The 125,872-nt window shown below is 40.5% G+C and overlaps 2 protein-coding genes across 7 annotated transcripts; one reads left to right on the forward strand and one right to left on the reverse strand.

The window, feature by feature from the left end:
* The first annotated feature begins 35,891 nt into the window (after nt 1–35,891).
* On the forward strand, nt 35,892–48,304 carry LOC124150229. Of its 2 annotated transcripts, none has more exons than XM_046522183.2 (6): nt 35,892–36,055; nt 41,855–42,145; nt 42,815–42,966; nt 43,912–44,307; nt 45,067–45,285; nt 47,782–48,304. In XM_046522183.2, the coding sequence occupies exons 1-6, from the start codon at nt 35,953–35,955 to the stop codon at nt 48,172–48,174; spliced, it is 1,554 nt and encodes a 517-aa protein (XP_046378139.2). In that variant the 5' UTR covers nt 35,892–35,952; the 3' UTR covers nt 48,175–48,304. The 2 variants fall into 2 exon arrangements, with proteins under 2 accessions (XP_046378139.2, XP_048247101.1); XM_048391144.1 differs by lacking the exon at nt 35,892–36,055 and adding an exon at nt 36,105–36,409.
* An 8,333-nt stretch (nt 48,305–56,637) lies between these two features.
* LOC124144728 (glycerophosphodiester phosphodiesterase domain-containing protein 5-like) lies at nt 56,638–105,364 on the reverse strand. Of its 5 annotated transcripts, none has more exons than XM_048391140.1 (15): nt 100,841–101,266; nt 100,389–100,453; nt 99,910–100,070; nt 78,347–78,450; nt 75,881–75,974; nt 73,817–73,975; nt 72,176–72,269; nt 67,448–67,593; nt 66,813–66,895; nt 64,567–64,717; nt 63,152–63,376; nt 62,052–62,200; nt 61,364–61,511; nt 60,633–60,715; nt 56,638–58,203 (listed from the first exon to the last, which is right to left on the reverse strand). In XM_048391140.1, the coding sequence occupies exons 5-15, from the start codon at nt 75,968–75,970 to the stop codon at nt 57,921–57,923; spliced, it is 1,611 nt and encodes a 536-aa protein (XP_048247097.1). In that variant the 5' UTR covers nt 75,971–75,974; nt 78,347–78,450; nt 99,910–100,070; nt 100,389–100,453; nt 100,841–101,266; the 3' UTR covers nt 56,638–57,920. The 5 variants fall into 5 exon arrangements, with proteins under 5 accessions (XP_048247097.1, XP_048247095.1, XP_048247096.1 ...); XM_048391138.1 differs by having other exon boundaries at nt 100,382–100,453; XM_048391139.1 differs by lacking the exons at nt 99,910–100,070; nt 100,389–100,453; nt 100,841–101,266 and adding exons at nt 103,283–103,363; nt 105,247–105,364.
* Between the last annotated feature and the right edge of the window lie 20,508 nt (nt 105,365–125,872).

Below are 125,872 nucleotides of genomic sequence, written 5' to 3' on the forward strand. Positions count from 1 at the left end.
CTTTTAATTCTCTGACAAAAACCATTGTGGTTGAATGGTATATGCAAAATGAGACAAATGTCTAATTGGTTGTTTTCATATATCTAAATACGTATTCTCCCCAACCTATTCCTCTCATTGATGTAATCTCTCTTCCTAGCATAAATAATCTGGTTCCTGACCCTATCAGCACCGTGTTCCTTGCATAATCAATAACGACCTTTGACCCCTATCCCGCATACAGAACACGTATAGTTGATGTTTCCGCGCCTGATGTAATAGTTGTGTATCCCGCAGTAGAAAAAATCAACACAGCGTCGGTTACAAAGGGTAGTCTTTCCCATGAGTGTAAACTTGCAGTTATTCATGGTATATACATCTATCATATCATTTGTCTAAATGCAAATCACAGCTACACTGTGAGATATTGATTATGCATAGCCACAGCTGTCACTCTGACTTATGCATGGTATAGCTGAAAATCAATACGCCAGTCAATCCAAACATTATAAATGCGACCTCGCGGTTTTTTTTAGCCTCTGACGGTGTATAAAACTGACTCATTGTTGGTCTCAGAATTGGGTCTAGTTTTTTCCCATAAACGAGGAAGTATTCATGCATGGCAGATTCAACATCCTTAAACGTTTGAATTGAATGTCCTTCCTTAATCAGTTGTTCATGAATAAAGTCTAATCTCTTCATTCTCTGCTGTGTATATTGTAACTGGGCTGCTTGGTATTGTTCTAAAGCTTCGTTATGTCGTTTACGCTCCTCTTCAACTTCTTTAGCGTTTGATTCCCTCATACTAGAAAATAAAAAATTACTCCCCGAAAAAGCTAGAGCATTAACAACAGCTCCACCGACCATCATCGCAATTGTTGCCATGTTTAATAATATTAAATATTCAAATGTTTAATTAATTACTTCATTATGTCTTCAGGGATAAGCCCTTGTTTGATGAGCATATCCTTCGTTGCCATAGCTAATCCAATATCCAAAACCATCATTGGTATGTCAAAACTATTAAAATCTAGCTTGGGTGGTGTGGCTTTAGTAATCATTTTAGCCATACGGGCATAGCCAATGGCCAAGCCGGTGACCACCGCTGAATGATACGTCGCGTTTACCAACATTTTACCGTCTGTAGCTGGAGTAGACATGCTTCTTATAGCATTATATGGGGACTAACCTCTAATTGAACTTGTTGTTGCGGCGGGGGTGATGTTTTATCTTCTCCGGTCTTATAAAAGAACCATACAGCCGCTATACCAGCAACTCCTACTAGTGCCCATGTTTTAATCGGATTTGAATTATTTATTAATTTCGCTTTGCACGCCAGCCCACCCTTTCTTCCTGCGGCTATTTTTTTTGGGTTCTTAGTAACTCTAGCTTTCTCATTCACATGTGGTACAATCGCTGGTGGTTCCTCATTCACTTGTTGTTCCGCAATCTGTTGTGGTTCCTCGTTCACAATCTGTTGTGGTGTCACCTGTTGTGATTGTGTCTCCATTATTATTAAGTGGGCACGTATGTTTAAATTGACAATACCTAGCCGTTATTAAAGCGGTGGTGAGCGGAGCTAAGTACATTCCGAATCTATGATAAAACTCACAGCTCACCGCGCTTATAGCGTGTTCGATGAATGGGTCTTTCTCTAGAGATTCGCATAAATACAGGCGATGTTCTGCCGGGATGGGGAGAAACGTACTAGCTACTGCTGTGTATAGTTGTAATATAGAAGACCCTATCGTTTTAGTCATGGTAGCTCCCAGTCTAGACTCGTAACGCGTGTACAGTTTTTTAATCTCTTTGTCGGTCATGTTATCAATTTTTTCGATGGTATAATTTTCCCCCAAATATTGGGAACATTTTCCACTGGCTACCAAAGCCGCGAGTCTTTCTCTATGTTTATCTAAAGATTTATCTGTAACATTTTGATCCGCATGTTGATGTGTATGTTGATCAACATCAGATTCTTTGAGCATTTGTTCGATGAGTTCGTTGCATTCCATAATGTAATACCTAAGGAGATATTTAAGTCTAACATAATATAATATGACATATCCAATACAACCCGTAATAATGAACTGTTGTGAAAGAATGAGGATTTCGAACCACATTTTATGTAATATTAACCACTTATCTTCAATTTTGCTACATTTTGCTATAATTTTGCTACATTTTTGCTACATTTTGCTACAATTTGCTACATTTTGCTAAGCAATTGCATAAGCAGCTGGTTGATCGTTTTTTAATACGAGTTTACAGTGCTTCGTTGCCGCTAACACTTTTCTGACTTTATCTCGTTCGCCCTTGGTATAAATGACGTCATTTTCGCGTAAACATTCCTCGAACGAATCTCGATCTTTGCAATGAAACAGCGCTACCCATTTGGTCTGCTCTCTGAGATCTTTCAGGACAGAGTTGTATTTTTGAGTAAGTACCCAAACGCTATGTTGAGTATGCCGACCGGAGAATGCTAAATACGAAAGCATATCTTTCTTTTTTGTGAGTTCTTTACTCGCGCTGCAGTCGTCTATTACGAAAAGGGTCGATTCTCCTTTGTAATTTTCGTGACATACTCGGAGGCAGTCTTGTAATCGATCGCCTGGATCGACTCTGTGTACCCCGTCGTCATTCATTACCCAATCTCTTGATAGGTAGGTTTTATTAACGCTTATAGTCGGGCACAGAATAATAATATGATCGAAAACGTCCCGATAATGACTTTCTAAAATATCTAGAATAAAGGCTGTTTTTCCGCAGCCCGTTTGCCCGCATATGATAGCGCAGTGCGGATCTTTAGGTAAAAGATTATCAATAGATTGCTTGCATGAATCTCCCATTCTGTATATTAAGTTGCGCATCCATAATCACGTACAAATATATGTTTAATTTACCAGCCGCTTCCTGGATCTTCGTTATCTGTATGGTGGCACCCTCGCTAGCATTTTCTATTCTCCTCCCACTACCGTGTAATTGGTCATCGTCTGTTGTTCGCATATCGAGCCATAGCGCGTACTTCGTGGTGAGGTATTCACCCATCGATACACTCCCGAGAGACAGATCTTTCACGACTGCGTTAACTTCCGGAGAACGTTTAATAGAAGGAAGTTTTTTAATCTCATCCCACTGGTGATACGCTAGCATTCCTTTGCTATATAGTTGATTAGGAACGCCCTCGATAGTCAATTCTACTTTTGTAATCTTGGGATTGTAGAACTTCTCGGTATTTCTTTTAAACGCATCGGAGGGGTCCTCGTGGGAACGTTTAGATTGATATTCCACATCGTATCTTTTTTGTCCCTCGTGATCTTTCGGTGTCGCAGCACGCGATCGTACAAAATGGCTAAACTTCCCGTATACTGGTTACGAATTTGTCTGGCTAATTCGGGATCCGTTATCATATCGTACTCTAGCGATATATTGTCAATGGAATATCTAGCATCTTCATTAGCAGATCTGATTACTCTGCCGTAGTCATTAAAAGTGAGTTCGTATTCTAACCTATCGCCTAGGGATGCTTGATAAAAGGGCATGTGGGAATCTAGTAATTCAAAGTCTAGGGGAACATAGAATCTGTTACCTAATGCGTCGGCAACGGCCTTATCTTTAACGATGGTATTATCACCATTATCAGCACCCACGCGCAGTCTCAATGTGTTCTTATTACAAATACCTTGGTACTGTAAGTTTTCCCGCTCTTTATCCGTTCTCCAGAGATCCATGTAGCAATAGTATACATCGCTATCGTCGATACTCAAAACCTCATTACCGCTAATTTTAATCGCGATTTTCTTAATGATAGCACGACCTATGTTCTGAACGGGCTCCCTGTTAACGTCGGTAGAAGTCAAACTAATCGTAAATGCTAGTCGGACAGTTCCCGGAACTAACACATCGTGTGCGCCGAGATTAGGAAAGCGAACCAGAAGCGTTTGATTCTGATCTATGGTACTAGGGTTATTAGTTATAGTTACAGACTGACGAATTGCTTTGACCCCTAATGGATCTCGAAGTCTACGTTGTGGGTTTAACTTGCGTCCGTATTGCGAAGACATTGTTTATATTGAAATTATGTACCCTATGTTTAATATAAAAATGACTAATTTTGATATTAATGACTATGATCTAAGTACCATTGATGACCCGAATCCAATCGAAGAGGGTACTGATGAAACCAACTTTGGTGGCACGAATCTTAACGATGAACTTTTACAATCGTCCGTCAATGATTATTACGATGCATTAAAAGATGATACCCCAATAGGTCGTGACTATTCAAAGTTTGAGATAGATAGTAAAGGAATAATCCGACTGCGTGACTCTCCGGATATTGATCTTATGCATTCTCGTACTCGTAAGCCCCTAGCCTTGTCTACGATAGCTGCTAAACACGGCATCGGCACTGTTCGTGATAAATTAGGTTTTGTGGACTACCGACGACTTTCCGCGAAGACTACTAAGGTTCTTCGAACCGTGCGTGATGAACTCGTTAATACAGATGATTTGGAAGCAGCCTCTAACGTGGCCTCGAACGGACTCGGAGAAATCTTAGATACCTATTACGATAATTCCACGGTCAGTGTATCATCATATTCAGAGTTCAGTATAAGGGAATTACGAGGTCTTGACAAGGCAATGCGAACAATGCGGGGAGAACTCATCAATAATACAGCCAAGATATCCGAAATCGACAAGCATATAGCTCAAGAGAAAACAAAACTCGAACAGGCGGGCGATGAGTTCAGTAGACGCCGCGTAGCGGAAAGATTGCGTAACTTAGAAGACGAAAGATCGGCCCGCCTCGAAGCAGCTTCCAGTAATAGAAAGGCACTTCGTTCGCAAATCAGTCGTATTCGAGAAACTATCGATCAAGTCCTCAACGATGACACTACACTGGCCGATAAAATTAAAACATTGTTCAGAGAACAGGGAATAACAATTGCCAGTATTTTAACCGCGTTGGGATTTATTATATCGACTTTGACTCTCTCGTTAACAGGTGGTGGTACAGGTGGTGGCGGATCACCGCCCAACGATAAAAATGGTATAAAAGAGTGGATAAAAAAGCATTTAAAAGCATTAGGTTCAGCACTGGGAAAGCTCGCTGAGAAAGCCGCGGCCGCACTTCCTGGTATAATAGGGAGTATAGTTTCCTGGTTATTGAATTTATTAGCTAAGACCACCACTTGGCTTAGTCAAAACTTGTGGGGGCTGATCGTAGCAATTGCAGGGCTGTTGTACGTATTCGCTAAGAACTATTTAACCACCAAATCAGTTCGCTAAGAACTATTTATCCAAATCATGAGTAAACCAACCGAGACTCCACCCACTACGAGCGCTGTTTTTTCATCGATATGTTGTTGATTTTTAGCCTCAATATGCGGTGGCACTTGTGCGTTAGTAGATGGTTGTGAAACGTGGTGTTTGCGGCTTGATTATTCCCTTTTCACCCGTGATCGTTTGCGTTATTAATTCGACGTTAATATCTGAATTTATACCTGGTTTTTGTTGATCGGTAGCGATAACAATTTTATTATTATAGCCTATCACTTGACCGATCTTAAGTTCCATATTACTCGGAGACATGTATAGTCCCGGCGCATAAACGAAGTCCACTTTGGATTGAGCGTACTGTAATGCATCTTGAAAACGCTTTATAGACGATGGTATGTCAACTGGTGAATTAATGGCGTCCTCCACGTTTGAGACAAACTGTTTTTGCGCATCGAACGCCGTCCCAGTACCGATAATGGATGTTCGTGTTTGCGATTGTGCTCCGAGAATTGCCCACACATAAGTTCTTATCGATTCATTAACTCTTTCAAATCCTGGGTTAGTAAAATTATTTTCCGTTTTATCATTAAGAAATTCATTCCAAGCATCTGTTGTATCGTTTGGATGCACAAACTTTGTTATAAGATAAGGAATGCCACTCTCAAAGTTCATACGATCTGCTCTAAACTGTTTACTCGAGAGAGCAAAGCCTGAAGGGATCACACCCGCTTTAATTAAATAATCGCTTTTATCTTTAATAGTTCTTTGTCCATTGTACGGAATACCTAGACCATGGCTAGGTCCTTTAATGCGCCAATCTTTACTCGTAGAAACATTAAATTCATTACAAATACGTTCGAAGGCCCTCTTATTATAATGATTATTTGCATGATTCCATGCTGGATCCATCGGTAATGGAGCACTAATTTCTTTAAGTATACGTCTAATCTGATAGTACACGTGAAATAATATAACAGACTTATATAGTTTAAATCCTGGGGCATTAACAGATACGCCACATCCCGTTGTGGCACACCATACGGCAAAGTTTAACTGATTCTGCCAAAATTGCATCGGACGGTTAAACCAATCGTCAATCATTTTATCGTTAGTTGCCGTGAAACTGTATTTTTCAAAGATATCGTGGAATTTAACGAAAAATTCAGCACCAGAGGCAGTTACTATAATCGATTGATTAGTAATGTATCTCGATTTCATATTTAAGTTATGATATAGTATCATTGTATATTTAATATGTATGTTACACTACCTGGAATAACAAATGGTCAGTCTATTGAACTGCTTCATACTATCGATAACTCGGATGGACAACTCGAAGTAGCCCTATGCGATGTAACGTATTACCCGCGGTGGACCAATATAAGTGCTGCGAGAGATAATAATGAGTTTCATATAACAGATAAACAAAATATTATTGAAAAGAAAATTAATATACCTGATGGGTATTACAGTATATGTTCACTCAATGATAATTTTTTTAAGCCTAATGTAATTAGTATCACACAAAATGAGTCGAATGGGATAGTGAAAATCGGCAATGGAGAAAAAGGTATGTGGATTCATGAGAACTTAGCAATTACACTTGGATTTACACAGGTAGAAAGATCAAGAGACTCTATATTATCAATATTCAGGACAACATCTGATGGAGATGCATTACCCGATTTAGTTCCCTATAAAGAGTTGTTCATCCATCTTGATCAAATAAGCACGACGGATAATATTCAACTAGAAAGTCCTTCAACTCTGCTCAGAAGTGTTCCAGTGAAAAATGAAAAATACAATAGCGGTAGAACGGAATCTTTCTCGTCATTACAATATAAAAAATTAAAGCGGGGTATTATTTCAGACCTCAAAATTTCTGTATTAGATGTAAAACACCAACCTGTACATATAGGATACTTAAGTGTAACACTCCATATTAAAAATAATGGTTGATGCATCAGGCCCTGGAACAGTAAGAAAATGTAATACAATTGCGCTTTCCGATCTCGGAGACACGGAAGGATTTGATAAACCCGGTACCAATGGTAAGTTATACGCTTTACACTTACACGATAATGTATACAATCGGAAAGAAGTCACATTCACGGATAATCTAGGAGATTTAAGCGATGTCGATGTTAGTAGACTCCTTAAAAACACTTCGTACAATATTACTCGCAACGACGATAAAAAATGGACTATGGTCGAAGCAAACATCGAGTGGCTATTGAATATCGTCATTACCCCAACTTATGTGATGATTGGTAAGGGGCATAATTTAACTAAGATAATAAATAGTGGCATCGTACTCGCGGCTTATATCCCGTCAAAACGAAAAAGTGTGTTAGTTACACCCCTGCCAGAAAACCCAGGTCATATGTTATATAGTCGTCCGGCCTTTAAAAATGTTAGTTTAAATTTGATTACTGAATTCGAAAAAATTAAACAGAACCTGAGTGCAATACCTAATCTTTCTACGCTTATTATTGAAGTCTTGTTCGGAGAGGCACCGGAAAATGCCTTCGAAATATTACCAAGTCTATCGATTAAATGGCTCAAGAAACACGAGCGTCAACGTTGCAGTATTATTCATATCGGAGCATCGCCCGTTGCAACCCTCGAGGGGGTCCAAATTATTAAAAGTGACAGCATTTCTCTTTCTAAGATATTCTTGCCGAATAATATACATTTGATAAGGTTGATGTATAGTCTCAAAACATTTAAGCAAGACCAATTAAAGACTATTATATGATCGTAATATACACTATGAGTTTATATCCGGCGCTCGGTGAAGCATTTGAAAAGATGGAAACTGTTGATGGATTTCGATTACATCAAATAAGCGACATAAAACATTGAATAGGGAAGGATAGGGAGTTGAGACTTGGATTGTATAAAAAGTATCGCAGAGCCGTGAATGCTCTGGACGGAGTTGACACCGCTCTTGTAGTATCTGGCATGGGACTCGGTGTAGCGGGTATCGGTTAACTATCAACTATAATCGCCGCGCCTATCGTGCTCGGCATGGAAATAGCCGCTGGAGTCTCGGGACTGGCAGGAACAGCGATAAAATTCATTTCTCGTAGGTTACAAAAGAAAGCATTAAAACACGATAGTATTCGGATACTCGCCGAAGCAAAGTTGAACAGCATCGAGGATCATATTTCGACAGCAATGGCCGATTGTAAGATATCCGAGGATGAGTTTCGTTTAGTGCTGTCGGAACTCACCAAATACAACGAAATGAAGCAGGAGATTCGATCAAAATCTCGTAAGACCAGTGGTATTAGCGAAGACAAGAAAAAAAAGTTCATAGAACAGGGGAGGCAACAAGCGTGTCAATTATTCCGTGCCAAAACCAAAGAACTGGTTGGAGATTAAAAATAGATTGCTTACTATCGTTTGATCACATTTAGACAAATGCTTACATAAATATATAATAATGGAGAAAGCTATTTAATGGAAAGAATTACCACAAGGTTTTTATTATATCAGTGATGTCAAACCAACCAAATACGGTTATCAATTGTTTCTTATCAATTTACAAAAAGAGTGTAGTTATATAGTCTGGTCTCCTAGTAAAATTAACGAAGAACTTAATAAAAATGTTGAACATCGCTTTATCGATAAAAATAATAAAGAATATTTTTATTACCATTTAGGCTCATCTAAAGCATTGATTGGCCCCAGGTATTGGTGAGCTAGAGCCAATCTCATGACTATCGTTAAATCGCATAATCATTTTGGCATAAAAAATCCCCCCTGTAGTAGCAGTATAGGTAATAAATCTGGCTCCAGTGGAAGTGGTCCAGAACCCCCATTACCTATACTACTCTAAAGAAATTAATCTTTTTCTTAGGAGCCGAATGCCGCCCACCAAGAATATCCCTGGCCTTTTGCTTACGCTTTACCTCGGCGAGTAGCGTGTTGTAAAAGGGGTCTCCGAAGAGCTTCCCTTTAGCATCAGCAAAGGTACCCTCATACTTGTAAAGCAACTTTTTGGCTTTCTTAGGATCCTTAACCAGTTTGGATAAAATTGAAAGCCGCCTGTGGAAATTGATTGACAAGTTAGCTTGTCCAAAAGGCAGACTGACTTTTCTACAATGTCAAGAAGTTCATAAATGTCTAAATCAGGTGAAGCCTCCCTGCGTCTGATTTTGTCAAGATTACCCCATAAATGGGACAAAGGACCCATGACATTTAACATTCTCTTTTGAATAAACTGCAAAGAGAAATCTGTTTTTTTTCTCAAATGACCTATCCCGCGCTTCAAAAAGATCATCTAAATACCCATCCAGTTGGGGAGCAGTCAAACAATGCTCATCAGGTATGGGGTGATCATCAAGAATGTTCTCATTCAACACATTATCTTTTTTGAAGGTAGAGAACTGAGTATTGAGATGATTAGACAGATGGCTTGGCAAGGACCAAGAATCTGATTCTGCCTGTGTGATCGAAAAAGGGACATATTCATCTACTGGTTCAGCTGAACCGGCAGTTACAGGACCATTTTCAGAGTGGGGTTTATCAAGTTAATTGATACAAACGTTTGAAAATCGACCTCTCTTTTGTGAGGGTTCGATATAGTCGTCCGCACCCGGCCCCGAAAACGTGCCAGGTGGATGATAACTATCAACCACATCGCACTCGTCACTATCAGTCGAACTGTCACTCGAACTTGACTCGCTCGAGCTAGACCAGTCTGAGATATCATGTTCAATCCTGTGGTTAATTCTCCTTTTTCTAGGAATCCTATAACCTTTAGGTAACTGATCTAGTTTGCCTGCGCTACTGACGCCCTGCGACGTACCCCGGTTAGTAGATCTAACCTTCGGACCCACGTGGTCGTCATCATGGCTCGTACTGGCCAGATTTAACGACACTTGACTGACTGCTCCACTTTCGGGAGGTTTGTCATGATCCCCTGAACCTTTGGAAGGTTGTTTGGGGATATTAGATTGAGTACTACTCATATGACTTTGTATATTCACCAAAAAAAATCTCCAGCGATATACGTACGTGTTATTAGCATGAGGCCATGATGAAGAAGGGGTTATGGGTAATTAGGTCTTGCTCTCGTTTCACGAGATCGTAACCTTTGAACTTGGCCTATTTTTAGCATGAGAAGATGAAGACACCGCTATCACATCTACAGAGTTTTATGTGGTGAAATTCAGTATTTCATGGAATGACGCTGACCTTGGCGAGGATTTTTTTTGCAACAAGTGATTCCCTATGTAAAGTGTATGTTGAATGACCCTGGCTTTGTTGTCAATTAATTGTTTGACAGTTGTTAAATATGGGGTTATGTTTTATCTCTGAATGTTTGGGATGAAATATTTTAATAAGGACAGTTCTAAGTTGGAATCTCAACTGGGGTCTTTTCAATTGAATTCAATGTACAGCATGTATACAGTTTGGACATTTCTGTAATGTGAATGCTACTTATGTTTGCAGAATGTCTGGATGAATGAATGAGTCAGTCATCTGCACAGCATCAATGGAAAAAGAGAAGCAATGAGGAACAAGAGAAGAGTAGCAGTGAGTGGTAAATATTTGAAATTATTCTGTTTGGTTCATCATGTTCATGTAGCTATTCTGCAAATATTTCTTCAGTTTGCTTGTTCTTTATCACCTGTTGGCATGGATGGCCTAATTATCAAAGGCACTACAACTTGCTGTGCATAGTTGCATCTCTTGGGCTTGACAGAAACCGATGGTCGTGGGTTTGAATCGAGGGTAGCATCATACACTTGCTTGTGGGTTTCATCAAAGTGGTAAACATGTAAGACCTGCATCACTTCAGGCTTTCTTCCCACATCAAGCTTACATTCCGTGATATAACTGGAATACTGTTCAAAGAGGCGTTAAACCCAATTCACTCATTTAACACCACATCCAGCAATAGTTCGGCTAAATGACAAGGATTATAAATAATCAAATCTCAAATCTCAACTAGACAAACCAGTGATTAATGTTATGAGCTCGATCCAGACGCACCGATGATGACTGTTATGGACAACATCCCACCTTATTGGGTACAATTACGAGCAATCAATGAGCCCACTTGCTACCTCATCTATTACTTTGGCTTGTATGGCAAGCATAGGTTGCTAGGAACATTTTTAAGAGATGTCAGTTAATGATTGTTTCAACTCATCAGCATGGAACAATATATATCTCAAATGTTATATATAACAAAACTCAAAGATGATAAATTAAGTGAATTTGCTGCCTTTTATCTGCAAGTGCATGTTGCAACAATTCTTTTCTATTGCTACAATCTATATACATAATTCTGCAGAAACTGAAGTCCAGCTTGAGATACCCGGATGACAGGTTGACAGTCTGGAAGGACCCTTCCAGATTTCCGAAGTATTGGCAGACAGCGATGAGGAGAGTCCTGTTATTTCAATGGGGGCCTACCGAGAAGTTATATGCCAATTGACACTGGGACACACTCACAAAGGCTGGTCTGGCTAATATGAGAAGACCAACCAATGCCAAGTCGGAGTGGGACCCTTCAAGGACGTTGAAGAAATTATTGTCTTTGGCCATGTGGTAATCACTTGAAAGGAATGATGTTTGCGACTACTTGTCTATAAATGTGGACCCAAACACCAAATAGAATGTTCACAATTCTACTAACACAATGCAACAGGGATGGAGCCCATCTGGCCTCCCCTCATCCTAGTTCCTGTTTTCCATGGCAATATAGAAGGAAAAGGATGTTGAGGGCAAGTAACTCTGAACTGGTGAGCATGGTCTGCCGATGCTTTCAAGCGAACAGTTATCCCACTCTGTTATGAGTATTGAAGAATAGGAGGAAATTGCATACTGCATCAGGAACCATCATGTGAACACTGTTCAATGTGTGATATAGGCATATAAATAAAAGAAATTGATAATTTGTTTGTTGTTTATGTTTCATTAGCCAGCTGTGTAAATGGGGATTTTCCAATATTTTGCCTCAGTTTGATAGCCACAGTTATCGTATGAAACCATGCATTGCTTGGACATCTTTGGAATAACACATTGATCTGCTATGTCAAAGGTCAATGTCATAGCCAGACAAAAAAATTGTTAATGGCCAAACTCTTCCTTAGGGCAGGGATAGAAGTTGGCAAAGGTCATACACTTACTTTTTATCCCTCTCTCCTTGAAGTTGGACATAGACTCAATTGGGGATGGGATTCGTTTTCGGGGCAGAATTCGAAAACCATTCAGTGTATTTGATCGAAACTTGGCAAATCTATCAGGCACATATTGAAGTGGTGCCTTTTGATATTTAAGGATTTTTCTAATTTTTATTTTTAAATTTTTTATTGGAATGAAGTTGGACATAGACTCAATTGGGGATGGGGTTCGTTTTCATGGCAGAATTCGAAAACCATTCAGTGTATTTTATTGGAACTTGGCAAATCTATCAGGCACATATTGAAGTGGTGCCTTTTGATATTTTGGGATTTTTAAAATGTTTGTTTTTAATTTTTTTATTGGAATGAAGTTTGACATAGACTCAATTGGGGATGGGGTTCGTATTCGGGGCAGAATTCGAAAACCATTCAGTGTATTTGATCGAAACTTGGCAAATCTACCAGGCACATACTGAAGTGGTGACTTTTGATATTTTGGGATTTTTAAAAAAATTTATGGAATGAAGTTGGACATAGACTCAATTGGGGATGGGGTTCGTATTCGGGGCAGAATTCGAAAACCATTCAGTGTATTTGATCAAAACTTGGCAAATCTATCAGGCACATACTGAAGTGGTGCCTTTTGATATTTAAGGATTTTTCTAATTTTTATTTTTAAATTTTTTATTGGAATGAAGTTGGACATAGACTCAATTGGGGATGGGGTTCGTTTTCATGGCAGAATTCGAAAACCATTCAGTGTATTTTATTGGAACTTGGCAAATCTATCAGGCACATATTGAAGTGGTGCCTTTTGATATTTTGGGATTTTTAAAATGTTTGTTTTTAATTTTTTTATTGGAATGAAGTTTGACATAGACTCAATTGGGGATGGGGTTCGTATTCGGGGCAGAATTCGAAAACCATTCAGTGTATTTGATCGAAACTTGGCAAATCTACCAGGCACATACTGAAGTGGTGACTTTTGATATTTTGGGAATTTTAAAAAAATTTATGGAATGAAGTTGGACATAGACTCAATTGGGGATGGGGTTCGTATTCGGGGCAGAATTCGAAAACCATTCAGTGTATTTGATCAAAACTTGGCAAATCTATCAGGCACATACTGAAGTGGTGCCTTTTGATATTTTGGGATTTTTCTAATTTTAATTTTTTTTAATTTTTATGGAATGAAGTTGGACATAGACTCAATTGGGGATGAGGTTCGTTTCTGGGGCAGAATTCGAAAACCATTCAGTGTATTTGATTGAAACTTGGCATTCATATGGATGCGACCATGGTGGATCTTTTGTGGGTAAACAATGTATGCTTCTTAAAGAACTTTAAACTGTTGACTCATTACATACAGAATTGCACATTTACTAGTGGTTACTTTACAGACAGCTGCTGGGGGGATATGTCATCTTTCTGATTACTCTTGTTTTCTAATGTGCCTTTTCCTGCAGAAGTCTAAATAACTCTTATACGTATAGTTGTATATCATTGTCATATGTTTGTCAATATTGAACTGAATGAAGCACTTTACAATTGTTTTTGAAATAGTCGCAACTGATATTGAAGGTCAAATTAGCTTTTAATGTCTTTCAGTAAAAAAATTCACAGTAACTGAGGAACAGCTCTCTGTAGTGTGATGAAATCTGGTACATGTCACCCTCAGAGTGAGGCATATTGTGTTTCAAACTTACATAAAGCTGGTATGCTCGTAACACGTACTTGTACCTTTACAAATAATTATATTATCATCTCACTAGGACCAAAGGCCAAAGTGAGCACACAGTCGATGAGTTGATACTTTCACTCAGAACAATCTGGTAGTCTGAACATGATATTTAAGGATATCATCATACATGTATTAGAACTGATGTTATTTCATTAAACAGCTTAACATCTAAAAAGAATTATAGATGAATTCTCCAAAAGTACATGCCCATAGATCTCAACTTTAAGGGGATATTTACAACTAAAAACGACACAGAAAATTACTACAGCTATCTGATATGCCAAGACTAACATTATTTACCAGAAATAAGACATCTTGAAAAATTGCATCCGGATACCTGCCGGATACCTTCAGCAATGTTCCATTTTCTTGGTTAGTCTCCAATATATATTTAGGTGTTTCACACTTAATTGAACAAAATGCACCTCCCAAATTGTGACATGTTTTTGGAAACTCAGAATGAGGTATCCGGTGCCGGATCCTTGGACACCCAGATTGAGGTATCCGGTGCCGGATTCCAGGTGGCATACTTTCAGGTGAGGTGTCCATGCCGGATACCACGGATCTAGTATCCGGCAAGGTATCTGCCACCGGATACCCGTACGCGTTTTGGGTAAGTGTCCGGTGGTATCCGGATACCGGAAACTGCATTTTTTTTGCTGTGATGGTTAGGTGTAAGCGGTGATTAAATAGTTATCACTAAGAAGCTGTGATATTGATAGAATATTAATAAAAGCAGCATGAAAGCATTCTCACTCATTCCAAGTATCTCAAACTGATGTGATAGGTGATCAGTGTTGTATAAAACAAGTTCCCTGAATAGGTTCACGGAGATTATATCTGTGAAGGTTACAGTAAGTGGACGACCCCAACCACCACAAAATAACATAATATGTGTTTTAATACTATGTAATCATTTACAAGTCAATATAAAAGACCTGTATATCAACTTCAGAGTCAAATGCTTCTGAAACGGATATGATGGAGGACCATGAAGCTATGGACACTGATGAAGACGAAGACTCTGATGTAGAGAGCGATGAGCAGGAAAGCACTGGCAGTGAGAGTGACAGTGAAGATGAAGACAGTGGGAGTGGGCACCAAGTGAGTACTCCCTCTGCAGAACACCCCACCCCCAGAACTCCTTCCAACGTATCACCCGTGCAGTTCCGGGGTAGTATAGGTCTTCAGCAACCCATCCTTGCCGTAAAAGGCGACTATGCTTGTCGTAAAAGGCGATTAACGGGATCGGGTAGTCAGGCTCGCTAACTTGGTTAAAGCATGTCATCGATCCCAATTGCATGGATCGATGTTCATGTTGTCAATCACTGGATTGTCTGGTCCAGACTTTATTATTTACAGACCACCGTCATATAACTGGAATATTGCTGAGTGAGGCGGAAAAGAACAAACCAACCAACATCCCAACGTATCATGTATCATGAACATTTGAGACATCTGTTGTCTGCAAAGCCGAAAGTAAAGTGATTTTACTTTTCTACATGAAACGCTTATGAAAATGCTTATTGTCAGTGTGGAAAATAAATACAGATAAAAACATGTACAGAAAAAGAATGTAACAAAATTACAGGTGTTTAAGCCACCACAGTCACTGCATGGTCCATGCAAAACCAAAATGACATTCCAAAGGGAAATTTAAGGGGACATTTCATCTGCACATGTAACAATGATTATTTGTTTATCTTTTCCTATTTAAAATCATACGTTTCTATTTTATCTTTCTATTTTATCTTTTAAAATGGATGTTGACATGAACTTGATATTTCAGCTCATAAAATTAAAATGTCTCAAGACGGCCAAAGCCATGCAACACCTCGCCGTGCGCGTGACGGTACTACAGAGGGGCAAAACTGAAGTCAAATCTGGCCAGGAACAGTTTATGGCAGAAGTGGCAGATGATACCTCTGCTGTTGACGTCTGTGTTAGAAACAACGAAGATTTGTTTCACAAATTCATTGTTGGAGGTGGAGTCATGCTGCTTAATGTTGAATGGAGCGGAAACGTTCTGTTTGCAAATGAAAAATGTTCCGCTATCACTGTTTCTCCAATCAATATCAAACAGCATGTCATTCACGAGGCGTTTGGACAAGGGGAAGCAGTTCCCATATCAAAAGCACGTACTCGTCCGGTAAAGTCATTTGTGGCCCTGAGTGGGAAGGTAGTAAAGGTAAGTATTATGTTGATGTGGTGATAGACTATCCGATGTCGCGCATTATAGCTAAAATGGATAGAATTATCATAAAATGCCCGCTTATTCTCAGAAATCTGCAGGTCACTGCAACTTGATAGCATTCCGCATTTCCCTTAAGACGTCATCCTATTTTATGTTCTGCGGCGTTGCGATTTGTAAATCAGTAACCTCGGATGTTTACAGCTACTATTTTTTGTTTATGTTTGGATTAGCTATAAAGTATGTTCATTTTAGCTATTATAACGGTAACAGTATTTTTCAGGGCATTATCCTTTACAGAGGCCCTCGGTCTATTCAACTGCCCTCCATAGTCGGGCAGTTGATAGCAGATCTTGTGTTCCTGCAAATGAAAATGTCCTGAAAAATAACGTTACTCTTATAAGAAAGTGACATAGTTTCCAAATGATATTGTAACACCCTATGGTGTTAGTGTAAACACAAATAACACAAGCGAATGATTAAATTTGGCAGTCAAAGTTTATATTTATTTATACATGATAAATTTCGATTTTGTGCCAACAATAAATATATAACTAATTAACAACGTGATGGTAAAATGATGCTCATAAATACCCCCGTTTTGATCAAATATTATTAGATCTCTATAGATTTATCAACATGGCTCAGTCTCACAAGAAGTAATATTAAGTTACGTTATTGTTTTGGAGGGCAAAATGTTATTTTGTGTAATAGAGTACCAAGAATAATCATTGCTTTCTAAAGATGGCCTAAAATGTGTGTCAATATATATACCTAGTGGTAGTGAATAATAATAATAATAATAATAATAATAATAATAATAACATTAATAATAATAACATTAATAATAATAACATTAATAATAATAACATTTTATTACCATCTTCGCCATGCTTGTAGTTTTGACAGAGGTAAATCCATGGTACGACCCAGATTATGTAGAGGGCGTCATGGAAAATGATAAATACAAAATTCTTTGGAATAGGCCCATATACAGCCTCCGACGTATCCAAGCTAACAAATCGGATCTTGTCCTTTTTGATAAATCCAGTAAAATCATTTATATTACTGAATTTTCTGTCCCTTTTGACACTAATATGATTAAAAGGATTCAGGAAAAACATGGCAAATATGCAGACCTCGGTTTCGAAATGTCACGCTCGCATCCCAAGTACCAAGTTGTCTGACTCCCCATTGTCGGTGCTTTAGGTTTGGCACCTCCCAATCTGTTGACTGACATTGGGAGAGTACCTGGGTTTGCTACCAGGAATACAGCCCTTCTGACAATCTGGGTAATGCAGTAGGCTCCAGTGTTGGGGAGTCTTCACATTCTCCGAAAAGTTCTGGGTGGGTTCGACCAGGCAGCGCTTCCTGGGAGAAGTCCCATTCGCTGTCTGGGCTGCGTGAAGATGGGGAATAACACTTTTAGAAAGCTTTACTGAGGCCTTGAATGTTGTAACCTTGATTAAACCACTTCTGTGCAAGAGTCGTATGACGCTCTTTGAAATATTGATAGAAAGAGCATGCTCGATTGTATCTCAAAAGTTGTGAAATGTAAACACCAAAGACTGGAGCTGCTGGAATATTGCTAGATATGAAGGGACAGTTGTCTGTTGAAAAGTTGAAGTCATTCCTCTTGTCATACAGTTTTGTGGAGAGTTTATTGTCACTCTGAAATTTAATGACCCGAGAAGATCTAGGGTAGAATAGGTTTTCAGCAACCCATGCTTGCCGTAAAAGGCGACTAATGCTTGTCCTAAGAGGCGATTAACGGGATCGGGTGGTCAGGCTCGCTGACTTGGTTGATGCATGTCATCGTATCCCAATTGCGTGGATCGATGTTCATGTCAATAACTGGATTGTCTGGTCCAGACTCTGAGCGCGGCGTAAAACAACAAAACAGGCAAAGCTGAATCTTTATGCACAGATCTAAATCTGAAACAGATGTGGCAGTCTCATTGGTCTCCTTTATTTCTAGTTCAGGTGGGTAATTCAGTGGAACGGAATTGGCTATTTGATCATTATTAAACGATATCAGATCATCGGTTACACCTGAAGCTTAAGTTAACCTTCTTGCCCAAATTATCTTGTTTTGATACAAACAGATCCTCAAGAAGGGGAGCACAATTGGTGCCCATGGGGATGCCTACTTCTTGCCTTAATGTCTAATAGCCAACTTTTACGTTCATGTTATCAATGAGGAAGTCCGGCATTTCACATATTGTTTTCTCAGTAAACTGCTGATAACATTGGCTTTCGTTTTTTACAATTTGTCCTGAACCTCAGAATATAGATACGTAACTGTATCTGTGTTCACCACGTTTTGTAACAAAAGCCCCATGGGTCAAGGAATTAAGTTTGTCATGTGGGATAGTGGTGTACAAAGTTGAAAAATTAAATGTTCTGACAGAATGGAACTTGGTTCCTTTCTGAGATTGCAAAAAGTCAAGCAAATCCTTTGAGTTTTTGAGAATCCACATGGTATTATTTCCGCTTGTCTCAAATACATTCTGTGATATATAAAGAAAGTCCTTCCTTGATTGTATTAAGGATTATGGTTAGTCTTTGAATCAGGGATTCGGTGGTACATTTGCTGGACCGAGCAATATCTCTCTCCTTGTAGGGATTGTTATGGAGCTTTGGAATCCAGTACAAAAGAGGAATGACCATGTCGTCAGGTTTTAGAATCACGTAAAGGGTCTTAGAACTTGAACTGTGATCGTAATGCCTAACCCTAAGGATCGTGAAGGATGTTTGATTGGAAAGGGATTCAAGGGCTAAGGACGGAGTTGGGGGTAACCTGCATGCATCCTAACCCTAACACAACTCACCCACAGGATCAAAGAGACAAGCGAGATCCGAGATCCGTGTTTTTACGTAGTAAGTGTTAAAACCGAATGTTTGTGAGGATTAATAAGATTTCGGAATTCAGTTACAACAGTAACCGTACATGTATTTGTTACATTGTTACAAATTTGTTTGGTATGATTATGTCTTATAATTATTTTAGGATGGAAGGTACAGTTACCAAATAAAATATGCTGAAATATCAATTCATTATGACCATATTTCATAATCTATTTTTTAAAGTAACCCTCCTTACATTAAAGATAACTATTTAAAGAATATAGTACTTAAAGACATTGCAACAAACCGAATAATCAGGGGGGAGACTTTATACTGAGGGGGGCGCGAAATATATCCGCCCGGGGAAGATTATATTTCAGAACAGATTTTACGGGGGAGAGTTTATACCGGGATACCGGCAGCCTGAGCCAATGAGCTCGTTTAGCTGCATTGCATTTCAAGTATATTAGAAAAATAAGTGATCATGAATCTATTACTTTGATATGAATAAAGACCACTGCGCTATCAATATTCACTCTGGCCTAATTAGATCATGTCTAACAAGTGCTTCTAGCACGAACATTCAGTTATCGATAAAAGCAGCTGTCAATAGTGAAAATGTCCCCTAAAGTTGACTCAAACCGATTACGTACAATACCATAATGTTATTTTTACTTTCATGTAAAAAATCATGGATGGACATTTGCAGACGTTTCGATCTGATATGTATGTGTAATTAATTGGTCTGTTTCAGCAATCAGTTCTAACTAAAGAATGCCGACATAGAGAGTTGCTGACACACCGTAAAATCAAACTTGAAGACCAGTCAGGTTCTGTGTATGTTCACGTCTGGGGGGACGTAGCTGTCAGCCTTCAAGCAGGGGACGCCATCAAAATCACAAGATGCAAAATACAGAAATCTGATTCTGTCGATAATCCAAAAGTGACAACCAAAAAGAAGACATGTATCAAGGTACAGTAAACTACCGTTATAGCGAACACGCTTGTAACGAACTGACGGATATAACAAACTTACTTTTTTGGTCCCGACTATTTGTTGTAGTTATGCTGTCTATATGCTTATAATGAAATACGGTTATAACGAACTAAAATTAGTAGTCCCTTTGAGTTCGTTATAACCGTTGTTTACTGTAGCATGTTTTCGTTGATTATCAAAACGTTGACCAAAACATGTAAATCGATAGGAGTCATGAGCACATTGGTTACCAAAACAAATTGTCATGGTTGCATAATGCAGACATAAATAAAGTCATTCAAACTGTGTAATAAGCAATACACCATAAACGCTAACTCATGTAAACTTGAAAATGAAATAAATGTGTGGTAATATATTTATTTTTATGAAATTTTATGTCTTGCATAATATTTAGCAACTCTTTGTGTGGTGTTTGAATGGATAATTTTCAATTTGAAAATATATTTCCTAAAAGATAGATGTTTTAGTGAAAGTATAAATTATTTTTCAGAAACTTCAAAAATCAGAATTTGAAGATATACACCTGGAATGCAGACTTGAGAGAGGGACACTACAAGGAATTAATGTTAATATCTTCCCTTCTTGCACCAAACCACTGTGTTATCATTGGAAACTTGACGATGACAATTATTGCAAATCATGCGTATGTACTATCCCGGACCCAGTCATGTATGCAACTGCTGATATCGTTATCAAACGCAGGAAAAACATCCAATCACTGACAGTCCTCTGGCCACAGCTACGTCAACTATACAGATTGTTTGGCAAAAGGATATCTTTGAGGAGTAGCGTGTCTACACTTGAAAATGAGTTTCGGCCCCTGCAGGGCAAGTCTGTCCGGTATCAGACATGTGGAAACGTCATAAAATTCAGGCTTTAAAATAAATACACTACATTATGAGTTGCCAAGTCCACATTCTGCAACACATTCCTTTAATTAAACAGCTTGGATGATATGGTATTCGAATAGGAAAATAACACTTTTGTTTTCTGATATTCGATTTATTTGGGAACATTTAGAGACTGAGTTAGTTTATGATGAGAAACTGCTCAAATAACGATAAGGTTGAGCTGGGATATGATGTAATACCTGCCATATCACAGCCTCTACATATCATGAGTGAGTGAGTGAGTGAGCAATATTCCACAAATATCACGGCGGGGGACACCAGAAATGGGCTTCACACATTGTACCCATGTCGGGAATCGAACCCGGGTCTTCGGCGTGACGAGCGAACTACATATCATGAATTGGAATATCTAAGATATAATGGTGATTGATTTTGGAATGGTTGTTTCAAACAAGCTTAGGTTTTACTCTCGCTGTTGATAAAATCTTGATATCATCACGTCACTCAGACATTTCCTATTGTTGTTGTTTCATGTGCTATTATTTTGAGGGCGGTCGGGTAGCCTAGTGGTTAAAGCGTTCGCTCGTCAGGCCGAAGACCCGGGTTCGATTCCCGACATGGGTGCAATGTGTGAAGCCCATTTCTGGTGTCCCCCGCCGTGATATTGCTGGAATATTGCTAAAAGCGGCGTAAAATCATACTCACCCACCTATCATTTTGAATCATTGTCGTCTTCTGATATGGGGGTCTAGGGGTGATATGAAGTATGATATGAAAACTCGGATATGATCATATTTTTTCATCAAATACCATAACATCAAATTGTAAGTGTATCTATTTGCAAGTGAATACAATATATTCGCCGAGCAGACGACAAACCAAGGGACGTAACTCCAATTTCTTACCACCTGAGATGATATCGATTGCCATATCAGCTCAGCAGACGGATGTAATACAGGTCTGGTTATTACATCCCCTGTGATATGACCTTCTCCATGTTGGCTCTATCGGACAATTAAAATGCCTCATATCATTGTTAGGTATATGATACATAAAGCTATCTACTAGTGGAACTTGTCGATGACATAGTAAACTGTATCATTTCAAGATGTATGTATGGCTTTTCTTGCAAGAAAAGGAGGTAATCAATTTGTTTTGCACGTTAGGTTTATATTCAATAATCCGTCCCCTATTGTTGAGGAAAGGGTCAGTGGGGATTCAAGCATCCCTACAAGGGCCTGTCTACAAACAAACTGGGTCTACTTAGATAGAAGAACATGAAAAAATCTAAAATTATTATCATCTTCTAACGTTTGTGATTTGTCTTACGAAATACATTTAAAGTATATTATTCATTTTGTCGTTGTCTAATTTCAGAGGTGATGGATGTGACGTGCTTCGAAAATACGTTATTGTATGTTTAAAATGTTTATTCATGTATGCAAAGATGCTGCTGTTTTGAATATTAATCTGTCAAGAATGAAGGCGAGACAAAAGGCTAAACGCATAATTTATCAAACAACAAATATATGCCATATATTTGAATATGAATCTATCAAGGATGGAGGCGAGATATAAGGCCCCAACCAAAATGTACAACAAAAGTTATATTGTTATGTATATAGAGGATTCATCACGAGTGTTTTTAAATATGGGAAATATCAACCGAGTCTTAGTTAATCGGTATTTGCCGAGCCTTTGGCGAGGCAAATACCGATTAACGGGACGAGGTTGATATTTCCCATATTAAAAAACACGAGTGATGAATTCTTTTTATCATTTTCACATTTTTGCTTCCCAATTAAGGAATAATTGCATTAAACATTAACATCAGCAACTTGTCGAAATCTCACGTATAGATCGTGCGTAGTGATACATGTTTTCCATAGCCGTGTAAACCAAAATAAATAACCTCCTAACTCCTTTATGGCATATTCCTTCGCTGAGAAAAAGAGTTCCTCGGATTATTTTAAACAAAATACTTGAACAGACTTTTGCAGAATAATTGAAATAATGACTCCAACATCAAAGGTATCAATGTTGCACCGGCGAAAAAAGTTCCACTTCCGGTTATCTAATTTGCATATCTTATTTGCATACTTATGTCATTGGGGTATGACATACATGTTTTTATGTCATAAGCTTATGTCATGGATAAATGCTTTAGTTAAATGATAAATTTAAATATGAATCTGCCAGGGATGGAGACGAGATAAAAGATGCCACATTTATTAGACAGCGTATATATTACTATATGCTGATGTTTGTGTTTCAAAACAAATGTACAGTATGTTTTTCACATTTCGTTTTCCAATTATTAGAGGTGATGGCTGTTACATGCTTTTAAAATCCTCATTTGTATTGTTAATCTATTTTTCTAATTCATGTATGTTAAGATGATACAGGAAACCTACTTGCAGAAACCCCATTTGAGTATGAATAGGTCAAGGGTGTATTTGACAACAGATATCTTACCATGCATATTTGAATATGAATGTGTAAAGAATGGAGGCCAGATTTAAGGCGCTATGCATCCTTTTTCAGACAACAAACGCATTAATACTTATATTTGAGTTTAAATCTATCAGAAATGGTGGAGAGATCAAAAGCGCAAGCCATGATTTATTTGACAATAGATACATGCCTATATATTTGAAAATGATAGTTCAGTATAACACGCGGGCTGTAACCAGCGGGTCAAATGTATGAAACAGAGAGATCAAAAATAGCATGGAAATCGGTTCGGTCAGGATGCTTCTGTTGACTTAAAGGAGAGCACCCATTGTAATATGAACACTGGCATGTACCCTTTGCAAAACCTGAGGCACATGGTGGTTTATATATCGAAAACTGCGTGAACAACTGTACATATATATCAGGTGATGAGACAAATAACTGAAGACGATTCTGAATAAATTTCATTCAATATTTCCATTTGTGTGTTATTTACCTCAGGCAGGTAATGTGCGATATGTTTACCTCAGACAGAGAACGTGCCACATGCTTACCTCAGACAGATAACGTGAAACATGTTTACCTCAGACAGATAACGTGAAACATGTTTACCTCAGACAGATAACGTGAAACATGTTTACCTCAGACAGATAACGTGAAACATGTTTACCTCAGACAGATAACGTGAAACATGTTTACCTCAGACAGATAACGTGAAACATGTTTACCTCAGACAGATAACGTGAAACATGTTTACCTCAGACAGATAACGTACAACATGTTCACCTCAGACAGATAACGTGAAACATGTTTACAACAGACAGGTACCGTGCAGCATGTTTACCTCAGACAGATAACGTGAAACATGTTTACCTCAGACAGATAACGTGAAACATGTTTACCTCAGACAGATAACGTACAGCATGTTTACCTCAGACAGATAACGTGAAACATGTTTACCTCAGACAGATAACGTGAAACATGTTTACCTCAGACAGATAACGTGAAATATGTTTACCTCAGACAGATAACGTACAACATGTTGACCTCAGACAGATAACGTGAAACGTGTTTACCTCAGACAGATAACGTACAACATGTTTACCTCAGACAGATAACGTACAACATGTTTACCTCAGACAGATAACGTGAAACATGATTACCTCAGATAGACAACGTGAAACATGTTTACCTCAGACAGATAACGTACAACATGTTTACCTCAGACAGATAACGTACAACATGTTTACCTCAGACAGATAACGTGAAACATGATTACCTCAGATAGACAACGTGAAACATGTTTACCTCAGACAGATAACGTACAACATGTTTACCTCAGACAGATAACGTGAAACGTGTTTACCTCAGACAGATAACGTGAAACATGTTTACCTCAGACAGATAACGTACAACATGTTTACCTCAGACAGATAACATGAAACATGATTACCTCAGATAGAAAACGTGAAACATGTTTACCTCAGGCAGGTAATGTGCGATATCCTTACCTCAGACAGAGAACGTGCCACAAGCTTACCTCAGACAGATAACGTGAAACGTGTTTACCTCAGACAGATAACGTGAAACATGTTTACCTCAGACAGATAACGTACAACATGTTTACCTCAGACAGATAACGTGAAACATGTTTACCTCAGACAGATAACGTACAACATGTTTACCTCAGACAGATAACGTGAAACGTGTTTACCTCAGACAGATAACGTGAAACATGTTTACCTCAGACAGATAACGTACAACATGTTTACCTCAGACAGATAACGTGAAACATGATTACCTCAGATAGACAACATGAAACATGTTTACCTCAGGCAGGTAACGTACAACATGTTTACCTCAGACAGATAACGTGAAACATGATTACCTCAGATAGACAACGTGAAACATTTTTACCTCAGACAGATAACGTACAACATGTTTACCTCAGACAGATAACGTGAAACGTGTTTACCTCAGACAGATAACGTGAAACATGTTTACCTCAGACAGATAACGTACAACATGTTTACCTCAGACAGATAACATGAAACATGATTACCTCAGATAGAAAACGTGAAACATGTTTACCTCAGGCAGGTAATGTGCGATATCCTTACCTCAGACAGAGAACGTGCCACAAGCTTACCTCAGACAGATAACGTGAAACGTGTTTACCTCAGACAGATAACGTGAAACATGTTTACCTCAGACAGATAACGTACAACATGTTTACCTCAGACAGATAACGTGAAACATGTTTACCTCAGACAGATAACGTACAACATGTTTACCTCAGACAGATAACGTGAAACGTGTTTACCTCAGACAGATAACGTGAAACATGTTTACCTCAGACAGATAACGTACAACATGTTTACCTCAGACAGATAACGTGAAACATGATTACCTCAGATAGACAACGTGAAACATGTTTACCTCAGGCAGGTAATGTGCGATATCTTTACCTCAGACAGAGAACGTGCCACATGCTTACCTCAGACAGATAACGTGAAACATGTTTACCTCAGACAGATAACGTACAACATGTTTACCTCAGACAGATAACGTGAAACATGTTTACCTCAGACAGATAACGTACAACATGTTTACCTCAGACAGATAACGTGAAACGTGTTTACCTCAGACAGATAACGTGAAACATGTTTACCTCAGACAGATAACGTGAAACATGTTTACCTCAGACAGAGAACGTGCCACATGCTTACCTCAGACAGATAACGTGAAACATGTTTACCTCAGACAGATAACGTGAAACATGTTTACCTCAGACAGATAACGTGAAACATGTTACCTCAGACAGATAACGTACAACATGTTTACCTCAGACAGATAACGTGAAACATGTTTACCTCAGACAGATAACGTACAACATGTTTACCTCAGACAGATAACGTGAAACGTGTTTACCTCAGACAGATAACGTACAACATGTTTACCTCAGACAGATAACGTACAACATGTTTACCTCAGACAGATAACGTGAAACATGATTACCTCAGACAGATAACGTGAAACATGTTTACCTCAGACAGAGAACGTGCCACATGCTTACCTCAGACAGATAACGTGAAACATGTTTACCTCAGACAGATAACGAGAAACATGTTTACCTCAGACAGATAACGTGAAACATGTTTACCCGAGACAGATAACGTGAAACATGTTTACCTCAGACAGATAACGTACAACATGTTTACCTCAGACAGATAACGTGCCACATGCTTACCTCAGACAGATAACGTGAAACATGTTTACCTCAGACAGATAACGTGAAACATGTTTACCTCAGACAGATAACGTGAAACATGCTTACCCGAGACAGATAACGTGAAACATGTTTACCTCAGACAGATAACGTGAAACATGTTTACCTCAGACAGATAACGTGAAACATGTTTACCTCAGACAGATAACGTGAAACATGTTTACCCGAGACAGATAACGTGAAACGTGTTTACCTCAGACAGATAACGTACAACATGTTTACCTCAGACAGATAACGTACAACATGTTTACCTCAGACAGATAACATGAAACATGATTACCTCAGATAGAAAACGTGAAACATGTTTACCTCAGGCAGGTAATGTGCGATATCCTTACCTCAGACAGAGAACGTGCCACAAGCTTACCTCAGACAGATAACGTGAAACGTGTTTACCTCAGACAGATAACGTGAAACATGTTTACCTCAGACAGATAACGTACAACATGTTTACCTCAGACAGATAACGTGAAACATGTTTACCTCAGACAGATAACGTACAACATGTTTACCTCAGACAGATAACGTGAAACGTGTTTACCTCAGACAGATAACGTGAAACATGTTTACCTCAGACAGATAACGTACAACATGTTTACCTCAGACAGATAACGTGAAACATGATTACCTCAGATAGACAACGTGAAACATGTTTACCTCAGGCAGGTAATGTGCGATATCTTTACCTCAGACAGAGAACGTGCCACATGCTTACCTCAGACAGATAACGTGAAACATGTTTACCTCAGACAGATAACGTACAACATGTTTACCTCAGACAGATAATGTGAAACATGTTTACCTCAGGCAGGTAATGTGCGATATCTTTACCTCAGACAGAGAACGTGCCACATGTTTACCTCAGACAGATAACGTGAAACATGTTTACCTCAGACAGATAACGTGAAACATGTTTACCTCAGACAGATAACGTGAAACATGTTTACCTCAGACAGAGAACGTGCCACATGCTTACCTCAGACAGATAACGTGAAACATGTTTACCTCAGACAGATAACGTGAAACATGTTTACCTCAGACAGATAACGTGAAACATGTTACCTCAGACAGATAACGTACAACATGTTTACCTCAGACAGATAACGTGAAACATGTTTACCTCAGACAGATAACGTACAACATGTTTACCTCAGACAGATAACGTGAAACGTGTTTACCTCAGACAGATAACGTACAACATGTTTACCTCAGACAGATAACGTACAACATGTTTACCTCAGACAGATAACGTGAAACATGATTACCTCAGACAGATAACGTGAAACATGTTTACCTCAGACAGAGAACGTGCCACATGCTTACCTCAGACAGATAACGTGAAACATGTTTACCTCAGACAGATAACGTGAAACATGTTTACCTCAGACAGATAACGTGAAACATGTTTACCCGAGACAGATAACGTGAAACATGTTTACCTCAGACAGATAACGTACAACATGTTTACCTCAGACAGATAACGTGCCACATGCTTACCTCAGACAGATAACGTGAAACATGTTTACCTCAGACAGATAACGTGAAACATGTTTACCTCAGACAGATAACGTGAAACATGCTTACCCGAGACAGATAACGTGAAACATGTTTACCTCAGACAGATAACGTGAAACATGTTTACCTCAGACAGATAACGTGAAACATGTTTACCTCAGACAGATAACGTGAAACATGTTTACCCGAGACAGATAACGTGAAACATGTTTACCTCAGACAGATAACGTACAACATGTTTACCTCAGACAGATAACGTGAAACATGCTTACCTCAGACAGATAACGTGAAACATGTTTACCCAAGACAGATAACGTGAAACATGTTTATCTCAGACAGATAACGTACAACATGTTTACCTCAGACAGATAACGTGAAACATGATTACCTCAGATAGAAAACGTGAAACATGTTTACCTCAGACAGGTAACGTCCAGCATGTTTACCTCAGACAGGTAACGTGCAACATGTTTACCTCATACAGATAGCGTGCAGCATGTTTACCTCAGACAGATAGCGTGCAACATGTTTACCTCAGACAGATAGCGTGCAGCATGTTTACCTCAGACAGGTAACGTGCAACATGTTTACCTCTGACAGATAGCATACAGCATGTTTACTTCAGACAGATAGCGTGCAACATGTTTACCTCAGACAGCTAGCGTGCAGCATGTTTACCTCAGACAGATAACGTGCAACATGTTTACCTCAGGCAGGTAATGTGCGATATCTTTACCTCAGACAGAGAACGTGCCACATGTTTACCTCAGACAGATAACGTGAAACATGTTTACCTCAGACAGATAACGTGAAACATGTTTACCTCAGACAGATAACGTGAAACATGTTTACCTCAGACAGAGAACGTGCCACATGCTTACCTCAGACAGATAACGTGAAACATGTTTACCTCAGACAGATAACGTGAAACATGTTTACCTCAGACAGATAACGTGAAACATGTTACCTCAGACAGATAACGTACAACATGTTTACCTCAGACAGATAACGTGAAACATGTTTACCTCAGACAGATAACGTACAACATGTTTACCTCAGACAGATAACGTGAAACATGTTTACCTCAGACAGATAACGTACAACATGTTTACCTCAGACAGATAACGTACAACATGTTTACCTCAGACAGATAACGTGAAACATGATTACCTCAGACAGATAACGTGAAACATGTTTACCTCAGACAGAGAACGTGCCACATGCTTACCTCAGACAGATAACGTGAAACATGTTTACCTCAGACAGATAACGTGAAACATGTTTACCTCAGACAGATAACGTGAAACATGTTTACCCGAGACAGATAACGTGAAACATGTTTACCTCAGACAGATAACGTACAACATGTTTACCTCAGACAGATAACGTGCCACATGCTTACCTCAGACAGATAACGTGAAACATGTTTACCTCAGACAGATAACGTGAAACATGTTTACCTCAGACAGATGACGTGAAACATGTTTACCCGAGACAGATAACGTGAAACATGTTTACCTCAGACAGATAACGTGAAACATGTTTACCTCAGACAGATAACGTGAAACATGTTTACCTCAGACAGATAACGTGAAACATGTTTACCCGAGACAGATAACGTGAAACATGTTTACCTCAGACAGATAACGTACAACATGTTTACCTCAGACAGATAACGTGAAACATGCTTACCTCAGACAGATAACGTGAAACATGTTTACCTCAGACAGATAACGTGAAACATGTTTACCTCAGGCAGGTAATGTGCGATATGTTTACCTCAGACAGATAACGTGAAACATGATTACCTCAGATAGACAACGTGAAACATGTTTACCTCAGGCAGGTAACGTGCCACATGTTTACCTCAGGCAGGTAACGTGAAACATGTTTACCTCAGACAGATAACGTGAAACATGTTTACCCGAGACAGATAACGTGAAACATGTTTATCTCAGACAGATAACGTACAACATGTTTACCTCAGACAGATAACGTGAAACATGATTACCTCAGATAGAAAACGTGAAACATGTTTACCTCAGACAGGTAACGTGCAGCATGTTTACCTCAGACAGGTAACGTGCAACATGTTTACCTCATACAGATAGCGTGCAGCATGTTTACCTCAGACAGATAGCGTGCAACATGTTTACCTCAGACAGATAGCGTGCAGCATGTTTACCTCAGACAGGTAACGTGCAACATGTTTACCTCTGACAGATAGCGTACAGCATGTTTACTTCAGACAGATAGCGTGCAACATGTTTACCTCAGACAGCTAGCGTGCAGCATGTTTACCTCAGACAGATAACGTGCAACATGTTTACCTCAGACAGATAGCATGCAGCATGTTTACCTCAGACAGGTAACGTGCAACATGTTTACATCAGACAGGGAGGCTTCAACGTGTTCACCTCAGGCAGAATGTGCAACATGTTTACATCAGGCAGGGAGGTTTCAACGTGTTCACCTCAGATAGAATGTGCAACATGTTTACATCAGGCAGGGAGGTTTCAACGTCTTCACCTCAGGCAGAATGTGCAACATGTTTACATCAGGCAGGGAGGTTTCAACGTCTTCACATCAGGCAGAATGTGCAACATGTTTACATCAGGCAGGGAGGTTTCAACGTGTTCAACTCAGGCAGAATGTGCAACATGTTTACATCAGGCAGGGAGGTTTCAACGTGTTCACCTCAGATAGAATGTGCAACATGTTTACATCAGGCAGGGAGGTTTCAACGTCTTCACCTCAGGCAGAATGTGCAACATGTTTACATCAGGCAGGGAGGTTTCAACGTCTTCACCTCAGGCAGAATGTGCAACATGTTTACATCAGGCAGGGAGGTTTCAACGTATTCACCTCAGGCAGAATGTGCAACATGTTTACATCAGGCAGGGAGGTTTCAACGTGTTCACCTCAGATAGAATGTGCAACATGTTTACATCAGGCAGGGAGGTTTCAACGTCTTCACCTCAGGCAGAATGTGCAACATGTTTACATCAGGCAGGGAGGTTTCAACGTGTTCACCTCAGATAGAATGTGCAACATGTTTACATCAGGCAGGGAGGTTTCAACGTCTTCACCTCAGGCAGAATGTGCAACATGTTTACATCAGGCAGGGAGGTTTCAACGTCTTCACCTCAGGCAGAATGTGCAACATGTTTACATCAGGCAGGGAGGTTTCAACGTCTTCACCTCAGGCAGAATGTGCAACATGTTTACATCAGGCAGGGAGGTTTCAACGTGTTCACCTCAGATAGAATGTGCAACATGTTTACATCAGGCAGGGAGGTTTCAACGTCTTCACCTCAGGCAGAATGTGCAACATGTTTACATCAGGCAGGGAGGTTTCAACGTCTTCACCTCAGGCAGAATGTGCAACATGTTTACATCAGGCAGGGAGGTTTCAACGTCTTCACCTCAGGCAGAATGTGCAACATGTTTACATCAGACAGGGAGGTTTCAACGTCTTCACCTCAGGCAGAATGTGCAACATGTTTACCTCAGGCAGGGAGGTTTCAACGTGTTCACCTCAGATAGAATGTGCAACATGTTTACATCAGGCAGGTAACCTAGCTTCAACATATTTACCTCAGACAGAATGTGCAACATATTTACCTCAGACAGGTAACGTGCAACATATTTACCTCAGACAGGTAACGTGCAACATATTTACCTCAGACAGGTAACCTAGCTTCAACATATTTACCTCAGACCGAATGTGCAACATATTTACCTCAGACCGAATGTGCAACATATTTACCTCAGACAGGTAACGTGCAACACATCTACTGCTGACTACTCTACTCTTTTCACTAGATCACTGCAAATGGGTCTTCTGTTCTTAAACCTATGGGTGCCGAGGTTTTTTCTGACGCACATTTTCCAAACATCGGAAAAGTGAAGGTTGTGCGAGAATTGCGCTCACGCGGCACTGGGTCTACCTCTGGCTATACAAATACGCAGAGATGGAGAATATTAAATTTTCTTTTTAATGGTGTAAATGTAACAGCAAATATTAAACCGATTATAAGAAAATACGCTTCTGAGTGTTGTCCGATAATTTATTCTGCGTTGAAAAACAGGAAATTTCTCCGCTTTTTATCGTACACCGATAAAAGTACTGTGCAACGATTTATTTTAATTTAGAAGCTTTACGTAAACTGTCAGCGAAAGAAATACTGCCAAATATCTGAACGACATAACTACATATCAAATGGAGTTATATGCGTACATAACGACATACATTCAATGCCAAAAATAGCCTGCCGTAAATGACGAAAACTGATTTTTCTCTATGACGTTAAAAGGCGACAGAGAGGTTACACACGTACAAAGAAAAGGGGGCATAGCTCCGCTATGCTTAGCACTAGTTTATTGTAACTCAGGTCAATTGGTGAGAATTAGCTGTGGGTAAGGACAATATATTTTCTTGGTGTTTTGTTCACGAGGAACCAAACTATTCCAACACAAATATCGATATTGAAACTGTACACGTTTAGTTATTTTAAAAAAAACATAAGAAATTATGAAATCGTACCTCATAAAAATGAGGTAATAGAGAAATGGATGGCCCTATCTAACCTATAACTTAGTCCTTAGATTCCAACATTCTCCTGATTGTGTAAGAGTAATTTGACTAATGTTGCACCATAATTAATGGAGCACTAGCCGTATCATCAAATGTAATGAAATACCACAAAAATAGCACCTTTCCTTTTGACGTCATGGGTGGTTTTATGTCTTTGATAACGTCGGAGAAAGGCGACACTGGTATTTTGATTAATATATATTTCCCCTAATTTTCGTTCATGGTATGGAAAATCTCGATGTGTAAAACGGAATTTGACGCTTTTTCGACACAACATTAAATGACTGCTTTCACCAAGTAAATAATATCTTGAATATGTAAACAATTAGATAGTTTGTCATGTATCTTAATTGGACAAGACACGCACCTGTCTGGCATCAATTTACGTAATGAAATTCCCAAAAGAATATTTCAAAACAACCAAAATTATATTCAATATTGGATATATATTTGTTCATGATTATGTTATTTTTTCTTACACAATAAAAGATGCAAAGAGGGCTCTTTTGATATAGAATTATCAGGATAATCGTATACGTTTGAACCAACGGGGTACCTGGCATGGGTTTTATTTTTATACATTTTACAATTCCTGGAGAAATAAAGTAAACTGTTTACTATCCTGTGATCACAATATTGAACAAATAATGTAACCATTGATTATATCTAATGCAAAACGAGAGGAATAATTCGTAAATTGTTTGTTACTAACGCGCACCTGGCGAATCGTTAGATATCACTGTTCTCTGTATCCAACGACATAAAAGACAAATCCAAGACCAAGACATTTCAGAAATGTGTGCATATATTTTACCGAAAAATATTTCCATTTTGTTAAAGTAATATATTCAGTTTTAGTTATAAAATAAAATGAAACGGCTATATTCATGGACATTGGTTATATGAACTTATAATATTGACTTATTACACATCCCAAGAAATACGTACATGCTGCAGTTACATTTACACTTCATCTTGTAACACTTGTCCAAAGGAAAGAAATATCGTATTTGACACTATAAATTTATCAATTCTTATGTAAACAATGTTCAAACAAACAGGAGATTATCAAAGGTTCGTTCATACATGTTGTGGCCTATATTTACGTATGATATCATTTTGAACACTGACAAATATCCAAAATGAAATTATTTGTATGAAAAAATCTATAAAAGATATGCAAAATCTACATCATTACTGAAACTGTAAACAGCATGGTACAATGATCGTGTGCACTCTCATTCAAGGACCTTCACCTCAAAGAAATTACCTAATCTGTTCAACAATGTTGACGTATGACATCACTACCGGTGACCGACTTTTATAAATGGCGTGTTCACTGTCATTAGAACGCGGGATTTTACGAGGGGACTTTCGTTGATTCAGGGTTCGCCCTAAGATATCTTCAAGTAAGAATGGATTGATTACATCATAGGAAAACGATACACACAATACATGGTGGTGAATTCAAAGTTGTGTAAATTAGGAGAATACAAACATTAATTACATTTATAAGGTGAGGTGAAATTGGGTTTAACGTCGCGTCCAAGATTATTGCACTTATATAGCGACGTGCATGCACGTGTATGTGTGTGTGTGGCTGCTTGTACTAGTCCGGACTGATGCCGATTTATAGTGCTAGCTCACTGAGATACCATGCCGCAGTTTAACATGAATACCCCACTCAGACACAGTATACTGACTCCGAGCCGACCAGTCCTTGTTTAAGCCCCTTAATGCCGAGCGCCAGACAGGGTAACAGCAAGTACAATCTTTTAACATCTTTTTGTATGACGCGGCCCGGGATCGAACCCTGGACCTTCCGCTACATTTCTAAGAAACACCTGATGTAATGATATAGCGAAAAGGGACGGGTACTTTATTATAGGGGAGAGGGGGCGACATTAAAGGTCGGATCACGTGAAAATTAGGCAGTGAAAGCGGTGGGGTGCTAAAATTTATGACAACTGTGGGGAGGGTATGTACCGTATTTCCCCTATTAGACGCCGGACCTCTAATAGAAGCCGGACCTCTAATAGAAGCCGGACCACTAATAGAAGCCGGACCTCTAATAGAAGCCGGACCTCTAATAGAAGCCGGACCTCTAATAGAAGCCGGACCACTAATAGAAGCCGGACCACTAATAGAAGCCGGACCTCTAATAGAAGCCGGACCTCTAATAGAAGCCGGACCACTAATAGAAGCCGGACCACTAATAGAAGCCGGGTCAATTGTTCAGTGCAAAAAATAGAAGCCGGACCTCTAATAGACGCCGGACCTCTAATAGAAGCCGGGTCAATTGTTCAGTGCAAAAAATAGAAGCCGGACCTCTAATAGACGCCGGACCTCTAATAGAAGCCGGACCTCTAATAGAAGCCGGGTCAATTGTTCAGTGCAAAAAATAGAAGCCGGGCCTCTAATAGACGCCGGGTCGATCAATTGATACAATTAATTATCCCTTTTTCGGACCTAAATAACATAATGATTCGGGACATTCGTGGTCATAGTGAAATGGGGGTATTAATAGAAGCCGGGCCTCCAATAGACGCCGGGCCTCTAGTTGACGCCGGCCAAAGGCTTGTCCGAAATAAACAGAAGCCCGGGCGTCTAATAGAGGAAATACGGTACGTCGATCCGTGCGAAAACATGACAGTTCTATTTTTTCAAATAATTAAGTTATAGATTTGAACATAATTTAGGAAATAGTCATTTATTATAGGGAGGGTGCTGAAAAAGATGTTATAGATAAAACTATACGCAGAAAAATATATGTTATAGTCCAATGGCCAATCTCACCGACACCCACTATTCGATAAATGACCAGTCCAAAAGGTAAAAGTACGTTTGGCAGCCGCCTGATGCGTACATAAAATCTCTGTGACATAGACCTAGCCGGTGCTGGTCGACGTGACCTTCACATGTGAGAATATCTGACGCGGTAAGCCGAAAACAACCGAAATTTTCCGAAATTTAAAAAGGACCTCTCTCATTGGTCATTATAGTGTTGAAGATAGTCAATGAGCCACAGAGAAGCATTCTCTCCGACGAAGTGGGAAAAACCCGCTTCAGATGCAAACTGCACAGGAAAGAAGAACGCACACTCCCTCGTCACAGAGTGGATCGGTTTGTTCACCTCTGTTTGAAAACTACAATCAGTACAATCAAGTGTCAAGTAAGTACTTAGCAGGCTGCAGCGCATTGCCCGGGTGTGAGTGAGCAGTAGTGCATTTTATCGGGCGCACTTTTCCATATCTGATTAGAGCTGTGGGGGCTCGAACGCTCCTCGCCGGCTGAACCGCATTCATTAGCCGACGCTCTACCACTGGACCACGAGCGCATGCAATTTGTGCTCGTTTAACGGGTCAGCTAACCCCATCAACACGCATGCGTAATTCAGTAAACTATGAATTGCTCATGCGTGTGACGTGACGGTCCACTCTCCAATCATATTTTCTTGAAACCACACCCGCCATTGTTTATGTCAACATGACCGACCAATCGGATTAACCGGATACCGCTTGAAAGGGTAAGAATTTATGGCTAACCCTTGCCCTAAGCAAGCTAACACCAAGGACCGAAAAGGGTTGTTGGATCGTGAAGCGAGACGTGGGGCGTGGGGCGTGAGGCACGGTAACGGTATAGCGAGACAGCGGTCGCACTATAGCGCGGTAATTGAACGGATGGTAGAGCTCGTTGCCGCAAACTCATTTCAAAAGTGTGGTGTAGGTAATTTTTATACAAAAAACAAAACAAAAAAAGCCTCAGAGATTTTTTTACTTTTTACTTGTCCTAAAAACTAGATCTAGGTATTAAAACATATTCTGGCGTAACAAAATTAAAACAACTAAATTTTTCAAGAACATTTTATCATATCCCTGGCACTCAGCTTGTGCACAAATGGCAGCATAACAATATTCATGTCATGGGTGGAAATGCATGATGGACGCTGCTATCTTGTGTGATAGATGAAGCCAACATTTATCACAGAAATTATCTGCTTGTAAAACATCTTTGCTACTACATGTTTGGCCATACACTATTTGAAAGGTCCAATTAATCCTATTGTTTATAAAGATGAGAGTTATGTGATATGAATGATATGACAAGTAGGTTAATCAAATTATAAACTATTTTGACGTGACTTGGATGGTATACCTTGCGGTGTCTGGTGATCGACTCTTGGCTTCTTGGCCGTTGTACCGGCCAACAGTGTTGAAAGAGTTAAACTGGTCACCACTGTGCTTTGGGTTGACAAGCTTTGATGGTATTAGAAAAGGATTTATCCCAGCGAGAAATATCAGAGTGACTTCCCTTTGCTTTACACTCGACGAAAATGAAATCTTATTTTTTTTAACTTTTTGGCGAAAACATCGGCAGTAATAAAAAAAAGGGTAATTTTCATATTATTTTTTTTAACATTTGGACTTTGTAAGAGCGGCAAATCCGTAAACCGAGAAATAAAAAAAAATCACATATGAATTAAACGGCGACCAGAAGGAACCTAGGAGATACGTAGATCCTTCTCTGTTGCAGCCCTCACGCTATGGAAGTCATTTTCACTCTCCAGAAAATAGGCTGACCGCTTCTGAAAAGACCGCCTCCAGGGTCTAGTGGTGGAGTGTCCACCCGGAGAGCGGAAGGTCCAGGTTTCGATCCCCGGCCGCGTCATACCAAAAGACGTTAAAAGATGGTACTTCTTGTTACCCTGTCTGGCGCTTGGCATTAAGGGGCTAAAACAAGGACTGGTCGGCTCGGAGTCAGTATACTGCGTCTGAGTGGGGTATTCATGTTAAACTGCGGCATGGTATCTCAGTGAGCTAGCACTATAAATCGGCATCAGTCCGGATTAGTACAAGCAGCCGCACACAGACACGTGCATGCACGTCGCTATATAAGTGCAATAATCTTGCACGCGACGTTAAACCCAATTTCACCTCACCTCACCTCACTTCTGTAAATGAATTGTTTGATAGGCATCACTTAGAAGTTGACGGATGACAAAGTACGGGTAGACACAATTTATGGATAACAACTTCTTTAAAGGGACACTGATCTAGAGCAATTCCCCGGGACTGGTTGTTGCCTTTGTTATTGTTTTTTCCCCGTGAGTACGCAGATGGTATAGGATCGGAGAAACAGAGCTCCAGATAAGCTGCGTATCTGCCTAAAATACGCATCAGAAATGCAGAAATACACACTAAAATAAAAGCCAAGCGTATCAAATACGCAACGAACATTACAGATACGCTACAAAAATAAAACTTGTGCGTATCATCAAAATATTGTGAAGTAACCCTGCGTATCCGATTAGAAAATCAGCTACTTATTTTGAAATTATAAACGGGCATTCTGTCAACCTTGTTAAACTCCACGATGACAGTTACATCATGATCATTTGCCATCACACTTTCTTGTGGAAGTATCGTGGTATTTTTGAGTCCTATAAAGCTCTCGAACCCACACGACACCAGTTTGCAGGGACTAGATGAATTGTGTTTTTAAATATTTAACTTAAATACCCACAGAAATTTGAAATACCCAGATAGAATTACTGATACCCAATGATTTTAAAATGCATGGGTAAAATACCCACAACACCAAAAGCTTATCTGGAGCTCTGGAGAAATCTAGGTCTGTTCGTGACCTGTGCCATTTGTAAGCGCATTAGTCACTATTATTGATAGTATAAGTGCGTATGGTCACATTGATCAACAAAATGAAATACAGTTTTGGAAATGATAAGGATATGTAGGTATCTTTGTTGTGAGCTTTGGTAATGGTGACAAAGTTTTGATAAGTCACTTGCTTGGTAATTGTGCAGTTTTCGTTTAGATTATTTTGACTTGCAACACAAAGTAAATATTTCACCTTAGCATTGCTTATTTTATCGTGTGTATATTTTTACAGTCAAAATGTGTAAAGTTTTCACTAAGGAAATTTACTAAACACCTGAATATTCAGTTATTTTACAAAATGACTGAAAAATATGTCTATCTGCATTATTATGATAACGAATTCCAAACATTTTTACGTTTGGTCACTTTTATTTATCAGAACAGAAATGGCAGTTGTATACAACATGCTTATCAGTAGTTTTAATGAGCTGCCACATGTAAACATGGTAAATTCATTGCGGTCATTCACAATTGTTTCATGTGTATACGGATAATTTCTTTGTCCGGTCATGCGGGGACACAGGTGGCCCAGTCATCTAAGGCTCTGTGATTCGCTGTGCAGAGTTACGTCCCTTTGGCACGCCGGAAACCTTTGATTGTGGGTTTGAATCTCGGTTAGCCTAGATTATGTTTCTAGGTTTGTCAGCACCATACCCCTGCTTGTGGGATTCACCGAAGTGGTAAACATCTGAGACCTGCATCACTTCAGGCTTTCCTCCCATATTAAGCTGACACGCTGTGATATAACTGGAATACTGTTAAAAGCAGCGTTAAACCCAACTCACTCACTCGTCCGGTCACAGTCATCATGGTCATAGTCAATATCTTCATGTGACCCGTGAAAATTCCGGTTAGAATAGGTCTTCAGGCACCCAAGCTTGCCGTAAAAGGTGACTATGCTTGTCGTAAAAGGCGACTAACAGGATCGGTAGGTCAGGCTCGCTGACTTGGTTGATGCATGTCATCGATTCCAATTGCGTGGATCGATGTCCTAGATATCAATCACTGGATTGTCTGGTCCATGGGAACTCGATTATTTACAGACCGCCGTCATATAGCTGGAATATTGCTGTGTGCGGCGTTAAACAACAAACCAACAAACCAACCGTGTTAGAGTATGTCCCCAGCAACCTATGCCAGTCAAGAAAATCGAAATTTTAAATGAGTTATCGGTTACTTGGTTGAAAGGGTGTCACCGTATGCAGACGAAGTTGCTCACAATTTCAATCACTGGATTGTCTGTTCCAGACTTGATTATTTATAGAACGCCGTCATATAGCTGGAATATTGCTGAGTGCGGTGTTAAACAGCCAACCAAACCAAACCTCATGTGACATGGCTAAGTGTAGGGCACATATTGAAATACTATTTTCAGTTCATATCATCATAATTATAATACGCACTTAAACCTCGAGGGGGCACGGGTGGCCCAGTCGTCTAAGGCGCCGCGATTCGCTGTGCAGAGTTGCGTCCCCTGGACACGCCAGAAACCTATGATTGTGGGTTCGAGTCCTGGTTCGCCCCGATTATGTTTCTAGGTTTGTAAGCACCATACCCGTGCTCGTGGGTTTCACCGAAGTGGTAAACGTCTGAGACCTGCATCACTTGGGGCTTTCCTCCCACATTAAGCTGTCACGCTGTGATATAACTGGAATAATGTCAAAAGCGGCGTTAAACCCAACTCACTCACTCACTCACTCACTCTTAAACCTTGCATCAATAATTCGTCCTGAAACCTGGCTCATTTATTCGACACCCACTGTTTTGTTGTCTTAATTTATCTTACAATCGAACCTAACTTGGGCAGATGTTACTTATGAATATGGAAAGGGTTTGTTGCTTACTTTCGAGGGAAGAGGTGGCCAGTTGATGATGGTGCCACAATGCGATGTACATATTTGCATTCTTTAGTCATGCGCCCATGAAGATCCGGGTTAGAATAGGCCATGAGTAACCCATGCTTGTCGTAAAAGGTGACTATGCTTGTAGTAATCTTTAAGAGGTGACTAATGGGATCGGGTTGTCAGGCTCGCTGACTTGGTTGATGCATGTCATCGTTTCCCAATTGCATGGATCGATGCTCATGATGTCAATCACTGGATTGTCTGGTCCAGACTCGATTATTTACAGACCGCCGTCATATAGCTGGAATATTGCTGAGTGCTGCGTTAAACAACAAACCATCAAAAGATATGTGAGAATTGTACATGCTCTATGTAAGTGCTTTCGTTGAAGGCACCTTTACAATAAACAGTTGTGAAGTCAAAATATAACTATGAGTATGAGCAAAGACAGGATGTGGTACACGAAGAGAGAAATCCTTTCAACATGATATTTAATAACGTATACCAACCAGGAGGCGACTAACGGGGTCGGGTGGTCAGGCTCGCTGACTTGGTTGATGCATGTCATTGTTTCCCAATTGCATGGATTGATGCTCATGATATCAATCACTGGATTGTCTTGTCCAGACTCGATTATTTACAGACTATCGTCATATAGCTGGAATATTGCTGAGTGCGGCGTTAAACAAACAAACCAAACCAAAACCAACCAAGACCAGGGACCTGTTCCCCAAAGCGATCTTAGCGCAAAGATAATCATACTCCCATACTTTAACAAAGATTTACGACAGTCATAACCTTAAGTTGCTAAACAGAACCCAGTCCGCATTGTTTATGGTACAATTATTAAAAAATCATCTTTGTGTCAGGAAAAATGTTGGTCCCTTTAGGGTACTCCAGACGGAATATATACCGTGTTCGACGTAATAACCACCCCGCTCTAATAAGCGCCCATGGCGATATTTCTTAATATAAACAGCACCTCTTTCCGATTGATCAATTTACAAAAGATTTATTCATTCGCGTATAATACACACTTGTGTGTTATATGCATCCTGAATTATGGGCAATTAAATTCTGGAAAAATATATATGTCGTATATAAATATTTCAGGCTGTCAGCATTAACCACGAAATTTATCTTTCAACTCTGTTTTTTCCACCAAAATATTATTTTAATAAGAGCCTCCTATTTCTAATTTTGAGAGCACCCTGGGCGCTTATTACGTTGAATACGGTAATTGACTATTTCATGTATTTTAGCAGCCCAGCGTATCAGTGGAATATTCATTGAAGACACTTTTATAATAAATAATTATAAATTTGGACTATAAATGAAAGGAATGACCAGAAACAGTATGTGGTGGACTAAGTGAGATTCACTTCTAATATGTTCAATGTAGTAAAAGGTAGGACCAGTCCTACAATTATTGATAAATGGTCTTTGTTTCAGGAAACATGTCAAGCGATAATCCCTTTCGGATACTCCAGTCGGAATATACATTCCTGAAAGATAACCTAGAACTAAAAGATACGAAACTCATAGACCATCTTTTTGAGAAGAAAGTACTCACCCCAGGACAAATGGAAGATTTGGGAGGTGTTTCACTAAACAGCAAGAAAATTGAAAAACTTGTTACCTTGTTGATGAAAAGGCCGCCTTGTGATTTCAAACACTTCATGGACGGACTTGAAGGGGAACAAGATCACATTAAGGATCATATTCAAGAACGCTTGGAGAAGGGTAAGTAGCCTGTCTATATAATTAAAGGCGACAAAATCATTTTCATAACCATTTAAAATGTCTGCCAAAATCTGTGTCTGTTGTAAAATTCCAACCATATCTAAGTCTATACAGAAAGTAGACGACCTCAACCATCATAAAATAACATATTTGGTTGACATGCAGTCTATTTGTTTGAATGCTATGTAATTATTTACCAGTCATTATATATTATAGAGCTCCAGATAACATTTTGAGCAATTGAGTTTTTACTCAAAGGTTTCTATTTTAATTGGGTTATTCCATTTTTCGTTGAAAATAACCAATTATTTTTCACTCATCTATTCATTACACTATTGGGGTTTTCCCAAAATGAGTAAACATTTTGAGATTTAAAAATAATTAATGTTTTAGATGTATATAACGGTTCTAACTATAGGCTTAACTTGGAAAGTAAATTAGCTCGTAATTGTGCTTCGGAAATTAGCTCCATTGTACGCATGCTGAAAAAGCTTTTGTGGGTCTTAACGCATGCTGTTTTTATACATTTGAGTTTTTCATTTAACATGTTTAATGCATGCGTTTCTGTACACAATTGAATGGAAAGTAAATGGGTTTTGAACTTTTTGGGGGGGAGGGGTATTTTACGCAAATACGCAGCTTATCTGTAGCTCTGAATTTTTTTTATAGCATCTTCCGAGGAAAACATTATTACTGACACAGAAATGACAGAAGACCATGAATCTATGGACCAGGACACTGATAAAGACAGTGAGTGTGACACAGATGAAGAGGAAAGCTCTGGCAGTGAGGGCGACAGTGAGGAAGCCAGCGGTCAACCAGTGAGTCCAGTTTAATCCATTGCTTCCCAACTGCAGTACATACACTCCACAGACCCGTGAAGATCCGGGGTAGAATAGGTCTTCAGCAACCCATGCTTGCCTCCCCCCATGAAGATCCGGGGTACAATAGGTCTTCAGCAACCCATTCTTGCCATAAAAGGCAACTATGCTTGTCGTAAGAGGCGACTTAGGGATCGGGGTGGTCAGGCTCCCTGACTTGGTTGATGCATGTCATTGATCCCAATTGTGTGGATCGATGCTCATGATGTCAATCACTGGATTTTCTGGTTCAGACTTGATTATTTACAGACCGCCATCATATAGCTGGAATATTGCTGGGTGTGGCGTTAAACAACAAACCACCACCACCACATACACTCCATCCAACACCTTTCTGCTATGCATATAGTAAAGTGCTTTACATTTTCCACTTGCAACCTGTAAACTGTTTTCAATTGTCAGTGAAATTAATACAAGTTGCAAGATGAAACATGGAAACAGAATGTATGACGCATGCAAAAACAAAATCACTTTGCAGCGGTAATGTAAGGGAACATTTCTTTAGCCCATGAAACTTGTGATAAGATGTTCAGCCTATTTCGATTCGATATGCCAGAGGTAATCTAAAGATACCAAGTCACAGGGTTAGAAACTAACAGTTTTTGTCCACTAGCCCTTACAATGATAACATATAGCAAAACCCTTAAAGTGGGCCAATTTCAACTAGTCCTTAGGATACCTTTACTATTGGGCAGTTTGGTAAGGACTACAGGACTAGTGCCAGTTTCTAACCCTGCAAGACGGCTCCAGAAAAACTACAACTAGCAGTGAATGTGTCAGTAGAAGAGAGGGACAAAACATATATTGAAAACAGTATTTTACAAATCATTTTCACACAATATGTGATATTTCAGATAATTTGAATGACATTTTTCACACCCTCAGCTGAAGCGGATAAAGGATTTCAAGATGGCCCCCGATGAGCAGAATGTGACCTTACATGTCAAGGTCATGAAGATGGAACAAGTGGAGGAAAAGTCGAACCAGAAACAGTTCATGGCCGTTGTGGCCGATGCTACCTCAGCTGTCGATATTTGTGTGAGAAACGAAACACTCTTTGATAAGTTCCAGCTGAAAGCCTGCATTATTCTGAGAAATGTGACCTGGACCGGGAAGGTTTTACTCACAAAGGACTGCTCCACAGCAACCTTTGCCTCGGAGATTCTGGTGCCAGAAAATATGACTGCCATTGCATTTGGGGAAGGAGAACCAGTGCCAATATCCCAGGCCCTTACTCTGCCTGATATGAGCTGGTTTACTTTGAGAGGGAAGGTAGTAAAGGTTGGTGGACCTTTCGGAGGTTTTTATTGTAATATACCATATTCGACGTAATAAGCGCCAAGGGCGCTCTCAAAATTAGAAATAGGGGGGCTCTTAACAGAAGATTATTTTGGTGAAAAAATAAATTTGAGTTGAAAGATACATTTCGTGGTTTATGCTGTCAGCCTGAAATGTTTATATACGCGTATTATGCGCGAATAAATAAGGCTTTTGTACATTGATCAATATATTGACCAATATATTAGCAAATATTACCGTGTGCGCTAATTAGAGCGGGGCACTTATTACATCAAATATATCATGTAAAGCAGAGATCTTGCAATATTAGCAGCCCCGTGAAACCGGACAACTTTGAAGTTTTGTTGGAATTTTAGAGATTATTCTCTATTTTTTTAACCGATTTGCTATTTTATTTTGTTTATTAATTGTTTGTATTAGAAACGTTGTTCAGAAGTTTGTATTGCAGTCTGTCATATTTGTTAAGTTATATTGCAAATGTCTGGTGCATCAGCATATCGTTACATCTCTAGAATTGAGGCATATTATATTTGACCAAATGTGTTGCAAGGAGTGATATATTTTGTCACTTTATAACCCAAGAACTCTTTTTGTCAAAGTCTGCATCACTGATCAGACAGTTATTATTATAGCCGTCATAATATTAAGTTTTATGTAGTTTGTTTCACTAAAACAGAAATATTTATTGCACAGAACACATTGTGTCTTGCAGCATCAATTGTCTGTAAATATCTGTTCAAGCAATCGCCTCTCACAAGACGGAAGTTCTTTAAAAAGGTGTTGTTGTATCGCCAAGTCAAGCTGAAGGACGACACTGGCTCCGTCTATGTGGACACCTGGGCCAACATTGCAGAGGACATGAAGTTGGGCAGGGTTATCCAGCTCGACTCCTGCAAGAAGCGACGACCGCCGAGTCCTGATGACCCACTGGTAACCACAACGGTGAAGTCTTCTGTGAAGGTAACCGTCTGGGATTTGGTGGTATATAAACAAGAACAGAGTCCCATTTGTCCGATCACTTTACTTAAGAGAATCAGCGTGAAATGACAAAAACCAAACAAGTATTGGACAGGTTGAAACACAGGCTTGTTTGTAATTATATCTGGTTCCGGTTCTGATTGCGCATGTGCACTGGTACAAGGGACCGTCTATTACACAGGGGTGCGTATAGTACGTTCTCTGGTAAAGTGGTCAAATGTCATGATATTTTGCATCCTATAGGCAACACAGTTAAAGAGACACAGAGTGCATCACATTGCCATTAGCCGTTAAACTGAGTCAGTTTGTCTAAAGTTAATGGCTTGTTAGGGAGGTACTTGTATTTGATCATTCTTCAGGCCAGTAAACATTTCAGGTTAAGTTCCATGTTGCAGCATATGTTTTATTATCCTCCACCACGAGTGAGTGAGTGAGTGAGTATGGATTTACGCCGCTTTTAGCAATATTCCAGCAATATCACAGCGGGGGACACCAGAAATGGGCTTCACACATTGTACCCATGTCGGGAATCGAACCCGGGTCTTCGGCGTGACGAGCAAACGCTTTAACCACTAGGCTACCCGACCGCCCCCTCCACCACGAAGTTGAAGAGGGATATTGGAATGGGTGCTGTCCGTCCGTCCTCCTGTCTTGCCATCCGTCATGTTTCATTTCCGAAGCAGAACTCAAAAACCATGAGCTGTATCTTAACCAAACTTGGCACACAGATAGGTCTAGTGATGAACTGGTGCCTTTTGATAGTTTGGGAATTTAAAAAAAATTACGATGCCATGTGCTTCTACCTCATTGCCATGTGCATTTCTGTGAGCATTGGCCATGCCTCCATTGTAAAACTATTAACTATCAATTGTTTGATAGGCATTACTTAGAAGTTGACGGGTGACAAAGTAGGGACAATGTATGGATAACTTCTGTAATTACAGTAAAGGCGACGTTTTGGTATAGATCCTGATACCGTTGTGTCTTGCTTGACAACGGTATAAGGATCTATACCGAAACATCGCCTTTACTGTAATTAAATTAGTTCTTATCCATAAATTGTACCCACTTTATTAACAATTAGGAGAAAAAAAAGACTATGTTCAATATATAAACTGTTGCATGGACATTGATACGAAGGCTGGTCAAAAAGTTCTAAGCCTTACAAACAAACCCCAAAATTGTGAAAGTTTTTTTTTATTTTTCAACATAATCCCCCTGCTTTTCAATACACTTCTCATATCGATAGTGAAGCTTTTGAATTCCAGTCAGGAAGACGTTTTCTGAAGCCACCCTTAAAAACCCATTCACGGCAGCTTTGCGGTCATCGTTGTCGCCTTAGCGCTTTCCACAAAGGTGTTCTTTTAGTTTAGGAAACAGGTGGTAATCACTTTGTGCCAGGTCCGGGGAGTATGGAGGGTGAGGAAGCTCTTCAAACCAACACAGCAGCCTTTGCAAGTCGAGAGGTGTGAGAAGAGACATTGTCATGAAGGAGTAGAACTCCAGCTGTCAGCATTCCTCAATGCTTTTCTTTGATAGAATCTCTCAGGCGATTATGCAAATGAGCATCGTAGGCATCGGTTACCGTCTTTTAAGTTTCTAAGTAATGAACAAGGATCACACCCTTTGCATCCCAGAATACTGTGGCCATAATTTCTTCACTGATCTTGAAGACTTGAATTTCTGTGGTGCCAGATATGTGGAATGGTGCCATTCCATAGATTGATGTTTTGACTCGGGATCATAGTGGTAGACCTATGTTTCATCACCCTTTACTTATCTCTTTTTGAATTTGACAAAATCCTCCTCATTTAGTTCTAAATTTTCTCTGGCAATGTCAGTTCTTTTCTCCTTAAGATCAGAATTTAGAAACTTTGGCACCAACTAGCAGATATGTGTAAATGTTAATGAATAATAGTTTCAATGGATCCATGGTTTAGACCTGTGTCTTCCTCAAGTTCAGCAATGGCAATACATCTTTTTGACCAGCCCTTGTAAATGGAGAATCTGTTGATGATGGTCTTTAAATACCTTTTCGATATAAGGTTTCAATGCACATGATGGCCTTTATTCATAATTTAATTGATTTTGTGGTTAACAAGCTTTAGTTTTGGAAGGTCAAAATAAAATACCACAATGTCATGTTTTTGCAAATGGCGAACGAAATAACTTGCCGTTTCAGTTGTTTATTTGCCTCTTTCAATAAAGGTAGATTCTTGTTTAAAGTGTATCCCGTGGATAAGCCGACCCCTTTCTACGGAATCTCTTTTCTGGTCCTCAAAATTTGGCATATCTGCGGACATATACGTTACATGTGTGACTGACCAGTTTTTATTTTGTTGGTTTGAATTTCTAGATTTGTTATTTGGACGATGTTAACTGTCTGTATAAAAACTCATCCTTATCTCATTTCATATGACCAGTTTTAGCACATGAGCTGCCATGTATTATTGAACAATCTGTTATTTGTATTTCCAGTATCCACGCTCCTCAGAACTTAAACATATCCCGAAGGATCAATATGAAAAAGGAAACCTATTGGGAATCGACATCTCTCTTTACATGTCCTGTCCAAACCCTAGATGTTTCCATTTCCAACTAACTGACATGCTTTGTGAGTCTTGTCTGCGCATGATTCCTGTCCTGGACCAGGTGAGCTATGCGAAGGCCATCGTTGACATCCGGACGCCTAAGGGAAACATTCACTCACTGATCGTCTACTGGCCGGAACTCTGCCAGCTGTTCCGATTGTTTAAGAAGAAAACCCCTCCAGAAGGTAGTAAGGAGAAGATTGTTGAGGCATTTAAGGATCTGGGGAACAAGACTGTCAAGTACAAGGCATGTGGGGCTGTCAGCAAGTTTAAACTGTAGACAGACAAGGGGTGGTCGGGTAGCCTAGTGGTTAAAACGTTCGCTCGTCACGCCGAAGACCCGGGTTCGATTCCCGACATGGGTACAATGTGTGAAGCCCATTTATGGTGTCCCCCGCCGTGATATTGCTGGAATATTGCTAAAAGCGGCGTAAAACCATACTCACTCACTCACTCACTCACTGTAGACAGACAGACAGACAGACAGAAATACAGCCCTGGGTGTGTCAGATGGGGGCAGATATGTGACTTTTTTATCTGTTGTATAGGTCAATGACCTTGCAGGCAAGATGTAAAATGGTGCTTTGAATCATGGCGATGATGAATTATTGCATGCTGCTGTATTTGTCATGTAGTTAATTATGATGGTGTTTTTCTTTTTATCTCAATGCACCAAAAATAAAGACATCCCATGCTTTTGTTGGGCTCTTTTGATAAGGCTTAAAAAATAAAAGAATTGGTTCTCAGCCAATGGTTTTTGAAAATATAGTTCTGGCGGGCGGTCGGTGTCTTTATTTTATTTTTTTGGTTGTACAAAATAGTATGTAATCAATAAAAAAGTTTGTGTACAATCAACCTGGGAAAGGGCATCCCTACATAAATGTATTCCTTGATGAGTAAAATACTGGAATACAAGTTGGACTTGGAATATTTAAGGATTTTTTATATATATTTAAAAAAAATTGAAATAAAAACGAAATGTGCGGCAAACTTTATGATGAAGTGGTGGTGCCTGAGAACCAAGACTATAGTATTATTTCTTTTAGCCTAACTTTCCAAAGTTCATCCCCATAAGCAGGCCTGAACTCTATCGATCTTTGATGTTCATTTCATAATATGATGGGTTGGTCGACAAGTTCTGAATCTCGCACAGAAGGAATTTCGTAATAGTGAAATCATATGCTGTGTACGTGATGTCATTTAGGTACTAGTATATCCACATAAACTTGAGCCAATTGAAAAAACTGTTTCGCTGTAGGGCAGATTTCATTTGTCCTAACTGGAAATAGTCACTGGGGGCTAAGTCTGGGCTGTAGGGTGGGTGATTTAACTGTTCGAACCCAGACTTAGTCCCCAGTGACTATTTACTGTTCCGGCAAATGAAATCTGCCTTAGGTGGAAGACGCTTCCAGGATGACGAGGACATAAAGGGTGCCACAAATAATTCCTGGAGACATATTAGACTCTTACTAGTGACTTCATTGTGGAAGTGTTGGATGACTCAGACGAAGACATTCTCTTCATTAAACTGTCATCACGAAAGAATACTGATTTCAACTTGGTGCTATGTGTGCGCTATCTTCCCCCATCGTGTTTTTTTTTTTTATATTTTAAATGTACCATTATGTAATTAGTGTCTCATAGGCCAACTGGCCGGGTGCTGTTTTTTTAATGAAATGTTTATATGTCTATATACTTTGTACTGCAGCATGTGACACTCTAATAAAACAATTTTCTTCTTCTTCTTCTTCATATTGCAGCTGAATGAAATACTGGGTAAAATGGCAACAAAAATAACCAATATCACATGATGTCTTAATTGATTTTATTCCGGTACAACACATATTCTGCACATGCACAGAGTGTCAGTTTGTGGCATAGAAAAATAGCTAGAAATTATCTCCTATATCTGCATGTAACTTTTAAGCACATTTCAAGTGTAGGTCATTTGCAGCAATGATGCATCACAGCAACCATCCATACATCAGTCTCTCTACACATCCCTGACAACACAACAGCATTCATTATACATACTCCTAAAACCAGTGCCGGTGGCACATTCCCTCAACAGTATACATCATGCCAGCTTAATCTTAAAACTAAGACTAGCATAAATCAAAGTTGGAGACTGGTCTCAATTTGAGCTTTCCCTTACAATGCATCCTGTCTAAACCATTCCTGTGGACCAAAACTATATATCTTAGAGGTTTTGCAGCTTCAGAAACTATGGAAAACGCAAAAATATGTTGACTCAGCACCAGAAGTCCACTGCTCACTAAACATGCTGGTTGTCCTGAAAGAAAATGTCTTGATATTTTTTTCATCTCTTTTATGAAAGAAGATAATTTGTCTTGAAGGACGGAACGGCAATAGTATCCTGTTTCTAGCAAAGATCCCAGTTTCCATCAGAATATTAAATGTTTGGTTCCTAAGGCCTGTTTAGACAGATCATGAGAATGTTCATGATATAGCAATATAGTGTGTGAGTGAGTGAGTTGTGTTTAACGCCGCTTTTAACAGTATTCCAGTTATATCGCGGCGTGTCAGCTTAATGTGGGAGGAAAGCCCGAAGTGACGCAGGTCTCAGACGTTTACCACTTCGGTGAAACCCACGAGCACGGGTATGGTGCTGACAAACCTAGAAACATAATTGGGGCGAACCGGGATTCGAACTCGCCCTAGGGACAATATAATAATGTAGCATTCTGCAGAGGTGAAGACTTACTGGTTTAGACAGAGTGCATGTATTCTTGTTACCGAGATGAACGCCCAATGAAGTACACCTTGTATTACCAGTCAGAACACACATCGTGTATTACAGCACACAACAGGTCTTGTTCAATTTTTTTTTGCATAGCAACATTCTGTATTTTACGAATCCGTGTGCAAACATTAAATTAGATCCTGAATACAACCACACAAAATAGTTATTGTACCATGTTAGAAACCTTTTAGTTAAATCCACCTATACTATTGCTTGATTACTAGGGTCAGTTTGGCCGATGGTTCACCTCCTAGATCTGTCTCCATGACATTTACACACACTGTATGTACACATTTGATCTGAAGTATGAAAAACAACCAGTGAATGGAATGTATGATATCACAAATGCTTCAAAAAACCATACCTGGTATCCACTCATACAATATTACAAGACTTTTGGCAGAAGCCGGACATACAGAGAGACCTCCCAGATGTGTAGCCAGCTTACTTGTGTGAGTGAGTGAGTGAGTGAGTGAGTGAGTGAGTGAGTGAGTGAGTGAGTGAGTGAGTGAGTGAGTGAGTGAGTGAGTGAGTTGGGTTCAACGCCGCTTTTAACATTATTCCAGTTATATCACGGCGTGTCAGCTTTATGTGGGAGGAAAGTCCGAAGTGATGCAGGTCTCAGATGTCTACCACTTCGGTGAAACCCACGAGCACGGGTATGGTGCTGAAAAACATAATCGGGGCGAACCGGAATTCAAACCCACAATCATAGGTTTCTGGCGTGCCCAAGAGACGCAACTCTGCACGGTGAAACGCTGCGCCTTGGACAACTGGGCCACCTGTGCCCCCACCAAGCTTACAAGAATGAGGGAGTGAGTTGGGTTTAACGCTGTTTTTAACAGTATTCCAGTTGAATCACAGCGTGTCAGCTTAGGACCTGTAGGAGGACATACCGAAGTGATGCAGGTACTTGATGTTTACTTCGGTGAAAACCACGAGCACGGGTATGGTGCTGACAAACCTAGAAACATAACCCACAATCAGAGGTTTCTGGCATGCCCAAGGGACGCAACTAGGCACAGATACTTGCACCGCCTTGGACCACTTGGCCACCCGTGCCTCCACAAGAGTCAGGAATATTTCAAGACACTTTCGGGGATGAAACACCGAGAATGGGGAAAAAGGACATCACATTTTATTTCTATCTCCAGTGGAAACTAAGGCAAACCATTTGACTTACTTACCAAAATAACTGAAATCAATTCAGGAAATAAAATCCTGTACATTATATCTATTTTATACCTGAATTGGAAGTGGTTCTTGTGCAGTGGTGCCCTGTTTCATCCAACACCTGTCAATTTTCAAGGAAGGTGGAGTAACAAGGTTTTACTGTATACAAAACCAGAGGGAACACTGAACAGTGCAGTCCACGCCAGTTGGGCATGGATACAGCTTCAAGGTGGAGTAACAAGGTTTTACTGTATGCAAAACCAGAGAGAACATTGAACAGTGCAGTCCACGCCAGTTAGGCAGTGACCATCAAAGAGTGGATACAGCTGCTCAAGGAGCATTTGAAGTTTTGGCAATTTATGTTTTGTTATCATGTAATTTTGTTGAATATCTATCATCAAGTGAGTTTGGGTATTCTGAAAGTACAGGACTTTTGCAATCATCTGAATGTATCAATGTTGAGTACGTATCAGAAGGGATGGGGTGGGGTGGTAGGTGGCAGGGGGAGGGTGTGGGTGTGTTTTCGTGGTGGGTGGGTGTGGGTGTGGGTGCACATGCCTGCTGTGGATCTGCACATGTAAGATGGACAGAGACCACATGTCTTGTACTCCATGCATTAGCTACTTCGTCTGTGTGCTCTGCTGGGAGGTCTGTGTGCAGGACAATCACATGAAACATGGACAAGCTTGCTAACACATCAACTAAACACAATTTCATTGCAAAAACACTGAGTATTTTCATTAAGCATTTGTTACACACATTGGAACAAACTTAAAGAACAATGTTCACATTGTCGCTAGAACATTATACATCATACAGATAGTCAGCTTTTCTGACTGAGTGAAATTTAGCATTTAGCATACAAAGTGTATGCTTGTTAATTATAAATCATGTTTGATTTGACCTACTGAAAATACTGTTATGTGAATAGGTACTAAAAATTGTGCATAAACAGTTTTCTTGATAAACGTTTTGAAATATAAATATATATTCTCTGTATTACTTTGCATTCCTACTGACATATCAGATAACATCTACTTCACAGTCCTATCACACCTCTCACAAGGACTTTTAGTCTTAAACCCTCACAAAGGAGGGTTTGGTTTTGTTCAACTAAGAATATTGAAATAAGTTCACTAAACACTTACGTAATGAAAAATCAATGAGGTGGTCGAACAATACCCTCATCGGGTGTAGACATTTGTATATTACCTAGCCAGGTGTCTCTATAATATAGGATCACTCAAATCTTGTCTTGAGATTCTCATTAACCTCTTTCAAATGTAAACAAGATAATTGACACATACCTGTACCAAAAGGATACCTCATCCTCAGGTTAACAAAATCTATCCTTTATCCGCACATGTGGAGAATGTAGTGTAAATATATCAAACATTATCAACACAAACATTAGGACACAAGTGATATTCATCTTTCAGACTTGTTTCTCCTGTCAATACACAAATAAAAAAACAAAATATGACTGAGAAAAATATGACTGTCAGACTGGCGAGTCCTGAAAACAAATGGCTGACAACTAATTGTCAGCTAGAGTTAAAACATTGTTGCACATTTCCTCTGTTAGAGTCAGCCTTTATAAAGGGAGGCATGTATGGGTTTTAAAATAAGAGCCAGGACTCTGAAAAGGGGTCGGATAGTTACATGACAATACTGCTTGATTTCAAGGTTGAAAGTAGTAACTGAGAACACTACTGATACATAAATTTGTATCATTAACACAGTAGGCATTTGTCACTGTGACGTAGACCGTTAAAGATTTCTTCCCATTGCATTTTACAACCATACAGTTAACAAAACAAAGCCTCCCTTTTCATCACTGATGTGACATGAATAAGTGCCGACCTTCTAATAAGGCTGGCATCTGACATGGGCAACGTCTTAAAGTAATTTGAAGCTATTATGCCATCTCAGAGTTAAGAAGTAATTCTATGTCAAGGTAAGGGAGTTACGACAATTGTGGCCCCAAGATTGCGTTGCTGAATGGGCTCCTGGGCTCCTGGGCTCCTGGGCTCCTAACAGAGGTGATGTGGCAGAATATTATGTCCGTGGGACAGAGGTTTATATGAGGAAAGATCTTCCTTGTAAAATAAAACAATGAATGCTGATTGAGATACCGGCTGTAAAACAAGCAATCACAACTAGAGACTTTTAAATAAAACTGTGGAGGTGACAACCATGTGTAAAATTCAGTTAAGATGAATGCTGATAACAAACTAATTGCTGTCACATGATGGATTACGTACACATAGTGTAAGTTCTGAGACACTGACTACACCTGTGACGATCTGATGATGCTCAGGTGAAGCTCCATCTTCCTGAGGCAAGGGAATTAACTGACTGTAAAAGTCTATGCATAGTCCAATCAAAATCGCTTAACGAAAACAACATCCGGTTCGTAAACTGATTTTCGTCGATTACAGGATTTGCAAAGCATATTTTCCAAATATTTTGTTTTAATCAAGGTGCTTACGTCATTTGATGCAAGTAAGACCCGTTTTATTACAATATAGATCTTGATTATCGATCAGATATCCATTTGAAACAAATGCAAGTGATATCAGAGGTGAAATCTGATTGGTCAATAGGAGGGACATACAAGGGACATAATTTGTAATAGCCAATGGTGCAATCAAGCCCAGAACTTCCAGCCTAGTTTGGCAAGGGTGAAAACTGGACTTTTTCAGTCAGATAACTCCCTTGCCTCAGGAAGATGGTGAAGCACAGGTTATGCATCAGTCACACTCCTGTGAGAAAATGCTCTGGTGAAGCCCTGGTTATGCAGTAGTTACAAACCACTGACACTTGGACAATGCTCTGGTGAAGCTCCGGTTATGCAGGAGTTACATACCAGTGACACTTGGACAATGCTCTGGTGAAACTCATTACTCCACGACTACCAGTAATGGATTTTAAACCTTTTTGTCAACCTAATTAACATGTGAATCAATATTTGGACAGTGACAGTGACATCCGCAGACAAAATAAAACAGAATAAAAGAGATTCCCTTGCCAGTGATAGCTTACATCACGAACAACCTTCAACAAAACTATAATGTCAGTAACAATGCACAAGGAATGAGATCCCAGGCTGATTCCTAGATGACCCACTGTCGGCACTCTTCGCCCCCACTCCTCTGGGTACAACCTCCATAACAATGCACAAGGAATGAGATCCCAGGCTGATTCCTAGATGACCCACTGTCGGCACTCTTCGCCCCCACTCCTCTGGGTACAATGTTCATGTTAATATTCACTCTTGATTAGTCTCCTTTTCAAACAGTAAAAAAATATAGAATAACTGTATGATATGCATATTAACTAATAATACTTCATAAATATCTGAAATATGTGCATCATACAAATACAGCGATGAGTCGACGTGGTACAGAGGGTCTTTGCATCACCATTCAGGGCTTGATTCAGCTATAAAAAAACATGCACCAGTGCAACCTATGATTGTAACATGCATCCTAATATTTATGTCTAAATGCGTATCAATTTTTTTCCAATTTGTGTCTAACCCTTACATGTCCATACAACATTGAGAATTGAACACATTCAAAACTTGAGAGCTTATTTTCCATACAAAAGCAATAATCTCCCTTATAATGTGTTATTTGCATTGCATTTCAGGGCTTGATGTCAAAATGGGAGTACTTCAAGATAATGTGCAGGTTTTAACTTCGATAAATTTATAGGTACAGGGTGCAAGCAGTTTTCTTTTCTGGTACAACTAGGTTTGCGTGTCAACATGCACCTGGACAAGTTAAATCAAGTTCCTTAAATCAAGCCCTGGCAGTGTTGGTCCACCACGCACACAACAACTTGGATTTAGTATCAGTTGGTTTTCAACAAATTGGGCCTAAATTTAATGAGGGTGGTGGAAAGATTAACAAAGAAATCATGTATAAGTTTCTATGAATGGACGAAAAAGAAACAAGTTTGGTACGTAATCGATGATTTGTCGCTAGTTCCAGCTGATTCTGTCCTCTTGACACCTGCAAACAGCAGTGGATGTTGAGGAGTGAGTGAGTTGGGTTTAACGCCGCTTTTAACAGTATTCTAGTTACATCACGGCGTGTCAGCTTAATGTGGGAGGAAAGCCCGAAGTGATGTACGTCTCATACGTTTACCACTTCGGTGAAACCCACGAGCACGGGTATGGTGCTGACAAACCTAGAAACATAATCGGGGCGAACCGGGATTTGAACCCACAATCACAGGTTTCTGGCATGCCCAAGGGACGCAACTCTGCACAGCGAATTGTGGCGCCTTAGACGACTGGGCCACCCGTGCCCTGGAAGTTGAGAACATCAAACTGTGTATTGGGTTTCAGACTGTTTAGTTTCTGAAGCCATCAGCAGCCCTATAGATAAGCTGTGGGTTATTTGGGATTTTACTCAGGGGTTCGATTTTGAGTGTGTATCCACAAGTTTTAGATGGTATTCAAAACATTTTTACCCACCTCTTTCTCGGCATTTGGGAATTTAACTTAAAACCTGTTTCGTAACAATCCCGTTTAAAACTATGTGAATAGTAGTATACCCGTCTGCGTCTGTTTGCGGCTCCCTCCCCGGGAAGACAATTTTTGTTTACAAAACCTAGCATTGTAAGAAAGCTATTGTTTTAATTACCAATCTGCGACTAATTAAGATACAACACGTACATTTGCCTAGGCACAACGTGCTTTTCCGAATGTAACTGTCGGTAAGTGAATTTGGTGATCGTCTGATACACAATAATTTTTTCTAACAGTTGTAATGTTCACAACGGTTATATCAAATAGTTGTAATATACGCATTATTTTTATTTCAATAGTGTATTTATAGTTTTTGTTGCGTATTTTATACGCTAGGATTTTATTTGTCTGCAAACTTCAGTTTATTTAATGTGTATTTTACGCAAATACGCAACTTATCTCGAGCTCTGCATAAGTTTGAATACAGAAGTGGTTTCATCCTCTCACCACCCACAAATGAAATTCAGTTCCCCATTGCAAAATATGTCAAAAGTAATTTCTTTTCTTCTGGTGTTTTAAAGTCATTCGGTCACAAAAATCAACCAACAGACAACAAAAGGCCCTGTGGTAGCACCAACACTGTCTATGAACCAGGTTCTGAAGTTCACCTTCACAATACCTGATAAAACCAAAGGACTGCGCCTCTAGGGTTAACTGAAAGGTGGCCACCCTACCCCAGTCACTCCGACAGGTCATCCTTCATACACACTGACCAAGGCAGTAGGAAACATAACATATACGTTGTAGCAAGTGATATCAAAGGGCAACAGCTCCACCATACACGCTGTACTCACAAACTGTGGCTCAAGGTACGTTCAATATTTTCACATTTGGTCATGAAATAAAGTTTCTCATCAGCTCATGAAAACATGAAATAAAGTTTCTCTCAGTTGCAGAATATTGATAAACTCATAAGCAATGATGGCATTATATATATTGACACACTAAATAATGTTCAGCCAAATGACAAAAAACAAAGAAATTGGTTTGTGAGGCCTGAAGGCATGCTAGGTAATGTTGTCTGAGTTTGAATCCTCATTCCCGTTGTCATACCCGGACATAAGCTTCCCGTAACACTTGACTTGAAAGAGTCAAAATCAACTCTATGTATTCCAAGTGTTTCTGTAAAGTTTAGACTAAAATTTCTTGCTGGCCAAAACCAAAATTATAAATTTCAATGACACGGGATGAGAAACTTTGTTTCCACTTTTCCTATCCGTACCTCACTGACGATCTGACAAGAAGTCTACTGATACAGCAGTCCTCTGTTTGTTGCAAAGCCTTTCCTGTTTCATGACAAGGAGCAAAGCAATTAACCCATTTTTCTTGGAATGATCCAATGTCACAACACGTTCACACACAGCCAGAGAGCCACACACAACTACCTGCCTTTGACAAAGACGACTACCAGACGTTCCGTGACACAGTGACGTAAGCTCACAAGGCTGTGTGTACCAATAAATACACCGTAATACACAGATAAAAATATTGCATCCAAACTTGTAGTGTCACAAAGAAAGACTATTGTCACATTGACCACCGGCCAGCTCTACTCCACTTCATACTTGCTGTCGGGGAAGGTGTTTCCGTTGTGGTATTGGCTGGCGTAGGGGTCGTTGTTGATGGAGGCCATGGAGTAGGATGATGCGGGCTGGTTGACCACGCCGCCGTGCCCGGCAGCACGCGCCTCCACCTCCTCCACGAGGTCCCCGTCCGTCATGTTGTAGAGCAACTTCTCCTTCATGTTGCGAGATCGGTGGCCCTGGGCGCTGCGGGCGGCGCTGTTCAGGGAGATGGTCTCAGGACTGAAGGAAGTCCCGTATAATCGGATTCTGTAAATAGAATGTCACATGTCTTAGGCTGGTACATCTTTTATTTATCCAACATTTTTTAAAGTGTTGCGTGTGATTATGATCTAATCAGTGTTCTTATTGAATAGCAGTTTCAAACCTGTATGTTTAAGATAACCCCCGTAAATCAAAACAATACACTCTTGGCTGGTTGGTTTGTTGTTTTACGCCGTACTCAGCAATATTCCAGCTATATGACCGAGTCTGGACCAGACAATCCAGTGATTGATATCATGAGCATCGATCCATGCAATTGTCGCATTGTCGCCTTTTATGGCAAGCATGGGTTGCTGAAGACCTATTCTACCCCGGATCTTCACGGGTCCAATACACTCTTGAAACAAGTTAAAACTTGTAATGTATACAACACTACAGTAGACCACGGATATAACGAACACGGAAAGAGCGAACACGGATAGAGCGAACAAAGGGATACAACTACCTGTCACAAAATCCATGACTTATCTCCTATATATTATCATATAAAATTTACGTACAGGACAAACTCTCTTCAGCATATTTACGTATCTATCGAACTGATATCTGATCCCTTGAAAGCCCAAATACCACAAATTAGTGACATGTATAGCGAACTGAGGAATCTCATTCAGTGTCAAGTGTCACTGACAATTGGCTATACGCAATCAGCAGTGAATCAACACAATCAACTGCGAATCCACACAATCGCGGTGAATCCACAGAATTGCGGCGAATCCACACAATCGGAGTGAATCCACACAATCGCGGCGAATCCACAGAATTGCGGTGAATCAACACAATCGCAGCGAATCAACACCATGGGCTGCGAATCACAATCAGCGTCGCTTGAACGCAACCAGCGGCGTATCAACACAATCAGCGGCAAATCAACACAATCAGGTGCGAATCAACACAATCAGTAGCAAATCAACACAATCAGCTGCGAAACACAATCAGCGGCGTATCAACACAATCAGCGGCGTATCAACACAATCAGCGGCGTATCAACACAATCAGCGGCGTATTAACACAATCAGCTGCGTATCAACACAATCAGCTGCGTATCAACACAATCAGCGGCGTATCAACACATTCAGCGGCAAATCAACCTTGTTAAACTTTATGCTTTATGTTAATCTTAGTATTCATACCCGTTCATGTAATTGGACTAATCTTGTCTGTAAAACAAACATTAAATCTTTGCAGTTTCACGACTGCAGTTTGCAGAACGAGGCCAGAGCAAAATCGCTGCCTACACATCTCCCCATATGTAAATCGTGAAATGCTAAATACATATTTGATAAACAAGCTTCTAAAAATGATATGACTTAAATGTTATGAAATGTTATCAGTTGAATGCTATGACGTAATTACTGCTAATACAAGTCAATGCTACAATTATGTATTTTGTATTTTGCTTTATCCAAGATCATGATGGCGGACATTTCCAAGCGAAAACGTACATCACAAACAACATATAACGAACTGATTTCTCCAATCTACAGGCAGATGGTCTATCCACTAGACGACGGAGGTGGTATATTGGCAAATGCTCTACCACTAGACCTCGGAGGCGATCTACGGGCAATTACACTATCCACTAGACAACGGAAGTGGTATATTGGCAAATGCTCTACCACTAGACCACAGAAGCAGTCTATGTGTAGATGCACTATCCACTAGACCACGGAGACAGTCTACGGGCAGATGCACTATCCACTAGACCACGGAGACAGTCTACGTGTAGATGCACTATCCACTAGACCACGGAGACAGTCTACGGGCAGATGCACTATCCACTAGACCACGGAGACAGTCTACGGGCAGATGCACTATCCACTAGACCACGGAGACAGTCTACGTGTAGATGCACTATCCACTAGACCACTGAGACAGTCTACGGGCAGATGTACTATCCACTAGACCACAGATGGCGGTCTACGTGTAGATGCACTATCCACTAGACCACAGATGGCGGTCTACGTGTAGATGCACTATCCACTAGACCACAGATGGCGGTCTACGTGTAGATGCACTATCCACTAGACCACGGAGACAGTCTAGGGGCAGATGCACTATCCACTAGACCACGGAGACAGTCTACGGGCAGATGCACTATCCACTAGACCACGGAGACAGACTACGGGCAGATGCACTATCCACTAGACCACGGAGACAGTCTACGGGCAGATGCACTATCCACTAGACCACGGAGACAGTCTACGGGCAGATGCACTATCCACTAGACCACGGAGACAGTCTACGTGTAGATGCACTACCCACTAGACCACGGAGACAGTCTACGGGCAGATGCACTATCCACTAGACCACGGAGACAGTCTACGGGCAGATGCACTATCCACTAGACCACGGAGACAGACCATGTTTTGTTGGATGAGACCCAGGTAATGGACCTTGAGTGATGTACATACCTCTGTACTATGAACACCGTGATGACTATCACAGCTGACAACACGTCCACAGTCACCCACAGGATCAGGTAGCTGGACGGCACCTGCACCAAACAAACACATTCGTTAACTCAAAGTGATGGACACTTTTCTCAACATTCAACACACATCCCCCATTTTCTGAAGAGACTGAGTGAGAAGTTGTTCATCCATATATCTTATCCTTACTTAGCCTGAGTGAGGTTTAATGAACAGAGTGAGAGTGACAGAGAGTGAGAGAGAAAGTGAGAGAGAAAGTGAGAGACGAAAGCGAAAGAAAGAGAGAAAAAATAAAAAATGAGGCAGTGAGTGAGTATGGTTTTACGCCGCTTGGAGCAAAATCACAGCGGGGGACACCAGAAATGGGCTTCACACATTGTACCCATGTCGGGAATCGAACCCGGGTCTTCGGCGCGACGATGCGAACTACCACCGACCACCCCTAAATGAGGCAGTGAGTAACACCAATGGAAACAACATCTTGCACCATAAGAACAGAACAGAACAGACTTTCATTCCAAACACAATATGTGATAATACTATCAATACTTGATTCTAATCATGAGGATAAGTGATTGATTGGGTAAGTCCGTGGGTGCATGGGTTTTCCTGCCTTGGTTCTGATAATGTGTGCGTAGATGGTTGGGTGTGCGTGTGCGTGTGCGTGTGCGTGTGCGTGTGCGTGTGCGTGAGTGATTGAGTGATTCACTCACCAGATGCCAGATGGGCGCCTGGACGTGCCTGAGCGTGTGGCAGCTGTCTGCCGTGACGGAGGAGATGCCCATGCACCAACACAGGGAGTACATCCACTCGGAGTTCACCGTCCACATATTGATGCTGATGTTGGAGGCCTGATACTCCCTAAAACACAAACAGTTGTCATAGTAACAGCTTGGAACTTTTAAGGAAGAGTCAGTGACTGAATTGAGGTTATCACAGCTGTGAACACTGTGTATATAACCCAGCATGAAGTGGGATGTTTCACAGTGCTGACAAATCAGGAAAAATCTGGGCTCAAAGCCCAAATCATAGGATTCTGGCATGCCTAAGGGAAACAACTCTGCACAGCAAATTATCAAATTATGGTGCCTTAGATGATTAAACTATCTTTGGCCTGTTATAAGAAAGAAATAAGACAGAGTTATGTCCCTTACATTACCAACTATTATTAGAACATGTACCCTACTGGTAATTTCCTGTGCAATAGTAGAACACCCGACTTGTATTATTTGGGGTGGCATGTTTATTTTGTAATCAAATCGGTGCTACAGACATTCTGGGATTCTGATCCCATTGTGCTGGCCTGATATTGTGTCCAGCATGTTCAACACGTGACAAACTGGTCCACACTGACTGATCGTGTGATGCCAACTGCAGGAAATGCCTGGTTCTGTGACTCACTCTATCTGGTCGTCGGTCAGCTCCGTGTACTGGACATTGACGATGGACATGTTGGCCTTCCTGAGACTGCTGACGGGGATGTAGTATTCGCCCACGACGGTGACGCCGGTGGGGCGGCTGTTGTTGAATGTGCTCTGTAGCCACCAGACCTGAAGCAGGGATATGACTGTAACTCACACTGGTAGACCTATCCAGCATTCCACTGTGCCTGGATGCCTGGAGGTGCCCAGGGGTCCCGGGGGTTGCCTGGAGACACCTAGGATGCATGGTGTGTCAGGGTGTTTGGGGGTGTCTGAGCTGTCTGAATGTGTGCCTAGTATGCCATGGAGTGTCTGAGATGTCTTGGGGTGCCTAGGGCGTCTGAGGGTGTCTCGGTGTGTCTAGTATGCCTGAGGGTGTCTGGGGGTGTCTAGTATGCCTGAGGGTGTCTGGGGGTGTCTAGTATGTCTGGGGGTGTCTAATATGCCTGAGGGTGTCTGGGGGTGTCTAGTATGCCTGAGGGTGTCTGGGGGTGTCAAGTATGCCTGAGGGTGTCTGGGGGTGTCTGGTATGCCTATGAGGGTGTCTGGGGATGCCTAGGTTGCCTGAGGGTGTCTAGTATGCCTGGGGGTGTCTAGTATGCCTGAGGGTGTCTGGGGGTGTCTAGTATGTCTGAGGGTTACTGGGGGTGTCTAGTATGTCTGAGGGTGTCTGGGGGTGTCTAGTATGTCTGGGGGTGTCTAGTATGCCTGAGGGTGTCTGGGGGTGCTTAGTATGCCTGGAATGTCTGGGTTGTCAGGGGATCCACGGGGAGTCTGGGATGCCTTGGTGTCCAAATTATTTATTGTCAGGATTTAGAATATCAAATGGTTGGTCGATAAGAGGCGAGAAAATGAATCGGGATGCGAGGCTGAGTTGACTCTATGTCTTGGTATTCTCCATTGAGGGCAAGCATGATGGCAATAGCTGGATTGTCTGGACATGACTAGATTACTTACAGACGCCGCTCATAACACACACAACAGGTTTGCCTATTGAGAGTCTGCCATGATATTGATGGACTTTTCCAACCGTGTCGTCACTCAATCACACATGCTGACTCACTCACACCGTATCCTTACGTTTTGTAGTGGGAATCCTGCTCTCGTGAGGGCTTGTATGGTGTAGTTGACGCTCAGATTGAAGCAGGGGTGTGACTGTGGCGGGGCCCGCAGGTCGAACATCAACACATTGTCACTGTAGTTTCGGCCCAATCGTGCAAGCTCCTCCAATGTCGGCAGCGTCTGATTGGCTACCTGTTTCCGTTGAGCATCGGTCAAGTCTCCGGCAGTCCAGAAAGGGTCATTCTGAGGAGAAGGTGAACATGGTTGTCAGGACATACAGTTTCAATGTACGACATTCCCATCAGAATAGGTATATCCCGAGAAACCAAGGATCATATCATCTTCTTGAGGCAAGGGTGTTAACTAACTATAAAAATCCAGTTTCAACCCTTCCTCTCTCATTAGTCTCAACCCCAGTAAACTGGAACCTGAACTTCTGGATGACGACTTAAAAAAATAAAAGAAATGGTTCTCAGGCAATGAATTTTGAAAATATAGTGCAGGCAGGCGGTGGGCATTTTTTGTTTGCTTGTTCAAACTGGTATATTACCAAACAAACAATATGGGAATCTGGAAAAGGGCCTCCATACATTCAGAGTGAGTGAGTGAGTGAGTTGGGTTTAACGCTGCTTTTAACAGTATTCCAGTCATTTTGCGGCGTGTCAGCTTAATGTGGGAGGAAAGCCAAAAGTGATGCAGGTCTCAGACATTTACCACTTTGGTGAAACCCACAAGCACGGGTATGGAGCTGACAAACCTAGAACCATAAAAGGGGCGAACCGGGATTCGAACCCACAATCATAGGTTTCTGGCTTGTCCAAGGGACACAACTCTGCACAGCGAATCGCGGCGCCTTAGACGACTTGGCCACCCGTGTCCCCCCATACATTAAGAAGAATACAAAGTTCTATTTGCCGCTATGACCATAATATGAGATGCACATTAAAGCTGTGTGCATGTGAAAGGAAGTAACTGCTATATTGGATCGCATTGTTTTTGAGTATTAGTATTAATTCATATTTTTTTTAAATGGAAACGAAATGTGCTACAGATGTAATTATGATGTGATCAGTGCCTGAGAACCAAGACTTTTATTTTTTTGGGAGTAGTATGAGTTGGTCTTGCTAGACTAGAAGTAAGTATACTTGACTCGGACTTTAGAATAGCGGATACAAGTTGCTGTTTATCAGCTGGTGTATAGATATTCAGTAAACTACATTTATAACGAACACGCTTATACCAAAATGAGGAATATAATGAACTGTTTGTGTGCCTAGGATGATCTCAGTTATAACGAACTAATATAAGGGGTCCCTTTTAGTGTGTTTGTATGCTATTCTTATAAGTAAAGGGAGGTAAGTTGGTAGAGTAACCTCAACTCCCCACAAAGATATATCCTGAAAGGGCATCCTTCATTGTTCTGCGGTACTCACTTGTATAAACCAGGAACCAGCATTCAAAGCTTTTAAATCCGACATGTTGAAAGACGATGGATCATCATTTACTCGGTCCGGGAAAACATCTTTTATATTTGTGGTCCTCTCTAAGCTCCTGTCATGGAGGATGAAGGGCACACAGTCCAGGCTGAAACAGGCACCAGCCATCAGTGGTTGTAGTGTAACGCTGCACTTACCAATATTCCAACTATATACTCAAGTCTGGACCAGGCAATCCAGTGATCAATATTGTCAGCAACTATCCATGCAGTTTAGGTACAAAACTAAGCACAACTGATCCACATATCCCCACGTCACCCAGCACAACTAATCCCCATATCCCCACGTCATCCAGCACAACTAATCCTCATATCCCCACGTCATCCAGCACAACTGATCCTCATATCCCCAGGTCATCCAGCACAACTAATCCCCATGTCATCCAGCACAACTAATCCTCATATCCCCACGTCATCCAGCACAACTAATCCTCATGTCCCCACGTCATCCAGCACAACTAATCCACATATCCCCACGTCATCCAGCACAACTAATCCTCATATCCCCACATCATCCAGCACAACTAATCCTCATGTCCCCACATAATCAAGCACAACTAATCCTCATGTCCCCACGTCATCCAGCACCACTAATCCTCATATCCCCACGTCATCCAGCACAACTAATCCTCATATCCCCACATCATCCAGCAGAACTAATGCTCATATCCCCACATCATCCAGCACAACTGATCCTCATATCCCCACATCATCCAGCACAACTAATCCTCATATCCCCACGTCATCCAGCACAACTAATCCTCATATCCCCACGTCATCCAGCACAACTAATCCACATATCCCCACGTCATCCAGCACAACTAATCCTCATGTCCCCACATCATCCAGCACAACTAATCCACATATCCCCACGTCATCCAGCACAACTAATCCTCATATCCCCACGTCATCCAGCACAACTAATCCTCATATACCCACGTCATCCAGCACAACTAATCCTCATATCCCCACGTCATCCAGCACAACTAATCCTCATGTCCCCACGTCATCCAGCACAACTAATCCTCATATCCCCACATCATCCAGCAGAACTAATGCTCATATCCCCACATCATCCAGCACAACTGATCCTCATATCCCCACGTCATCCAGCACAACTAATCCTCATGTCCCCACGTCATCCAGCACAATTAATCCTCATGTCCCCACGTCATCCAGCACAACTAATCCTCATATCCCCACATCATCCAGCACAACTAATCCTCATGTCCCCACGTCATCCAGCACAACTAATCCTCATGTCCCCATGTCATCCAGCACAACTAATCCTCATGTCCCCACGTCATCCAGCACAACTAATCCACATATCCCCACATCATCCAGCACAACTAATCCTCATATCCCCACATCATCCAGCACAACTAATCCTCATATTCCCACGTCATCCAGCACAACTAATGCTCATATCCCCACATCACATGTTTTCGAGCCCTTAAACAATAGGTCACCACAAGCCTTATAACGTAATTTAGGTGTTTTTTTTGGTTTTTGGTTTAACGCCGAACTCAGCAATATTCCAGCTACAAGAAGGCGGTCTGTAAATAATTGAGTCTGGACCACACAATCCAGTGATTGTCATCATGATCATCAATCCAAGCAATTGGGATACAATGACATGCATCAACCAAGTCAGCAAGCCTGACCACTCGATTCCATTAGTCGCATTTCACTGCAAGCATGGGTTGCTGAAGACCTATTCTACCCCGGATCTTCACGGGTACATGGATGCGTTCATGAGCATAAGTTCACACAACATACCAGTATGTTTGTTTGTGCATCGAACCAATCTTATATCTCTTGAATATGAGTAATTCTTCATATATTAACCAAAATGTACGGTAATCACGTTTCTTTTGGGAGCAATGGGTCAGTGGCTTGGGGCTACGCTGATTTGAACACATCATACCTGAAATCCTAGTATGTGTTTTGTTTGTTTGTCTGTTTGTTGTTTGTTGCAATATCACGGCGGGGAACAAATGGGCTTCATACATTGTACCCATGTGGGGAATCGAACCGAGGCTCTGGGTGTGACGAGCGGACACTTTAACCACTGGGCCCAACCGCCCAACTATTCAAACAGTTCCTTATTGTGAGCATGACGTACTGGGAAACTGTTCAAGCAGCTACTGCCTCCGGACCTACAGAGGAGGATGTCAGACTCACCTGATCTGCACGTCGCTCTCCACACCATAGCCTCCATCCTGGTAGGCAAACTCATACGCCATCAGTGTGTTCTCAGGTAAAATCTACAAACAGGACAGCTACATCATAACAACTTTAAACAATTAGTTGTACAACTCACCCACCCATGGTGGCTACACTGGACATCTCACACAGAGACCTGTAGCATGTTCCAAGCTGCTGGAGATGAGTGTGTGAGTTGGATTTTACGTCAGCTACAGATATTCCACTTTAGTGAAACCAACATGAAAAGGCGCCAGGATTCTACAGGACACAAAAGTATAGAATGGACACAAAAATAATTAAAGTGTTTTCCTCAGGATGCACAGTAATATTCAGTGTAACAAATTATTGACAAGAAATAAAAGATCCATTAATGAAAGTGTTTACTAAATCTTACAGTAAAGTAAACAACACCGTATTATTACTTTACAGGACCCTCATATTTCCTGTTTGGTAAGGGTAACAACAAGTACCATCTTTCAACATCTCTTGGTATGACGCGGCTGGGGATCGAACCCCACTTCTCCGGGTGGACACTCTACCACTTGACCACGGAGGCGGTCCAGGGCATGGTAAGAGTGGTGACATTAAGTGTCGAGCCATGTAACACTAACCTCTGATGCTCCTCGGTGGGCTAGTACGAGGGGCTTACTAGGCAAGTTGTCGGCGTGAGTGACACACGGGGAATTGATGAAGTACGGGGATATGTACAGTCCGATCATAACAGCAACATACACGGTCAGCCACAACAGCTTCAACGCTGAAAGAGGACACAAAAACTCACTGAAGGTTGAAGAAAATATGTAGGCCTTAATTAATCTCATTAAAATCAAATTTTAGTTCTCGCTACCGCTAAACAATGATCTGAGGACATCCCATTAGGGGTCATGTCAGAATGACCTTTCATCCGACCAATCAGAGCGTCGCTTACCAGGTCATGAAAGTGACAGTCGGAACGTGATTTCTAATCATGCAACCTCGAAAACTTTAACACGGGGTATTCCAAACGATAGTTACGGGCGTTAACGACTGAATCCATACAATCTAGACCATCTATTAGTCATTCCTGAATGTTTTTTTGTTCAGGTTTCAAATTTTTGATCGAGAATTTGTCAAAATATGTTTCGAAGCGTAGACGCCAATTTGAAATTAGTGCCGTAAAGCACGAGAAAGCTGCCCTCTTGATTGGCTAATGTCGACTTCTTGTCAGTCATTCAATTGGTCAGTCAAAGTTTGTAAAAGCTCGGTCTGACGTGACCCGTGAGGATGTCCTCAGATCTTTTTTTTAGCAGGAGCGAGAACTAAGAACTGATCTTAATGAGATTGGCCTTAATTCTGGATTGAGTATTTTGTTGTTTAACTGCACCATCAGTACTATTCCAGCTATATGACAGCAGCATCTAAATAAAAGAGCCTGGACCAGACAACCCTGTGACTGTTATTATGAGCACCGATTCACGCCATCGGGGTATAATGAAATAATCCAAATCACCAAGCCTGCCTACTGGATCCATTAAGTTTCCTCATACAAGAAGCATAGGTTGTTTGGGGACAGTTCTAACCTGGAATCCCCACAGGGTCATGTAGGGGTATAATGTCCCTACATACTTTGTGTGATGACTTACACGTAGGTAACGGATTAGAATTGGTCTTTAGCAACCCATGCTTGTCATAAAAGGCGACTATGCTTGTCATAAAAGGCGACTATGCTTGTCATAAAAGGCGACTATGCTTGTCATAAAAGGCGACTATGCTTGTCATAAAAGGCGACCATGCTTGTCATAAAAGGCGACTATGCTTGTCATAAAAGGCGACCATGCTTGTCATAAAAGGCGACTATGCTTGTCATAAAAGGCGACTATGCTTGTCATAAAAGGCGACCATGCTTGTCATAAAAGGCGACTATGCTTGTCATAAAAGGCGACTATGCTTGTCATAAAAGACGACAAACGGGATCAGGTGGTCTGGCTCGCTGACTTGGTGGATGCATGTCATCGTATTCCAATTGCGTACATCAATGCTCATGATGTCAATCACTGGATTGTCTAATCCAGATTTGATAATCTACAGACAGCCTTCATATAGCAGGAATATTGCTGAGTGCTGCATTAAACAAAAAACTAACAAACAAATAAACAAACAAAAATATGTAGGAATCTGAGGTATACAACCCAGGGCCAATAAAATGTCCTATTTTTCTGATACGAGCAAAGTGACTCATCCATGCCAACATTTATGTCATGAAATAAACTCATGAATAGCTATCAAATTCTAATCACGAACTAAGGACCAGGACACAAACATCCAAGTAAATTTGGAACCTGATCACATTTGCAAGTCAATATATGTTAATGCCAATTAGCTGTTTGTGAAGGAGCAATAAACTCTCATGTCAAGGGCAGGATCAGGACCTTTGACATGCATTTGCAATCACGGAAAGGCAGGGTTACACTGAAGCACTACCACTGTCAAGTGATCGTGTCCCACAGAGAGTACGTGCAGGCAGAGTGTGCCCCAAGAACTGTGTTGAAACCTAAGCATGGAAGTCAAGGGGCACCTGTCAAAGCCCTAATCAGGGCTCGAAAAGAAATTTCAACCCTACTTGTCCTGCAGGGCAAGTACTTTTTATTTTGTACTCGTCCTGCCAAATTTTCACTTGCCCTATTGCTCAGTGCTGAACAGACAATATCATGTATCATGTGCCAACCACTGAAAACAAAGTAAATAAATTGTTTCAAGATATATTTTGTGTTTTTATTTCCACAGTAAGACAATATTGAATAAATTAAGGAATAATAAGTTAAGTTATTTTGAACAGTTAAGTTATGATGAAAGACACATCAGTCTGTCACTGTCAAAAACTTGGAAATGGTTCCCCTTCTATTGCAACATAGTAGGCTGTTGTGAAAAGCTTGTTTTTTTTCGTCAACTTTTTGCATTGACTTGGCAAACTGCGCAGTCTGGGGTTTGTCAAAAATTTTATCATGTTCACAGCACTGAATATGCTTCCTACTTTTAGGGTGAAATTTCAAAGTTTCTTTTCTGAGTCCACATTTGGGACAACTCGCTGTCATCATCGTCAAATTTTGCCCATTCAAATTCACTCAACCATGCAGATTGTACAACACCTTTCCGCTTTTGTGTATCGTATTGTTTTTTACTAAGTTTTCGTTTCTCCGCCTGTGCAGTCAACTTTTTGTCGGCACGACCGTCCGACGAGAAAAACTTTCTCATATCCGCCATTTTGGTTAAGTTAGCAACCGGCCACTTACATCAATAAATAAAGACTGGTTTCAGCGCAAAGCCTGCGCAAAGATACATCAAGAGACAAACCTCAGCCTAATTGTTAATGCTATACGCGACATAAATATTGATCGGCTGAATGGCCCTTTGCTAATGTTAAAAGTTGAGGACCTGGGAGGTCCCTAGATTCAAATACCATAGAAGACCTCAATGACCCGTCAACCCCTAATATGGAACATTGCAATTCCATTTTTGTATAAGACTAGTCCTTGACTAGTGAAAACCTTATGTCAATAGTCCTCCGAGTTTGTAGCTAGTCCTGTCAGCCATCTAACCCACTCAGCCACCGAGGCCATGCCAATTTACATGTCAGAGGGGTACTCCTAGTATGTGATCTAGACTACCAGTTGCCTGGCTTTCACTTTTGTGGCAGCCTCGGTGGCTGAGTGAGTTAGATCGCTGACTTTGTGTGCTGGTGATTAGGTGCCTCACTCTGGCAAGTATGGGCTGGAATCACAGATGGGACTCAACCCAAAAGAGTACGAGAATCTGTACTTTACTAAGAAAGTGTTATCCCAAATATAACATTTGTTACAAGCGACCACGTTCTTGACAGCATCGTGTATTCCTGGTTTGAGGGGGTTAACATTTCCTGTGAAGGTGAGAGGATAAGGTTCAACAACAGCTGAATCAGTTGTGTCATTATTAGGATACCAGTGCACGTAATGAGACACATCTGTGAAATGAGCACTGCTTGCCCTCCTTTCATCACACCCACAGGTCAGAGGTCACGCAACTAATGAGCCCAATAACAGCCTGCAAAGGGAGATAACCCTTGTTGAGGCCCTCCCAGATGTGATCTGTGTGAAACATTCGATGATTGCAGTGCTGCCCAAACTCAAACCTTTATCAGTTTTTCAACAGATGGCATAAACCATGATGGCAGTCATCTTTGTTTTAGCTAAGAACCCATCAGTGTGGCCAAAGGAACAAAACAAAAAGTTACAAACATTAGACTTAAAAAAATAAAAGAACTGGTTCTCAGGCAATGACTTTTAAAAATATAGCGTGGGCAGGGAGTGTTTTTTTTGTCCTTTTTTTTGCTTGTTCAAACTAGTATGTACCCAAATAAACAGTTGCGTACTATCAACCTGGGAAAGGACCTCCCTACATAAACAAGCATACAAACTCCTATTGCCGCCATGACCATAATATGAGATTAGCAGTAAATCAGTGCACATGTAAAGGGAAGTAACTGTGTATTGGATCACATTGTGTTTAAGTATTAGGAAGTAATAGTCTTGGTTCTAAGGCACTGCCTGCATCATCATAATATCTGCCGCACGTTTCATTTTAATTTCCATTTTCCCCAAAAATGAAAAACTCGTAAGTTACACAGTTACTTCCCATTACTGCACATCTCGTGATATGGTAGCAATAGGAGTTTGTATGCTTGTTTATGTTGGGAGGCCCTTTCCCAGGTTGATAGAAAACAACTGTTTATTTGGTTAAAAACTAGTTTGAACAAGTAAAAAAACACACGCCTGCCCGCACTATATTTTCAAAAGTTATTGCCTTAGAACCAATTTTTATTTTATTTTTTAAGCCTAATAATAATAATATTACATGGTGAACATGGCATCATGAGATTAACAATAAATATTAGGCTAAAAAAAATACTAGTCTTGGTTCTCAGGCACTGCCCGCATCATCATAAAGTCTGCCGCATGTTTCGTTTTATTTCGATTTTCAAAAAAAATTAAATCCTAATTCTTAAAAATAATGCGTTCCAATATAGAACTAGTATACGCTCTTATTAGACAATGCAAGCATGCTTCAGCTTTTTGCAGAACAACTCAGGTCCAACAGTTTGTTTCTTCATGCCATAGCCATCAATATTCCAGTCATGTAATGGTGGCTTATAGTTAATCTGTAAGACCTATAAGTGGTTGATATTACGGGCAATGTCTCTTGGCGTTGATGTTCAATGACACCCGACCCTTTCAGGATCGTCACTAAATGAATAATTTAACCCTTATGAACCGTGCCTTTACTGTTTAGTGGTGTTCCGAGCTGTGTCAGCAGAAGTGCCTACCTACCCCAATGTGAGAGTTTAAACCACTGAAGGGAGATAACCCATGTCATCAGAGTCATCAGCACAACTGCACCGATCTGGAGGAAGGGTCCCGTGATCTGCAACCAGAGAACGCAACATTGCACTACACTGATACACACTTCACATATACTCACAGACAAAAGAAACGTGATTACCATGCATTTTGGTTAATATATGAAGAATTACTCATATTCAAGAGATATAAGATTGGTTTGATGCACAAACTAACATACTAGTATGTTGTGTGAACATCCCATGTGATGATATAGATCCATGACTTGAGATGCACCATTTAGCTCATGCAGGATTAGCGTGTGAAGATTGGAAATCACGTGGATCATATCGTGATACAATAAAGACACTTTGTGGTAACACTTGACTGATTGTCAGTCTTGTCATTAAGTGGAACACATTGGAAACATGTCTTCTCAACTACATTCTTCTCTATATCAGCATATGTTTCTATGGTTTGCGTTTCTTTTGGTGGTGAGTATACTTGCGAGACTAGATTCAGTACATTGGGTGCTACAGCAAGTGTAAACCACCATCCCAAAAAACACAAAATTGCATGGTCAGCATAGTGAGTAGTGAGGTGAGATGAAATGGGGTTTGATGTCGCATCCAAGATTATTGCACTTATATAGGAAAGTGCATGCAGGTGTGTGTAAGCGTGGCTGCTCTTGCTAGTCAAGACTAATGCCGATTTTATAGTGCTAGCCCACTGAGATACCAAGCCACAGTTTAACATGAATATCCCACTCTGACACAGCATACTGACACCGAGCATAGAGTAACAACAAGTAGCATCTTTTGGCATAATGTGGCCGTGGATGAAACCCAGGAACTTCTGCTCTCTGGGATGATGCTCTACCACTAGACCACAGAGGCGGTTCAGTATAGTGAGTGAGTGAGTGAGTGGGTTATGTCTTGGAACTTCCGCTCTCTGGGATGATGCTCTACCACTAGACCACAGAGGCAGTTCAGTATAGTGAGTGAGTGAGTGGGTTATGTTTTCTTAGTAACCAGGCTTTCAACCAAAGAGTTTTTGTTTGTTTGTTTATTTGTTGTTTAAATTCCAGCTATATGAAGGGGTTTGTAAAAAATCAAGTCTGGATCAGACAATGAAGTGATTGACGTCATGAGCATTGACCTATGCATTTGGGACATGACAAGAAAATCAGCGAGCCTGACCACCCGACCACCTGATCCTGTTCGTCACCTCTTTAGACAAGCATAGGGTGCTGGTTACTAAGGGTGCGTGTTATTCCCAGTATGTCGGTAAATTGAGGTTCACTCTTTCCACGATACGTATCATAATATCATATTTAATGCTCGGTATATCGGGTGATTTAAAATGCCGATTTTGTAATGTGTTTAATGTTACACACTTGCCAAATACCCAAAGCTTGCATCACGAGAATGCATCAGTGCCTATTTATTGAATGGCTAAACATGTTGTACTACTGAGTACCAGCATCTTTGTTCCATTTCTAAACTTCAAATCATACCCTGGTGTTTCAAATTGCTTCTGAATTCAAAATGTAGAATCATCCACTGTATCGTGATACGTATCACAATACGGCCTTGCACATCATGAAATATTGAGCTGATGAGGTGAACTCACCCTGAGAGAGAGTAATACTAGTGTCCATTCAGAGCGCCACATCAACTCCACGGCAACCGTGATGGCAACGCAGCCCAGCAGGCTGAAAAGGATGACAGCGATGTGGACCGGGTGGATGTAGAGTTGGTGGCCGTGCAGGACGTGGCACAACACCAGGCACTGCAAGTACAGCACAACACAGAGGATGTTACACAGCAGTCAGACAAGAAAATAGCACAAAACATAGGACATTTCTACCATAGTTAGAGGGGGAGCAATGGGTCAGTGGCTTGGGGCTACGCTGCTTTGAACACATCGTACCTGAAATCCTAGGATGTGTTTTGTTTGTTTTTTGTTTAACGCTGCACTCAGCAATATTCCAGCAATATGACGGCGGTCTGAAAATAATTGAGTCTGGACCAGACAATCCAGTGATTGACATCATGAGCATCGATCCACGCAATTGGGATACGATGACATGCATCAACCAAGTCAGCAAGTCTGACCACCTGATCCCATTAGTCCCCTCTTACGACAAGCATAGTTGCCTTTTCAGCAAGCATGGGTTGCTGAAGACCTATTGTACCCCGGATCTTCACGGGTCTACCTGGATGTGTGAGTAATGGGATGCAGGTTCTATCATACAGCAGTAGTCGAAGTATGAATGGAAATCAAGGGGTCCTTGGCTTAATCAAAATTAAAAAAGTTAAAGATATAAAGAGTTCCCTTGAAGCAAAAACTATGGGAGCAGATATCAAGGACCACAGTACCACCTGACACTGTACAGGATGTTAGTAGAACAACTAGTTCAAAACACAGGACATTGTCATCTTGCTGAAGGTAGGACCAGGGTCAGGGAAACGGCACGGTCCAAAGTAACCGCCAGCCCCCCTGGCCGTGACTGTCTGGCAGATAATTTTAAGACTACTTACATATTCACTTTTTTTATAACTGCTCACAGCTTCTCAATTAGTTGTTTGCATTATTTCAACTGAATCAAGATGCGATATGACTCTTATTTTTCGTGATTTTCCAATATTTATAACATCTGAAATCGGCAGACATGTGGCTGAAGATGGGCAGGCAACATTTATAGGTCACGTGTGGGGAGTGGTGGGCTGGTATCCTGTACAGCTACCCACCATGACTATAATGAAGTAGGCCAACACTCTAGCCACTACACGACCCTGGCACCCACATGTCACACCCCCAGGCCATGACAACCCAGTGTCAGCATGGTAAGGGCGGTGGTGGTGGGCTGGTATCCTGTACAGCTACCCACCATGACTATAATGAAGTAGGCCAACACTCTAGCCACTACACGACCCTGGCACCCACATGTCACACCCCCAGGCCATGACAGCCCAGTGTCAGCATGGTAAGGGCGGTGGTGGTGGGCTGGTATCCTGTACAGCTACCCACCATGACTATAATGAAGTAGGCCAACACTCTAGCCACTACACGACCCAGGCCATGACAGCCCAGTGTCAGCATGGTAAGGGCGGTGGTGGTGGGCTGGTATCCTGTACAGCTACCCACCATGACTATAATGAAGTAGGCCAACACTCTAGCCACTACACGACCCTGGCACCCACATGTCACACCCCCAGGCCATGACAACCCAGTGTCAGCATGGTGAGGGCGGTGGTGGTGGGCTGGTATCCTGTACAGCTACCCACCATGACTATAATGAAGTAGGCCAACACTCTAGCCACTACACAACCCTGGCACCCACATGTCACACCCCCAGGCCATGACAACCCAGTGTCAGCATGGTAAGGGTGGTGGTGGTGGGCTGGTATCCTGTACAGCTACCCACCATGACTATAATGAAGTAGGCCAACACTCTAGCCACTACACGACCCTGGCACCCACATGTCACACCCCCAGGCCATGACAACCCAGTGTCAGCATGGTGAGGGCGGTGGTGGTGGGCTGGTATCCTGTACAGCTACCCACCATGACTATAATGAAGTAGGCCAACACTCTAGCCACTACACGACCCTGGCGCCCCTGGCCATGACAACCCAGTGTCAGCATGGTCAGGGTGGTGGTGGTGGGCTGGTATCCTGTACAGCTACCCACCATGACTATAATGAAGTAGGCCAACACGGCGCAGGTCAGCCCCAGGATGATTCTGTACCAGGGAACCCATGTCCTCAGCAGCCCAAACATGTGCCTGAAACCACAAACCATATGTGAAATCATACAGTGAAACCATAGACAGTGAAATCATAGACAGTGAAACCATAGAGAGTGAAATCATTGACAGTGAAACCATAGACAGTGAAATCATACACAGTGAAATCATTGACACTGAAACCATAGACAGTGAAATCCTAGACATGAAACCATAGACAGTGAAATCATAGACATTGAAACCATAGACAGTGAAATAATAGACACTGAAACCATAGACAGTGAAACCACAGACAGTGAAATCATAGACAATGAAATCATACAGTGAAACCAGAGACAATGAAATCATACACAATGAAATCAAAGACAGTGAAATCATACACAATGAAACCAAAGACAGTGAAATCATAGAAAATGAAAACATAGTCAGTGAAACTATAGCGAGAAATCATAGACAGTGAAATCATAGACTGGGAAATCATACAGTGAAACCACAGACAGTGAAATAATTCTGTGAAACACTAGACAATGAAACCATAGACAGTGAAATCAGACAGAGAAATCATACAGTGAAACCATAGACAGTGAAATCATTGTGTGAAACACTAGACAATGAAATCATACAATCAAACCAAAGACAGTGAAATCATAGACACTCCAACCATAGACAGTGAAATCATAGACAGTGAAATCATAAACATTGAAACCATAGACAGTAAAATCATACTGTGAAACTGGAGAGAGTGAAATCATAGACAATGAAAACATAGACAATGAAACCATAGACAGTGAAATCATAGACATTGAAACCATAGACAGTGAAATAATAGACACTGAAACCATAGACAGTGAAATCATAGACAGTGAAATCATAGAAACTGAAATCATAGACAGTGAAACCATAGACAGTGAAATCATAGACAGTGAAATCATAGAAACTGAAACCATAGACAGTGAAACCATAGACAGTGAAATAATAGACACTGAAACCATAGACAGTGAAACCAAAGACAGTGAAATCATAGACACTCCAACCATAGACAGTGAAATCATAGACAGTGAAATCATAAACATTGAAACCATAGACAGTGAAATCATACAGTGACACCGGAGAGAGTGAAATCATAGACAATGAAACCATAGACAGTGAAATTATAGAGTGAAATCATAGACTGGGAAATCATACAGTGAAACCACAGACAGTGAAATCATTCTGTGAATCACTAGACAATGAAACCATAGACGGTGAAAACAGACAGAGAAATCATAGACAGTGAAATCATAGACAGTGAAACCAGAGACAGTGAAATAATAGTGAAACCATAGACAGTGAAACCATACAGTGAAATCAGACAGTGAAACCATAGACAGTGAAATAATAGTGAAACCATAGACAGTGAAATCATACAGTGAAATCATAGACAGTGAAACCAGAGACAGTTAAATCATAGTGAAACCAGAGACAGTGAAATCATAGACAATGAAACCATAGACATTGAAATCAAAGACTGGGAAATCATACAGTGAAACCATAAACAATGAAACCATAGACAGTGACATCATAGTGAAACCATAGACAGTGAAACAAGAGACAGTGAAATCATAGTCAGTGAAATCATAGTGAAACCATAGACAGTGAAATCATATACAATGAAACCAGAGACAGTGAAATCATAGTGAAACCAGAGACAGTGATTTTATATAAAGACCAAAGACCATGAAACCATAAACAGTGAAATCATACAGTGAAACCATAGACAGTGTTACTCCAGACAGTAACCTTCCCATGGAAATCATCTGGATAAACAATTTCCAATTCAACATGTTATTGGTACATAGATATATTTAATTAATTATATATAAATGCTGAAAAGTTGATCGGGTCTGGACTATGGAGGTTTCAAGGCATATGTCACCCAAAACACTTCAGAACCTCCAATGTGACTCCGGGGCTCCCCAGTGCTCTGTGTTTTCTATAAGTCTATGTTTGTTTGTTTGTTTGTTTGTTGTTTTATGCCACATAATAATCCAGCTGTATGACGTCTGTCTGAAAATAATCGAGTCAGGACCAGACAATCAATTGATTGACATCATGAGCATCGATCCAGGCAATTGGGATACGATGATATGCATCAGCCACATCAGCGAGCCAAACCCCCAAATCCTGTTAGTTGCCTCTTTTGACAAGCATAGTCGCCTTTTATAGCAAGCATGGGTTCCTGAAGACCTATTCTCTACCCGGATATTCATGGGTCAATCCACAGATGCAGTCTCTTCATCGTAGGTAGTAGATGGATAAATACCCTTTTTTTCACTTGTGGAAAAACAAACTCAACCCAACTCCATTTCAACATGAAGGCCCATGACTATATATTGTGCAATTAGTGTGGAGGTATGGCTGTGGCCACTCACCAGTTGAGGTCATCAAAGCTGTTCTTGACGATGAGCCAGAAGTAGAAGTAGAAGATGATGTAGAGGAATGTCAGGCAGAAGAGGCTGAACCAGAACAGGTCTCGCTGAAACACAAGGGTAAATCTCAAACACATGATGCAGTCTCGCTGAAACACAAGCGTAAATCTCAAACACATGATACAGTCTCGCTGAAACACAAGCGTAAATCTCAAACACATGATACAGTCTCACTGAAACACAAGGGTAAATCTCAAACACATGATACAGTCTCGCTGAAACACAAGGGTACATCTCAAACCCATGATACAGTCTTGCTGAAACACAAGCGTAAATCTCAAACACATGATGCAGTCTCGCTGAAACACAAACGTAAATCTCAAACACATGGTATGGTCTCACTGAAACACAAACACGAATCTCAAACACAAGATACCGTCTTGCTGAAACACAAACACAAATCTCATGAACAGATCACAGTGAAACTAAAACATAAATCTCAAACACATGGTATGGTCTCACTGAAACACAAGCGTAAATCTCAAACACATGATACAGTCTCACTGAAACACAAGCTTAAATCTCAAACACATGATACAGTCTCACTGAAACACAAGTGTAAATCTCAAACACATGATACAGTCTCACTGAAACACAAACGTAAATCTCAAACACATGATACAGTCTCACTGAAACACAAACGTAAATCTCAAACACATGATACAGTCTCGCTGAAACACAAACACGACTCTCATGAACAGATCACAGTGAAACACTTAACACTGCTTAAAGGGGAAGTGTACACGCAAAAATCACTTTCTTTCTTTTTCTAAACAAAACGCAATTTTAGAATTAGTTAGTATCTGTGTTTGAAAATATACGCTCATTTTTTTTTCACAGTGAAAGTAGGAAGCTCACAATAGTGTTAAAATGATATGTCGTTATGAGGCCTTCGTTTTACGAGCGAAATAGGCCTGAGTTATCCCCCTTAGATTATGACGTAATTGGTGCCAATTCAACTGGGTCCCTGTCTAAAAGATATCAAGGACCAGTTTGCGGTAAAACAACATGGTCTACGACACACTCCCGCGCAGTGGTGACTCAGCATAACACAATTCTGGCTGGCATCTGAGACGCTAGAATCACAAAACTGTACCTACACCACGTGAAGCGGCTCTAACAAAGCATGATGACGTCATAATGTTTATCAATTGGCACCAATGACGTCATATTGCAAGGGGCATAAGCCATGGTGTTTTTGTTATGGAAATAGAACACTTGGTAAATGTGAAAAATATAAATAGCTTTAATGCGAAAATTATGTTGATTAATTGTGATATTTTTATATTTTTGTCTATGACACTTCTAGGTTAACACTTTTAATGTGGAAAAAGTACAAGAAATACAGGTTCATTTCCGTGTGTACTTGCCCTTTAACACTGCACTCATCAGCCTGTAAACAATTGAGTCTGGTTCATTCAATCCAGTGAGAGAGTGAGTACGGTTTTACACCGCTTTTAACAATATTCCAGCAATATCACAGCAGGGGACACCAGAAATGGGCTTCACACATTGTACTCATGTCGGGAATCAAACCCGGGTCTTCGCATCATGAGCGAACACTTTAACCACTAGGCTACCCGCCCGCCCCATTCAAACCAGTACCGATATCATGAACAACGATCCACACCATCAGGGTACAATGACCTGCGATCAACCAAGTCACTGAGCGATCATTTAGTCGCCCTCATGTCTGGCAGAACCCCCATGGGGCTGTCTCAAAGAAAGGAACGGGTCATTATGAAACACAGACACCGGGATGGATATCAGCACTGGCCGGACCAGTCTTGTTAATGTTAAAGATATCCTAAGAGCTGTTTCAATTATTTTATGGGGAGGGGGTATTGCTATGTGTTATCACTATTCAGGATAGTGGACGTTCTTGGTTAATTTTCCTCCCAGACATAGAGACCTCCAACACCAGACCAGGTCACAGAGACACACCCTATCTCCAACACACACAATCATGGTGTAAAGGAGCTGTGCTGCCATGAAACGAGAGACAGTTTCAAACAAACACTTACAGATATAAAAGCATCTCTACATCAACCCACTTGAGTACTTGACAGCCCATAAATCACATTCCATACCAACTCCAGATAGCCAGCTACAGTGCATGTTCACAACTGATGTGCACGTGTTCCTCCTGATGGGACATTGGACAGCTAGGACCCATTCCGGACAAAATATAACATAAGCCTAAAGCTCAATAGTGAATTTAGACGTTGGTCCGGTGCGGAATCTATGAATAATCAGGTTTGGTATTAGCTCAACTATTAAACGTCCATATACAAAGACTGATCTAAACAAAAATCTATATATAACATGAGCCTTAAGCCAGAGTTAGAAATTGGTGCTAGTCCTATAGTGAGTGAGTGAGTATGGTTTTACGCCGCTTTTAGCAATATTCCAGCAATATCACGGCAGGGGACACCAGAAATGGGCTTCACACATTGTACCCATGTCGGGAATCGAACCCGGGTCTTCGGCGTGACGAGCGAACGCTTTAACCACAAGGCTACCCGACCGCCCCTCTAGTCCTATAGTTCTTGCCAAACTGCCCAATAGTTAAGGTATCCTAGGGCCGAGTAGAAAATTGCCCTTTTACCTTGTGGACGAAAACTGTTAGTTTCTACCGCACGCCACTAGTCCGGAGCGGAATCTAGGAATATTCTGTTTGGTATTAGCTCAACTATTAAATGTCCATGTACAAAGACTGATCTGAACAAATTTGTAAGTGTTGGCCTTCCAGACTCAAAAGCTTTTATCACAGACTGGATTCTACCTGTTTCTTGCCTTAACCTACTGTCTGTTCTCTGATAAACCAAACTTGTATTGTACTCTCAGGCATTTACATTTTTACCAAGTTATGGCTACAAATATTTTTTTCCAGGTAGCCAGTGGTAAATTAAAGAGGTCAAGCCAATATTGTAAGTAGCCCAAAGCATTTGAAATGATCTTTTATCAAATAACTATTAAATGCACAGGTCATAGCACTAGTCTTGGAATTGTATATGAGTGGAAACTGTACTTGAGTTTTATTATTTATGACTCGAACAATGATGCAATACATGTATATATTACTAGATTATAGGTATATCCTTGCTTATCCAATAAACTATCAACTAAAATAAAATACTAATTAAATTAATATTTATGTATTTCAGTTCATTGTTGACTTTAGGAGGAATTATTTGTGAGTACAATTAGTAGCAGACATGTTTATTTTTGTGTCTACATATGTGAAGCAATAGAATTTAGTCGCCACAAGATATTTTTCAAGGTAGTCCTTTGGATACCTCTGAATTTTAGACAGTAGACAAATTGAAATTTAGGTCGCATTGGCGACCGTTTTAGTGGCAACTTTGAGGCCTGACTCTGGGCCACGAGTCCTCCAATACTGTAATGAAGAATCTTGAACACTGAATCTTGAATTTACACCAGGTGAGCCAGCTGACCATACCCAACTGTACACAATCAACCTTGCTCCACTGTCTGCAGTGTGGAGAAGAACTTATATATACAAAGATAATTAACAGTCGATAAATGGTGTCATTTCAGAGACGAAATGGTTATTAAGTTACTATATAACAACATTGCTACACATGGTAATCTCGTCTGACAAGGATGAGGCACAGATGAAGGATTAACCCAGAGAAGCAGGGCCTCCCGTCCAGCAGACATCAGGAGCTGCTGTGTATTTTATGTGTTTGTTTTGCCGTTTTTGATAGACTGCTCGGACCCTCCAAGCCCATCACACAGAAGGAACTTCACATCAACACCAGCATCAATAGCCTCTGTATCATCACAGTGTGTAGCTCTGTGCAGACCACCTACCATATCAGTTTGTGACCAACTCGTGTTATTCCGGGACAAGCCGAATAACAACTTGTGCCCTTCTCATGGCCATTTTTGCGACAGGTTCCGTCTTAGCGCAAACGGGCAATACCTAAAACAATTGTCAACTCGTTGGGTAATGGTTCACATATATTTCGTAATTATACAGTATTATTGAACACCTTTAACTGTGTCTTGGGTACATTTTTAGATGCAAGTCATATGTAAAATCAAAAATTATTTCTGAGGGATTCTTTGACAAAAAACTTGAAATCATACCCGCATTCTGATTGGTTTGTCGTATTTTCGCACATAACATTCATCGATAGGGGGACGAGTCTTCTTGCAGGTTATAGAAAGGGGTGAGCGGTGACGAATGCTACCGTTTATGACTCCAATAAACCAAATATTGAGGACCAGTAAAATATTCTGTAGAAAAGGGTCGGCTTATGTATGGGTTAATCTTTCATCAAATTCTTTTTCTCTTTGTAAAAAAACATTGTATCGTTTCAGGTGAAGGAACAACACCATAACAAACTTTGTCAATGAAAATGTGGAATTTGCGATTAAACATCACTGGTCATGATGATTTACCATTAAGATTGTATTTCTTGTTATGCTAGGCATTGTTTTATATGCGGGGATAAAGATTACTGTGTGTATTGTCTCGTAAACTAAGCTAGAAATAGCAATCAGCTGTATATATACACAAATGTTCTCCCAATCTACCGGTGATTACGTTACTACCTCGGTTTATCTATGAGATCGAATCAACTATGGTTATATATATGGTACTGAAGCACTCCCTCATCCCAATGATGTGTGAATGTGCACACCTCCTGTGAATACTGCTGCAGCTCAAGCCAGTAGGGCTGGCAAAAAGATTGATAATCAGAATTATCGTCGATGTGAAGAAATATTAACAATTATCAATATGAGTGAGGGAGTATGGTTTTACGCCGCTTTTAGCAATATTCCAGCAATATCACGACGGACGACACCAGAAATGGGCTTCACAGATTGTACCCATGTCGGGAATCTAACACGGGTCTTCGGAGTAACACGGGTCTTCGGAGAGGCAAGTGAACGCTTTAACCACTAGGCTACCCAACCGCCCCTATCATCAATATGAAAATTGTGTCATCGATAATATCTTTTCACACTATTGTTATGAAAAAAAAGTTTTAACTACTGAAGCAGACTTGTTTTTGTCCATTGCCGAAGACAGGAAGCAGCTGAGTTTGTTATATCTCAAATGTCCACAAAGTAATCCATGCATGAATGTGTCGCCACTAACCAGAGACGTGAAAAATGTTGTTTTGTCTCTGAACTTTTTGCATATTTGCTCCAAGTTACTTAACGATTTTCAATCTCTGAGGTTTATATCAATAGCCAGCCATACCGGCTGGCCTGTCTGTCAGCGAGCTGGCATGGTGCAGTAAGCGACAGTCGGACAAGAGGCCTGCAGTTCATAATCAGGCCTACCAATGAAATCCAGCAGAGAGCCACCAAACTACGGAATACGTACTTTAATCATTACGATGCACAATAGTCCTGCACCATGACTGAGGAATATATTTATTTTATGAAAAAAAAAAAAAAAATCTAGAAACATATACAAAAGTAAGTCCAGCCAGCTCTAGCTAGCTCACATATCAGCATAGGGAAAATTATTTTTTTTATTTTTAGATTCGAGAAGGGTATTGTGTAATATGAGATTTCATAGACCAAATGTGAGTCTAGCCTACAGGGGATGTACAGCAATCTTCAGACAAGAGTCTTGATCCCATGGGACTGTGACTGGGGCTTACTTCACACAATCACAGATACCCATCTCTGCAGGGAGGGCACACTTCCTGTGAAAAGGGAAGTAGAACTTTGTTGCAAGTAGTTGAACAACAACCTGCCACTCTACTGAAACGACTTCCATTGAGAACTGCAGTCAGAAATGGACAGCTGATTACGAGTTTTCCAACAGTATATAATACAGACAAAGTGAAGTACAGAACGCCTGTTGCCTGACAGATCCTGGTTATTTGAGGACGAGACCCTGGAACAACCACTGTTTCAAACCCATTTGTGACCACCACGCACCATCTGGTTTATGTACGCAGGCTACAACACATGGTTTGTTTGTTTGTTGTTTAACATCACACTCAGCAACATTTCAGCTATATGGCAGTTGTCTGTCAATAATCGAGTCTGCACCTGACAATCCAGTGATTGATGTCATGAGCATCAATCTACGCAAATGGGATACGATGACATGCATCAACCAAGTCAGCCAGCCAAACCACTAAATCCCAATTCCTGAAGACCTATTCTACGCCAGATCTTCCCGGGTCGCAACATGTGGAACACATCCAATTTTTGTTTGCTTGGGGCAGAACACTTACCAAACTGGCCTGGAGAAATCACACTGATATTTCCCCATTCATGTTAATCACCAGACATGTTATTGATGGTGGTACTGCTGTGTAGAGGTGACCTGCACTTCACTGATAACAGGACAAATATAGAGGATGAGGCCTCAACAGTTTGGTTAACATCATTGCACTGAATGCAGTGTTATCACACCTGTCTAAAATACCACTGAATTTAAGGAAATAAGAACAAAATAATCGATTTTCCCAATTTCTCTTCCAGAGACCCTTAATCTCGAATCCTAGATAAATCCCTGGATATTGTGAGCCACAATCTATGACATGAGAGTCGGAGGACCAGCAAGTCACCAAACCGCACCACCCAATCCACAACATGAGAGTTGGAGGACCAGCAAGTCACCAACCTGACCACCCGATCCACAACATGAGAGTCGGAGGACCAGCAAGTCACCAACCTGACCACCCAATCCACAACATGAGAGTCGAAGGACCAGCAAGTCACCAAACCTCACCACCCAATCCACGACATGAGAGTCGGAGGACCAGCAAGTCACCAACCTAACCAACCAATCCACAGCATGAGAGTCGGAGGACCAGCAAGTCACCAACCTAACCAACCAATCCACAGCATGAGAGTCGGAGGACAGCAAGTCACCAACCTAACCACCCAATCCACAACATGAGAGTCGGAGGACCAGCAAGTCACCAACCTGTAACTTATAAACCACAGCACTCTACTGGGTGCCCAACAAACACCTTGAGAAGCTGTAACTAACCACAGCACTCTACTGGGTGCCCAACAAACACCTTGAGAAGCTGTAACTAACCACACCACTCTACTGGGTGCCCAACAAACACCTTGAGAAGCTGTAACTAACCACACCACTCTACTGGGTGCCCAACAAACACCTTGAGAAGCTGTAACTAACCACAGCACTCTCCTGGGTGCCCAACAAACACCTTGAGAAGCTGTAACTAACCACACCACTCTACTGGGTGCCCAACAAACACCTTGAGAAGCTGTAACTAACCACAGCACTCTCCTGGGTGCCCAACAAACACCTTGAGAAGCTGTAACTAACCACAGCACTCTACTGGATGCCCAACAAACACCTTGAGAAGCTGTAACTAACCACACCACTCTACTGGGTGCCCAACAAACACCTTGAGAAGCTGTAACTAACCACACCACTCTACTGGGTGCCCAACAAACACCTTGAGAGGCTGTAACTAACCACACCACTCTACTGGGTGCCCAACAAACACCTTGAGAAGCTGTAACTAACCACACCACTCTACTGGGTGACCTTACAAACCCACTGAGGTGTGGAGTAGGAAATTGGGTCAGTAGGAACACTCTCTCCTGCCTCTTGAACACACACTGACACAAGTCTCCTGGCCGACCTAAACTTAACCTGCTGGAGTAAGACTCAAGACACAGCGGAGATGAGGCCCAGGCCTGGAAGTGCACGCCAGGGAGTTTCCTCCCATCAAAGGCCAGCAATCACCTCCAGCTGCCGACTCACTCACACATCTGCCCAATCCTCAGTGAAGTAATTAAACATTTAAGTGTGTTATTTTCAACGTGTTAAGTCATATGTGATGAAAAGGGAACAAGTCATATTTTTCTCATTTCTTTGTCGAAAACTGCCTAGGTGTTGTTTTTATCTGTGAAGTCCATTTCCCCTGGCGACTTGGTCTCGCAATCTTATCCTGCGTTACACGTGTCTCAACTCAGGCATGGATGTCGACATGCTATACACTTCACAACTACCCATCAAAACTAATGACTTTACAACATCATCTTCTTGACAGCTTTTTCACTTTTGAAACAAAATACGAAACAAACATGATAAACAATTACATTTTTTCAAAAGTAAATTGAGGAAATATACCATTTTATTCAATATTCAAATGAAAAAAAAAATGTAAACATTTAAATCAAGTTCTAAGAAATGAACAGCTTGACAACACCAAGCATGCTTGACATTGACTGGGAACTGCTGGCAAGCATGGAGGCGCCTCCCCCAAGCTGTTCACATCTCATTCCACACCACCTAGTTATAACATGTTATTCAATGTTCAAATGAAAAAAAAAATGTAAACATTTAAATCAAGTTCTAAACAAGGGCAAAAGTGAGCGACCCCCGACCCACCTAGTGTGTCAGTAGTTTCAAATTAAATAATGGATAGGGTTAGGGTTTGAAAAATTCATAAAAAAATGGAACATTAATATAAACAATTTTTTTCTTTTGACTGCACCCCTCCATATGACACAGATTATATGTACTAAGTTCGAAATGAATCCACTGAATAGTTTAAAAGAAATCGCACGGATAACATTTTCGGACGGACGGAAGGATGGAACCTTGGTATAACTATATATTGACATTGACTGGGAACTGCTGCCAAGCATGGAGGCGCCTCCCCCAAGCTGTTCACATCTCATTCCACACCACCTAGTTATAAACTCCTGAGGAATGCTTCCTACAGATATAGACAAGTTTTATACATAACCTCTTATCACATCTCTTACTCTCTTTACGCTAAAAGCTTTTAAGTTGTGCGACAAGTAAAAAGTTCATTTTTAACATTTCTGTGAGATTCCAGATACTGTGGTCATCCTATTATGATTAGTTCTCAATATGCAGTCTCTCAAAATGTATTGTTTTGATAGAAAGAAGCAACTACATGTAAATTGAAATGGAGCCCCTGTATCACGTGACTTTCGGAACCTGTGGAATATCCAGACTTGCTTGAGTTTGGGTCACAGTATTACAGAAAGGCCTGGGTGGAAGGGAAGATGATATGGTTCAGACAATGTGAGACAGACTAAGTGAGTGAGTGAGTGAGTTGGGTTTAACGCCGCTGTTAACAGTATTCCAGTTATATTGCGGCATGTCAGCTTAATCGGGGAGGAAAGCCTGAAGTGATACAGGTTTCAGACGTTTACCACTTCGTGAAACCCATGAACATGGGTATGGTGCTGACAAACCTAGAAACAGAATCAGGGTGAACAGGGATTTGAACCCACAATCATAGGTTTCTGGCGTGCCCAAGGGACGCAACTCTGCACAGCGAATCGCGGCACCTTAGACGACTGGGCCCACCGTGCCCCCAGACAGACTAAGAGTCCAGCAAAAAGGAAACAAAACAACATATAAAGGGTATGAGTCTCAGATCAGAATATGTACCCAGCAACCTTCTGCTTGTCGTTAGAGGTGAATTAACAGTATCGGTTTATTGCACGTGGCAACGTACCTAGATGACGTGGACCGTTCTTTTATCAAACAATAACTTGCAGCATTTGACATTAAGGGGGGTGCCAGGGTCCTTTAGGTCATATTTTAATGTCGTTTGAATGTTTGGACCTCCTTCATGTTTAACATTAGGGTTATGACAAGGACCCTTGACTTATTTCTGACTGGTTTGTCTTGCCTTGATTTATCATTTACAGGCTGCCATGGTGTAGCTCCTGTGTTGTTGATATGGCATACAACAACATCTAGGAAGATTTGACGAGACCAGAACGTTGATACACATACTCCAGATCGGTTACTGCAACCCCTGACCCGTGAAGATCTGGGGTAGAAGAGGTCCACAAAAGGTGACTATGTTTGTCTTAAGAGGCGACTAATGGAATCGGGTGGTCAGGCTCTCTGACTTGGTTGATGGATATCATGGTATCCAAATTGCGTAGGTCGATGATTATGATGCCAATCACTGGATTGTCTGGTCCAGACTCGATTATTTACGGACCGCCATCACATAGCTGGAATATTGCTGAGTGCGGCGTTAAACAACAAACAAACAATTTGGAGCCAGCATTTTGCCAGTGGTCCCTTGGACTTATCTGAGCCCCCGGACATTCCACTCCAATCTCCCCTGCATCAACAGGTGGTCAGTGTATGGCGGCCCACTCACCCCACTGATGCCCCATGTCAGAATCTTATCTCCCTCCAACATGTGGGATGGTTTTTTTCCAGGTTGTAGTGATTATGACCCTTGACATACATAAACATACTTTAAACGCCACTCTTTGACTGGTCGGGCAGCCATCACTGATCTTTCTTTTATCTGGCTGTTCCCGAGGGCGAGATTTATCCTCCATTAAACAAAGCCCCTGCTTCTAATCAGCCGTGTGTGTTCTGTGTCTCACCAAGAAATAATGGCAGCTGTCCAGAAGTAAAATGTTATCATATTTTTTATGTGTGTAGAGATAAGGGTACATTAGGATACCATATATTTGCAAAAAGAGGCCCTCTCAACAGGAGTTACCTTCACTGTTAATTTCAGAGATTTAACTATCTCATTGACACTGTGTATTGAGGTGTATTTTGTCACAAGTGCTACTTTAGACGATCATTTGGCTATGAAATCTGAAACTACACAGTACCCTTCTTGACTTCTTGAAATAAAAAAAATAATTTACCCTAGGCTGATTTCTGTGGAACAGAGCTAGCTAGAGCTGGCTAGACTTGCTTTTGCATAGATTTCTATATTGTTTTTGTTTTTTCATAAAATAAATATATTCCACAGTCATGGTGCAGGACTAGTAGGACTGGGACGAGTCCAAATTTACTACCCGGGTACCCACCTCCCTATTACCAGACCCTACCCAGGTACCCGCTGTAGGTCTCAAGAGATAGGTAAACCATGTCCTATTGGGAATAGATTGAGTGTACTCCTGTCAAAATAAATTTAGATACACGTATAAACCGATCTGGTCATGCATTCACTGACGTTGACTGATGTTTTATCATTATGCATACATATAAAGTCAGAAGGAATGTGTGCAAAGTCAGAAAGAAATGTAAACATTTATCCCTTAAAATGTAACCATAGAGTTCTAGATAATTTTTGCCATTAAACAATATTATCGCGTGACTAACCACGGGTCCGGGTAGTCCTGTGGGTACCCGGGTCCTACTCAGTACCCACCTGACCCGGGTACCCGAGTTACCAGTCCCAGCCCTAAGGACTGGTGCTACTTATATACAAACAGTGCTCAAATCAAATTGTGTTTGCCAGCCAAGTCAAATGTGTTTGTTATTGTGTTGCAATATGTTTACACTTAGAGTTAGACTAAACCAGACCCTCTGAAATGAGAACATTTTACGATTTCTGTTCAAATTGTCTACTGATATAAAGAAATCTTGACTGGCCAATGTACTAATTTGGGAATTTCAGATCTGGTTGTGTTTTAGGGTCTGTATGGCATATCTGATCACCCACATTACTTATCATTAAACCCATGGGGATACCGGTAAAAACATACATCCCCATGCTACAGCGTATCCTTGTTGTAAGAGACGACTAAATGGATCGGGTGGCAAGGCATCCGATGAGGGAGTTACACGTGTAAGATGAAGTCTGAAGAACCTGATACTGCTGCCAGGAGAGTGGATGTATGTCTGACTTGGTTGATTGCATGTCATCATATCCCAATTGCATGGATCGATGCTCATGATGTCAACCACTGGATTGTATGGCCAGGCTCAAATATTTACAATTATGTACTGGCCGATATATATAGGGTGTGCATCCCTGCTCCCCCCCCTCAGGATCCTCATATATATCTACTATGTATCTTCTACGCAATCAGGAACTTCCTGCCACATCAATGTCAGAGCTGTCATCAGTACACATCCCGGTTATCAATGATGTCAGAGGGTGCCATGTGTTGTGCTTAATGTGTGGCAGAGTCAACCTTGAACTGAAGAGTCTATAGGGACTGTTCATGTGATCTTTTAGCATAGGCCTATTCCTGGTGATTAACACCAGGTACGTGTTATTGCCTTGAGAGTTAATATTCACCCTAACCGCTGAGTTAGCAGACAGTGGTGTTTGAATCCAACTTGTGGGTTGTCGCCAAATAGCCAGAGCCAAGCAACAAACGTTTCACTGCTGTGAGAGAATCTTGTTTTAGGTCATAGTCAACAACATTTTGTTTGTTTTGTTTGTTGTTTAAAACTCCAGCTAATATTCCAGCTAAACAGCACAGACATGTCACTTTTACTGATGAGTATAAAAAGAAAGAGTGAGTGAGTTGGGTTTAACACTGCTTTTAACAGTATTCCAGTATTATCACGTCCAGTCAGCTTAATGTGGGAGGAAATCTCTAAGTGATGCAGGTCTGAGACGTTTACCACTTGGGTGAAACCCACAAGCACGGGTATGGGCTGACAAACCTAGAAACATAATCGGGGTGAACAGGGATTTGAACCCATAATCATAGGTTTCTGGCGTGCCCAAGGGATGCAACTCTGCACAGCAAATTGCGGCGCCTTAGACGACTGGACCACCCGTGCCCCCATAAAAAGAAAGAAAAAAGATACCTTGCACTGAAGAGTCTTATCCAAATTTTGGTGTGGTAAGAAAAATTAGAAAAAGGAACTTGTGAGTCAGTGGTGACGACTGTGAGGCATGTATGACATTGAGTGGCCTATCCCAGGGAGTTAACACTGATGAATAATATATACAGTCCCATATCCAGCCTCTTGCATTTGGTGAAACTTTGGCAGTGTCAAGTAATTACTTTGAAATTCTGTTTTCAATTTGTAACAACATCAATCATGGCTTGCAGTGAGAGATTTATGAAGCGGCACCCAATTAGCATTCCACACCACTCTTCACCTTGCTGTGGGCTCCCTGAGCCAGCCATGGTCATTTGTCAGTGTAACTAAACATTATAGAGAGTAAAGCTCTCTGGTGCTAGCTAGGCTCGTCTTGACAAGGAGCAGGCCAGGCACAGAACACAGCAAGAACAATACAAAAACCTGGATAAGATCAATGTGTGTTTGTTTGTTGTTAAACGCCACACTCAGCAATATTCCAGATATATAAGGCTGGTCTGTAGATAATTGAGTCTGTACCAGACAATACAGTGATTGACATCATGAACATCAATCCACACAAGTGGGATACAACGACATGCATCAACCAAGACAGCAAGCCTGATCATCCGATCCTGTAAGTCGCCTCTTACGACGCCCTTTACAGCTGAAGGCCTATTCTACCCCTGATCTTCGTGAGTGAGTGAGTGAGTCACACATGGCTTTCTGCCAATTTAAGCAATATTCCTGTTATATCATGGCATGGGACACAAGAAGTGGGCTTTATACAGATTAGGGGAATCAAACTCAGGTATTCGGTGGGATATTAGCAAACACTTTCACCACTCAGCTACACCACCACCAAAACCTAAGTGTGAACCATGGAGACACTGGGTGAGTAATATTCAATCAATTATTCAGCACTGCAGGGAACACAAGATCAGGGTTTCATTGTATCCATGTGGAGAATCAAACCCAGCATGGTTATGGTAATAATAAAGAAAAAATTAAAAGTGACAAAAACTAATGAAAGTGTGACAGATGGAGTGACTGATGAGGGATGTAGACTATGTAGGTAAAGTAAGAACTAATATTTTTTGCTTTGTGTGTGATCATACTTATAACAAATCATGATCCACCGATGCATCCATGTATCATCCTACTACTGCTGCGTTGTGTCCATTCATGGATCTGACAGTGACTCCAGAATGTTGAAAGTGCAAGGTTCGAAAAATCCACACTCGTAGTGGCAACATGTGCAGGGCGAGAAAGAATTGAAGAAACGCTCATCCTACCGGGGCGAGTACATATATTTCAATTATGTCTAATCGCTTCAATACAATATGCAAGATAATGTCGAACCTAAAATATGTTTTCATCCCTTGCACGATCTAAGTAATAACAACCTCATACATGTTGCTAATATCATAAATAGACGATTTACTTGGCAACTGTCTATTACAGAACACATCCCCGAGGCAAGGAAGTTTACTGACATTAAAAGTCTAGTTTCCACCCTTGCCGAACTAGGCTGGAATTCCGGTGTTACATTTTGACTGGGCTAACAAGTGTATGCATAGTCCAATCCAAATCGCATAACAAACTAGACAACAGGTCATCTACAGGTATTTTGCAAATCTTTTTATAATTTTAATCTAGGTACTGACACATGATTTTATAGTCCTTGCCTTGAGAAGATCATCAGGTTACAGAAGTAAACAGGAAGTGGTTTGTGCAGCATGTATCGAAACTAGTTTTTAAACATGTTAAAAGAGATAATTAACAAAAAGTGTTTTTGTTGTGAGCGACTCGTTACTGACACTCAAATGTCAAAGCGATAGTGAACAGCTGTCATGATTGATTTTCTGGCATACGGAAGATATTAAATGGAGATGGTGGGGTTAACAAAAAAAACATGATTTCCCTAACAAAGAGCTCAAGAAAAGGAAAATGTCTCAAAAACAGTATGATAATTAAAAAACCAAAAAAAACCTGCAAGACGCAGGGTTGAGCGAGTTTGAATTGGCGGAGATGAACGTAGATGGCAGATTTTGCACTGTCTTCCGTAAATAAAAACTGAGAACATAAGACTTGATGAAATTGAGTGAGTGAGTATGGTTTTACTCCTCTTTAAGCAATATTCGAGCAATATCACAGCAGGGGACACCAGAAATGGGCTTCACACATTGTACCCATGTTGGGAATCGAACCCGGGTCTTCGGCATGGCGAGCGAACGCTTTAACCACTAGGCTACCTGACCGCCCCTTATGAAATTTAACAGGGCAAGTGAAAATATTGCTGGACAAGTACAAAATATTATCTTCTTGCCCTGCAGGACAAGTTGGGTTTGAGAAATGTTTTGAGCCCTCAAGTGAATTAATGTGCCCTGAAGTGAATTAATGTCCCCTGACAATACCTCCTGAGCTGCCATCATGATATGTCTCTGTACACATAAATCTACACTCATGTCGGAGGTAGAGAGGAGATGATATCACCTGTATCTACATCCCCCCACAGCAGACACTGTGAGGAGCTTACAATGTGTGACACCAGCCAGGATGAAGATGTTGAGATGGGAATGGGAGACAGCGTTTCCCTTGTATCCTACACTCCCTACACTGATGCCTTGCACCTTGACACACACACTGTGTGGGTGACAGCTATTTTTGTATAGGACTGACCCCACTGTGCACTTGTATTACACCTACCCCTTCCTCCCGATATAGCCCACATAATGATGTGACATAATACACCACTCCCATGTCAGAATTGCTTATTGGGCTATTATCATATATACATGTGTGCATAGTATACTGTCACTGTTTATTATAATCCAGGGCTCCATTTAAGGAACTTGATTTCACTTGACATTAAAACTCAGCTGCACCAGACAAAACCAGGTGGCACCCTGGTTCCGTACATGTATCAAAGTTGAAACATGGGCTGGCCTGCTGCCAGTGTCAAATAAATTAATTGCCACTTCACAGCACTCAGTGAAGTCTGAAGCAAAACAAATATATTTTGAACCAGTTTCTTTTCAGGAGACCTAGCAATTATTTTTTGTAATCTGAAGCAAAATTACTTTCTTCAAGTATCTTCTGGAACAAATTATTTTGAAAAAAACAAAACAATCCAAGGCCCCAAGAACTGATAAGAAATGGTGGCTTCTGACCCCACATCTCACACTCCTAATAAATCTCTAAAAGTAGGAATAAGGCTAAGGACAGCTCGATGTCATCCTTAATCTAGAAAATAACCACACAACCTGGATAATTAAAAGGTTCTCTCTTTCATGAGTTCAGTGTGGTTATATAATGACAACATCCATGGTTACTCCAGACACATCCCTCAATCCCAGCAGCTTCACATGGTGGTCTCTGCCCCTGACTGCTAACTGCACTGACAGAAGGTCACACAGAGCACACAGGGGATGCGGGAGATGGATGGCAGTCAAAGGGGATATACGACAGGTTATACCATGGCTAAAATATTATATACAGTCAGTGACTTGGGTTCAACCCTGCTTTGAACCATCTTCCCGAGGCAAGGGAGTTAACTGATAACAAAAGTCCAGTTTCCACTCTTGCCGAAATTGGCTGCAATTTGCTAGTAATATCTTGGCTCGACTAACGAGTCTATGCATAGTCGAATCAAAATCTCGTAACGAAATCAACACCCGGTTCGTAAACTTCCGTGTGATTTAGGTCCATTGCAGGATTTGCAAAGCATGTGTACCGTCAACTCGGAGTTGACAGATATTTTCCAAACCTTTTCATGTTTTTAATCAAGGTGCTCAAATAATTGGATGCACTTTGGGAGGTTAAAGACTTGTTTTATTACGATCTAGATCTGGATTATCGATCAGATCATTCTGACTGGGTGCCGCCATTTTGTTTCAAGCAAATGCAAGTAATATGATAGGTGGAATGTGATTTGTCAAAAGGAGGGATATAGAAGTGACATAACTTGTAATAGCCACTGGTGGCGCTACAATCGAGCCACGAAACTGCAACCTAGTTCGGCAAAGGTGGAAATTGGACTTTTATAGTCAGTCAACACCCTGCCTCGGGAAGATGGCTTTGAACAGTATGTACGTTCCATCACGACACGGTGTGGGAGGAAACAGAGGTCTTTGGTATTTACTACCTTGATCACCGATAGAAATTGGCACTAGTCCTGTAGTCCTTACCAAACTGCCCAATAGTAAAGGTATCCTAAGGACTAGTAGAAATTGGCCCATTTTAAGGGTTTTGCTATATGTTATCATTATAAGGACTAGTGGACAAAAGCTGTTGTTTCTAACCCTGCTTGATGAAACACCAGGCGATGGGGTATTTTGATGACAAACCATGAACCATAATCAGGGTTTATTTCTGAGATTCAAACCCGGATAATTAGAACTCTGGCACACCTACGTGATGCCCCTGACATACAGCAAATTGCAGCTTACTGGGCGACCAGTCCCCACATCTCAGATATATTTTACACTGGCCTGAATAATACTTGGTAGACCCTGGTTTAGATAACAATATTGTGTCTATTTCCGAGACACAAAGTTTACTATTTCGGCTATGTGATAAGCTTTGCTAGAATCAGAATTAGAGTGAGTGAGTGAGTGAGTATCGTTTTGTTCCGCTTTTAGCAATATTCCAGCAATATCACGCGGGGGACACCAGAAATGGGCTTCACACATTGTACCCATGTCGGGAATCGAACCCGGGTCATCTGCATGACGGCGAACGCTTTAACCACTAGACTACCGACCGCCCTTCAGAATTAGAGAATGTTGCTCATCTGCACTAATCTGCCAAAAATGATGAAGAGGACATTGTTAGTTTTGTGTTTACTTTATAAGGTTTTATTGTGCTGTAATGTTTTCAACGCTGAACCATTGTTTACAGATGACAGATATGAAGGAAGACATACAAGATTATTTACGCTATGCGCTGAAGAATTACCACCACATGGTACTGGGGAGGCAGCTGCAGCCAACACTGATGGTAATATTTATTTCCCCGATCTCATCCAGATACAGGTGTTTCAAATTTTGATTAATCGCCTTGGCAACATTATTGCGATATAATCTATCTTGGTCTGTCTTTAGGTATATGGATTTCAGAATACTTGTACCATCACAAATCAGGGGTAATGAGGACGTTACAACAATTGGAGCCCCACACAACCATCATCAATCAGTGTCAAACCCTCAACTACAGTAAAGTCCTGTAAACCCATCTGACATTCTACAGTGGAATCAGTCTAAACAGGACTCATGCATGTTTTGTGATAGTTTATTCCTATGTAGACAGAGGCCTCATGAGATAGATAAATAAAAAAATAAAAAAATAAAAAATAAATAAATAAATAAATAAATAAATAAATAAATAAATAAATAAATAAATAAATAAATCAATCATTTATCTTAGGGTTAGTAAATTTGGGCCATAAATGTGGTCCAGAATTGACATAAATCCAGATTAATCAGAGTCTAGTTTTAACAGATTGTTGTGAAATCGACTGATAGTTCATCAAACTCACCATCTTGAGCAAATATTTTCCAAAATCTTTCACTTTAGTCCACATTGTGCCAGGTTATGTTTACAGTATGACTGTTCCTGTAGGTCCACAGTTGTGTCAGGAACAGGGTGACAGCTAGCCTGGATGTCGGGATGTAGGGACTGGTCATTGAGACTGACCTGCATCTGACCTCACAGATGACCCAATCAGTAAGAACCAATGAGTGCTTCAGGAAGTCTTACACATGTAGCACTTGGAACTCAGTCCAGCATCAGTTTCAAGTCTATCACCCCCCCACCCCACCCCTCCCGAAGGAAGTCCTACAAATGTTGCACTTGGCACTCAGTCCAGCATCAGTTTCACAACTTTCAACCCCCCCTCCCCCATCAGTTTCACAACTATCGACATCCCCCCTCCCCCCATCAGTTTCACAACTATCATCACAGACCTATATACAAGTCCATGCTATCACACGCCACCCCCCCCCCCCACACACACACACACACCCTCCTCCCACAAAGGAAGCCCCCAGCATGAGTTTCATGACAGTCACCTCCCCCTCCCTCACAACACACACACACACACACACCCTCCTCCCACAAAAGAAGCCCCCAGCATGAGTTTCATGACAGTCACCTCCCCCACAACACACACACACACACACACACACACACACTCCTCCCACAAAAGAAGCCCCCAGCATGAGTTTCATGACAGTCACCTCCCCCTCCCTCACAACACACACACACACACACACACACACACACACTCCTCCCACAAAAGAAGCCCCCAGCATGAGTTTCATGACAGTCACCTCCCCCACAACACACACACACACACACACACACACACACACACACACACACACACACACACACACACACACACACACACACACACACACACACACACACACACACACACACACTCCTCCCACAAAAGAAGCCCCCAGCATGAGTTTCATGACAGTCACCTCCCCCTCCCTCACAACACACACAGAAACAATCCCACTTCCCTCACACTCACACATAACCCCCCCTCACATTTACCAGTATTCAGTGTCAAGCCTGAGTCAATGGGTCCTTGTCAGGACCCTGATATTACTTGTTAAGATTTAGTGGGTCAAATACCATAGAAGAACACCTGAAGGACTCCCCTTAATTAGACCACTGTTTACTATGTAACATCTTAGGCTTTGACTATTTTATTTGGCTGTCTGGGATTCTTATCAAAACAACTTCCTTTAGTCATCTATTTTTAAACATAAGTAAGTGTGAAACGGAAATGTTTTTATAAGGACGGACATCAAATTATTTTTCATCCACCGTACATAAAACTGCCTTTCACCAGCATCCTCAATTACTTAACTCAAAGGAGAATTTTCTCTCTTAGAATATGTTTATGATTTGTTTGTCTGTTTACTTTTTAACGCCGCACTCAGCAATATTCCAGCTATATGACGGTGGTCTGTAAATTATCAAGTTTGGACCACACAATCCAGTGATTGACATAAGCATCGATCTACACATTTGGGATTCGATGACATGCATTAACCAAGTCAGCGAGCTCAGACCACACAATCCTGTTAGTCGCCTCTAATTTTTACAATAAGCATAGTTGCCTTTTAAGCAAAAGGGAAGCATGTGTTGCTGAAAGCCTATTCTAACCTCGGACTTCACAGGGTAATATTTTATGAAGGATCCTAGACTTTGTAAAATGATGATTGAATATAAGCTGCAACATAAAACAAATAAAACCAAGGGTCAGGTGGGTTAGAAATTTAGCCAAGCAAATACTGGTAGTCTCTTGCATTGGCCATGAAACAAAGTTATCCCGAAACCACCAAATCAACAATACTTAAAATTAAGTCTAGAATGTCTCACTTTAACATGTTTAAGAAAATGAAGAGATTCTCTGGGCTCCTTTCCATTATCTATTAAAAGAAAACACAAAAATCTTCAACCATTTCTATTTCAGAGATTAAATGTTGGTCTGAAACTGTGGGTACGGAGCCTGGCGACACATGTGGTTAAAGAGTACTCCAGTGCTCCAGCTGCTGGCAAAGCATCATGATAATCCACCAGATATTATTTCCATCTCATCTACCGATCACATCAATTCCACAACTTATGTCCGATTGCCACATATTTCAATTCTGTCAAAGTAAGTCTGTGAAAGTCATCAAGGATAAGTCGGCTAACATCCTCTATTATCTTTATTACTTGACAACAATGAAGGGTTGTCTCAGCGTATAGAGGCCATTAACAACAAGCTTGGCTCGAGGACAATCAACAACGATACATGCGCATTACCCAGATAAATTCATGTTTTAACCAGCCACCAATCGCCCTCTACATCTGCTGTGACAGGTATACAAGCTGTGTATACAAAGAAACATCCCATTGAAGTTCTTGCAAATATTGCTGATAAATGCAGGTATTAAAAAGAAAATAGAAAAACGAGTTGATCGTAAACACCGATCGAGAATATGGGGAAACCCCGGAAAGTAGTTCCGGCAAAAGTTCCCATGATCAATTTCACATCGTGTGAACTTTTTTGTCCGTTCACAGGTGTGTGAACTCCAAATATCAGATCACATGACTACCCCTTCAGCCAATCAGCAAGAAAGAAACAGTGTAAACATATTACATAGAAATATACACATGGGTATACGGACATGTTGTCCAGTTTTATCAACAATATTTAGACTGCTAACCCTAGACCTACACAAGCCTCTAAGGCAATTATTATTAGTTTCAACCATAATTCCCAGATTATATAATAATAAAAACAAGGTGTCCCCATAAACAACTGACATCCTGAGAGTACTGTCCCCATAGACTTGCCTATTCAAAGGTTAGAATTACTACACATCCATGGACTTATTCAGTACAGACTTGAAGCAAGGCTATGCTAGCCCCAACAGCAATGGTTTGATATAGCAGTTTTAACATTGGTATACATGGTATATTGGCATTTCCATATACACATATACCCACTATGACATACTTGGATAGGTACAAGAGGGCTAGTGTCTCATAAGACTATGTACTGAAATAAATATATCCAAGAGCTCCCAAGCAAGTGTATAATGCTTTGCCAAATATAGAATTTTCCTGAAAAAGAAGAATTCAAACAAAATGTAAACCAACTTTCATTTCAGAGGCAATATGTTAGCACCATATTCGCCATAATAAGTGACCCAGGGGCATGGAAAATTGACAATGTGGGTACAAAAATCAGGCACAAGTTAAATTTGTTGTAGAAACTTGGTTCCAACATTGGTGACACCAAACTTTGTTTGATAACAGTAATATATTGATGTAAAATAAACAAACAAACAAAACAGTACCTTACCATGCGAATGTATTACTAGAGCAGGGTGCTTAATATGGCGAATACAGCTGCTACCATTGGTATAAAATCACCTACCTTACACAGTCTTCCATCTTGAAGTAAATATCAAGGTGCTGTCAGGAGGCTGTGTCAGGAGGCTGTGTCAGGAGGCTGTGTCAGGAGGCTGTCAGGAGGCTTTGTCAGGAGGCTGTGTGGAGAGGTGATGTCAGTGGCTGCACAGCCATGTTGGTCTGGGTCTGCAACAATGTCCAACACAATGAACACAACTAATTGACAGCCAAAGGAAGAAAGATAAACCATAATTACTATGCAAATCTTAACGCCCTGATAAGATAGAAAGAAACTATACAAATTGAATTTAATGGAAATTTATAAATAAGGTGTTAATATGGGAGTTTTCCTCGTTCAGGATACTAGAAAAATTACAGTACTGACACCATGGATACAATCAACTGCAAACACGAATGACTAGTGCGGACAACGTTATTAACTTTAAGGTTACTTGTTTAGAAAAAAGAAGAGATTTTAAAGATAAAAAAGATGAGACAATGAACTGTTTCCTTGGGAGTGGGAGCCAGGGGGGAGAGGGCCGTGGTTGGGTGACATCGGGTCAGCAGGCCTGTACAGCAGCAATGGAATAAAGACAAAGAACTTGGTCAATAAATGGAGCATAATGAATGAATACTCATAATAAAGGAATTGTTTTTGTCAGAAATACGGTAGTTGAATACTTAGGTTTGTTTACACTGTTTGGGCATGGTCAGTGTGTGAAGGTCCGCACTTATAATACATACAAGAATACAGGAAGCACAGGGCCTGCTTCCGCGCCACAAAAACAATTGGAACACGCACCAGAGGGCGGCAAATACAGGAGACAATGTCTTGGAGGCCTGCGAAAGGCCAAGGCATGTGACATGATTTCCATCATGCTTCCTCCCTACTGGACAGAATGGCAGCTACATGCAAGAAATACAAACTGTTAAGTAAAATATACGAAGGAACTTACAGCTGTCCCTGACCAGCGATGGAGATTTGACCAGACAGAACCAGCATGTTGGTGATGCTGGGCACAAGAAATGTGCATGTGACCAGCTCATAGAGGCCGTTTGTGATATCGCCTGCGATTGGTGCTTGCTGCTTCCGGTTACGGAAAGGCAGGTGATCGGTTAGACTTGCTCCAAGTCTCTACTGAATGATAAGTACATTATAATGGATTATAATGGACTTGTCTACAACAAGGCCAGTCTTTCAGGGGGACAATGTGCTCTTGTTATTGATGTATTTAAGGAATTACAATTGGAACTAATAACAATATTCTAAGAGACTTGTGCAAGTGCAGTAGTCAGTGAAATGGAGACCATGAGCTGGGTGGACGCCCACATGGGGTGGGTTTGTGTGAAAAGTGGAAACGAGGAGAAAAGAGTTGACCTATGAGGAAGAAGATCTAATTGAGACATTGGCTGCTTGTACTAGTCTAGACTTAATGCCGAGTGCCAGGCAAGGTAACAACAAGCACCATCCTTTACCGTCCCACCAGGGGATTGAAGCACCGACCTTGCTCTCTCCCAGTCTTATAAGCGCATGTGTGAGTGAATGAAAGTTGAACACTGTAGTTAGCAATATTCCAGCATCACCACGCCAGTAAATAAACAAATCTTGGGCATGGTATAGAGACATGGTATATGGACATGGTATATGGACATGGGTTATGGATAAGGTAAAAGGACATGGTATATGGACATGGTATATGTACATGGTATAGGGACAAGGTATATGGACATGTACTGCTGAAAACACTTCAGATGTTGGTATCATACTTTGTCAGGAACAACAGCACTCGTCTCTCCTACAGACACTGAAGAAGAAACAACTGAAATCTCCCAAGCAAGTCTACCAAGCTATGGAAAAACTCTTGATTTCTCCTGAAAATGAAGAGATTCTCTGGAATACTTTGTATCATATGTTGCCATGGTTGCAAGACAATTGAAACAAAAACATAAACATAGAACTAAATGTTAGCTGTAGTAAGCACCCCGGGAGCTTGGCAAATTGACAAAGTGTGGCGCTTATTGAAACCAACCATGAGTTAAATCTGTTGTCAGAGACGCAACGGTGCCCGAAACCTGATAAATGGATTTTCCAAAAATTACTTTGGATCACTTAAAAGAGATAGCTAACCCATGCCCTACCACACAGCTAACCCTAATGATTGTAAAGGGTACCTAACCCTAATGATTGTAAAGGGGTACCTAACCCTAATGATTGTAAAGGGTTATCTAACCCTAATGATCGTAAAGATAGCTAACCCATGCCCTACCACACAGCTAACCCTAATGATTGTATAGGGGTGCTTGACGGAAACTGGGTACCTAACCCAAATGATTATAAAGGGGTACCTAACCCTAATGATTGTAAAGGGTTAACTAACCCTAATGATTGTAAAAGGGTACCTAACCCTAATGATTGTAAAGGGGCGATTGATGGGAACCAGGTACCTAACCCTAATGATTGTAAAGGGTACCTAACCCTAATGATTGTAAAGGGGTACCTAACCCTAATGATTGTAAAGGGGCGATTGATGGGAACCAGGTACCTAACCCTAATGATTGTAAAGGGGTACCTAACCCTAATGATTATAAAGGGGTACCTAACCCTAATGATTGTAAAGGGTTATCTAACCCTAATGATCGTAAAGATAGCTAACCCATGCCCTACCACACAGCTAACCCTAATGATTGTATAGGGGTGCTTGACGGAAACTGGGTACCTAACCCTAATGATTATAAAGGGGTACCTAACCCTAATAATTGTAAAGGGTTATCTAACCCTAATGATCGTAAAGGGGTACCTAACCCTAATGATCGTAAAGGGGTACCTAACCCTAATGATTGTAAAGGGTTAACTAACCCTAATGATCGTAAAGGGGTACCTAACCCTAATGATTGTAAAGGGGTGCCTAACCAATGATCGAAAAGGGATGCTTGATCAGAAAGAGTTGCTGGTAACCTTCCCTAACACAAACACCACCACAACTTGTCCTAATGACTGAAAGAGGAACACAAAAGCTGTGAGGGTGCCACAATCAGCGGCCTTAGCCAGTTAGCGCTAATTAAACCTGGCCCAGTAAACTGCATTGTTGACAATAACAGTTATTCCTTCACCATTGCTGTAATATACACACACAAAAAAGGACCAGTCACGTAAATCAGTATTCTACCACAAGTCTGCAACAAAAGCCTGTACAACTTTCCAATTTGAAGTTCCCAAATTTGGAACAATAGTACAATTCCTTTCCCAATTTGACTGCCGAGGGAACAAACGGAACATTGTTTGGAATTCCAGATAAATACCTGCCATTAATAGAGTGGGGTGCTTAATACCGCAAATACAGTATACCACATAAAAAATATTATTGAGTAAAATGAGACTGAAGTTTAAAATCTCCTACCTTTCACAATGTTCCATAAAGAAGAAAATATCAGGGACTGTGGTAAGGAGATTGTGTCGGCACCGCACAGCCATCTTGTGTCTGCAAAAATGTCCAACACAATGAGCACAAGTGATTCACAGCCAAAACAAGTTCAAACATAATTACTCCACAACTCTTAATGCTCTGATACCTTGGTAAGCACCAAAAACATCAATTTCTTGGAAATTTAGATAGATGGCATAATGAATGCATATGACTGAAACAGCGAAGGAATCTGGGTCAGTATCTCTGTATTCGTAACAACATGCCTGACAAAACTTGTATTGTCATCAAGTTTGCAACGTGACTTGGCGCAACAGATACAACATACAACTCATCGACTATTATAGGCATAGTTACAATAAAGTGTCTTTGTACCTACTTAGTGCTCTCTGTTATTTATGTCAACACTAGTCTAGATGACATGAGCCCCTTTTACAATAGTCATTGATAAACAGAATGGTGACCAGGATCAATATTAACTTTCAAAAAACATGAGAACCATAAATCCTATCAATAAAATGTATTATCCATTATTCACAGTACAAGAATAGTTACAATACTTCAAGCAGCATGTACTTGGAAATGAGTTTAACAGGAACTCTACTTGAAATATCAAGTGTTTTACATGGAAATATACTACAGAATAATACTCCAAAATGATCAATTATGGATATCAAGAAATTAGACATGAATGACAATAAATGGATTTTGAGTGAAAAGCATTACATTATAACTTTACTGTTCAATTGAAGCACCCTGCAAATCACTATTTAAACAAGACAATCAGAGTTGTCTCCCATACACCCAGGACAGATTTTATGACAAGACTAAGGGAGGTTGAATTGATATACCTGATGATATGGAGGGGATAACTGACACCAAGTCTACAACAACCAGGGAGGTAGTTTATATTCTGATTCTACAAGCTTCAATATCTACAAGATCTGGTACTGGGGAAAGTCTAGGTTACCTTACCTACATCATGACTTATATTGCGGCCTTATTTTGACCATAAATTGTAATACAAACCAGAAAACAGCAAAGGGATTTGGGTCAGTATATTTGTATTCATAAGAACAAGGCTGACAAAGCTGCATCAGCCAATGAGGTAAACGCATTTGGTCATGAGGTGACGCTAAGTTGCTTGAACCTGGAAGAATGACACAGATGTTCCCCTTAGCCCATTGCTGAGACAAGTGATACATGCTTAAAGAATTACTGTCGGCAAGATTTCCAGCAATGAGACACCAGTATCAGTTTGAATGTGGGGCTTTGAACAAATACATTTCCTACAGAAAAAAAGTACTATGCATAACAAATACTTATTATAAAGGGACATGTTTTTGTGGGAAATACGGTAGTTGAATACTTGATTTGTTTACACTGAGGGGTGTGGTAAATGGTGCATGTTGATTACTGATAACATAGAGCAGTTCTTCTGTGGGATGAAATACGGTAGTTGAATACTTGATTTGTTTACACTGAGGGGTGTGGTAAATGGTGCATGTTGATTAATGATAACAAAGAGCAGTTCTTCTGTGGGATGAAATACGGTAGTTGAATACTTGATTTGTTTACACTGAGGGGTGTGGTAAATGGTGCATGTTGATTAATGATAACATAGAGCAGTTCTTCTGTTGGATGAAATACGGTACAGATACTGTTCTAGGGCGTGGTCAGTGTGTCGAGTTAAGCATTTGTCATACAAACATACATACATACATACAAGAATACAGGGAGCACGCTGCCTGCTTCTTCGCCACGAAAACACTTGCAATGTGCACCAGAGAGCGGCAAAAACGGGTGACAATTTCTGTGAAGAAAATTCCGAACTTGCAAATAGCCAAGGGGATTTGGAACGTGCTTCGTCCCTGGTTGATAGAATGGCCGCTCTTTGCGATAAACAAAAGATGTGGAGTGAAATATATGAATGAAGTTACCTTCAGATGCATGTGCATAACTGTCCTCTCCGTCGATGGAGATGCGACAAGACCGAGCGAGCACGCTTGGGTGTGGCGATGCCAGCCAGCGACATTCAGCTCCGTGCTCCGCCATGGCCAGCCGATGGAGGAAGGAAATGACGGCCTTTGGCATTAGTGATCTCGCTTGTGATTGGTGCTTTGCCGTTTCCTTCCGGGTGGCTTGGTGCCGGCTGTCTAAACTGCGTTTTTTGGTGGTGGGTGCAATGCCCAGATGCTCTCGGTGCTTTGACCGGTTGCTTTTCCGTGTGGCTTGGTGCCGGCTGTTCAAACTGCGCTTTTTGGCGTTCGGCGCTGTCGGTGTAGCCGGTGTAGTCACGTGGTGGGATTTGTGTGAAAAGTAGAAAGAAGTAGAAAAAATGGAACTACATGTACGATGAATAAAAGCTATTTCCTATATTGAAAAAATAAAGTATACTATTATGCAATCATTGTTTACAGGAAACAGAAAAGTGTATACAACTGTATGAAACCTGCAGACCAGGTGGAAAGTGGAAAGAGAGTTAAAACTGCATTGAAGGACAACAGGAAATCGCAAGAAAGACAAGAAACAAATTATGCCACATATTGAAGTAAAATGAACACTTCAAAATTATATGATTTAAAAAAAAAAATGTTGTGAAATTTTCTTTAAAAAAAATGATGAAATGAAATATAAGAGAAGTTAATTCACAATATTGTGTTTGAAAGCAAAGCGAAGCCGAAACTGTGGGTAAAATATTACACTTGAAAATTTTATCTGATTGCAAAATTTGAAAATTGTAGAGAAATTTTCTGAAAAAATTGTGTAGTAATGTAAGACAATATAAGACAATATTGAAAGCAAAGCCGGAATTCTGGGTGAAAGCGAGCAAAAGCGGATAATCGATCCAAAAGAACGGAAAGGGAGAAAAGCGATTTGTCGTAATCATAAGCGAAAGCGGGTTAAAAGCGGGTTAAAAGCGGGGAAGAAGCGAGGTAAAAGCGGGCCCGGATAATCGATCCAAAAGAACGGAAAGGGAGAAAAGTGATTTGTCGTAATCATAAGCGAAAGCGGAAGAATAGCGGGTTAAAAGCGGGGAAGAAGCGGGGTAAAAGCGGGGCCCGGATAATCGAAGCGAAAGGAGGGAAAGGGAGAAAAGCGATTAATCGGCCAGTGAAAAGGGAGGGGTTCGATTGGCCAGGGTTGAGGGGTGAGAGTTGAGTTGGGGGTTCATGTAACTGGTAAGAAGTTCTTGAAAAAAAGAGTTCCTGCTGGAAAGGGGGTTTGAACCCGCTCGGGGTGCCCCTAGGCCAAAGCGAGCAGTGCCAAGAGACCGCGGACTGAAACTGGAGACACAGGAACTTCCGAAAGGACCCAAAAGTAGCCCGAGGTGGATTTGCAGACGGGTGTGAATTGTCTGGAAAACACCGTTTCTATTAATAAACGTTCGGATATAGCGCGATATGAATGAGATGACTGGCGGCCACAATAGCGCTGTGAAATAATACATTCTAGCCCATGCGCGTACAGGATCGATTGTCTGGCCGTGGTCTAATTTATTTGGAGGTGATAAGCTCGCAACATCTCCCGTTAACCACCAGTGCAGGTTTCCTTCCTGGGGCCTAAAACTGAAGACCAGACGTACTTTGCACGTTGCATGATGTTTCAAGTTTTGTAAATACGCAAAAGATGTCTAAACCACAAAAATGGGATACTATTGATTAATTCGAAAACGGAAAGAGCGACACTATTTGTTGGGTATGAATAATATTTGTGGAATATTGTATGTTATATTTATATAGATATAACCATTCCTCAGCGCACTTTTTGAACTATAAATAAATAATTGCTTGTCATGAATCTTTGACTCGAACGATTAATATGTTTAACTACGAAGATAGTGAACAGTGATATGGAAAGTGTCACTTAGTATAGGCTGCGCTTTAAATAATCGATAGCCAGCCCTATGTGGGTCAGTGAAGTCATTCTACTTCATGAACTTGTTTTAATGAAAGAGGTGACTAAAACTCATACAGTATGCGGCGGGGAGGCTGAATGGCCGTTTTGCACTGGATAATGTTGCACAATGTTGGACATAATATACATGGTATCATAGCTGGTAAAGTTTCATTCAATATCAGATCATTGTCAGCTAGGAAAGTCATGTGTATCGCCCGGAACATCAATACACACACCCTCCCCTCCCCTCCCCTCCCCTCCCCCCCCCCCCCCCCCCCCCCCTCGCACGCACGCACGCACGCACGCACGCACGCACGCACGCACGCACGCACGCATTTTGTCATCTACCCTTATCCCCGCCCCCATGCAATAATGGTATAACAGCTTTTGCTATTATATATCTCTTAAGGATATTTATATCTATAATTTGGTATTAAAGGATCTTTAAACAGCCTCTGTTGTCTGAGCTTACAGCGTGAAGATACGGGGTAGAATAGGTCTTCAGCAACCCATGCTTGCCGCAAAAGGCGACTATGCTTGTCATAAGAGGCGACTAATGGGATCGGGTGGTCAGGCTCGCTCGCTGACTTGGTTGATGCATGTCATTGATGTCAATTGCGTGGATCGATGCTCATGATGTCAATCACTGGATTGTCTGGTCCAGACTCGATTATTTACAGACAGACAGACAGACAGACAGACCGACCGACCGACCGACCGACCGACCGACCGACCGACCGACTGACCAACCAACCAACCAACCAAAACCAACCAACCAACTTGTCGTAAGAAGGGTTGTTGATATGACTGAGTGAAGCGGCAGAGAAATATCGTAAAAAACAGCCGTTTTCGGCCCCCCATCGCCCTGGGCTTGACGTGAGAAGGGTTGTTGATGTGACTAAACTGAGTGAAGCGGCAGAAAAATATCTGAAAAAATAGCTGTTCACAGAAACCAAGTTTGATAGTGCGGCCTCATGCCCAGGCATCAATGGCACTGATTCAGAATATTCACGATAGACATGTCAAACGAATGTATGCTAGAGTGGAAAGTAAACGGTTGGATGAAATGTGGGAGGATAACAAAAGAGAGTTCTGGAAGAAGATTAGTGAGATTGGGGTAGGAGGTGGGGGAGAGACGAAAACAGATCCCCGTGAGAGCCTGGTGACACGTGTGAACTACTCTCTTTGAAGTAACTAGAGCAGTTGATAGAAGCCACTGTGGCAAGGCTCCTGGTGTTGATGGTATCCAGATGGAATGTCTTAAATCACAAAATGTTGTTTAGGCTTTGCACATTATTTTTAATATCCGTTTTAACACAGGGAAATACCTGGATACCAAAGTGTTCTACTTTAGATCCTTGGGATTTTATCGTATAGAGGTTTGATCCTCCCCTATTCTATGTACAAATGATATTGGAATATTTTAAATAACCGTCTGCAATCTTGGGCTGAAAGTACAGGAGCTCTAAATGGTGCACAAAATTGATTCCGGAAGCGTAGATCAACTACGGATCATATTCTCCCTGTTTGTTCTTTTATTGAAAAAACAAGAAATGGTATTAAAAAGACACTTCTTTCTGCTTTTATTGACTTTCATAAAGCGTATGATAGCATTAACAGAGCTGTGCTGTGCTGTGCTGTGCTGTGCTGTGCTGTGCTGTGCTGTGGGAGAAATTATGTAACATTGTTTCTTACACTTCAATCTTTATCTTCAAATGTGAAATGCAGTGTACTATAAATGGTATGCTTATGGTATGCTTATGGTATGCTTATGGTAGGCTTACACCCTGGTTACAAAACTGGTTTTGGTATTTGTTTTTATCCCTATTGCAGCCTTAGCATATGATGACGATTTTGCTTGCAGAATCGGCAGATGATATGAATCGTCTATCAATTGAACAGTGTGTAGACAATAGTATCCTTATTGATAATGACAAATCGATTATGGTACACTTTCACCATCATGCTTTGAGATTTTTGTGAGTGGTAAAATACGCTGTTAATGATGATATGGGATTGATTCCAATTGTTAGAAAGTGGATGTGTTAGACAGTTTTGTCGTTTTACTCATGTAAAATGTCCTTTAGATTAAAGATTAAACTGGAAATTTCGCGTGAGGGCAAAGTCATGAACGAATGGGGTGTGAATATTTCTGAGAATGTAAGCGTGAAAAGCGTCGTTGTACGTATGCATGATGTCTGCATTGGAAAGTATGTGTCTGATTGGAATGAACTGTTATGCAAGCTTGGAGGGAGAACGGCTGGTAATAAATTACGTACGTATGGAATGTTGTATGGGTGTGAAAGTTATGTAAGTATGTATATGCCTCTGCCAGGCACTGATCCTCAAACGTTAGAAACAGGCAGATATACGAATATGAAAGTGAACGAAAGAGTGTGTTTTCAGTGTGAGGAAAGTATTGAGGATGAATGTCATGTATTGCTGGATTGCCCTGTGTACGACGATCTGCATGAAAGTTTCTACAAAGGTCAGTTTTAGCTATCCAAACTTCCTAGAGTAACGTAATACTGATAAACTTATTTACTTTTTTAATATTATGTAGACTTTACAGCCAAAACCGTCTTGTTAATCCTCTACACAGAGGAAAATGGCTGATGGGTAGTATAGTTTATATACCCCTTTTACACTAATATATTTATACTGTGATATATTCCAAATATCCCATAACCCTTAACGGGTGGCTCATTGTATGTCCTGTTATATGTATCTATGTAAATATTTTTGTGAGGTGAGATTTAAATAAATATTCTGCCTGCCTGCCTGCCTGCCTGCCTGCCTGCCTGTCTGTCAAAAGACAATACTAAAAAGGCTAAAGGCTAAATGTTGAAATGTAGATATAGTACATGTACATAAATTCGGTTTTGCACCCCTCGCCTTGCCTGACAGCCTCAACATTACCATTTGTTCAATAAAAACAAAACATTCACGGTATGTGTGCATATATAGGCCTACGTATAACTGATAAAAGTAACCCTAAACTATAAAATTAATTATACAGAATTATACAAAAAAAACCCAAAGGTATCTGGCAATTCTATATACCATTACAGACCTATACCAGACAGTAATTAATTGTTCAGACCTATACAAGACAGTAATTATTTCTTCAGAATATAATATCATGCAAAGTTCTTTTTAGAAAAAAAGGAAGCTCTTCTTTGGAAAGGAATACTGGTGGAGCTCTGAGGAAATGCATTCTATTTTTCCATCACAGCTGTAAATATCTGGATCTATGTATGAATGGGTAAATCCTGGATTCAAGAAATGTCTTTATTACAAAGGTTTGTTGGTAGACAAGTTTCAACTGTAAGAGTGGCCTTGTAGACTCCCCAACAACAAATAATTTTAATGATTTTAATTCTGAATCAAATTTAAATATGTTTTGCAGTCACACTATTATAGTCATTGGGTCATTCTCTTTGATTTTGAACACTTTCAATAACATAGCATGCTTTGGACACAGCGCTCCAAGAATGGGAAACGTACACCATTTCGTCAGGCGGGCGCAGACAGGTGTTGTAATTGGTGCACTCGTCATAACAATTGTTTACAGAGAAGATAGAACTAACATGAATTTACCATATGTAAACATACAGTGAGTACTCCATGGAAACGTATTTGAATCAAATGATACTGGAAAACCAAATGGCAAGTAATGAACAGATTTTTTTCCCTGTTACCTTTAAATAAAATATGGTTACTTTTAATTAGAATCTCGTTACGACATGACCAATTCTTCCTGATTGACTATCTTACCAATTTTGAACCTAAAACTGCTTATTTTTATGGCGTACCCAAAGTACTTAAAAGTAAATGTATTTATTCAAAAGGAAATTAATGATAAAAATTGTGAAGTTAATTCTATTGAAAATACCGAAGATTTACCATTTAGACCAATTGTGGGAGGACCCGAGAGCTGTACTCAGCATTTTAGCAATTTCATAGATATTATTCTTAAGCCTTTATGTAAACAGGTAAAAAGTTTTCTCAGAGATGGCATTGATTTTTTATGTAAATTACCTACTGAGGTACCGGAAGGATCTATGTTAGTTAGTTTTGATGTTGTTAGTTTGTATAGTAATATTGAAACTGAGCTCGGACTGGAAGCTATCAGATACTGGCTGAAAGAATACCGCCATGAAAAATCAGATAGATTTTCGGATGAGTTTATCATTGATGCATTGAAGATGGTTATTACCAATAACATGTTTTATTTTGATGGATCTTATTATTCACAAAAGAAAGGAGTAGCCATGGCTACTAAGGTAGCCCCTACTTATGCAACCCTTGTGTTGGGATTTTTAGAGAATATGTTTTATGATAAGGTGAGAGATACTCTTGGTGAATCTATGAAAGAACAAATTGAATATTCATGGAAAAGGTTTTTAGACGACTGATTTATCATATTAAAAACCAGTGAAAGTCAACTTACAGCTGTTCATGAAATTTTAAATTCACTTAATGCGTCACTCAATTTCGCAACGGAAAAAAGCGAATCCAATTTAATCTTTCTCGATGTAAGAATCAATTTAATATCTGGGAGATTTGTACAAACTGATATCTTTTATAAAGATACTGATACGCACCAATGTTTGGATTTTGGATCATGTCACCTGTATCATACAAAACGAAATATCACTTACTGTCTCACAAGACGTATTTGTACCATTGTTTCCGCGAATGATGTTAAAACTACTCGCCTTGCTGAACTTAAGAGTTTCCTACTGCATCAAAATTATCCCACAAAGCTAATTGAAGATAGCATACAGGAGGCGATAAGTATTAAGCAACTAAAACGGGGAGAAAAGAAAAGAAGAATGAATCTTCACCGTTCACAAATAAAGCAGCCACACAACCGCACGATTCCACTCAGTGAACATTTAGAAGCATGTGGATACGGCAACTTTTTAGTTTTCCCGCTTTATAAGCTAAATTTTGACCATGAACCTACATTGTTTCAAAAAGAGCAACATTTTAATCATAAATACGCGCCTAAGTTTAATGTAAAGGCGTAAGTTGTTTGTCCATTGTCACCTTGGTATTGTGACGTCATAGTTTTCCTAAATGTTATGATGTCACGTAACTATATGTTACTACTTCATGTTCGTTATTCAGTTATTGCCTGATGAGACTCGTACGTGGTACGAGTTGAAAGCGCTAGCCTATTAAAACTGTGTTCAATCGTGTCAGTGTAAAATTTGAGTTGATTAAATATGTAAGTAATTTTGGGAGTCATGCGTTACCCTGCACTATAGCCGAGTTAGCGCTATATTTAGGGGCGCAATAGCGAGGGAACACTGTATTTCTGATTCTCACTTCTGTGGATGTAACATTTTACCGAATAAGTCGCCTCTTACAACTTTTCAACACCACACTTAGTAATATTCCAGATATATGACGGCCATCTGTAAATAATCGAATCTTGATCAGACAATCCAGTGATCGACTCTATGATCATTGATCCAATCAACCAACTCAATGAGCCTGACCCCCAGATCCCTTCAGGCAAGCATGGGTGACTGGGGACCTATATTCTTACATGAACCCCCCACGGATTACTGGTAGTTTTACATTGATATAAATCAAAATGTAGATATTTATGTAGCTTACACACACAATATCAAAACACAAACACACCCGTAATGGACAGTTTCAAGATTTTGTTCAAATGCATACAGTGTTACACGGGTTATCAATGCATAGTTTTATCTGATATTGACACAGTTAGCCACTGTGGGCCATGCCATGTTCTTACATGCCAGGTGCAGGCATTGCAAGGGGCAGATAGTGTTGAAACCAAAGTGATGCTGGTGCATGACATTCACGTGTCAAACAGACATCACATTCCACTGACCATATCCTGGTCTCATCACTGGCAGCCAAGGATGCAGATAGCATACAGTAGTATAGGGAATGGGGGTTCTAGGAATATTTCCTAAGAAGCCATCATGCTATCATTGGGGTAAGTATGTATAAGATACACTAATTCTCACGGTAGATATAGCCTTTGCAGTGATATTGTTGTGGGAATGCACTGTGTTCGACTTGCCTTGAAATGGCATAGAATGGTCTCGTTTGGCGATCTACGAAGGACGCGTAATAATAGACTCACAATATTCGTACTTGGAATATTTCCTAAGAAGCCGTCATACTATCATCTGAGTAAGTATGTGTAAGATATACAAATTCTCTCGGGAGATATAGCCTATCCACTGATATCGCTGTTGTGTATGAACTGTGTATGACGTGCCATGAAATGGCATAGAATTGTCTCGTTTGGTGACTTACGAAAGACGCGTAATAATAGACACACATAATTCCAACTTGGAATATCTGCAAAGAAGCCATCATACTATTATTGGGGTAAGTCTGTATAAGATACAGTAATTCTCACGGGAGATACAGCCTTTCCAGTGATATCGCTGTTGTGTATGCGCTGTGTACAACGTGCCATGAAATGGCATAGAATTGTCTCGTTTGGTGACTTACGAAGGACGCGAAGGACGCGTAATACTAGACACACAATGTTCTAACTTGGAATATCTCCGAAGAAGCCATAATACTATCAATTGGGTAAGTATGATTAAGATATACAAATTATCACGGTAGATATAACCTTTCCAGTGATATCGCTGTTGTGTATGCGCTGTGTATGACGTGCCATGAAATGGCATAGAATTGTCTCGTTTGGTGACTTACGAAAGACGCGTAATAATAGACACACATAATTCCAACTTGGAATACCTACAAAGAAGCCATCATACTATTATTGGGGTAAGTATGTATAAGATACACTAATTCTCACGGGAGATACAGCCTTTCAAGTTATATCGCTGTTGTGTATGCGCTGTGTACAACGTGCCATGAAATGGCATAGAATTGTCTCGTTTGGTGACTTACGAAGGACGCGTAATACTAGACACACAATGTTCTCACTTGGAATATCTCCGAAGAAGCCATAATACTATCAATTGGGTAAGTATGATTAAGATATACAAATTATCACGGTAGATATAACCTTTCCAGTGATATCGCTGTTGTGTATGCGCTGTGTACGACGTGCCATGAAATGGCATAGAATTGTCTCGTTTGGTGACTTACGAATGACGCGTAATAATAGACACACAATATTCCAACTTGGAATACCTGCAAAGTAGCCATCATACAATTATTGGGGTAAGTATGTATAAGATACACTAATTCTCACGGGAGATAAAGCCTTTCCAGCTTTACTGCTGTTGTGTATGCGCTTTGTAAGACTTGTCTTGAAATGGCGTAGAATTGCCTCGTTTTGGTGATTTACGAACGAGCGGAATAAACCACAAAGACAGATACGTTTGATAGATTCGCAAAACTAAAGAGCAAACATATTTGTTGGATAGGAAGAATATTATTTTTTTAATATGGTATATTATATTTAGATATACTAAACCATTTCTCAACGCACTATTTTAACTATCAATAAAAAAAATGCTTTACAAGTCTTAAATGCTTGCAAAAATATACTTGCGGATTTTGAGCTATATCTTGAAAAGCGCCCATTTATTGCCCAATTAACAAATTAATGATAACTTCAGGGCTTAAATATAAAACCGACATGAAAATGTCATTTCACATGATGTGAAAATACTGAAACACTAGTGAAGTATGATCTGTGTTACAGAGAAGTACAAGGTTGGTTTTCACTACATGCGGTTGGAAGTTTCATATTGTTACTTACAGAAAAAATTCATCAGCTTCTAACCATGCAACATTGAAACAGGTTTTGTTGAACAGCCTTTCAGGTTTGCAACTTTTATTTATGGTAGAGGTGAATAAAACCAATATTGTATGGGCTCGGAAGCCGGAATGGCCGTTTTACTCGTTATGATGTTCAACATTGTTGAACATTACATACATGACATCATAGCCACCAAAGCTTCACACATTGTTAGATATTACAGCTGGATGTCCTGTATTAAATGCAATATTATGAAAGATCCCCATTGAGATCCCCATTTTATTTTTTCATACTCTTCAAAATAGTGTAATCTTGTTATATTAATTACGATGATGTTGTAACTTGTTGTGTAAGTGGATATGTGTGACTTTGAATGTCATGCAGCCTCGGGTGACAAGGATGGTAATAAACATTATCTTAAAACAAATATCTACAAAGTGTTCAAAGTAGGATCTAGGGATCATGTAGGAACTTTCTTTTGTCAAACACAAAGTGCATGAATTGGTAGATAATCTGCAGCTTACCGGGCGCAGCGTGTCAAACTCCCACACTGCAAAGACACTGAAGGAAGCGCCCCACAAATATACTAATATCTGCCATTCAAAGGCCCCCATGGACCTAAGAGCATCACACAGTCTTGTCGCAAATGTGTTCCTCAGTATCACCGATGACTGTTATTTAAATTTGGGTTAACCACATACGGTTACCATGTGCTCTATAGTTCGATTTTTATTTGTTTTTCCTTTTCCTTTCAATGAAACTGTCATTGCCCTATGATTGGTTTGATTTACAAATTATTTATGTCGAGTCTACTCTTGATGATGATAATATATTGCAAGTCTTTAACTTTTATTTGATATGTTAATTGTAGTGTCAGCTATGAGTAAACGCTTTGATTTTTCGTTCAATGGAGTTGCTATCTGTAATTTTATTTGAGTAGGCTAACACTGCCGCTGTGTGTCTGGACAGGTGCGAGTGATTTGACCTCGAGTGTAGTGTTGTGGATGACGTCAGGTCAAACAGCTGATCTTATGTTGTGGCCATATGATGGATGCACGCGGTTTCAGTTTCCAAATAATAATATTCTATAAGACAGAATTGATCTGAACTAGAACGTAGATTTAATATATCAAGATTGGGAAGACTAAATGAGTAAATGAGACGTTGATCACTTAACTAACATCCTTAGAACTTGGCGGGGTTTACTAATTTTGGTATGTTTACATGTGTTTTTCACATCAAGGCGTGATATTCCAAACACAATACTGAGCATATAGTTCAATGAGGAAATAGAGTGTTTTACAGAGAGAAAGATGTCAAAATGGATCTAAGGTTAAACAGCCTTTTTAATATTTTATCCATACACATCGCAAATGGTTGAAAAAGCAACACAAATAGTAACAGTAATTACACAAGATTTATACATAATAGATTTTGATGTTTGAAACAGTTTTCCTTTCTATATTTTCCCCTGCATTATCTTAATTATCAGATACTTAGATCAATGCCTTGTGATTAACCTACGTTTTAAGTGATATTTAATTAAAGTTGGGAGATAATGGAACCATGTTCGATCTTTCCTTCGCTCCTTCTTCTCTAAAACTATTTCAGTTAGAGAAATTAAGATTTACCCACTGGGATCTCAAATGAGTTATGGTGTCCTAAATTCCTTTTCAACAGCCACACGGCCTTTGCACACAACAGAGTGCATACTAGGTGAAATAGGGACAGGTTTTCTCAGACACTACTGAGGTTACATGAATGAAAGCTTGCATGCCCATATAAGAGATACTTGTCAAGACTGAGTTCGAAAGTTGGTACCATAAATTATTTTCCTAGAGAAGGGGCCTTTTGTGTGTATTAATTTCACATCACATTTCAATATTTGTTCTGATGAAGGGACCTTTTGTGTGTATTAATTTCACATGACATTTCAATATTTGTTCTGATGATGTAAAGCGACCTTAGTTCTTATTTCTTCTTGAGGCTTCATAGGACTGGATTTTTTTTGGTCACTGCTATGCGAACAAACCAAATTCATCTGTGCCCCTTGGTGTGGGATAGTGATAACTCTGTTTTCTTATTTATTTTATGTTCTTATTGAAAAAATAATGAATTTGTAAAAGAACAATCTTGCCTATAAGCAAGATGCAATCTTGTGTTTTATTTAGATTGTTTTTTAGTTTACATAGTAAATCAAGTTTAAATGTTCCCTCCGCGCTGTAGCTTGGCCAACGGAAAAAGGAGAAATATATAATTACTGAAAACGAGTTATATATAACGATGTTGCTAGTTTTATTTTCCTAATTCAATTTCATATTCTGCTTTCCCTTCTATGACAAATAATTCCATAAGTTTCATTAATCTACGATCACCATCTTTTTCAAACTTTTCCTTCTTTAAGAATGGGATGAAATGGGAAACTTGAAATAAACGTAATATTTTTTAAATGTACATGTGTATAATATGTACATGCATATGGAGGTGTAAATCTAACAAACAAACAATAATATGAATAATGCCCATAAGTAGGTCACTGGACGAGGCGATGCCTTATGTTGTTTAGTACTTCCGGTGACAAACAACGTCTCGCGGCAAACGCGACAGCAGTGTTACTTCAGATAGGGCCTGGCGAATCATATTCGGAACACCCTGGTGTAAATTAAAAAAACATGACATTGTCACAGGCATTAAAACACTCGAGTGAGGTAGCACGAATAGCAAGTGTTGGCTTGTCAAAGCAGTTGCAGTGTTGTCAGGACGTCCTATTGTCAATGTCACACTGGTCACTACCCATTCATAAATATTGAGGTAACTTTTCACTATTCTCACACTTCTGATAGGCTGGTATAATTATCAGTGTTGATAAGTCAATACTGATCAGTTAATCATCACATGTACAGTGATGATGGCCTTGAAATATGAGCATAAACAGTCGTGCTGTGACTCGTTTGATTGAATTTGTTGTTATTTATTGTCAAAAAGAAAGACGGTATTTGCAACTGCAATATCCTCCTGGTTTATACATATAGAATACTAAACGAGCTCCCGTGTAATACCAATTTTATGAAACGAGTGAATAGTTGTGGTATCTGACGAGCGAAAGCGAGTTAGATACCACAACTATTCACGAGTTTCATAAATTGGTTTTACACGGGAGCGAGTTTAGTATTTTATTTATTACTTGCCATTTATAACGTTTTTAGTATTATACTGTTGAGTATGAATAGGCTGACACCTACACGATCCACGGCATAGTCCAATTGAGTTTAACAGAATAATACTTCAAACACGTCAAAAGTTGAAACGTATGAATTTAATACCATACAACGATCCACCTTTAGAATTCAGGCGTCCGTTCCACAAAATTATCGTAAAGCTAAGACTATCGCAACTCACATACTTTAACTTGGACTAACGACTGTCGTTGTGCTACAATACGATCGCCTTGTGGAACGGGCCTTGCACCTCAAAGTTTACAATCACGTCACAATACCCGATGGCGTAAATTAGGGAATTTTGTTGCAAGATCCATCGGCAAAAACATGCCATGTGACGTCAGCCTAGCAACAAGGTTGCTGGGGTCATCGAGTGTGCATAAGCTCCTCTCAGTAATCTATCATCTCCACACGCAATGCCGTTGAATAAGCCAAAGGATGTTGAGAGCTTTCAATATTTGTTCGTTAAACGTGTTCCGAGAGTACATAAGCACGCGTTTTGGTATTACACAATGTGTAATACAGATGTATGTTTATTAAACGGGTGATCTCTTCACGGGCAAGTAATAAATCATACAATCAAATGTTATGGCAAATTTCCATTACATCTATCCTGAGTCTTTCCCGATATTTAATGTTCAGCTCTGACAAGGAACGTCACAGAATATATGTGTGTGTCCTGAGGAGATGACACAAACTATAGTCGTAAGAAGGCCTATTATGTGCATGTTGGCAATGTAAATTGCTGTGACATTTTGTCAATACTTGTAATATCACTGAGTAATAATGTTGGGCAAAGAGACTTATAGGGGTGCCTGTGTTGATCAAAAAGATATGTGCCAACACCTCACTTAAATGTTTTCTGTATGATATGAATTTTCCTAGAACATTCAACAGGTGATTACCAATGAAAATTAAACGTAACCAATGGCATAGCAGTTGTTGCTTTATGGAATTAATTCTTTGAGGAAAATCAACATGTCTTGTTTTTGCAGCGGCTGTATAAGGGTTAAGAATGCAAATACACTGATTCATAGGGCAATAGCCAATAAGCATTACTCTTGACCAGTAATTTTAAAACAGATTGGTACAAATGGATACTGGAAAATATGAAATGTCAGTTTTCTTATTTGTTTTACTTGGCTTTATTGGCTGAATATTTGAAATACACAAATATATGAAGAATAGGTGCCATTGTTTCTCTGCATCAAATACATATCGTTGTACTAAATTGTGTTCATCAGTGTTCACTGAGTGATAAGATGAGGGTATTAATGTTTTGGCCTTCTGGCTTTTTTTTTTTTACTTGGGTCGTTTAAGCCTCACAACCAGAAATATTAATAAAAAAGCACAACCGTTCATCACAATGAATTTTGCCTAGCTATCAACCACACTCTGCAGTGTTAAAACAATTATATTGATGACGTGTATTTTCTACAGCTAAAGAGCTAAACAATAACAGATAATGGGGTGAATACGGTAATTGTTTACTTCAACGATGCGCATTTCCATGTACTTTGTCGCGAAATACAAAAGAAGACTACATATGTATTTATATGACTTCAGTAATGTTTTTGGCGTATAGCCTGTTTTGTACCTTATATAACGGTATGCATACTTCAAAGATGCGCGAAATATATGAAGGAAGACCATCAGCGTATTTGAATGACTATGGTAATGCATTTGGCAGACAGGCTGTTTTGTCCTGTATACAAGTGAGTAATATATCTAAATACTTATACATTGTGAAAAAACATAAAAATGTGGAATGGGTTGTTGTTATAGCTCATACTTGTCGACGCTCATGGTATCAATCACTGGATTGTCTGGTGCAGGCTCGACTTATTACAGACCGCCATCATAGAGCTGGATATTGCTGAGTGCGGCGTTAAGCAAAGAAACAACCAGAACAAACTTACTGAATGAAGAGGCTGAACTTAAGAAAAAACATCGGTTTCGGTACCCAGCAGCCTGTGCTTGTGGTAAGTGAATGTGGTGTTCAATACGACAGAACTGGCAGCCGTTTCGGTACCCAGCAGCATGTGCTTGTGGTAAGTGAATGTGGTGTTCAATACGATAGAACTGACAGCCGTTTCGGTACCCAGCAGCATGTGCTTGTGGTAAGTGAATGTGGTGTTCAATACGACAGAACTGACTGAATTGAAGCGGCAGAGACATATTTGAATACAGCTGTTCACAGAAAACCAGATTCACATCACATCACACTCACATCACATCACACTCATGTCCATATCACATCACACCCACATCCACATCACACCCATGCACATCCACATCACACGCAATCCGCACCACACCACATTTTTAATAACTGCAATATATATTTGTAAAGAACGAAATACCCCAGATACGGTTATTAGCATTAAAACTGTTCTTTTATAAGCCCCCCCCCCCCCCCCCCCCCTCCCTCCCCCTCATGACAAAGCGGACCCTAATTTGTTCTTTTATAAGGGCCCCCTGAAACAATACAGACCCTACTGTTCAAATAATGAGAGGCGAGCCTTTAAAATTACAAAACTTCAGCTGCACGTTTCCTGTTGGGATTTAGGGCCAGAAAGCCACAAAAGAACCCCAGGCTGGTCGCAAAACCACTCAACTTAAACTCTGGTTAAGATATGTGAACTCAGCGATTGTGTGCTGTGCTGTTCTGTGCCGTGCCGTGCCTCCTGGTGTTAGATAGATTTGCTCATGCTATCGACCACTGGTTTTTATCCCTTGCCTGCACGCATTATGTACATGTAGCTGGCATAGGATTGATTTGCCTGTTTGTTGAGAGGTTCGCGAAATAAATTGGACATGCCAGATTTTATATGAATATGTACGGTAATATACAAAAGACTATGGAATAGTAGGACGCCGGGGATGGTTTTGTGATGTACAACAGGCCCGTAGGAGCTAGCGTTTCTCACAGTGGGAGTGGCCGACACACACATCGTAGGGGTCGCAAGCATACCCATGCATCAGTGGCACCGATTAAGACTATTCACGACAGACATGGCGAAAGACAAGTACTTTATATGTAGTTCTGGTGTATACATTTAGATTGAATCTAAATTCGGTTTTGCAATTAAGACAGTAGTTAATTTCAGGATTTTAAAGATTCACTTATTTACAGAGCGAAAAATGAAACTTTTGGAAACGTTTTACTGATGAATCATTTCGGGTTTTTTTTTATCAAAGCTCTGCACAGGAGCTGCGAGTAATGGGTGCTTAATAAAAAGGGTCGTGTCTGTGAAAAATCAAGAGATTCAATACAGTGAGTAAATATAAAAATAATATGTAGATGTATGTGTATCTGTTTAAATGAATTTAAAAAAAATAATGAACAATGCACACAGCTTCCTATATATGGTACATATCATTCCAAATGTAGCTGGTCTATAATAAAATTAAATAACGATTTCGTCTTTACGCCCCAAGGCACTGAACTTGGATACGTCTATAGAAGAGCGCACAGATTGTTTTAATAAAACCCAGTCTGCTTGAACTTGTTTTCCTCTCTCCCAGCGCGATATTTGAGACGATAAGAGACGGAACCAAGCTTACACTAACGCCTTCTCGATACTGGTTGAGCTGCCGACAGCCGACTTGAAACCTGTGACGTCAGAACTGGCGATGATGACGTCACACCCTCTGTACTTGAACTCGGTGACCTTGGTCCTGAGACAGCTGACAAAGACGCTTTATGCGGTCAAATTTCTGTTGAATTTGGCCACGAAACGGGTCAACTTAAAGATGACGTTTACTGCACAAACCGTCAGTGTATGGGGACAGATTTGGAATGGAACAAATGTCATAATTTCACTCCTAATTGATATGCATTAATAAGGGGAGGGATTGCGTTTTTAAAGGAGATACAGAAAGAAAAAGACTTATATTACGTTGATAAATTATCTTTCAAGTCACGTGACCACCGCCATACTGGTCAGAAGCTAGACCCAGAGGCGAGGCGACAGTGGCGTTAGTACAAACATAGAATGAGGGTAGTCGGCACCGTTTTCGCTTCTCTTCGAATTTAGAAGATTGGCATGTGATACAGAGTACATTGTCAATGCCTTGTCTTTTATTTCAAGCACAAGCAACGAGCAGATAATGAAATCAGAAGTAATGAACATTATTTTTATTACCTAGCTGTTACCATATATTAGGTGGGACACCACCCATACTTCGGCTGGGTCTGGAGTGGGCCACACCCCTCCCCTTTTTATTTTGACTCTACCCAAACCAGGAACTATATATAAGTTAATATATAACATGATGGTCGTCAAAGTTAAATAAATAATGGTGTACATATTGTGATATTTTGGTTGCTCTCTCTCTCTCTCTCGCTCTCTCTCTCTAAATGGAAGACTTCGCATGTGTAACATATAACGGATCCAGTGTGGTTGACTATATGCTTTAGCCATTTCTACTTGTTTGTGCATTTTATTGGAAATATGATGTCACCTTTAGTTCAACTCAATCAGTGCCCAAAAATAATAATACTGAGGATACAAGCAATAAGGCTGTACACCCCTGGACAAAGCATATAGGAAACAGAGAATATAAGTAAGAGTTTTTAACAAATTTTCAGGATACATTTCTTGTGACACCTGACCAAATATTTGTAAATGTTGAAAAAAATTGTTCCAGTGTATCAACATTATAACGTATGTAGCTGTATCAATATTATAACGTATGTAGCAGTATCAATATTATAACGTATGTAGCTGTATCAATATTATAACGTATGTAGCTGTATCAACATTATAACGTATGTAGCTGTATCAATATTATAACGTATGTAGCAGTATCAATATTATAACGTATGTAGCTGTATCAATATTATAACGTATGTAGCTGTATCAATATTATAACGTATGTAGCAGTATCAATATTATAACGTATGTAGCTGTATCAATATTATAACGTATGTAGCAGTATCAATATTATAACGTATGTAGCTGTATCAATATTATAACGTATGTAGCAGTATCAATATTATAACGTATGTAGCAGTCTGCAGCTAGTGACATGAAGAAACAAAACAATTTCGGCCACTCACAGATAAATCAAACTGCCTTTATGCAGTTGATTTAAATGTATGTTTTTTTCAGCAACAAAAACTGTGTTAATAAATCCAAGAAAGGATCCCAAGTGTTTTTAGAAAAATCCTTCAAAGCGGGAGAAGCAGTCGTACAATCACCATGAAGATATCAGTTGAACTGTGGTGTAACCATGTATGTCAGTGACACTGTATTTGATTACTCAGCTATGACTGACATTAATCTGTCTCCATCCGACAGAACATTTTAACAACATAAATCATCTAAACAGACCATTTACAGACGAAGAAATATATTCTTGTTTAAAAGTGTTGAAATACATTCCCTCCCCAGAGGGGAAACAGTATTATTTGTCCACTGCACAAGGCAGGAAATATCCAAGAGCCTCCTTATTGATTCAATTTGTAAAATACTCTGTGTTGTATTCAAGAAAAGACTGGAGTTGTGGGGTGATAGAAATAACATGTTATCTGTGCAAGCCAGTTTTAGGCCAAATTATTCAACTGTTGACCAGATATTCTGCTTGCAGGGTGATCTATATGTCTGTCTATGTCTCAATGTCTATATCTATATGACAATGTGACTATGTCTATGTCTCAATGTCTGTGACTATATGTCTATATGTCTGTGTCTGTATGTCTATGTTTATGCCTATATGTCTATTTGTGTATCTCAGATGTTTATGTCTGTGTCAATGCCTATATGTTATGTCAGCGTCTTTGTCTTTATCTATGTTATGTGTAATGTCAATGTCTATATCTATATACATGTATATATATATATATATATATATATATATATCTATATATCTATCTATCTATCTATCTATATCTATATATGTTGATGTCTCTATATGTCTATGTCAATGTCTATATCTATATACATAAACATATATACATATATCTATATATCTATCTATCTATATATATGTTGATGTCTGTCTATATGTCTATGTTTATGTCAATGTCTATGTCTTTATGTATGTTTATGTCTATTTGTGTATGTCTATATGTTTATGTCTATATCTTTATGTATTTATGTCTATGTGAATGTCTATACATCTATGTCTGTTTGTCTCTGTCTATGTCTATTTGCACTTGTCTATATGTCTGTCTATGTCTAAATGTCTGTGCATAAGTTTATGTCTATATGTTTATGTCTATATGTCTATGTCTATATGTTTAAGTCAATGTCTATATATCTATGTTTGTATGTTATGGGCCTGGGCCTGGGCATTGTACCCTATCCCTGGTTCCCTAACCCCAAGACCCTAAAAGGGACATTGTACCCTATCCCTGGTTCCCTAACCCAAAGACTCTAAAAGGGGCATTGTACCCTATCCCTGGTTCCCTAACCCCAAGACCCTAAAAGGGGCATTGTACCCTATCCCTGGTTCCCTAACCCAAAGACTCTAAAAGGGGCATTGTACTCTATCCCTGGTTCCCTAACCCAAAGACTCTAAAAGGGGCATTGTACCCTATCCCTGGTTCCCTAACCCAAAGACCCTAAAAGGGACATTGTACCCTATCCCTGGTTCCCTAACCCCAAAGACTCTAAAAGGGGCATTGTACCCTATCCCTGGTTCCCTTACCCCAAGACTCTAAAAGGGGCATTGTACCCTATCCCTGGTTCCCTAACCCAAAGACCCTTAAAGGGGCATTGTACCCTATCCCTTGTTCCCTAACCCCAAGACCCTAAAAGGGACATTGTACCCTATCCCTGGCTTCCCTAACCCCAAAACCCTAAAAGAGACATTGTACCCTATCCCTGGTTCCCTAACCCCAACACTCTAAAAGGGGCATTGTACCCTATCCCTGGTTCCCTAACCCCAAGACCCTAAAAGGGACATTGTACCCTATCCCTGGCTTCCCTAACCCCAAAACCCTAAAAGAGACATTGTACCCTATCCCTGGTTCCCTAACCCCAACACTCTAAAAGGGGCATTGTACCCTATCCCTGGTTCCCTAACCCCAAGACCCTAAAAGGGACATTGTACCCTATCCCTGGCTTCCCTAACCCCAAAACCCTAAAAGAGACATTGTACCCTATCCCTGGTTCCCTAACCCCAACACTCTAAAAGGGGCATTGTACCCTATCCCTGGTTCCCTAACCCCAAGACCCTAAAAGGAACATTGTACCCTATCCCTGGTTCCCTAACCCCAAGACCCTAAAAGGGACATTGTACCCTATCCCTGGTTCCCTAACCCAAAGACCCTAATAGGGACATTGTACCCTATCCCTGGTTCCCTAACCCCAAGACCCTAAAAGGGACATTGTACCCTATCCCTGATTCCCTAACCCCAATACCCTAAAAGGGACATTGCACCCTATCCCTGGTTCCCTAACCCCAAGACTCCAAAAGGGACATTGTACCCTATCACTGGTTCCCTAACCCCAAGACTCTAAAAGGGGCATTGTACCCTATCCCTGGTTCCCTAACCCCAAAGACTCTAAAAGGGGCATTGTACCCTATCCCTGGTTCCCTAACCCCAAGACTCTAAAAGGGGCATTGTACCCTATCCCTGGTTCCCTTACCCCAAGACTCTAAAAGGGGCATCGTACCCTATCCCTGGTCCCCTAACCCCAAGACTCTAAAAGGGGCATTGTACCCTATTACTGGCTCCCTAACCCCGAGACTCTA

Source organism: Haliotis rufescens, unplaced genomic scaffold, assembly GCF_023055435.1.
Source record: "Haliotis rufescens isolate VD_foot unplaced genomic scaffold, xgHalRufe1.0.p SCAF_9, whole genome shotgun sequence".
Lineage (NCBI taxonomy): Eukaryota > Metazoa > Mollusca > Gastropoda > Lepetellida > Haliotidae > Haliotis > Haliotis rufescens.

Bases quoted from the DNA above. Each gene is read 5' to 3' on its own strand.
- LOC124150229 (XM_046522183.2), top strand. From the start codon at position 35,953: ATGCAAACTGCACAGGAAAGAAGAACGCACACTCCCTCGTCACAGAGT. The intron at 36,056-41,854 runs GTAAGTACTTAG...TCTTTGTTTCAG, and splicing joins TCAGTACAATCAAGTGTCAA to GAAACATGTCAAGCGATAAT. The intron at 45,286-47,781 runs GTAACCGTCTGG...TTGTATTTCCAG, and splicing joins CGGTGAAGTCTTCTGTGAAG to TATCCACGCTCCTCAGAACT.
- LOC124144728 (XM_048391136.1), bottom strand. From the start codon at position 96,543: ATGTGGACTAAAGTGAAAGATTTTGGAAAATATTTGCTCAAGATG. The intron at 63,377-64,566 runs GTGAGTACCGCA...CCTTCTCCTCAG, and splicing joins CTGGTTCCTGGTTTATACAA to AATGACCCTTTCTGGACTGC. The intron at 60,716-61,363 runs GTGAGTGAATCA...TGTTTGGTGCAG, and splicing joins AGGCGCCCATCTGGCATCTG to GTGCCGTCCAGCTACCTGAT.